The 144,179-nt window shown below is 44.1% G+C and overlaps 3 protein-coding genes, 1 long non-coding RNA gene and 1 pseudogene across 20 annotated transcripts; 2 read left to right on the top strand and 3 right to left on the bottom strand.

The window, feature by feature from the left end:
* Positions 1–10,645: 10,645 nt before the first annotated feature.
* Positions 10,646–16,051, top strand: LOC140723249 (uncharacterized). The gene is made up of 3 exons (XR_012097846.1): positions 10,646–10,778; positions 14,500–14,672; positions 15,881–16,051. It is a non-coding gene; the product is annotated as an uncharacterized lncRNA (long non-coding RNA).
* A 12,328-nt stretch (positions 16,052–28,379) lies between these two features.
* On the top strand, positions 28,380–33,630 carry LOC140723235 (uncharacterized). The gene is made up of 2 exons (XM_073037834.1): positions 28,380–28,398; positions 31,797–33,630. Exons 1-2 carry the CDS (start codon positions 28,380–28,382, stop codon positions 32,744–32,746), a joined length of 969 nt encoding a protein of 322 aa, XP_072893935.1. The 3' UTR covers positions 32,747–33,630.
* A 15,809-nt stretch (positions 33,631–49,439) lies between these two features.
* LOC140723243 (uncharacterized) lies at positions 49,440–110,949 on the bottom strand. 17 transcript variants are annotated; one of them, XM_073037856.1, is made up of 8 exons: positions 110,845–110,949; positions 106,155–106,327; positions 104,780–104,956; positions 95,116–95,411; positions 82,314–82,473; positions 77,603–77,762; positions 71,098–73,030; positions 49,440–51,249 (listed from the first exon to the last, which is right to left on the bottom strand). In XM_073037856.1, exons 7-8 carry the CDS (start codon positions 72,622–72,624, stop codon positions 50,140–50,142), a joined length of 2,637 nt encoding a protein of 878 aa, XP_072893957.1. In that variant the 5' UTR covers positions 72,625–73,030; positions 77,603–77,762; positions 82,314–82,473; positions 95,116–95,411; positions 104,780–104,956; positions 106,155–106,327; positions 110,845–110,949; the 3' UTR covers positions 49,440–50,139. The 17 variants fall into 17 exon arrangements, 12 of the variants coding, with proteins under 12 accessions (XP_072893957.1, XP_072893945.1, XP_072893946.1 ...); XM_073037844.1 differs by lacking the exon at positions 49,440–51,249 and adding an exon at positions 86,017–86,124 and having other exon boundaries at positions 68,491–73,030; XM_073037845.1 differs by lacking the exon at positions 49,440–51,249 and adding an exon at positions 86,017–86,124 and having other exon boundaries at positions 68,491–73,030; positions 82,314–82,401.
* A 43-nt stretch (positions 110,950–110,992) lies between these two features.
* Positions 110,993–119,402, bottom strand: LOC140723234 (uncharacterized). Its single transcript, XM_073037833.1, has 3 exons — positions 119,170–119,402; positions 116,259–118,888; positions 110,993–111,082 (listed from the first exon to the last, which is right to left on the bottom strand). The coding sequence occupies exons 2-3, from the start codon at positions 118,719–118,721 to the stop codon at positions 110,993–110,995; spliced, it is 2,553 nt and encodes an 850-aa protein (XP_072893934.1). The 5' UTR covers positions 118,722–118,888; positions 119,170–119,402.
* Positions 119,403–122,327: 2,925 nt separating this feature from the next.
* Positions 122,328–144,179, bottom strand: part of LOC140723232 (uncharacterized) — a 22,886-nt pseudogene continuing 1,034 nt past the window's right edge.

Here is a 144,179-nt window from a genome sequence, read left to right as displayed (position 1 = left end):
TGCCCTTAATCAGGACGTAGTATTCCCGACATAGAGGTGTGCAATAAGCTGTTAGGAAATGATCCTGCGTTAGTGACAGAAATTAGTGTATGGGAGCACTTTGTATCTAGCGATTGTAATGACATAAGGTTCCAAGTAAATATGGAAAAAGAGAGAGCTTGAGATTCTAAATTGGAGAAAGGTCAATTTTGATGGTATCAGAAAGATCTAACGTGTGGATTGGGACAGGCTGTTTTTCGAGCAAAGGAGTACTTGTAAGTGTGAGTTCTTCAGAAGGGAGGGTGTAGAGTTTGTATGTGCCTGCCAGAATACAAGTTGTAAGGTAACTGGTACAGGGAAACTTGGGTTTCAAGAGATATTGAGTGCTCTGATATTTTGTTCCTCTAAATCTCTCAGACTGCTGGGTGCTACCAAGACTCATTAATGACTGACTCATTAATCATCATTCCAAGCCCTGAGCTTATCTGACTTTTTGTTTAGTCATCTTCTGTTGGTTCCTAAAAGCTTCCCAATAGTTTTTGATCTTTTGTCTGTCCTTTCTTTGTCTTTTATGTTGGCTTTGGCTTCTCATATCAGCCACGGTTATGTCCTCCTGCTTTTCCAATCTTTCCGCTTCTTTGGGATGTATTCATCACTCAGCTCCCGAATTACTCCCAGAAACTCCAGCCATTACTGCTCCGTTGTCACTCCTATCTTTCACTTCCAAACACGTATGGCCAGCTTCTCTGTTACAGAAACATGGAGAAGTTCAGTACAGAAACAAGCTATTTGGCCCATCTAGTCAATGCCAAAAAAAAATTTAAGCTGTCTAATGCAACTACCTGCACTGGGACCATCACCCTCCATACCCCTACCATCCAGGTACCTATCAAACTTCCCTTAATTGAGAAACCGAGCTCATATTCACCACTTGTGCTGGCATCTCATTCCACACTCTCACAACCATTTCAGTAAACAGCTTTTCCAACTGTTCCTGTTAAATTTTCACCATCCCCACTTACTACCCATGACCTCAGGTTGTCATCCTACCCAACCTCAGTGGAAAAAGCTGCTAGCATTTACCCTGTCTATACCCTCATAATTTTGTAGACTTCTAACAAATCCTCAAAGCAATGTTTAATTTCCTTGTTTATGTTTAGAGCCTTTTTTAGGTTTATGATATGATGAGGGATGTTGATCGTGTGGATAGCCAGATGTTTGTTACATTGGCCTTTATAAATCAATGTATAGAGTATAAGAGTTGGAATGTAATGGTGAAGTTGTATTAGACTTTGGTAAGACTGAATTTGGAGTATTCTGTGCAGTTTTGGTCACCTAATTACAGGAAGGACATTAATAAGGTTGAAAGAGTGCAGAGAAGGTTTACAAGGATGTTGCTGGGACTTGAGAAACTGAGTTACAGAGAAAGGTTGAATGGGTTAGGACTTTATTCCCTGGAATGTAGGAGAATGAGGGGTGATTTGATAGAGGTGTATAAAATTATGATGGGTATAGATAGAGTGAATGCAAGCAGGCTTTTTCCACTGAGGCCAGGGGAGGAAAAAAACAGAGGTACTGGGTTAAGGGTGAAGAGAGAAAAGTTTAAAGGGAATATTAGGGGGTGCTTCTTCACTCAGAGAGTGGTGGGAGTGTGGAATCAGCTGCCAGATGAAGTGGTGAATGCGGACTCACTTTTGACATTTAAGAAAAATTTGGACAGGTATGTGGATGAGATGGGTTTGGAGGGATATGGCCCAGGTGCAGGTCAGTGGGACTAGGCAGAAAAATGGTTCTGCACAGCCATGAAGGGCCAAAAGGCCTGTTTCTGTGCTGTAATGTTCCATGGTTCTGTTGTTGAAATTTCCCAGGGAAGAAATGGCTAACATGAGGGGGCATCATTTTAAGCTGCTTGGAAATAGATACTGAGGGGATTTTGGGGTAAGTTTTTTACACAGAGAGTGGTGGGTGCGTGAAATGCACTTCCAGATATTTGTGTGAGATTCCCACCTGCATGTTAACAAAGGCTATTTGCGTCAGAGTGTTCAGTTACTGTGGGGCCAGCAGTGGTAACAGGGAATAATACCAATGGAGAGAGTCAAACTGAGCCAAGTCACAGATTGGAGATGGCAGAAATGCTCCATTCTTACAGAGACAGGAGGAGCATCAGAGAGTTTGATGGTCATTCCAGATACCAGCACTGTGCCCAGTTTGAAGATGATTTCTCTCTCCAACTTGGGATGAACTTCACTGTAACAGTGTGATGTCAGATCACACCTTGACAACTCAAGTGATCTCATCTGAAATGTTGTCCTACACCCATTGATGGATTTTGTAAATCTTTTTTACAGGTTAAAAATGACAAGGAATTTGTCTACGGGAATCCCGAACACAACACGCCAGTTTTGCTGTCTTTGTCCAGATATTTAAGAAGTGCAGCAAGGGATTCACACGATCATCCTTCCTGCTCAGACAGTGGGGAGGGATTCACTCAATCATCTAACTGACTGGCATGCCTGTCATTTTACATGGGAGTTCACCTGCTCAGACAGTGGGAATGGATTCACTCAGTCATTTCAACTGAAGGTACTTCAGCAAGTTCACACTGGGCAGAGGCTGGTCATCTGCTGAATTTGTGGGAAAGGATTCACTCGGTCATCTGACCTAATGGCTCACCAGCAAGTTCACACTGGGGAGAGGCCATTCACCTGCTCAGACTGTGGGAAGGGATTCACTCGGTCATCTGACCTAATGGCTCACCAGCGAGTTCACACTGGGGAGAGGCCGTTCATCTGCTCAGACTGTGGGAAGGGATTCATTTCGTCATCTAAACTGAAGATACATCAGAGAGTTCACACTGGAGAGAGGCCGTTCACCTGCTCAGACTGTGGGAAGGGATTCACTCAGTCATCCTACCTACTGGTACACCAGTCAGTTCACACTGGGGAAAGGCCGTTCACCTGCTCAGAGTGTGGGAAAGGATTTACTCAATCATCCACCCTAATGGCTCACCAGCGAGTTCATAGTGGGGAGCGGCTGTTCACCTGCTCGGACTGTGGGAGGGGGTTCACTCGGTCATATAAACTGAAGGTACATCAGCGAGTTCACACTGGAGAGAGGCCATTCACCTGCTCGGACTGTGGGAAGGGATTCACTCAGTCATGTCTACTGAAGTTACATCAGCGAGTTCACACTGGGGAGAGGCCGTTCACTTGCTTAGACTGTGGGAAGGGATTCACTTGCTCATCTCAACTGAAGGTACATCAGCGAGTTCATACTGGGGAGAGGCCGTTCACCTGCACAGTCTGTGGGAAGGGATTCACTTTGTCACCTCACCTACTGAGACACCAGTTAGTTCATACTGGGGAGTGGCCATTCACTTGCTCAGTCTGTGGAAAGGGATTCACTGAATCATCTTTCCTGCAGAGACACCAGTCAGTTCACACTGGGAAGTGGCGGTTCACCTGCTCAGACTGTGGGAAGGGATTCAATCGGTTATCTCACCTGCTGTCACACCAGTCAGCCCATACAGGGAAAGGGCCGTTCACCTGCTCAGTCTGTGGGAAGGGTTTCATTTCGTCATCTCAACTGAAGATACATCAGCGATTCCACACTGGGGAGAGGCCGTTCTCCTGCACAGACTGTGGGAAGGGATTCACTATGTCATCTCATCTGAAGGTACATCAGAGAGTTCACACTGGGGAGAGGCCATTCATCTGCTCAGACTGTAGGAAGGGATTCACTTCGTCATCTCAACTGAAGGTACATCAGAGAGTTCACACTGGGGAGAGGCCGTTCACCTGCTCAGACTGTGGGAAGGGATTCACTCGGACATCTCAACTACAGAGACACCAGCGAGTTCACACTGGGTAGAGGCCGATTTCATGCTCAGTCTTTGGGAAAAAATTCTCTCAGCCAAATCCACCAAATGTGTATCACTGTTGACACTGGGGAGATTCCGTTCACCTGCTGTGAATGTGGGAAGCGATTCACTCAGTGAATTAACCTTGCATAACTCTCACTTCAGCTAGCAGCTTAATATAAGGGGTGATAGACCCCAGCCTGGCTAAACTTAAGAAATCTCGTTTGGATGGATGCTGTGTGATGTGTCCCCTGCTACAAATCAGTACCCTGAAATAACAGTAAACAATATGTGATTAAACAATTGAGCTTTGTAATTCTTACTTTGACCAGAGGGTTAGTAAAGAAAACAAATAAAAAAAAGAAAAAGGGCCCACTCTCTCCATTTGCATTTTCTCATCTCTCCCTGGCAAAAGACCATGAAAATCACTCTTCCAGACTCACAAGAAAGGACATTTCTGTCATTGGACAGCCCCACACTCCAAAACCCTGTTATCTCTAGTCATAGCCTAAACATTGCTGCTACTGAGAAACCATTACCTCAGCTGGGAAACATTACTGAGAGGTTGTTACATCAGCAGTGAAACCTTACAGCATGTAAGACTTGTGACACACTGCCGGTTCACACTGGGGAGAAAGTTTCAATGAGCTGCAAGCTGGATATTTGTCCATCACCGTTGCTGAATGCAATTTTGAAAGTGACTGTCGGTGCTGAACTCTGCAATTATTGCTGCTACTCACCACACCTAGTCCTGCACCCTGGTCACTGGGCATGGGAGGATTTTCTTCTGCTGCACATTCACCTTTAATGGGACTGGAGTTTAATATTCTGCATCTGAGACAAATAAATCAGTTCTATTTTAAACTCTGTCTTCAGTACTTAGTGAATTTATAACACACCTAGTGTACAGTAGAGAGTCAACTCAAGCCAGCTGGACCCTGCCAGTGATTCAGTTCCCCGACAGTCCTTTTAAATCCTCTCCTGTTGTTCGCTCTCCCTGGATGGTGAGATCCACCACTGGATCCATATTCCAGTGGTGACGGATTCCAAACAGACACCACTCTGCGGTGAAGAGGATTCCTTTGAGTTTTCTGCAGAGTGAAGAAGTCGAGGAGAAGGAAATCAGAAGTGGGGCGTGGCAATGTCAGAGTAGAAACATTTTGAAGCTGATTGACAGAGAAAATCTTTTGTTTGTCTGACTGATGACACGAACAATACCTGTGGTGAAGTGCTCCACTGGTTGAGGAACATGTGTGTCTTGGGAAATGCTTTATCTATTAAGGGAGTTGTTCCTGCTTGTTTATCTTGTAATATTGTATCTGGATGGTTATTATGGATTGTCCTATCTGAAATAATGTATTGATTAATGTATAATTTTGTCACCATTTCATCTGCTCAGATCATTGGGATGTCTCCCATGGAGGATCATGCTCGTTCAACTGATTAATATTTCCTTCCAGAGTGATGATTAATTTTTCTGAATTGGCCTCTCATTTAAGATTTCCGGTCTGTATTTCTTATCACAATTGTATATACATACATGGAGTGCTGAATCCAGTTCATTTTGATGGAAAAATATATACCTAGAAGTTTTATCTGACTGTTCTGTGATTTTTATTTTATTTTATGTGTGTTATTTCTCTTCCTCCATCTGTCCAAGGTAATGTTAATCTAAGTGGGTTTGAGTGTAAATAGTCTTTTCTAAAGCTTTCTTAAGTTCTTGTTTATCATTTTAAATTTTACTGATTGAAATGGGACCAAGATATTTTTATTTTAAAAAAAGTTGATGTCAGTATTGATGAAAGTGTTTATTGCCCGTGTTGTATTTGTTAATTATTGAGCTCTATTTGGTAGTTTTTTTTTAAAGCCTTGGACGAAATTTTGTCAAAGGTTTTCCCTATTCCGCACTACTTACTATTTTCATTGCTTGTTGATATTCCAGATACGTGGGTATCAAGAGTTCTGGTGAAGGGTCTTGGCCCGAAATGTTGATTCCCATCCATAGATGCTGCCTGACATGCTGAGCTCCTTCAGCACTTTGTGTGTAGTTTTCTAGATTTCTAGCATCTGCAGGTCCTCTTGTTTCCCAGATACCTATATGTTTCTTGAGAGAACAAGCTGGTAGTGGGGTTGTGTGGCTCTGTTGGTAAAATATTAAATAAAATCATTAGAAAGAAGTGGCATAGGGTTGGAAGGTGTAAAATCTGTGGGTAGAATTAAGGAACAGCAAATGTAAAAAAGAATCCCTGATGAGAATTGTACAGAGACCCCCAAACAGTAGTAAGTATGTGGTCCTCAAATTACAATGGGAGATAGAAAATGCGTGCCAAGAGGGCAATGTTACAGTAGTCATGGGGGATTGCCATGCAGGTGATTAGGAAAATCAGGATGGTGTTGGTCTCAAGAGGAGGAATTCCTGGAATGCCCACAAGATGCTTTTTTAGAGCAGCTCGTGATTGAGCCCACTTGGGGGTCAGCTATTCTGGATTGGGTGTTGTAATGAACCAGAATTAATTAGGTCACTTAAGCCCAAAGAACCTTTAGGGGTAAGTGATCTTAATGTGATCAAATTCACCCTGACATTAGAGAAGGAGAAGCTAAAGTCAGGTGGAATAAAGAGAATTAGAGAGGCACGAGAGAAAAATTGGTCAAAATTGATCTAAAAAAACATGGGCCGGGACGAAAACAGAGCAGCAATGTCTGGAATTTTTGGAAGGCACAGGAAAGTTTGGGCACCCCTGTTCAAAATTTCTGTTACTGTGAATAGCTAAGCGAGTAAGCGATGACCGGATTACAAAAGGCATAAAGTTAAAGATGACACTTTAAAAAAATATATTTTAAGCAAGATTACATTTTTATTTCCATCTTTTAAAATTTCAAAATAACAAAAAAGGGAAAGGGCCCAAAGCAAAAGTTTGGGTGCCCTGCATGGTCATTACTGAGTAGCACCCCCTTTGGCAAGTATCACAGCTTGTGAACACTATTTGTAGCCAACCAACAGTCTTTCAGTTCTTGTTTGAGTAAATTTCTGGGTTCACTCATGTAGCAAAGTACTGACTGTGGAAATTACAAATGAGAATATTATTCGAGTCACAGAGAGCAGCAGTACCGAAACAGGCCCTTCTAATCCACGCTGACCTGTTTTTGTTGTTACTGCCTGGTTCCAACTACCTGCAACAGAGCCTCCATACACCTCCCATCCACGTCCTCACCCAAATTCCTCTTTAGTGTCTAAATCAAACCTACATCCTGCACTTCCACTGGCAGCTCATTCCACACTCTCACCAACCTCCGAGTGAAGAATTCCCCTTCAGATTCCCCTAAAATAATTGACTTTCACCCTGAACGTATGTCCAATGTCAGGGTGAGAGGGAGGATGGGGCAGGGAGGGAAGACAGTAAGGGGAGGGGGTGTTCGAGTGCGGAGAGGGAAACAGAGTGAAGAGTTTATACTTAATATCTTTCAGAAAAATGTAATTGAACTTGCTGCAAACCTACTCTCCATATCCTGTACATTCTTAACCAAATTATTGACCCAGATGACAATAATGGTTGACGTCCAAAGTAAATGTTATTATCAGAGTACGTATATGTCACTACATACAACCCTGAGATTGTTTTTCCTACAGGAACACTTAGAAAATCTTTAGAATAATAACAGGATCAATGAAAGATCAAGTGGAGCATAGAATTCAACAAACTGTGCAAATGGAAATATAATTAAATATCAATGAATAATGAGAGCAATGTGGTGTAACCCTGGGGAACCTCACTAGGCCCGGGCCTCGAGTCCAATAAACAGCCTCCCACCATCACTCTCTGCTTCCTACCATCAAGACAACTGTGCATCCAGTGAGCCAGCTCTCTCTGGATCCCGTGTGATCTGACTTTCCACAGCAACTTACCATGCTGAACCTTATCAAAGACCTCACTAATGCCCATATCGGCCACGATCCTGGGACAGAGGTGTCACCGATCAGAGGGCATAGATTTAAACAGAGGATGAAGAGGGTTAGAGGGATCTGAGGAAGAGATTTCTCACTCAGAGGGTAGCTGAAATCTGGAACACACTGCCCGAGGTGGTGGTGGAGGCAGGTCCCTTCACAACATTTACGAAGTGGATGAGCATTGAAACTGCCGAGATACAGTCGGCTATGAACCAAGTGCTGATAAATGGGACCAGTGTAGACAGTGAGTGGATGGTCAGAACAGGTATGGCCGGCCAAAGGCCTGTTTCCGTGCTGTGTGATCCACCACTCCGGACATGCTAAATTAACGATGCAAGGCATTGATTTCAAAACTCCACACCCCTCTCCAACCTGAAGTAAACCAGACTGCACCCCTTTGTCACCACTGGGAATATCTGTTTCTGTCAAGGTAACATACAAATTGATCACTTTTGCTAAACAACTGACAATTGATGGTTTCTGTGTCTTCTTCCATTAATGTTGCTGCCTTACAGCAAAACTAACCCTCTCACTGTGTCAGAATCAGTGATTAAATCAGACTCCAAACACTGTGCTTTCATCCCTGCACGTTATAACTGGAACCATCTCACTGAGGGTCTGATGGAGACATGGGATCACATCTCCCCTGCTTCTGACATTTCAAATACTCTCAAAATGGTTTTCTGATTCAGTCTGAAGGTTATGGTACATTCAGCTCATCGTCAGACCTGACAAACCGTGTCTTCCCACAGCTGGTTCCAACTGTTGGTGTGTCCTCTTTCCTCCACCTCCAGGGAAGCTGCATCTCCACACAAACTCCTCACTGGAGACGACTGTCTGTACCCGTGACACAGGAAATCACATCACTGTCACTCTCCTGATCCCGTGTCTGACCTGCTCACCTCCCGGTATCCTCCCTCAACAAGCCTCTTCCTCAGTCACCATCTGTGAGATTATTTAAAAATACAATCACTGTAGAACGATCTATCAGGCAGCTCCTGTACCCCTCCATCCCGGACGATGGTTTGCTGGTTAAAACTCTCTTTCCTCAGCCCCTTCCCTATTCCCTTTCCCTTTGCAAACTCCAGACATGCCAGCTGATCCGAACCCACTGTGAGGACATTTATATCTCACAGGAGGATGTAGAAACCCGTGTTGTTCTCTGATACAGAGGTCACTGACACCACCACTCAGCATCTATCAGAGAGAAAAACCACACTCCCACCCCACCCCCCGCATAAAACAATGCAATCAGAGGTTTATGATCATTTTCGATATCAAAAGATTGCCCTGACACAAACTGATGAAATGCCTCAGAAGGAAACAAAATGCTGAGCAATTCTTTTTCAATCTGGGCATAACGTGTTTCTGGATCAGATAATGAACGAGTTGCATGTGCCACTTGTAGCCATTCCTTATCATGTTATGATCATTTTCAACATCAATAGATTCCCCAGAGGGAATCGGAATGAAAATGTTTGGACACCAGGAAGTCCCGCTCGGAGCGGATAGTTCAAAGGTTAATTTATTATCAAAGCAGGTATCCGTAAACAATTCTTGAGCTTTTTTTCTTCTCCAGAAAACCACGAAACAAAGAGCGAGCATGAAAGTCGTTCAGAGAGAAAAATCAAACCCCCACCTCAACCCCCGCATCAAAAAGACAGCATCCCGATCATCAAACCCCCAAAATCCACCCCTCCCGCACAAAAGGGAACAATATCGTCGACCGCCGCCCCCCCCCAAAAAAAAAACCCTACCCCGCACAACTGCGGAGGAGCCGGTGTCACCAGTGTGGAGGCGGCCGCATCGGGAGCAGCGGACACAACGGGCGACCCTGGAAGATTCACAGGTGAAGTGTCGCCTCACCTGGAAGGATGTTTGGACAACGGAGAGAGTTCGACCGTCCGGCCCTTTCACTGTGACACCCCGAACTCCACATCAAATCCGTCCAAACGAATCTGGGTGAACTTTAATGACCAATAAATATCATTCCTCTCAGCGATCAGCTGTCTGAGTGATTCCCTGACTCTGAGAGGCAGGGGTATCTATGGTCCACACTGTCAGGGTGTTGAGTTCACCAGGAGACAAAGACTGCAGGGACGAGAGGTTTTCTGTTGACTAATACACTGTGTGCGGACCCCGCTGGCAATTCTGGTGTTGTGACCCGAATCGAGACAAACACCACGCTGCCCACTCCACCAACTACACGGCACAGCCGGACACATAACAGGGGACTTTACATCCCACAACACTGGATTCAGTGATGAAACCCGTGATTAATGTTGTTGTCCCACCGAAAAATCCATTAAAGTGCTTTTAAATACGAGCGCTCCCCCACAGGTGACGTCACACAGCTACCCCCCACTCGCCTGACGTCACACATGGGCTCCCCACACCGGGATCTGCCCTGACGGGCGCGGAGTGTTACGTCACCCACGTGCTGCTGTGCTCGAGCTTTATCGGTTTAACGGCTGGGCTAGTAATTAAGTGTTTATAAACATAGACTGATTTAACTGAAACCTGCACATTTCCTGTGTGGGTCTGAATTGTGTGTCGGTATGGGATGGGAATCGAAATTATAACCCTGAGAACTCTGTGACCTGGGGGTGGCTGAAAAGGGATCGGGGAAGATATGGAGGGAAAAACTAAATACGTGTCTGGTGTAAATATGGAAATAATATAGGGAAATAATGAAATAATTTGGGAAATGCGGCGGTGCGTCGGGCAATATGTGAAGGGGGAGGAACAGTCACCGAGTCACGTGATCCTGTTTTACCGCAGATCGTCAGCAGTTTCCGAGGCTCCGCCCAACGCCCGTGACGCAATAAGCACATTGCGCATGCTCACATTCCCGGGAACGGCAGTGTTGTTTTTTCGTTCATTGTGAAAGCGGGACCGCGGTGAGATTGGGATCGGGAGGGAGTTCTCGCCCCCTTGGATGGGGAGCCGGAGACGGATTATTCTCTGCGGGGCAACACCAACAATTTCCCTTCGGTGAGTATTGAAGCCGGTCCCGAGTGGGGAGGTCTGACGTTGGGTAGTGAGTTAACTTTCCCAAACTCAAACAAGAGAAAATCTGCAGATGCTGGAAATGCGAGCAACGCGCACAAAATGCTGGAGGAACTCAGCAGACCGGGTAGAATCCAGGTAAAGAGTACAGTCGATATTACCGGCCGAAACCCTTCGGCAGGACTGGAGAATAAAAGATGGGGGTGGGGAAGGGAGAGAGAAAGACAAAGTGATCGGTGAAACCTGAAGGGGGAGGGGATGAACTTTCCCGAACTGGCGGCCTCGCCTCGCTTCCTTCACAGAATCTGCCGGGATCGGTCCGGTTTGTGAGACCTTCACACCGAACCGTCCGAGATGAGCCGCCGCTCAGCCCCTGTTGTTCTGGTCCTATTAGAAGGATGAAGTAAAACATGTTTCTATCTTGTTACTGACAGAGAATTGTATAATTTGTGTTCCGTGTGTTATCTGAATGTACTTGCCTGTGATGCTGCCACAAGTCAGTGTTTCTCTGTCCCTGTACCTTCCCGTACTTGTGCACTTGGCAATAAATTCAACAGGACCTGAGAAATCTCAGTGAGATTTGATTAGTGATGATCATCTTGGCAGCTCGGTAGGTCGAATGTATGAGACAGTACACTGTTAAATGCAAAACCCTGAACAGTGTCGATGATCAGAGGGATCTTAGACTCCAAGTTCATCGCTCCCTGAAAGAGACTGCACAGATTGATCGGGTGGTTAAGAAGGCAAATGGCATGGTTGTCTTTATCAGTTGAAGCATTGAGTTCAAAAGTCGGGAAGTTGTGTTGCAGCTTTATAAAACTAGTTAGACCACATCTGGAGTGTTTCATACAGTTCTGGTCGCTCCCATTCTCGGAAGGAAATCGGGGCTTTGGAGTGGGCGCAGAAAAGGTTTACCAGGATATTGCCTGGATTAGAGGGCCTGAGCTTTAACGGGAGGTTGGACAAAATTATGTCGTTTTCTCCGGAGCCGTGCCGGCTGGGGTGAGACTGGATGGACGTTTATAAGATTACCAGAGGATTAGAAGCAGTGTCTCAGAAAGGCAGCGTCCATTATCAAGGACCTCCAGCACCCAGGGCATGTGGTTTTCTCAATGTTAGCAGCAGGTAAGGAGGTACAGAAGTCTGAAGGCTCACACTCAGTGATTCAGGAGCAGTTTCTTCCCCTCTGCCATCCGATTGCTAAATGGATATTGAACCCTTGTACACTACCTCACATTTAAAATATATAGTATTTCTGTTTGTTGCACGATTTTTAATTTATTCACAGAAACATAGAAAACCTACAGCACAATACAAGCCCTTCTGCCCACAAAGTTGTGCCAACATGTCCCTATCTTAGGAATTACCATGGTTACCCATAGCCCTCTATTTTTCTAAGCTAGTATTTCTTTATTTTTCTCCAGTGTCTCCAGGTAACTATCCAAAAGACTATATTCTACCCACCTCCACCACCATTGCTGGTAGCCAATTCCACACACTCACCACTCTCTGAGTAAAAAAACTTATCCGTAACATTTCCTCTGCAACTACTCCCCAGCACCTTCAACCTGTGCTGTCTTTTCATAACCATTTCAGACCTGGGAAAAAGTCTCTGACTATCCATAAGATCAATGCCTCTCATCATCTTATACACCTCTATCAGGTCACCTCTCATCCTGCGTTGCTCCAAGTAGAAAAGGCCGAGTTCATTCAAACTATTCTAATAAGGCATGCTCCCCAATCCAGGCAACATCTGTGTAAATAGCCTCTGCACCATTTCTATGGTTTCCACATGCTTCGTGCAGTGAGGCAACCAGAATTGAGCACAGTGGGGTGTGACCAGCGTCACATATAGCTTCAACATTACCTCTCGGCTCCTAAATTCAATCCTACGATTGATGAAGGTCAATGCATCATATGCCTTCTTAACCACAGAGTCAACCTGCGTAGCAACTTTGAGTGTCCTATGGACTGGGACCCCAGGTTCCCTCTGGTCCTCCACACTGCCAAGAGTCTTACCATTAATGTTATATTCTGCCATCATGTTTGACCTAACAAAATGAACCACTTCACAGTTATCTTGGTTGAACTCCATCTGACACTTTTCAGCCCATTTTTGCATCCTATCAATGTCCCACTGAAACCTCTGACAACCCTCCACACTATCCACAACTCCCCCAACCTTTGTGTCATCAGCAAACTTGCTAACCCATCCCTCCACTTCCTCATCCAGGTCATTTATCAAAATCACAAAGAGTAAGGGTCCCAGATATACTGTAAATGATTTAGTTGTTTATTTTTATTATTTTTTTTTCCTTCTATAATATGTATTGCATTGAACTGCTGCTGCACGGTTTTCAAATTTCATGACACACACCGGTGATAATAAACCTGATTCTGATTCTGAGTGGACAGACAATCTATTTTTCCTGGGGGTTGAAATGTCTAATATATTTATGGTGAGAGGAGATGTAAGCAGCAAGTTTGTTTCTTTACACAGAGTGGTGGGTAGCTGGAAAACTCTGCCTGGGGTGGGAGACCCGACTGGTCACGTGATCCCGTTTGCCCCTCCCATTTAACAGCAGATGGGCAGCACCTGTGCATCTGTTTCCGAGGCCCTGCCCTCCGGATGATGTGACACTCACTTCGCGCATGTTCACTGTCTCCGGCCGGGCGGTGTTTTCTTTTCCGCTCAGTGCTGAAGTGCATCATCTGTGGGATTGAGGGAAGGGTCCTCACCTCCTGGGTGGGGGAGCCAGGGGTCGGGATCACTATCTGTGGGCCGAAGATATTGCGTTCCCATCGGTGAGTACTGAGACCGATCCCAAGCGGGGAGATCTGATGTTGGCGGTGAGCCCCGAACTGAGAACCAATTACTCATTTATTTTCCGATTATCTGGGCTGGTGAAAAATGTGTAGACTTCACTTAATCTGCATTGAACGATCCAAACCTGGAGCCCAGGCTGTCTATTTCCACAGAGTTGAAATGGGAGACCCACCAACAGGTCACGTGAGGCTGTTTACTGCAGATCTGCCCTGCCCTTCACTTTGTGATGCAAGATGAAGTGGTGTGTGCTCAGAGTCCCCGGATGGGTCAGGATGCTTCCTCTATGTTGTGTTGGGGGATCTGACATTGGTCACTGAGTCCCGTTAACTTCCCCCAACTCGCCTCACTTCCTGAGGCTGCTCACATTTGTCCTGGAGCTTTCTGGCTGTTGTGTCTTCTCCCGGACTGGGGTGGGTGAGAAAGGAGAACGTCCCAGGTTGTGGGGATCTTTGATTTCACTGCCTGCTTTACCGAGGGACTGGGAAGTCTAGGGGGGAGAGTGGTTTCTGTGATGTGCACGTGGCCAAGTGGTTAAGCAATCTGAAGGTCATGAGTTTGAGCCTCAGGCCAGCAGTGCGTTGTATCCTTGAGCATGGCACTTAACCACACATTGCTCCTGCACGTTTATAGCCCAGATGGATCAAATCACCTAATCCTGTTCCTGTGTCTTATGCATTACCATGACAGAATGATGGCTCCTTCTTATCCCATATTGTTTTGTGATGTGTGAGGGACAATAAAAGATTGTTCACTGAGATTATTATATTTGGCTTCAACGTTTAAATTTCAGTGAGTTTTGTTCTTAGTAACATTAAGCAGAAATGTTTGGTTCTCCTTTTCATTGTTAATGTGCTTCATTATCTCTCTGGTTAATGTTAGACCGGCGGTGAGAGGTTTATTGGAAGAAAAACCCCAACTGGAAGCAAACCATGACTGAAGATGTGGGAACAGCAAGAAGTGAACTGGCCCGAGGACTGAGAGCATCAGCTGGAGAGAAGAACTCTGAATCAGCTGACTTGGAGATCCCAGTGAGTCAGTGAGGAGGAAGTTTGGTGAGTCTCATTTACTCAAACACTGGTCCTTTATACATTACATACCTGTACAATAGAAGGTGGGAAATAGTTGGTGAGACTGAATGTGCCCAGAAGAACCAGTTATGCCTCTGTCAGGCACAGTTGCAATCACACCAGTTCTGGTAATGTGCTTCCAGCAGCCCAGCCCTTTAAAATCACTCGCATTTTGTGGAAGTCAAATCTGGATAAAGTGGTGGAAATCGGGCAGAATCTCAAGTTGCTGGAGATCTGCACTAAAAACTGAAAATGTTTGAAGTCATCCTAACAAAATGTTATTAACCTGAATTGTAAAGATTGTTCCTCTCCCCACAGCTGTTCCTTACATGCTGAGCAGTTTGGTAATTCCAATTTCTTTTTATTACATTCACTCTGGATTGGTTTATTTGGTTTATGTTTCCTGAAATGTACCGGTTTTAATGTGGAAGTGGAAATGGCTCACTCTGTGATAGTTGAAAAATAAAGTAACCACAATTTTTCCCTGAAAATTACCCTGGTGCCAATTAGTTTGTTATTCCTAGAAATGTGTTCAGTACAGTTGTTGTGAACAAGGTTTACAAGAATAATCTCAGGAATGTTCGGCGTTATGTATGAGGAGCATTTGATTGTTTTGGACCTGTGCTCAATGGAGTTCAGAGAGACGGTGGGGGCGGTGGGGGATGTTTGGTTAAGTAAACCTACCAAATGCTGAAAAGCCTGGATACAGTGGACATGGAGAGGATGTTTCCATTAGACTGTGATCTGACAGCACATCTCTGAATAAAGAAGCTTCCTTTTAAAACTGAGTGGAGAAAAAAATTTGGCCAGAAGATGTCTGATCTGTGGAATTTGTTGCCACAGAGGTTGGTTGAAGCTGCCATTCGGGTATATTTATGACAGAGATGAACATATTCATGATTGCTGAGTAGCTCAGGGTTACAGGAGGAAGGCAGGAATATGGTGTTGGAATGAAAATCAGCTGTGGTTAAATGGTGGGGCAGACCAGATGGATGGAATCACCTAATTCTGTTCCTGACTGAATGATGGCTCCTCCTTATCCCGTATCGTTTTGTGATGTGTGAATGACAATAAAAAAATGTTTACTGAGATCGTTATATCAGCCTTTAACGTTTTGTTCTTAGTATCATTAACTAGAAATGTTTGGTTCTCCTTTTTATTGTTATTGTGCTTCATTGTCTCTCTGGTTAAAGTTAGACCTGCGGTGAGAGGTTTATTGGAAGAAAAACCCCAACTAGAAGCAAACCACAGCTGAAGACGAGGGAACAGCAACAAGTGAACCAGCCTAAGGACTGAGAGCATTAACTGGAGAGAACAGCTCTGCCTCAAGAGACTCTGAGATTCAATTGATTCAGTCAGGAGAAAGTTTGTTGAGTCTCATTTACTCAAACACTGGTCCTTTAGACATTACATACCTGGAAAAGGGAAGGTGGGATATAGTTGCAGTGAGACTGAATGTGCCTAGAACAACCAGTTATGCCTCTGTCAGACCCAGTTGCAATCACTCCAGGTCTGGTAATGAGCTCCCAGCAGCCCAGCCCTTTAAAACCACTCCCACTCTGTGGAAGTTGAATCTGGATTAAGTCACTCAGAGACCGTACGGTGCAAACTCTGTATTCCAAGTACCCGGGGCTTACTTAGTTAGTCGCTCAAACAGGAACAGTCTGTGACTGTTCCCACCCAATCCACTAACTGATTAACAATTCCCCTTGCACCACAGATATATCCATCCAGATACTCCCCACACAAGACAGGCTGGAGCCAAAGATATTTACTACATGACGGGCTGGAGCCCCTAAAGACAAACTACAAAATAGTCATAATGGTTTACACACACAGAACAGACTGAAGCTATCCTATCTCTACATGTGAATGTGCAAGGAGATAAGCCTCTTGAAACTCTAGCTAGCTACCCACAAGAAGAAACATGGCTCAGCACATCGGTTGATCATCAGCAGTTTATTTCAGAAAAACAGGCTGCTATTGTTTAACGAAGTGTTATCCATTTTACAGACTTTATCCTTCCCTCCTTTTGATCATTACATTATCAACAACGCAGTAACCTTTTACAGAGAAAGCAACTGACAACAGCATTGACTTATCAGTGGGTAAAGACAGTGTACAACAGTAATTGTAACAAAGATATGTACAACTATTAGGACATAATGCAGAATCATGCCCCACATATTACCAATCAGGCCTTCAAAGATCACCATTTCGACCCTTCGGTGAACCCGTTTAAATCCTGCTCTACTTTCTTCATGCTGTCAATCTCCTTTGCAGTGTGCTCGGAGAGGGGTGTAATGTTAGTAGATTCATCAGGGATATACGTGCAGCATTCTGTGTCAATAACAGCACAGGTTCCCTCTTTCTCAGCTGGGATAAACTCTAAAGCTGTACGATTCTGTACGACTGTTTGCCAGATTGCAATCATTTCAGTGGATATTTCTGTTACTTGGGCCTGTGTTTCTGTCAGGGCCCCTGCAGTATTGTGGCCAGCTCCTCAAGTGCTGTATCCAAATTGATTATCTCTCGTGAATTCCTGGCTACTCCATAGGAGAGAAAAGTAATCAGCCAAAATCAATCAGTCTCAGTTGTTCCTCTTGGCTGCTGGGCACCTGCAAGTATGGCCAGGATGCATGTTTCCCAGTATAGGAAGTTCTGTTTGGTGGGGGCCTGAGACACCATCCCTCAAAACACTGACAGCCACAGTCATCTCTGACTGGACCACAGGTCCTCATCTCACTTCCCCGGATGTTATTTGAGAAAGCCCAGGCTGAGAGTTCCTCACTCTGGTTGAGCGGGATTACTGACATTGGAACCTTAGTTTTACAATGCTGTGGAATTTCAGCACAAACCCAGCAGGCCCCTAGTTCTACCTGTTTGGCATAGGTATAACAGAAAGATGGAAATGTGCTAACATGGGGTCCCCGGATGCTGGGGTGAGCCCTCTCAAAGACATAAACATGAACGCCACTAACAACCAATACATTTTCCATTAGTCCGAGAGAGACCTTCTACTCAGTTCCTTCAGTAACATGTTTGGCACCTAATGATGTATCCACCGAGATTGCCCCTTCAGTTTCACAGCCGTGGGACTGGTCGGTAACACCTGATATGGTCCTCTCCTCCGAGGTCCAAGATTCCCTTAATCCCAGTTCTTCATCAGGAAAAAAAATCCCAGGTTCCATGGTGGGATAGTCACTCCTCTCTGCGGAGTAGTTCTCTTCCTTGTATGCCTGTCATACCTGTGAATGTATGCTTGGAACATTTTGGTTAGTTGGCATAAATATTTCCCCATGTCTTCCCCTCGGGTAGGGATATCCAATTTTGCTGGTAGACTTTCTGGGAGCAATGGTACACAAGGTCTTAGTCCCCAGGGTGTCTTCATGGGCCATCCATAAATAATTTCAGCTGGTGACAACCCTGTTTTCCCCTGTGGGGTAACCCTCATGTGGAACTGGGTAACGGTAGGACCTTCAACCAAGTGAGTCCAGTCTCCACTGTTAGTCTGGCCAATTTACTCTTCAGAGTGCCATTGGCTCTCTCCACTGTGCCAGCGGCCCATGGGTGGTGTACACAGTGGAATTGTTGCTTGATAGCTAGTTTGTTACGTATGCCTTTGTTTACTTTCATCACGAATTGTGGGTCATTGTCAGAGTTCAGCATCTCTGGCAGGGAATACCTGGGAATTATTTCCCGTAATAATACCTTCACAACAGTCATAACAGTATTATTGGTAGTTGGAACAGCTTCAACCCATCTACTAAACACATCTATAATATCTAAGCAGTATCTATAGCAATGTACTATAGGCAATTCAATAAAGTCAACTTGTAGACACAAAAAGGTCCACCTGGCAAGGGAGTCGTACCCTGTTTGCAGGGTACAGGTTACCAACCATTCCCTCCTTTCCCAGGTGTGTACAATTATGTATATAATCGGCCAATATTGGTAAAAACTGTGTGGGAACACAAACCTGTCCCACTGGGGTGATCCAAAAACCTAGGTCAGGGTCTTTCTGGCACCCCATCTGGGACCACAGTTTTCACTCCTCCTCAGAGGCACACCCCTGAGAAGAACAAAACTAGAGGTAGCTGTAGAGCGGTGAGTAAGTTGTTTACAAAGGTGGCATTACTAATGGGGTGGCCAGAGGAAGTCAGGAATCCCCACATTCCCAGAGAGCCCCGTAGTCATGTACAATTCCAAATACATAACGGGAGTCTGTGTAAACGTTCCCACTTTAGTCTGTTGCTGGGATACAGGCATGAGTCAGAGCAAACAGCTCAGCCTTCTGGGCAGAGACAGCTGCTTCAAGAGAGGCCTGCTCAATTACTTCACTGTCCGTCACTATCGCATCGTTTCCCTGCTGGTTCCACAAAAGAGCTTCCATCCTCAGAAAACTTTGCCTCGGGATTGAGGGAATATTGCTAAATGGATGGGGAGAGTCTGTCCTTCTTTCGTGGTGATCCAGACAGGGGGGCAGTTGGTGCAACAGACTTCTTGGCCTGAAATTGCACAGAGATGGGGTACAGCATCTTGGGATCGGTCTATATTAAAAGGTTGTCTTACCAGATATCCCGTCTTCACCTCAGACTCCTTCCCATATTGGACTAGACCCACAGCCAAGTCTTGCCAGTCTCCCTCGGTGCTGGAGGCTTGTTTCGTTAGGGTGTAGGCCAGGAACCCTGGGCTCTTTGGCTTGAACCCAGTGCAAACCCTAATGGTGGTATGGGGAACTACCAGTTCTGTCTGTCGCCAAAGGAAATCTGGAAATTTGGCCAGTAATGCAATACCGTCTCTTCCTTTAACCTGTCTAATCACCGTGACTGGGAACTTCTGTCCATCGAGGGGTGCATAATATTGGCTTTCCGCAGTGGCGTACCCCGTAGGGTCAAAGCACAGAGTCACATGAGGGTCGGCTGCTGGCAGAAGGAGTGGAGTCCAAATTAAGTGCCCTCCACTTGGGGGTTGGAAACTGGGGAAGCTGTCGGTTGTTCACCTGTCAAGGGTGACAGCGTTGTCTGTGCAAAGAATCTCGATTTCTAACAGACAGAGCAAGTCTTTCCCTGCTAGATTACACCCCCCGTCTGGTGGTGACTGTAAATGAAACCTCACGCTGGTTCCCCTGGAATTCCACCTGCAATGGCTGGGTATGTGAATACGTACGTTCCATGCCTTCGAACCCAGACAGAGTGATTGTAGCATCTGATAGCTGGAATCCCTTTTCTGATACTATTTCCTGATTGAGATTGGTTGTGGTTGCCTCATATCAATCATAAACGGAACTGGATTTCCAGCAACTGTCAATATTGCATTGGGCTCTTCCTGAGGGTTGGCACTCATGGTTGGAAGCATCTTCTTGTCCATTTCTAAACGGGTTGTTGTCCCCACCTGTCCCTTGGTAGGTTTTTGTTCCCATTTCTGATCCCCAGATGTAGCCCGCTTGTGTCCTTCTTCCCGCTGAGCATATTCACCTTTAATATTAGTTCCCTTTGGGGTTGATCGGGATTTGAAAGTTGGGTCCTAATGTTATGTCAAAGCTCGTCGCATTCGATTTCGGTCATTGTCGGACCAATCCATATTATTTGTTTTAATCATGTTGGCTAACTTAGTTTGTAAGTTTTGGAGTAGTAGGGCATTGAACTGGGGGGACAGATTCCCATCATTAAAGTCTTGGTCTCCTGCGAAGGTGCCGTAGCAGGCCACAAATCACTCCCAATAGTCTGGTCCCGATTCCCCAGGGTTAGGTTTGCATTCAGGTACTTTAGTGATGTTTACAGGTTGCTGGAGAGTCCTTTCCAATGCTTGAATGATCTGGTGCATCTGTTCATTCTCATTATGGTTTCCCACCTATAACTCCTGATAGGTTTGGTATCTCAATTCTGCCTTCCATTTCCGCCCCTCAGCAGCTGAGAGAATCATGCAGGAGAGACCGAATAAATCTTGCGGGGTTGCATTAGACATTTGTGTAGTACTGTGGACACACTGAGCAAATTGAGCTGTTTTTTCTTTTCTATCTGGGGCCTGATTCATGATCATTATCATTTCTTGAGGCTTCCAGGGAGCATACACAGGATTCACTGAGGGCTGTCCCTCCTCCTAGTCCTAGGGGGTGTGTTTGCTACTGCTGTTCAGGAGGATTTAAACTAATCTGGCAGGGGGAAAAAAACAAGTGCAGAGAGAAAAAGGGGTGCAAAATGAGAGTAGAAGCAAAAAGTAGTAAGGTGAAAAGCAAAAGTGGCAGGCAGTAAAATCCAGGGCAAAAATCAAAAAGGGCCACTTTTCAACATAATTGTATAAGGGCTAAGAGAGTTGTAAAAACAAGCCTAAAGGCTTTGTGTGTCAATGCAAGGAGCATTCGTAATAAGGTGGATGAATTGAATGTGCAGATAGTTATTAATGAATATGATATAGTTGGAATCACAGAGACATGGCTCCAGGGTGACCAAGGATAGGAACTCAACATCCAGGGATATTCAATATTCAGGAGGGATAGACAGGAAAGAAAAGGAGGTGGGGTAGCATTGCTGGTTAGAGAATGAATTAACACGATAGAAAGGAAGGTCATTAGCCTGGAGGATGTGGAATCGATATGGGGAGAGCTGCGTAACACTAAGGGGCATAAAACGCTGGTGGGAGTTGTGTACAGGCCACCTAACAGTAGTAGTGAAGTTGGGGATGGCATTAAACAGGAAATTAGAAATCCGTGCAAAAAAGTAACAGCAGTTATCATGGGTGATTTCAATCTACATATAGATTGGGTGAACCAAATTGGTAAGGGTGCTGAGGAAGAGGATTTCTTAGAATGTGTGCGGGGTGTTTTTCTGAACCAACATGTCAAGGAACCAACTAGAGAGCAGGCCATTCTAGACTGGGTATTGAGCAATGAGGAAGGGTTAGTTAGCAATCTTGTCATGCGAGGCCCCTTGTGTAAGAGTGACCATAATATGGTGGAATTCTTCATTAAGATGGAGAGTGACATAGTTAATTCAGAACCAGATGTTCTGAACTTAAAGAAGGGCAACTTTGAAGATATGAGACGTGAATTAGCTAAGACAGACTGGCAAATGATATTTAAAGGGTTGACGGTGGACAGAAACATAGAAACATAGAAAATAGGTGCAGGAGTAGGCCATTCAGCCCTTCAAGCCTGCACCGCCATTCAGTATGATCATGCCTGATCATCCAACTCAGAACCCTGTACCTGCTTTCTCTCCATACCCCCGATCCCGTTAGCCACAAGGGCCATATCTAACTCCCTCTTAAATATAGCCAATGAACTGGCCTCAACTGTTTCCTGTGGCAGAGAATTCCACAGATTCTCCACTCTCTGTGTGAAGAAGTTTTTCCTCATTTTGGTCCTAAAAGTCTTCCCCTTTATCCTTAAACTGTGACCCCCTCGTTCTGGACTCTCCCAACATCGGAAACAATCTTCCTGCATCTAGCCTGTCCAATCCCTTCAGAATTTTATACGTTTCAATAAGATCCCCCATCAATCTTCTAAATTCCAGTGAAGCCTGGTCGATCCAGTCTTTCATCATATGAAAGTCCTGCCATCCTAGGAATCAATCTGTTGAACCTTCTTTGTAATCCCTCTATGGCAAGAATGTCTTTTCTCAGATTAGGGGACCAAAACTGCACAAAATACTCTAGGTGCGGTCTCACCAAGGCCTTGTACAACTGCAGAGGACCCTCCCTGCTCCTGTACTCAAATCCTTTTGCTATGAATGCTGGCATACCTTTCGCCTTTCACAGCCTGCTGTACCTGCATGCCTCCCTTCAATGACTGGTGTACAATGACACCCAGGTCTCGTTGCACCTCCCCTTTTCCTGTTCTTGTAACCAAAATGGATAACCTCATATTTATCCACATTAAATTGCATCTGCCATGAATTTGCCCACTCACCTAACCTATCCAAGTCACCCTGCATCCTCTTAGCATCCTCCTCACAGCTAACACTGCCGCCCAGCTTCGTGTCATCCTCAAACTTGGAGATGCTGCATTTAATTCCCTCATCTAAATCATTAATATATATTGTAAACAACTGTGGTCCCAGCACTGAGTCTTGCGATACCCCACTAGTCACTGCCTGCCATTCTGAAAAGGTCCCTTTTACTCCCACACTTTGCTTCCTGTCTGCCAACCAATTCTCTATCCACATCAATACCAAACCCCCAATACTGTGTGCTTTAAGTTTACACACTAATCTCCTGTGTGGGACCTTGTCAAAAGCCTTTTGAAAATCTAAATATACCACATTTACTGGCTCTCCTCTATCCACTCTACTGGTTACATCTTCAAAAAATTCTATAAGATTCGTCAGACATGACTTTCCTTTCACAAATCCATGCTGACTTTGTCTGATGATTTCACTTCTTTCCAAATGTGCTGTTATCACATCTTTGATAACCGACTCTAGCATTTTCCCCACCACCGACATCAGACTAACCGGTCTATAATTCCCCGGTTTCTCTCTCCCTCATTTTTTAAAAAGTGGGGTTACATTAGCCACCCTCCAATCCACAGGAACTAATCCAAAATCTAAGGAGTTTTGAAAAATTATCACTAATGTATCCACTATTTCTTGGGCTACTCTGGGATGCAGACCATCTGGCCCTGGGGATTTATCTGCCTTTAATCCCTTCAATTTACCTAACACCACTTCCCTACTAACATGTATTACCCTCAGTTCCTCCATCTCACTAGACCCTCGGTCCCTTACTATTTCCGGAGGGTTATTTATGTCCTCCTTCGTGAAGACAGAACCAAAGTAGTTATTCAATTGGTCTTCCATGTCTTTGTTCCCTATGATCAATTCACCTGTTTCTGGCTGTAAATCCTTACATTTGTCTTGACCAATCTTTTTCTTATCGCATGTCTGTAAAAGCTCTTACAGTCAGTTTTTATGTTCCCTGCCAGCTTTCTCTCATAATCTTTTTTCCCTTTCCTAATTCAGCCCTTTGTCCTCCTCTGCTGGTCTCTGAATTTCTCCCAGTCCTCAGGTGTGCCGCTTTTTTTTGCTAATTTATATGTTTCTTCTTTGGACTTGATACTATCCCTAATTTCCCTTGTCAGCCACGGGTGCACTACCTTCCCTGGCTTATTCTTTTGCCAAACTGGGATGAACAATTGTTGTAGTTCATCTATGCGATCTTTAAATGCTTGCCATTGCATATCCACCGTCAACCCTTTAAGTATCATTTGCCAATCTATCTTAGCTAATTCACATCTCATACTTTCAAAGTTACCCTTCTTTTAGTTCAGAACCTTTGTTTCTGAATTAACTATGTCACTCTCCATCTTAATGAAGAATTCCACCATATTATGGTCACTCTTACCCAAGGGGCCTCGCATGACAAGATTGCTAACTAACCCTTCCTCTTTGCTCAATACCCAATGTGGAATGGCCTGCTCTCTAGTTGGTTCCTCAACATTCATATGCAATGGCAAGCATTTAAAGATTGCATGGATGAACTACAACAAGTGTTCATCCCAGTTTGGCAAAAGAATAAACCAGGGAAGGTAGTGCACCCGTGGCTGACAGGGGAAACTAGGGATAGTGTCAAGTCCAAAGAAGAAACATACAAATTAGCCAGAAAAAGTGGCACACCTGAGGACTGGGAGAAATTCAGAGTCCAGCAGAGGAGGACAATGGGATTAATTAGGAAAGGGAAAAAAGGTTATGAGAGAAAGCTGGCAGGGAACATAAAAACTGACTGTAAAAGCTTTTATAGATAAGTGAAAAGAAAAAGATTGGTTAAGACAAATGTAGGTCCCTTACAGTTAGAAACAGGTGAATTGGTCATAGGGAACAAGGACATGGCAGACCAATTCAATAACTACTTCAGTTCTGTCTTCACTAAGGAGGACATAAATAATCTTCCGGAAAAAGTAGAGGACCGAGGGTCTAGTGAGATGGAGGAACTGAGGGAAATACATGTTAGTAAGGAGTTAGTTAGTTAGTTAGTTAGTTAGTTATCACTAATTCTTCAAAACTCCTTAGATTCTGGATTAGTTCCTGAGGATTGGAGGGTGGCTAATGTGACCTCACTTTTTTAAAAAATGAGGGAGAGAGAAACTGGGAATTATAGACCGGTTAGCCTGACATCGGAGGTGGGGAAAATGCTAGAGTTGGTTGTGAAAATGTGATAACAGCACATTTGGAAAGAGGTGAAATAATTGGACAATGTCAGCATGGATTTGTGAAAGGAAAATCATGTCTGGCAAATCTTAAAGAATTTTTTGAGGATGTAACTAGTAGAATGGATAGGGGAGAACAAGTGGATGTGGTATATTTGGATTTTCAAAAGTCTTTTGACAAGGTCCCACACAGGAGATTAGTGTGCAAACTTAAAGCACACAGTATAGGGGGTATGTTATTGATGTGGATAGAGAATTGGTTGGTAAACAGGAAGCAAAGAGTGGGAATAAACGGGACCTTTTCAGATTGGCAGGCAGTCACTAGTGGGGTACTGCAAGGCTCAGTGCTGGGGCCCCAGTTGTTTACAATATATATTAATGATTTAGACGAGGGAATTAAATGCAGCATCTCCAAGTTTGCGGATGACACGAAGCTGGGCGGCAGTGTTAGCTTTGAGGATGCTAAGAGGATGCAGGGTGACTTGGATAGGTTAGGTGAGTAGGCAAATTCATGGCAGATGCAATTTAATGTGGATAAATATGAGGTTATTCACTTTGGTTGCAAGAACAGGAAAACAGATGATTATCTGAATGGCCGATTAGGAAAAGGGGAGGTGTAACGAGACCTGGGTGTCATTGTACACTAGTCATTGAAAGTGGGCATGCAGGTACAGCAGGCGGTGAAAAAGGCAAATGATATTTTGGCATTCGTAGCAAGAGGATTTGAGTACAGGAGCAGGGAGGTTCTACTGCTGTTGTACAAGGCCCTGGTGAGACCACAGCCGGAGTACTGTATGCAGTTTTGGTCCCCTAATCTGAGTAAAGACATTCTTGCCATAGAGGGAGTACAAAGAAGGTTCAACAGATTGATTACTGGGATGGCAGGACTTTCATATGAAGAAAGACTGGGTTGACTAGGTTTACACTCGCTGGAATTGAGAAGATTGAGGGGGGATCTTATTGAAATGTATAAAATTCTAAAGGGATTGGACAAACTAGATGCAGGAAGATTGTTTCCGATGTTGGGGGAGTCCAGAATGAGGGGTCACAGTTTAAGGATAAAGGGGAAGCCTTTTTGGACCAACATGAGGAAAAACTTCTTCACACACAGAGTGGTGAATCTGTGGTATTCTCTGCTACAGGAAACAGTTGAGGCCAGTTCATTGGCTATATTTAAGAGGGAGTTAGATATGGCCCTAGTGGCTAAAGTGATCAGAGGTATGGAGAGAATGCAGGTACAGGGTTCTGAGTTGGATGATCAGGCATGATCATACTGAATGGCGGTGCAGGCTTGAAGGGCCTAATGACCTACTCCTGCACCTATTTTCTATGTTTCTATGTGTGGAAAATTAAAATCTCCCACAATCACAACATTGTGCTTACTACAAATATCGGCTATCTCCTTACAAATTTGCTCCTCCAATTCTCGCTCCCAATTAGGTGGTTTATAATACACCCCTATAAGTGTTACTATACCTTTCCCATTCCTCAATTCCACCCAAATAGGCTCCCAAAATGAGCCCTGTAATCTATCCTGTCAAAGCAGTGCTGTAATATTTTCTCGGACAAGCATTGCAATACCTCCCTCTCTTGCCCTTCTGATTCTATCACACCAGAAGCAACGAAATCCAGGAATATTTAGTTGCCAGTCACACCCCTCCTGCAACCATGTTTCACTAATAGATACAACATCATATTTCCAATTAACAATCCATACTCTAAGCTCATCCACCTTTCTTACCTTGCTCCTAGCATTAAAATAGATGCATTCAAGAAACATTCCACCTCTTCCTCTCTGTTTATCCCTAACGACGCTAACAAATTTATTATCTCTTTTTTTTCCTTCTCCCCTCCATCTTCGGTCTGAGTGCTCCTACTTCAGGGAGGAAGTTCAAATCAGCTCTGTGTTAAAAGTTTAGCCATCACGGTGACTGAAGGCAGCTGCAGGTTCATGAGGGACTGTTACTGTCAGATTCTGCAGTTCTTGCGGCTGCTCATCGTACCCAGGACTGAACCCTGGTCAGTGAGCCTTGGAGGAGTCTGTTCTGCTGATGTTAGTCTTAATCTAGACTGGCTTTTAATATTGTGGAGCTGTGATATATAAATCAGTTCTGTATCAAATCCCGTGTCTCAGGTACTTACTGTCTCTACCACACTCACAATGTACACTAGAAAGGCCACTCAGCCCATCTGGTTCCTGCCCATGTTTCGGTTCCGTATCAGTATATCAAAATCTACCCTGCCGTTCCTCTCTCACTCTCCCTGAGATAACAGGTTGCAACTAGTCACCACTCAGTGAGATAAGAGATTTCCCATGAATTTCATGGAAACATATAAATTCACAACACATTACTGATGCTTTGTCCCACATTGCTGTGCCGACCATGTATCTTACTCTAGAAGCTGCTTAGAATTACCCTGCCACATAGCCACCTATTTTCCTAAGCACCATGTACCTATCTGAGAGTCTCTTAAAAGACCCTATTGTATCCGCCTCTACCACCGTCGCTGGCAGTGCATTCCACACACACACCACTCTTTGCTTAAAAAACTTAGCTCTGACATCTCCTCTGTACCTACTTCCAAGCAGCTTAAACCTATTCCCCCTCGTGTTAGCTGTTTCAGCCCTGGGGGAAAAGCCTCTGGCTATCCATATGACCAATGCCTCTCATCATCTTATACACCTGCATGAATTCCCTGCATGATTTTCTCCGGGCTGAATAAGACGATGAGCTCACTGTGGTTTTGACGTTCTTTCTCTCTCTCTCCTTGTGTCTGACATCACAGTCCCGCCTCACTCAGGCTCTAAAGCGGCACTCACAGTAAATGAACCTGCGGTCTCATAACACAATGCACCTCTAAAGTCTGACAGCAGACTAGCGAGTGAATCTTCGATGGAGCAGAGTCAGAAACCAAAGTGTTGCCAGCCTGAGTCAGGGCTTTGGGGCTCCAGAGAGAGATGGGGTCTAGAGTTTATGCGGAGGAGGAGGAATCAGACTAGCAGGATGTGGCTATAAAAGAAAGGTCAGAAACATTTGGAAACTGGTTGACCAGAAAAAAAGGAGGTTAATTTCAGGCAGCAATTGTGGAGAGAGGAATAAATAGAAAACGTTTAGGCCGAGCCCCTTCAGTGTGCCTAGCCTGTGTACTCCTCTGCTTAGTTGCTCTCTGAATTGCAGAGTTCCTCCAGCATTTTGTGTGTGTGCGTCTCTGTATTTCCAGCAACTGCAGAATCTCCTGTTTTATTTCTGCATTTTACTTTGGCGTTAGATACACATTGGTATTGAGTATATTGTTTATCGGAGCCGCTTTCTGCGTTAAAACAGCTGCTGATTTTTTCTATACACACACAAAAAAAAATGAGGTATGGGCATTGAAGAAATGTTGAAGGAAAGCTTGCAGAAATGTTTAATGGCACCGTGATTACCCATAGGGCCATGCATTAAGAATTTCACCGGTGCTGAAGCGCCGATGAAATGCGCAGGCGTCAGGCTGAGGACGTCCCTGAGTTTCACGCATGCGCGCAGTACACATGCACGCATGCACACATGCACCTGTCGGGTGCAGGTAAGAGCGATTCTCCGTGTTTTTATATTAAACACTGACTTCGCGACAATTCCTGTGAAATCCGGACACTGTGGTCTCTGGAGCAGAGAAGAGTACCCAGACAGTGGAAAACATCCTGTATTGTCCCGGTACCGAAGAAACCACAACCAAAGGAGTTGAATGACTTCAGACCTGTTGCCTTGACGTCGCACGTGATGAAGACCATGGAGCGGCTGATAATACAGAATCTGAGGCCACAAACCAGGCACGCCCAGGATCCTCTTCAGTTTGCGTATAAGGAGAAGGTGGGAGTAGAGGATGCTATCACGTATTTGCTGCACAAATCACTCTCTCACCTAGATGGGGTCAGTTGTGCTGTGAGGATTACATTCCTTGACTTCTCTAGTGCCTTTAACACCATCCAGCCCAAGATCTTAAGGCACAAACTAACGGAGATGGGAGTAGACTCTCACATGGTGGATTGGATAGTGGACTACTTGACAGATAGACCTCAGTATGTGCGGTTGGGAGACTGTAGGTCTGACACGGTGGTCAGCAGTACAGGAGCGCCGCAGGGAACCGTACTCTCTCCGGTCCTGTTCACCCTGTACACATCAGACTTCCAATATAACTCGGAGTCCTGCCATGTGCAGAAGTTCGCTGATGACACGGCCATAGTGGGGTGTGTCAGGAATGGACAGGAGGAGGAGTATAGGAAACTGATACAGGACTTTGTGATATGGTGCAACTCAAACTACCTGCGTCTCAATATCACCAAGACCAAGGAGATGGTGGTGGACTTTAGGAGATCTAGGCCTCATATGGAGCCAGTGATCATTAATGGAGAATGTGTGGAGCAGGTTAAGACCTACAAGTATCTGGGAGTACAGTTAGACGAGAAGCTAGACTGGACTGCCAACACAGATGCCTTGTGCAGGAAGGCACAGAGTCGACTGTACTTCCTTAGAAGGTTGGCGTCATTCAATGTCTGTAGTGAGATGCTGAAGATGTTCTATAGGTCAGTTGTGGAGAGCGCCCTCTTCTTTGTGGTGGCGTGTTGGGGAGGAAGCATTAAGAAGAGGGACGCCTCACGTCTTAATAAGCTGGTAAGGAAGGCGGGCTCTGTCGTGGGCAAAGTACTGGAGAGTTTAACATTGGTAGCTGAGCGAAGGGCGCTGAGTAGGCTACGGTCAATTATGGATAACTCTGAACATCCTCTACATAGCACCATCCAGAGACAGAGAAGCAGTTTCAGCGACAGGTTACTATCGATGCAATGCTCCTCAGACAGGATGAAGAGGTCAATACTCCCCAATGCCATTAGGCTTTACAATTCTACCGCCAGGACTTAAGAACTTTTTAAAAGCTATTATTAATGCTTTTTGAGGTAGTGATTTAGATGCATATCATATTTTTTACTGAGTTAAGTATTGTATGTAATTAGTTTTGCTACAACAAGTGTATGGGACATTGGAGAAAAGTTGAATTTCCCCATGGGGATAAATAATCTATCTATCTATCTATCTATCTAACAATCCCAGGGCTGTCCTGCTCTCGTCCCTCTCTCTCAGCCCCACGATCCGTACACGGGCCCCGGGGAGCTTCCGGCTGCTGAGTGAATGGGAACCGATGGATCTCTCAGACAGAGCTGAGCTCCAGCTATAGTAAAGGCAAGGATTAGGAACTCAGAGAAAGGGAACAAAATCTTTTACATCACCAGTTGAGAAAATCACCTATGTTCTACCTCCAATCACTAATAAGAGAGAATCTGAAGATGCTGGAAATCCAAGCTACACATATTGCTGGAGGAATTCAGCATTAGTACTCTTTTCCATAGATGCTGCCTGGCCTGCTGAGTTCCTCCAGCATTTTGTTTCTGTTGCTTGTTCTACCTCCTCTTGTTCTGGACTTTTCTACCCGTGAGAGCATGTTTTGTCCCATTCTCTCTGGGTACATGATGATATCAAACACCTTTGCCCTGGGCAGCAAGTAGCTGTCACATCACAAATTTGCTGGACTCCAGTGAGACAGACTACTGCCCTTTCCTTCATATTCAGTGGCATTGCCATCACTGAGTTCACCACTGTCAGTCTTTGTCTGATGTGTGTATTTTGGCGATGCAAACGTTGCTGGAGAATTGGGGGAGGCTTCAGGGGAATATAGAAACTGAGTTCACCACTGTCAGTCATTGAGTGGGGGGGGGGGGGGTTCAGGGGAAATATTTTTGTAGAATACAGAAACTGGTGATACTTGAGTCCCCTGTGTGTATTGTGGTGTTGCAAAAGTTGCTGGAGAATTTGCAAGTGTGAAGAAGTGGAGTGATATTTGGAAATCTGACTTTTTAAAGCGTAAATTTGCAAGCAAACCATATATGGACAATATGCAAAATCTTTGGTGAGAAAATCGTTCATTACCCATTACAGGCCTGCTACATAGGTTGTGTGAGAGTGCAGATGAACTGGATCGAACCCAAAGGAGATCAAAGTTCATATTGACCGTGATTTCGTAGCTGTGAAAATGAATACCTCTCTATAAAAAATTCACTGTGCACATCTTGTCACTGGGTAAAAAAAATGCACAGTGCAAAACTTATGTACACACTGGTTATTAGAAATTAGAGGGGGTATTGGAGGGAAGATGGGGAGACCTGTAGTGTCCCTGATGCCCTCACTTACAAGAAATGCATCCAGCTGCAGCTTGTAACCCTGCACTTTAAGGAGTTGGAACTTGGGGATTGATGGTCATTCCAAATACCAGCACTCTGCCCAGTCAGGAGATGATTTCTCTTCCAACTTGGGTTTAACCTCACTGTAACAGTGTGATACCAAATCAAACCTTGGCAACTGAAGTAATCTCATCTGAAATGTTGTCCTACACCCATTGATGGATTTTGTAAATCTTTTACAGGTTAAAAACGGGAAGGAATTTGTCTCCAGGAATCTCAAACACGACACGCCAGTTTTGTTGTCTCTGTCTAGATATTTAAGAAGTGGAGCAAGGGATCCAATTGACCATCCTTCCTGCTCAGACTGTGGGGAGGGATTCATTCGGTCATCTGAGCAACTAGCAAGCCTGGCATTTTACACAGGAGAAAGGCTGTTCACCTGCTCAGACAGTGGGAATGGATTCACTCGGTCATTTCAACTGAAGGTACATCAGCAAGTTCACACTGGGCAAGGCCATTCATCTGTTCTGTGTGCGAGAAGGGGTTCAGTCGGTCTTCCCACCTGTGGACACACCAGTCAGTTCACACCACACTGGGCAGAGGCTGGTCATCTGCTGAATTTCTGGGAAAGGATTCACACAGTCATCTGACCTAATGGCTCACCAGCGAGTTCACACTGGGGAGAAGCCATTCACCTGCTCAGTCTGTGGGAAGGGATTCACTCGGTCAACCCACCTACTGAGACATCAGTGAGTTCACACTGGGGAGAAGCCATTTACCTGCTCAGTCTGTAGGAAGGGATTCACTCAGTCATCCCACCTAAATAGTCACCAGCGAGTTCACACTGGGGAGAGGCCATTCACCTGCTCAGAATGTGGGAAGGGATTCTCTCAGTCATCTGACCTAATGGCTCACCAGCGAGTTCACACTGGGCATAAGCCATTCACCTGCTCAGACTGTGGGAAGGGATTCACTCGGTCATCCAACCTACAGAGTCATCAGCGAGTTCACACTGGGGAGAAGCCATTCACCTGCTCAGACTGTGGGAAGGGATTCACTTGGTCAACCCACCTACTGAGACATCAGCGAGTTCACACTGGGGAGAAGCCATTCACCTGCTCAGTCTGTGGGAAGGGATTCACTCAGTCATCCCACCTACAGAGTCACCAGCGAGTTCACACTGGGGAGAAGCCATTCACCTCAGAATGTGGGAAGGGATTCACTCAGTCATCCAACCTACTGAGTCATCAGCGAGTTCACACTGGGGAGAAGCCATTCACCTGCTCAGACTGTGGGAAGGGATTCACTCGGTCATCCACCCTCCAGAGACACCAGCGAGTTCACACTGGGGAGAAGCTGTTCACCTGCTCAGACTGTGGGAAGGGATTCACTCGGTCAAACCACCTACTGAGACATCAGCGAGTTCACACTGGGGAGAAGCCATTCACCTGCTCAGTCTGTGGGAAGGGATTCACTCAGTCATCCATCCTACAGAGACACCAGCGAGTTCACACTGGGGAAAAGCCATTCACCTGCTCAGAATGTGGGAAGAGATTCACTCAGTCATCCCACCTACAGAGTCACCAGCGAGTTCACACTGGGGAGAGGCCATTCACCTGCTCAGACTGTGGGAAGGGATTCACTCAGTCATCACAACTACTAGCACACCAGTCAGTTCACAGTGGGGACTGGCCGTTGTTATGAATCCCTGGGTTTCATTCGCTGTGGACTGTCATTTTAAGAGAGAGAGATTAAGAAGGCAAATCAGTCTGACTTGCAGCTTGTTTATATCGTTCGCAGCTTGTTTAGTTTTAACCGAGGACACACACTCAGAGACAGATAGAGATGAAGGAGGAAAAATGGAAGGATTGAAACCAGGGAACTAGTGGCCAAGAGTCACTGTTTGGAACTTTCCTATGCCCACAAGGTGGGTTAATTATCGATTCACCGTACATCGAATGTGTGGTTGTCACCTTGTTTGATCCATAGGAGTGGATCTGATTTGGCGCATCCTGTGGAGACCACTGATGTGTTAACCCTTGCCTGGCTGTGGTGTGGTAGTTCACTTGAAGACGATACACCTTGTGACAAGTCACTTTCAGTGATAATTTGTATGTGGATTTGGAATGATGACGGATAAAATCTACAGCGACTGTTCTCTCGTTTTACCACCGTGAAACCTGTGGAATTCTACATATTTGCGTTCTCTCATCATTTACCCTGGATTACAAATCTCTCTCTCTTATCGCCTATTCTGTAGTTGAACTGAACTTTCATACTTTACCATCTCAAGACTCCAAGCCTTGTTTCCCCCGAGCTCAATAGTTTGGGAGTTACATTTACACACATTTATAAACTTAACACTGTTAACTTCTGTTTATCTTCTTTAAGTTGCAATATTAGAAGTAGATTCTAATAAAGATAGATTTAACATCAAAACCAGACTCCATGTGTAGTCCAATGCTGCTGGCTTGTTTCTAAAGCATTATGGTTCGTAACAAATTTGGGGCCAAAATCTGGGATATGAACAAATTTAGGGGTTATTGATCGATGAATTATCGATTTGATTGGGGAAATCCCTTTTGATTTATTTGTGTGTGGAAATCAGCAGCAGTGGACATTAAAAAAATTTCTGGAAGCGCCAACCCCTGAGGCATTAGGAAAAGCCAAAAAGAATGAATTACTGACTGTTGCTAATGGGCTGAATCTTAAGCATGTAAGTGGGTGTGAAGGACCAGGGCAAGCATAAAACTGGGAGAGGAGGTAAAGGTAAAACAATAGGGGTTTTATTATAAAATATAGGCATCCACCCCCTTTTTCAGAGACTGGGATCCCTGGTTCAACCGGTAATGATGTGCATTTCAATGTGTTCACCTCTCAGTCCTCGATTCTCTAAATGAAAGGGTTATCAGATTTGATCTTTCTTTATATGATGACCCAACCATTTCAGGGATCAGTCTATTGAAACTTCATTGCACACTCTATAACAAATACTCTCTAACCACTTTGTTAATCCTCTGTGAGAAAAATGTCCATCTTCCGCAGCCCCTTGTTGCCCCAACCACTCACCTCCTACCCCTGTCATTGGCCCCACATGCAGGTCAACCGTCTACCGGTGTTTCCCCCCCAATGTGAATCCCTCTGCTCACCACCATTGTGGGCTCAGACATTTCCACAGATTTCCACCGGGACAAACAATCTGTCCGCCCCCTCTCACAATATCTTCACCCTTTCAATAAAATCCCACCTCTCTCTCCCTCCCCGGGGAACCGGCATCAAACCGACGGGCCGAGCGGTCTCCTCCTACCTCTCGGCGACACATCAGACTCCGGCCGCAGAAGACGCTTCACAAACGCCCCAACTTCCCTTGGAGGGAAATGGAAATAAATCAAAAAACGGACATTTACTCCGCTGTGATGTGGAGTTTGAGGCCGGAGCGGGAGGCGAACTCAGCGGGGGTAACGCCCTCTGGACTTGTCCACCTCTGCGACTGGTGGTAGCAAGTGATTGACATCGCTTTGCACCAATGGGAATAGCGCAGCCCCTGAATCCTCTGTTGACAGCGGTGGGGGAGGGCTGGTCACGTGATTATTAGCCCAGCTATTAAACTGATAAAGCCCGAGCTCACCAGCGCATGGATGACGTAAGAGGCTGTGCACGTAAGGGCAGATCCCGGTGTCGGAAGCCCATGCGTGACGTCAGGCGCGAGGGGGTCTGTCTGACATCACCTGTGGGGATGCGCTCGCATTTAATTGCACCTTAATGTGCGTTTCTTATGATTTCAGAGGGAAAACAACATTAATCACAGGTTTCATTACTGAATCCACTGTTGTGAGATGTAAAGTCCCCTGTTATGAGTCCGGCTGAGCAGTGTTGTTTGGGGGCTATTGATCGATTAATTATCGTTTTGATTAGGCATATCCCTTTTGATTTATTTGTGTGTGGAAATCAGCAGCAGTGCATATTGATAAATTTCTGTAGGGTGGATGACTGAGTGAATCCCTTCCCACGTACTTCCTCATCCAGGGCATCCACTCTTGGTCTTCCTGGAATCATTCTTTGAAACTTTTCCGGACCCACTCCAATACGAGCACATCTTTTGCTCAGATAATAAGTCGGAAGTACAGGTCGGAATCTGCTCACCATACACCAACAGTGATCTGCCCAATGCGTTATAAAGCTATAGTATCACATCCTTGCTCTTATATTGCTAACATTGCAGTTGTCATCCTTAATCAACTCAATCTGCAAGCAAACCTTTAGGGCCTCTTGCTCAAGGACTCACAAGCACTTATGCACCTCTAATTTTTTCAAGTTTCTCCCATTTATTTTTTTTCTACGCCCAATTACTTCCACCAAATGTACATGACTTGCATACACTGTATTTCAACTGCTACTTTGCTGGCATTCTCCAGACCTATCGAAGTCCTTCTGCAGACTCCCGCTTTGCTCTAAACTACCTGTCCCGTACCTATCTTTGTATCAACTGCAATGTTCGTCACCAAGGTATCAATTCCATCATCCATATCATTCAGATTTAGCATGAAACGATGCGGTCTCAATACTGACCCCTACAGAGCAGCATTAGTTACCGACAGCCAAACAGAATTGCCCACATTATTCTGACTCTTTTCTCCCTTGTCAGTACAAGTTTCTTTCCTGTAATTCCATGAGCTGTGATCCTCTTCAGCAGCCTCACGTGCAGCACCTTAGAAACATAGAAAACCTGCAGCACGTTACAGGCCCTTTGGCTCACAAAGCGATGCAGAACATGTCCTTGCTCTAGAAATGCCAAGGGTTACCTACAGTTCTCTATTTTTCTCAGCTCCGTGTACCTATCCAGGAGTCTCTTAAAAGACCCTGTCGTATCCGCCTCCACCACCATTGCCGGCAGCCCATTCCAAGCACTCACCACTCTCTGTGTAAAAAACTTACCCCTGACATCTCCTCTGTACCTACTTCCAAGCATCTTCAAACTATGCCCTCTCGTGCTAGCAATTTCAGCCCTGGGAAAAAGCCTCGAACTATCCACACGATCAATGTCTCTCATTTTCTTGTACACCTCCATCAGGTCACCTCTCATCCTCCATCACTCCAAGGAGAAAAGACTGAGTTCACTCAAACTATTCTCAAAAGGCATGCTCCCCAATCCAAACAACATCCTCGTAAATCTCCTCAGCACCCTTTCTATGGCTTCCACATCCTTCCTGTAGTTTGGCGACCAGAACTGAGCACAGTACTCCAAGTGGGGTCTGACCAAAGTCCTATATAGCTGCAACATTACATCTCGGCTTTTAAACTCAAGCCTGGGATTGATTAAGGCCAATGCACAGTATGGCTTCTTAACCACAGAGTCAACCTACATAGCAGCTTTAAGTGTCCTATGGACTCCGTCCCCAAGATCCCTCTGTTCCTCCACACTGCCAAGAGGCTTACCATTAATACTATATTCTATCATATTTGACCGAAGCAAATGAACCACATCACACTTCTTTGGGTTGAACTCCATTTGCCACTTCTCAGCCCAGGTTTGCAGACTATCAATATCCCCCTGCAACCTAACCCAACCTTTGTGTCATCAGCAAATTTACTAACCCGTACCTCCACTTCCTCATCCAGGTCATTTATAAAAGTCACTAAGGGTAGGGGTCCCAGAACCGATCCCTGAGGCAGCCCACTGGTCACCGACCTCCATGCAGAATATGACCAGTCTACAACCACTCTTTGTCTTCTGTGGGCGAGCCAGTTCTGGATGCACAAAGCAATGTGCCCTTGGATCCCATGCCTCCTTACTTTCTCAATCAGCCTTGCATGGGGTACCTTGTTGAAGATCATCTGAAAATCCAAGCAAACAACATACACTGCCTCTGCTTTATCTATCTTGCCTGTTATTTCCGCAAAGTATTCCAAGAGATTTGTCAGTCAAGATTTCCTCGAAACAATCCGGCTGACTTTGGCCTACTTCATCATGTTTCCCCAATTACAGTACCCAAAAAACGCACTCTTAGTACACTCTAACATCTTCCTGACCACTAAGGTCAGACTAACTGTCCAATAATTTTCTATCTTGTGCCCCCTCTCTTAAAGAGTGGAGTGACATTTGCAAATTTCTGGTCCACCAGAACCGTTCCAAAAATCTAGTGATTTCTGAAAGATCATTACTCATCACTTGAAGAGAAAACTAAGGGGGAACTTCTTCATTCAGAGGCGGGGAGAGTGTGCACCGAGCTGCCAGAGCAAGTGGCAGGGACGATTGTAATCTTTAAGAGAAGTTTGCTTTGGTCACTGGATGAGAAGCATATGGAGGGCTATGGTCCAGGTGGAAGTTGTTGGAACTCAGAAGATTAATGCTTTAGCACGGACTAGACTGGCCGAATGGCATTTTCCTGTGTTGTAGTGTTTTATGACTCTAATGCCTTCACAATCTCTTCAGCTACCTCTTTCTGAACTCTGCGGTGTCTTATCTACCTTCAGGCCTTTCAGCTTCAAAAACACCTTCTCTCCTTGGTAAAAGCATGTATCCTCACTTCTGCCCCAGGTACTGCTGAATGTTTGGCATTTATGTAATAAATTTAATGACACAGCTGTAGTGGGTGACTTCAATCTGCAGGAGGATTGGGAAAGTCAGATTGGCGTGAGATCGCAAAAGAGGGGATGTACTGAATGCAAACAAAATGGCTTTTTAGAGCAGCTGATGGTTGAGCCTACTCGGGGAACTGCTATCTTAGATTGGGTGTTGTGTAATAACCCAGATCTTATTGGAGAGGTCAATGTAAAGGAACCATTAGAAGGTAGTGATCATATATGATTGAATTCCTACTGCAATTTGTGAGGGAGAAGCACAGGTCACATGCGTAGTATCGCAATGGAATGAAAGGGAATTTCAGAGGCATGAGAAAGGTGATTCCCCAGGTGGATTGGAGGATGCTGGTGGAGATGACGCCAGAGCAGAAATGGCTGACGTTTCTGGGAATAGTTCATAATGTGCAGGATAGATATGTCCCACAGACGTAGTTCTCAAACAGCGGGGCTAGGCTATCGTGGCTGACAAAGGAAGTTAAGGACTGTATAAAAGCATATAAGGTAGCAAAAGTGAGTAGTAGGTTCGATAACTGGGTAGCTTTTAACATCCAACAACAGGCAAATTTAAAATAAAAGCTATAAGGGGAAAGGCGAAATATGACAGCAAACTATACAATAATATAAACCAGTTATAAAAAAAAATACGAAAGGAAGGCGAGAGTTGATATTGGACCACTGGAAAATGATGCTCATGGGGTACAAATGGGGAAGAGCTGGTAGATGAACTAGATAGGTACTTTGCATCCGTCTTGTCTGTGGAAGACACCACCGGTGTGCCAGAGATCCGTGAGTGTCAGGGAACAGGAGTGAGTGCCATTGCTGTTACAAAGGAAAACGTGCTAGGCAAACTCAGGTTCTTAAAGTGGATAAGTCACCTGGACCAGATAGACTACATCCCAGAGTCCTGAGAGAGGCTGCTGGAGAGATAACAGATGCATTGTTCATGACACATCAAGAATCACTTGATAACACATGAGGTTTTGGGGTACTAGGAGACTAATGAAATAATAAGTCAAAGCCAGCATAGGTTCGGTACAGGGAAATCTTGCCTGACAAATCTGTTACAGATCTTCGAGGAAGTCATAAGCATGATGGACAAACGAGAGGCAGTGGATATCATTTACTTGGATTTTCAGAAAGCATCTGATAAGGTGTCACACATGAAACTGCTTAACAGGATAAAATCCGAAGTAATACTGGCATGGATAGAGGAATGGCTGACAGCCAAGAGGCAGCAAGTGGGAATAAAAGGGGCCTTTTCTGGTTGGCCAGCAGTGACTTGTGGTCTTCAGGGGTCAGTATACGGTCCGCTACTTCTCACATGGTTTGTCAGTGATCTGGATAATGGAACTGATGGGGTTGTGTGGCTCAGACTGTGGGAAGAGATTCACCACATCATCTCTCCTACTGACTCACCAGTCAGTTCACACTGCAGTGAGGGAATTCACCTGTTCAGTCTGTGGGAAGAGATTCACTCATCATCTCTCCTACTGACTCACCAGTCAGTTCACACTGTAGTGAGGGATTTCACCTGCTTAGGCTGTGGGAAAGGATTTGCTCAGTCATCTAACCTACAGAGACACCAGCGAGTTCACACTGCGGAGAGGCCGTTCACCTGCTCAGACTGTGGAAAGGGATTCACAGAGTTAGGTAGCCTAAAAGTACACCAGTTAGTTCACACTGGGGAGCGGCTGTTCACCTGTTCAGACTGTGGGAAGAGATCCACCACATCATCTCACCTAGTGACTCACCAGTCAGTTCACACTGCAGTGAGGGATTTCACCCGCTCAGATTGTGAGAAGGGATTCACTCAGTCATCTGATCTGCTGGCATACAAGTGAGTTCCACTGGGGAGAGGCCTTCGACCTGTGAATGTGGGAAGGCATTCACACGATCATCTCATCTATTAAACCACCAGCGAGTTCACATCACTTAGAGGCCGATCGTCCGCTCAGACTTTGGGAAGAGATTCTCTCAACCGTCTCCACCAAGGCTGCATCATTGTGTTCCACTGGGGAGAGGCCGTTCACCTGCTGTGAATATAGGAAGGGATTCACTCAGTAATCTAACCTTGTAACACACGACTGGGTTCACACTGGGGAGAAAGTTTCAATAAGCTGTAGGCTGGATATTTGCCCATACCCGTTGCTGAATGCAATTTCGAGAGTGACTGGGGGAGTCTAGTACAAGAGGGCATGACTTAAGGTTTGCAGGGCGCCCATTCAGAACAGAGATGCGAAGAATTTTTTTTAGTCAGAGGGTGGTGAATCTGTGGCATTTGTTGCCATGGGTAGCAGTGGAGGCCAAGTCATTGGGTGTGTTTAAGGCAGAGATTGATAGGTATCTGAGTAGTCAGGGCATCAAAGGTTATGGTGAGAAGGTGGGGGAATGGGACTGAAGGGCAGATTGGATCAGCTCATGATGAAATGGTGGAGCAAACTCGATGGGCCGAATGGCTGATTCTGCTCCTCTGTCTTATGGTCTTATGTGATTTTTTTTTCTCATTTGTGTTATTCCTCTTCCTCCTTCTGTCCAAGGTAGTGTTAATCTCAGTGGGTTTGAGTGTAAATAGTCTTTTCTAAACTTGCCATTTCAGTTCTTACTTATCTTTGTAAATTTTACTGATTGAAATGGGACTAAGATATTTTCATTAAAAAAAAGTCAATGCCGGTATTGATGGAAGTGTTTATTGCCTTTGTTGTAATTGTTAACTATTGAGCTCTGTTCGGCAGTTTTTTAAAGCCTTGAAATAAATTTTGTCAAAGGTTTTCCCAATATTGCACAACTTTCTGTTGTTTTTGCTTGTTGATTTTTCAGATACGTGGATATCACGAGTCCCGGTGAAGGGTCACGGCCGGAAATGTTGATTCCCATCCATAGATGCTGCCTGACCTGCTGAGCTTCTCCAGCACTTTGTGTGAATTTCTCTCGATTTCTTGCATCTGCAGGTCCTCCTGTTTCCCAGATATTTATATGTTTAGTGAAATAACAAGCCGGCCGTGGGGTTGTGTGGCTCTGTTGGTGAAATATTAAATAAAATCATTAGATAAGAGGTGGCATAGGGTTGGGCGGTGTAGAATCTGTGGGTAGTATTAAGGAATAGCAAATGTACAAAAAGACCCTGATGGGAATTGTATAGTGACCCCAAAACAGTAGTAAGTATGTGGTCCACAAATTACAATGAGAGATAGAAAATGAGTGCCAAAAGGGCAATGTTACAATAGTCATGGGGGATTGTCATGCCAGTGATTAGGAAAATCAGGATGGTGTTGGTCTCAAGAGGAGGAATTCCTAGAATGCCTACAAGATGCATTTTTAGAGCAGCTCGTGGCTGAGCCCACTTGGGGGTCAGCTATTCTGGATTGGGTGTTGTAATGAACCGGAATTAATTAGGTCACTTGAGTCCAAAGAACCCTTAGGGGCAAGTGTTCTTAACATGATCAAATTCACCTTGACATTAGAGAAAGAGAAACTAAAGACAGATATGGAATAAAGAGAATTAGAGAGGCATGAGAGAAAAAATTGTCAAAATTGATTTGAAAAGAACACGGGCAGGGATTAAAACAGAGCAACAATGGCTGGAATTTCTGGAAGCAATTCGGAAGTCACAGAGAGGAAGTGGTATTCTAAAGGTAAGGTGACAAAACCGTGGCTGATAAGAGAAACCAAAGACACCATATAAAACAAAGAGAGGGCACAGAACAAAAAATACTGAGAAGTTAGAGGATTGGGAAGCTTTTAAAAATGATCAGAATGCAACTAAAATCATTAAAAAGGAAAAGATGGAATACTTAGGTGAGCTAGCCGGTAATATTAAAGAGGATATCATTTTTTTCTTCAGATACATACAGTGCAAAAGAGAGGCAGAATTGGATATCAAACCACTGGGGAATGATGCTGGAGAGGTTGTAATTGGGTGGGGGTGAAAGGTGATGGCTGATGTACTGAATCAGTATCGTACTCTTTGGAAGACGCTGGCAGGAGTATCGAAGTCCCAGATGTCAGTGGTCAGAATGTGTAAAGTTACGTTACTCGGGGGAAAGTAGAAGGAAAGGCGATGAGCTGTGATTTTTTTACTGGAAGGAGAAATCGATATTCATGCCTTCAGGTTGGAGCTATGCAGTTGGAATATGATGTGTTTCATTTCAACCCTGAGGCTGTCACGTTGAACAACTCCAGCCATTGCTATTCTGCCATCATCCCTGCTAGTGTCCCCTTCCAATCAACTTCGGTAAGCTCTTCTCCCGTGCTTCTACGTAGTTCCCCTCACCCTACTAATAAAGATGCATCTTGTTGTACCTTTCCCCTCTCAAAGTGCAGGGTGAATTGCAACATGTTATGATCACAGCGTCAACATGGTTCCTTTACCATAAGCTCCCTAATCAAATTTGGTTCTTTGGACAACACCCAATCCAGAATTAACATTTCTCAAGAGGGCACAATTACAAGCTATTCTAAAAGGCATTGCATTAGTATTTTCCAAATGCCCTCTCTTGAGATCAAACACCAACCTAATTTTAATAATCTACCTCCACCCATCCCGCTCGTGGACTGTTTGTCCCACTCACATCGGGGGGTAGATACGCAGCATCCTCGCCAGGACTACCAGCCTTTGGGACAGATACTTTTCCCAAGCAGTAAAGCTAATAAATATCTCTACCCACTAACCCACCCTTCCACACCGCCAAATACCTCTAACATTTCCAGTCTGTCATCTTATATGCAGGCATCCTATGCCGAGCGTCACTTTATGAACATATAATCAATCCGTGCACAGTATATAAGCCGTGGATATATGTTGCTTTTATTGTGTTTCTGTATTGCATTGGAACTGGAGTAATAATTATTTCAACCTCATTTACACCTGTTTGCTGGAAATGAAATTAAACAACCTTGAATCTTGAATAAACATTTCAGTAGGCTGCAGCGTCACATTTCTGTCTCTCAGCGTTTTTGCGGCAGAGCGCCATCGGGTGACAATGGACTCCACCGATCTGGGGGTCCTGTTATTATGGCAAATCACCACTAAGTGGCAGTGTTGTCCACAAAAGGGAGAGGTTTACAGTGATAAAGAGTGGTGTAGTGGACTGGAAGCCAACTGCAAGTGGATGAAGTGCCAGAGATGCCCCAAACCACTCTCCTCACCTCTAGTCAGGGTCCCAAACAGTCCTTCCATTTGAGGCAAATTTTCAACATCGTGCCTGTTGGGATCATCTACTGTTTCCAGTTTTCCAGGTGGGGCCTCCTCGACATCAGTGAGACCCGGTGAGATTCTGCAGATGTTGGAGATGCAGAGTAACAGACACAACATGTTGGAGGAAGTCAGGAGGTCAGGTAGCTTCTATAGAGGGAGATAAAGCAAAACAGAGATTTGCTGCGGAGACCCTTCATCAGGACTGGAAGTGGGGAGAAGCCGGAATAAGATGGTGTGGGGAGTGGAAAGAGTCCAAGCTGGTAGGTGATAGGTGAAGCCAGATAAGAGTGAAGGTGAGTGGGTGGGGGAGGTGGGAGATGAAGTGAGACACTGTGAGGTGGTAGGTGGAAAATGCAAAGGGCTGAAAAGGAGGAATCTAATAGGACAGGAGAGTCGACAATGGGGAAGAAAGTAAAGGGGAACCAGAGGAAGACGATCCGCAGTGGAGAAGAGAGAAGTGAGGAGACAGAATGGAGGAGACTGGCGTGTGGGTTGATGAAATGAAAAGGTGGAGATAGAAGTTAAAGGTATCGATGCTCATGCCATCCGGATGGAATATGAGGTGTTGCTCCTCCAACCTGAGATTGCACTCATCGTGTTAGTTAAATAATGAACCGGAAGGGAGAGTGGATTAATAGTTTTCCCCTGGGATCCCTTTTAATTCAATCCTCTCTCACCTTAAACCAGTCCTCTCTGTTTGTTGATTCCACAAAAATGGGGTAAAAGAAAAAAATAAACATAGAAAACCTACAGCATAATACAGGCCCTTCGGCCCACTAAGTTGTGCTGAGCATGTCCCTAAATTACGAGAATTTACGAGGGTTACCCATAGTCCTCTATTTATCTAAGCTCCATGTACCGATCCAGTAGTCTCTTAAAAGACCCTATCGTAGTCGCCTCCACCACCATTGCCGGCAGCCCATTCCACACACTCATCACTCTGAGTATGAAACTTACCCCTGACATCTCCTCTGTACCTGCTCCCAAGCACATTAAACCATTGCCCTCTGTGGTAGCCATTTTAGCCCTGAGGAAAAGCCGCTGACTATCTACACGATCAATGCCTCTCATCATCTTGTACACCTCTATCAGGTCACCTCTCATCCTCAGTCGCTCCAAGGAGAAAAGGCCGAATTCTCTCAACTGCGCACATTCTCCGTTTCTGTACACATATAGTTTGGAACACCTGCATAATGTCAGCCTCATTAGTAAATCTTCGGAATCTGTTGAATTTATAACACTGCTGTGTACTGTAGAGAGTCATCTCAGGCCTGCTAAACCCTACCACTGATTCTGTTCCACGACAGTCCTTTTAAATCCTCCCCTGTTGCTCCCCTCTCGTTCTCCCGGTGGAATGGGTTGCAGTCACCACTCTGTGGGTGAAGATGTTTCCCTTGAATTTTCTGCAGACTGAAGAAGTCGAGCTGACTACAGTTCTGTCTGAGATGTTCTTCGCCCCTCTCATCTCTGGGCTGAGGAAGAATGACATTGGTAGTTAACCTCCTCAATCATGACTCATTTCCACATTATGGGTCATTTTCCCTGCTTCTGAAGGGTTGTTGAAAATACTACTGTACTCTAAAGACTGAAAGCAGAATGGGAAACTATCTGTTGGATGTTCAACGAAGCTGGGTCAGAAACCAGAGGTGAGTCTGCACAGGGCAGAGTTTGGGGCTCTGGACAATGGTCGGAGTAAGAAAGTACGATGAGGAAAAGGGAATGAGCAGCGGGGCGTGGCACCGAATGGCAGAGTAGCAACACTTGGAAGCTGATTGACAGAAAATAATTTGGTTGTCTGATGACACAAACAATACCTGTGGTGAGGTGCACCACTGGTTGAGGAACACGTGTGTGTTGGGAATGGTTTTATCTATTGGGGGAGTTGTTCCTGCTTGTTTATCCTGTAATATTATATCCGGATGGTTATTATGGATTGTCCTATCTGAAATAATGTATTGATTATTATATAATTTGTAAGATTTTGACACTAAAACTGTATCGGGCTTGAATTTATGGTACCTTTATGAAGTGATGGAGGGCATTCATGAGTTTGTGTTTTAAAGCAAGATTTTGGTGAATGATATTTGCCATTTGTTTGTACCTTTGTAAGTAATCAGATTGAGTTACTGCTGCAAGATCCTGGAATGTGTTGGATTGTGTCTGGTTTCTCTGGCATTTTCTGCACTAACTGCCTCGTTTGTTAATATTTCTTGTATTTTTGATGTTTCCCCCCCTTTTGTCAAACATCTTGTCCTGTATTTCTGCAGGGAACCCCTTTGTTTTTTGGGGAGAGGTCTCCAACTCTCAGTCAGGTGCTCGAGGCTTCCTTGTCACCATCTAGTCTGCTCAGATCGTTGGGATGTCTCCCATGGAGGGTCATACGCATTCCACTGGTTCATGTTTTCTTCCAGAGTGATGATTTATTGTTCTGAGTTGGCCTCTCATGTACGTTTTCTGGTCTGTATTTCTTATCACGATTGCAAATACACACATGGAGTGCTGAATCCTGTTCATTTTTGATGAAAATATATACTTAAAAGTTTTATGACTGTTTTTTCTTGTTTTTTTTTATTGAAGTTCATCATCAAACAAACATTTCCAGAAGATGTATTTCAGACATTGTATATATATCATATGATCATATATGCCACAAATCTCCGCATAGAATTTATCTGAGGTATACACTTATAGAAAAGAGTGAAAGAAAAAACAAGCAAAAGGAAAAAAAAACTATGTACAAGTAGGGAGTGATCTTTTTTTAACAACATATTCATTGATTTGTGAGAATAAAATCAGGCCTATGAGGCATTACATAGTTAAACCATTTTTCCCAGTATGAATCAAATTGTTCCAGATTATGATTATCTTCTCCATTTTGTAAATGTCCATTGTAATTTCCATCCATGCATTTAAACTTGGGCTCTCCTGTGATAACCATTTCCTAGTAACAGTCTTTATACCAGCCGCCAACAATATATTCATTAAATATTTTTCTTTTTTCATGAGGTATATTTGTCTTGAGGTATATATCCAAAATATATGGTCTTACTCCTCAAGGGTATTTCACATTTAAAGATGCCATGTAGGGCATTGTGTATCCCCCTCCAATAGTCTTTGATAACAGGGCAGTCACAAAAAATATAATAATGATTTGCATTTCGATTTCCACAGTTTCTCCAGCAAACAGGGAGGTTACTATCATAATGGGATTTCTGGGAGGGTGTAATAAAATATCTTATCAAGTTTTTCCATCCGAACTCCCTCCATTTCTGAGAACTGATACACTTCCATTGATACCTCCATATTATTGTCCATTCTTCCTCAGATATAATTATCCCTCCTTGCTTCTCCCATTTTGTTTTAATGTATGAAGTCAAATATGTTTTAAGATTTGACAAACCCTGATGCATGCTTGAAATAATTCTACTACCGTTATCTGAATTATATGCTTTTCTAACTAGCTCTATCATGCATGTGCTTGCCTTGGTTAAAATTTTAAGCATCCTATTTACATACTGTCGCATCTATAAATATTGATAAAAATCTTGTTTTTCTAAATGTTTCTCTTTCAGCATTTCAAAGCTGAACAGTGTTCCTTCTTTCATTATGTTGCAAAGAACTATTATTCCTTTAGCTGTCCAGTCCTTAAATCTAGCATCCAATTTATTTGGTGTAAAATCCGAGTCATATGCACACCATTTAAGAATTGCGGTATCTCCCTCTAGGTTATATTCTTTTATAGCAGTTTTCTATATTTTAAGAGTCAATTTCATCCATGGATTATCAATAGTATTTATGTACCTTTGCAAGTTATTATCAGCCAAAATTGCTTGTATGGGGAATGGAAGTACCCGCTCCTCAATGTTTTTCCATTGAGCGTCATATGATGGTTTGCTCCAGCATATCACAGCTCTCAACTGTGCTGCAAAATAATAACCTCTAAGAGAAGTTAGGCCGCATCCACCCTTTTCCTTTGCTAATTGCAAAGTTTTGAGATGAACTCTAGGCCTTTTACCTTGCCAAATATACCTTGATAACATCTTGTTCCAATCATTGAATTGATTTTGATTAATCTCTATTGGTAGGGGCTGAAAGAGCTATAACAGTCTGGGCAGTATATTCATTATAATAGACTCAATCCTTGAACTGAAACTAAAAGAAAGGAATCAGGTTCCATCTTGCTATATGTTCCTTAATGTTTTTTTTTATATAAAGGCTGATAATTACATTCTGATAATGTTGCCTAATCTTTTGGCATAATGATGCCCAAATATTTGAAAGACTCTGTTGCCATGCCCAGGGATACCTACTTTCAATTTCTCTTTGTGGGCTATAGTAATATAAAAGTAATTGGGTTTTATCTATGTTGATCTTGTATCCTGATAATTGACCATATTGTTCAAAGGATTGCATCAATCAGGTAAAGAGTATGTTGGTTGCCCTAGATAGATCAAAATGTCATCCACGTAACAAGCCAATTTATGCTCTGTCCCTTTACTAGTAATTCCCCATTTTGTCTGATGTATTGAGCTAATGGTTCCAGATATAATGCGAAGAGTAGTGCTGACCATGCACAACCCTGTCTTGTGCCCCTTTCTAGGGTGACTATTTGATAAATATCCATTGATTTTAATCCTAGCGGTAGGGTTGTCATATAGTGCCTGTATAGTTTTAATAATTGTTATGAAAACCAAATCTATGTAAAACTCTGTAAAGAAAATTCCAATTAACCGAATCAAATGCCTTTTCAGCGTACACGCTTATCACTATTGCTTTGATTTTATTTTTTTGTATATATGATCCATAATGTGAAGTATCCTTCGTATATTGTGCAAACACGAGGAAATCTGCAGATGCTGGAAATTCAAACAACAACACACACAATGTTGGTGGAACACAGCAGGCCAGGCAGCATCTATAGGGAGAAGCACTGTCGATGTCTCAGGCCGAGACCCTTCGTCAGGACTAACAGAAAGGAAAGATACTAAGAGATTTGAAAGTAGGAGGGGGAGGGGGAAATGCAAAATAGTAGGAGAGGACCGGAGGGGGTGAGTGAAGCTGAAAGCTGGAAAGGTGATTGGCAAAAGTGATACAGAACTGGAGAAGGGAAAGGATCATTGGACAGGAGGCCTAAGGAGGAAGAAAGGGGGAGGGGAGCACCAGAGAGAGATGGAGAACAGGCAGAGTGATGGGCAACTAAATATGTCAGGGATGGGGTAAGAAGGGGAGGAGGAGCATTAACGGAAGTTAGAGAAGTCAATGTTCGTGCCTTTCTTTCTCCCTTATCACTATTGCTTTGATTTTATATGAATTTGTATACAAGTTCCCTCTCTTCAGCAAGAGTCATTCCTTTGCCGCCCGGCTGGCAGTTTCCGCAGCCGCAACCCCCATATTTTGGCTCGCATGCTGCGCCAATACTATCCCACTTCCGATTTCCACGCTCGATTTCCATAGTGGTTTTCTAGAACACGGAAGATGTCATCTGCAGTTTTATAAGTATTGAGGCGAAGGTCTCTTCTGACTTTGTCGTCAAGACTGTCCAGCAGTTGAACCTTTTTCACCTCTCTTGAACCGGCTCTCCCTGCCTCTGGAGTGCTTCCCAGTCCTTTCTCCACCTGTGAAAATCACGTCTGCTGCCAGTAAACTTGGGAAGGGACGTCGGTTTCAGTCTGATGGCTGGCGTGGGAAAATTGGAGGAAAAGCCCAACGCCGTCGGTGTTAGTCTTTCAGCATTCTCCTTTCTCCTTGCCTGTATGAAGTGGGCCTTCTTGGAAACCAATTTGGGGACGTTGAGTTCGAGCCCCTTTAGGCGACTCTGAAGGTGCTTCCGATCCCCTGGCGGGATCCATCGTTCCCAACTCCTTTGCTGTCATTACCAGTCCTTGCAGGTGGTTAAGCATGAAGACATACGCCTCCTGGTGGCCATCGGGATGTACAGCAGCGACGTCTTCACATTCATCCTCTGCTGCTTGTAGTGCTGTGAGCAACTCAACATTTCCAAAGTTGGTCCAAAGAGTCTCCTGGATCAGCCTTCTGATTTCCTTTAGTTTCAACTCACACTCATTTGCCGTCTTTGCCAGGTCGGCTTTTTGCTGTTCAGTTGACACAGCTACTTTCAGCTCCGCCTCCCGTTCTGCAGTGAGTCCGGCCTCCACATCATCATTGGCTTCCATGACTCTCTCGGCTTCCATTGTGAGTTTATTGTAACTCACTCTGAGCTCCTCTTCAGACATGTCTTCATAGGTCCTGGTGATGCTGTTGGCCAGATGAGAAAACAATCTTTTTGCTGTCATTCTCTACAGCTTGAGTTGCTCAACTGATTTCCCAATAGCTTGCTCAGCCATGTTTGATTCCCTCTGCAGGCTGTTCACAGGTGAGAGTACAACTTTTTAGTGATGCTTTGATGTTGTTTTATCTGAACTTGATTTCCTTCCTTCTTCAGGACTCCAGGTTATTGCTCTTGCTGTTCCAGCTCAAAGCTCCCAGATTTCTGTTTCCTGGTCAAACAGTTTTGTCAAGCAGTATTTTCACTGTCAACCAGTTTTTCACTGTCAAGTCGGAGTTCTTGCTCCCATGTGCAGCTTCCCCACTTGAAAGGGACTGAATACGCCTACCCGAAGGTTTTAACGGGATTCCACTCAATGACCAAACAACTTTCCTTCTTTTTTCTTTTTTATTTTTATTTTCGCAAGTGTGGCAGTTGGTAATTATTAGTCTGTAGTCATAAATAATCAGCGGTAAGTCAGTCATTAGTCTAGTCAAGGATAGTCATAAGGCATTAGTCAGAAGGCAGTGGCAGTAGCATTAGGATTAGGATCAGGTGAGAAACTGGCTACCTCTCGGACTTCGGAGACGATTTCGGACCTGCACCTCCGTTTCTCTACTGGACCGTTATGGTTCCAAACTGGGTGAACTCTCTTGAAGGTTCACGAGCTCTTCTTAAGCCTCGCGCCGTTTTCCAGAAGTACCTGTGTGCGATGATCCCGATGGCGGAGTTAACCCAAACACAGTGACAGCAGTGCTCCTTTCCCTGAAACAGTCTCAACAATTATTTAAAGTTCGGCAACTTACCGCGGGTTGTGACGCTGCTCCTGGCTGCCCCTGTGACGCTGCTCTTGGACTGTCACTGTGACGCTGCGGGTTCTGCCCAAATGTTCTGGGCAGAAACCACCCTCAGGCAGCAGGTTCCGTCCTCTCTGCCAGTGAATTCTTGCTCTTTCTTAATACCTTCCTGAAACTCAAGTTTGACTTGACAATCATGCACATTTGGTGGAGGTAGCCGAGAGAATCTCTTCCCAAAGACTGAGCAGGTGATCGGCCTCTACCCAGTGTGAATTCGCTGGTGTCTGCGTAGGGCGGATGAATCTCTGAATCCCTTCCTACATTCTGAGCAGGTGAATGGCTTCTCCCCAGTGTGAATTAGTTGGTGCCTGTGTAGGCTGGATAACTGTGTGAATCCCTTTCCACAGACTGAGCAGATGAATGGCCTCTCCCTAGTGTGAACTCGTTGGTGACTGTGTAGGGTGGATAACTGAGTGAATCCCTTCCCACAGTTCGAGCAGGTGAACGGCCTCTCCCCAGTGTGAACTCGCTGGTGATTTTGTAGATCAAATAATTGAGTGAATCCCTTCCCACAGTTCGAGCAGGTGAATGGCTTCTCCCCAGTGTGAACTCGCAGATGTCTCTGTAGGGTGGATGAATTACTGAATCCTTTGCCACAGTCTGAGCAGGTGAATGGGCTCTCCCCAGTGTGAACGTGTTGGTGACTCTGTAGGTTGGATGATCGAGTGAATCCCTTCCCACATTCTGAGCAGGTGAATGGCCACACCTCAGTGTGAACACGTTGATGTACCTTCAGTGTGGATGACTGAGCGAATCCTTTCCCACATTCTGAGCAGGTGAATGGCCTCTCCCCAGTGTGAACTCGCTGATGTATCTTCAGTTGAGATGACGAAGTGAATCTCTTCCCACAATCTGAGCAGGTGAATGGCCTCTTCCCAGTGTGAACTGACTGGTGTCTCAGTAGGTGAGATGACTGAGTAAATCCCATCCCACAGTCTGAGCAGGTGAACGGCCTCTCTCCAGTGTGAACTCGCTGATGTACCTTCAGTGCAGATAACTGACTGAATCCCTTCCCACAGTCTGAGCAGGTGAATGGCCTCTCTCCAGTGTGAACACGTTGGTGTGCCAGTAGGTCAGATGACCGAGTGAATCCCTTCTCACAGTCTGAGCAGGTGAATGGCCTCTCTCCAGTGTGAATTCGCTGGTGTACCAGTAGGTAAGATGACTGAGTGAATCCCTTCCCACAGTCTGAGCAGGTGAATGGCCTCTCTCCAGTGTGAACACGTTGGTGTGCCAGTGGGTCAGATGACCGAGTGAATCCCTTCTCACAGTCTGAGCAGGTGAATGGCCTCTCTCCAGTGTGAACTCGCTGGTGTACCAGTAGGTAAGATGACCGAGTAAATCCCTTCCCACAGTCGGAGCAGGTGAACGGCTGCTCCTCAGTGTGAACTCGCTGGTTAGCCATTAGGTCAGATGACCGAGTGAATGCTTCCCCACAAATTCAGCAGATGACCAGCCTCTGCCCAGTGTGAACTGACTGGTGTGTCCACAGGTGGGATGACCGACTGAATCCCTTCCCACACACAGAACAGATGAATGGCCTTGTCCAGTGTGAACTTGCTGATGTACCTTCAGTTGAGATTACCGACTGAATCCATTCCCACTGTCTGAGCAGGTGAACGGTCTCTCCCCTGTGTAAAATGATGGACGTGCCAGTTGGTCAGATGACCGAGTGAACCCCTCCCCACAGTCTGAGCAGGAAGGATGGTTGATTGAATCCCTTGCTCCTTAAATATCTAGTCAGAGACAGCACAACTGGTGTGTTGTGTTTGAATTCCCATAGACAAATTCCTTGTCGATTTTAACCTGTTAAAAGATTTAAAAATCAATCAGTGGGTGAAGGACAACATTTGAGATGAGATCACTTGAGTTGCCAAGGTGTGATCTGACATCACACTGTTACAGTGAAGTTCAACACATTGGAGAACGAAATCTCCTTCTAACTGGGCACAGTGCTGGTATCTGAAATGACCCCCAAACTCTCTGATGCTCTATAAGAATGGGGCACTTATGCCATCTCCAATCTGTGACTTGGCTCTGTTTGACTCTGTCCATTTGAATTATTCCCTCTTCCCACTGAGCTGAAAGGGTGTCTGGCCCCACAGTAACAGAAACCCTCTCACATAAATAGCCTTTGTTGATGTGCAGCTAAAGTTTTCCTTTATGTAATGTTCATTTAAAGTGCCACAGTTTCAATGCCATGTCAATATCTCCTGACCTGGCTGGTGGCGTAGTGGCATCAGTGCCAGACTTCGGGACGAAAGGTCCTGAGTTCGAATCCAGCTGGCTCCCCTGCACGCTTTCCTTCCGTGCTGGGTTATGAGCTGGTGATCACTTTGGAAACTCACCCGGCAGATGTTTCCCCTCATGTTCCCCTGAATGTTTCACCTTTCACCCTTAACCCATGGCCTCTGGTTGTAGTCCCACCCCATCTCAGTGGTAAAAGCCAGCTTGCATTTACCCTATCTATAAACCTCATAATTGTAGTATACCTCCATCAAATCTCCCCTCAGTCTTCTACATTCCAAGGAATAAAGTCCTGGCCTGTTCAATCTCTCCTTATAACCCAAGTCCTCCTGACCTGTGAATTTTCTCTGAATTCTTTCAAAATCTTTACATCTTTCCTGTAGGTTGGTGGCCAAAACTGCAAATACTCCAAATTAGGCCTCACCAATGTCTTGTACAAAGTCAACATAACATACCATTCAGTGCTTTGGTTTATGAAGGACTATATGCCAAAATCTTTCTTTCTGTCCCTATCGAACTGTGACACCACTTTCAGTGAAATATAGACCTGTATTCCCAGATCCCATTCTTTAACAACACTCCTCCATGTCCGACCAGTCACTGTGTAAGACCCACCCTGGTAGGTCCCACCAACATGCAACACCTCGCACTTGTCTGCATTGAATTCCATTTTCCATTTCTCAAGCCATATTTCCACCTGGTCCAGTTTGCACTGCAAGCCATGATAGTCTTCTCGCAGTCCGCTGAATCCCCAGTCTCGGTTTCATCCACAAATTTGCTGATACCTAACCATCTTATCATCCAGATTACTGATATAGATGAGAAACAACAACAGATCCAGCACTGATCCCTGTGGCTCACCACTAGTTACAGGCCTCCAGTCAGAGAGGCAATCATCTGCTACCACACTCTGGCTTCTCCCAAAGACAGTGTCTCATCCAATTTACTATCTCGTCTTGAATGCTGAGTGACTGAACCTTCTTGACCAACCTGCCATATGAGACTTTGTCAAGTGCCTTGCTAAAGTCCATGTAGACAACATCCACTGCCTTGCCTTCATCCACTTCCCTGATAACTTCCTCAAGAGACTGGTTAGACATGACCTACCATGCACAAAGCCATGCTGTCTATCCTTAATCAGTCCACATCGATCCAAGTACTTATATATCCGGTTCCTGCACATATGTTCTAATAACTTTCCCGCAACTGATGTCAAGCTCAGTAACATAACATTTTCCTGTTTCTCCTTAGAGCCCTTCTCGAACAGCAGAACAACATCAGTTGTCCTCCAATCCTCCAGTACCTCACCTGTCACTAAGGATGATTTCAATATCTCTGCTTGGACCCCGACAATTTCTGCACTTGTCTTCCGCAGGGTCCCAGGGAACAACTTGTCAGGCCCTGGGGATTGATCCATGCTAATTTGTCTTAAGGCAGCAAAAACCTCCACCTCTCTAATCTGTCCAGGGTCTTTGAAGTTGATGCTGCTTTGCCTCACCTCTATCGACTCTGTGTCCATCTCCTGAGTAAAAATGGATGCAAAACTGCTATTTAAAACCTCCCCCATCTATTTTGTGTCCCGTATAGATTACCATTCTGATCATACAGAGGGGGCATGTTTCTGTTCTGATCTTCTCCATGTTTCTGTGACAGAGAAGCTGGCCAAACCTGACTGGAAGGGGAATCTGGTAGGAGTGACGACAGAGCAGCAATGGCTGGAGTTTCTGGAAGCAACTTGGGAGCTGAGTGATAGACACATCCCAAAGAAGTGGAGCATTGGAAAGGCAGGAGGACACAATCATGAAATGAGAAGCCAAAGCCAACATAAAAGCCAAAGGGAGGGCAAATAATAGAGCAAAAAACATTGGGAAGCTTTTCGAAACCAACAGAAGACAACTAAAGAAAGTCAGATGAGTTCAGGGTGTGGAAATATGATATTGTAGTCATTAATGTGTCTTGGGAGCACCCAACAGCCTGAGGAATTTGGAGGAACAAAATATCCGGGGCCTTGCTACCTCTTGAAAACAAAGGTTCCCTGCACCAGTTACCTTTCAACTTTTATTTTGGTAGGCACATACAAACTCTACACCCTCAAAATTTCACTTCTGAAGAACCCCCACTTACCAAGTACTCCTTTGCCAGAAAACAGCCTGTCCCAATCCACCCTTGTCAAATCCTTGCAAATACCATAAAAATTGATCTTTCTCCAATTTAGAATCTCGAGAGGTCCAGACCTCTGTTTTTCCGTACTTACTTGGAATCTCATGGCATTATGATCACTAGACACAAAGTGTTCCCATTCACTAATTTCTGTCATTTCCCAACAGCTTATTGCACACTTCTACGCCGGATGTTTTACGTACTGATTAAGGCTCATTTGACAAACTCGACCCCATCTAGTCCTTTTACAGTATGGGAGTCCCAGTCAATATATGGAAAGTTAAAATCACTTACTATATCAACAATTGTTTCTTGGTGTAGTCTGTGAACTCTCTACAAATTTGTTCCTCTGAATCCCTCAGACTGTTGGGTGCAACCAATTCCCAGTAATGCCTACGATATCATAATTCCATGCCCTGGGCTCATCTGGCTTTCCTACGATGCTTCTTGCATCGTGATTTCTACAGCTCAACACATTCATCGCACCGTGCTCAAGCATTTGATGCTGACTCTATCTGAGCCCTGAACATCTGTCTGGTGTCAAGAAAACAACCTCTCCCTCAATGTCAGAAAAACCTCTGACACTGAATTTTGTGGTGGGGATGCAGGAAAGGTTTTCTTCTGATGACTCTTCCATGAAGGTCATATTTGTGCAGGTGTCGCTGCACAGTAGAACAGTGCACCACCACTCCAGAGGCTGCTAAATCTTCCTGAATATTTTTTTTACAGTCAAATGGGGGTTTTGATTTGCCTTTCTAGCAATCCTACAAGTAGTTCCCTTGGAAAGTTTTCTTGGTCTTCCAGACATCAACTTGACCTCCACCATTCCTGTTAACTGCTATTTCTTAATTACATTACAAACTGAGGAAACGGCTACCTGAAAACACTTTGCTATCTTCTTATAGCCTTCTCCTGCTATGTGGGCATCAATTATTTTAACTTTCAGAGTGCTAGGCAGCTGCTTAGAGGAGCCCATGGCTGCTGATTGTTGGGACAAGGTTTGAGGAGTCAGGGTATTTATAAAGCTTTGCGTTTTGCATAACCTGGCCTGTCCTAACGACGACTGTGAACAAGCCATTGTCCTAATAAGCTAATTCAGGTCTAAGACCTTGATAAAATTTAACTGAGAGCTCAAATCTCTTGGGCTGCCCAAACTTTTCCATGGTGCTCCTTTCCTTTTTTTTCCCACTCTAAAATTGTACAAAACAGAAATAATACACTAAACTCCTCATGAAGGGTTTCAGCCCGGAACGTTGTCACAACCTCCTCCCATAGATGCTGTCTGGCCTGCTGAGTTCTGCCAGCATTTTGTGTTTTTAATAATACACTAATCTTGCTTAAAATGTTGAAAAGAATGTTTTGTCTTTAATTTTATGACTTTTGGAGACCAGTTCACCTTCTACTCACTTAACTATTCACAGTAACAGAAAGTTTGACCAGTGGTGCCCAGCCGTTTGCATACCACTGTATGGGATGGGGTGGAGAGCGCAGGGTGTGACGGGAGAGAGGGGGAGGAGGAGGAGGAGGAGTGGGACTGACAGGGAGCGAAGAGGGAGAACGCGTGGGGTGATTGGTAGATTTAGAGGGTGAGAAAGAGGGGAAGACAATGTGGGATACAGGAGGCAGCAGGGAGAGTGTTTGAGAAAGGGGGGAGGGTGGGATGTAGAGAGAGAGATAGAGAGGTTGAGAGCTGGAAATGGAGGCGGTTACAGAGTGGCGGAGGTGAGTGAGTGAGAGAGACAAGTTTGATTGAGGTGCGTGAGAGAGGAAGAGATGGAGAGGAGAAGACAGGGTGACAGATTGAGAGTGAGGTGGCGGGTGATAGGGTAGGGATAGGGATTGTGGGATGGGAGAGAGAATGGAAGAGTAAGAGAAACATGGATAGAGGGGAGAGAGTGTGAGAGAAATGAAGAGAGGTATGAGAGAGTGAGGAGATAAAGAGAGACGAGAGAGGAGTACGATTTGTTACTAGAGGAGTAGAGAGAATGGCAAAAAAGGAGAGCACGAGGAAAGGGACGAAAGAGAGTGGGAGACTGGTCGAGTAGCAGTGTAACTGAGTGGGACAGAGAAGAGGGAAGGGGGAGGGAAAGAGGCGGTGAGGAAGCAAGAAAGGCAAGGAGATGGTGTGTATGATTAGAATTGTTAGCCTAACTATTTATTCAGTCCCCAGTTGCAGGGTCATTAATCATGTATGTTCACAAGTCACCGAACAAATCCACAGTGGGATTACGGTTCCATGCTGGGAATTATGAGTGTGAGGGCAGCTTGCTGTTCTCGGTGTCGGATGTGGGAGGTCCTGGAGTCTCCTAGCTTCCCGGACGTTCACATCTGCGCCAGGTGCGCCAAGCTGCAGTTCCTTAGGGACCGAGTTAGGGAACTGGAGATGCAGCTCGATGACCTTCGTCTGGTCAGGGAGAGTGAGGAGGTGATGGAGAGGAGTTACAGGCAGGTGGTCACACCGGGGCCATGGGAGGCAGACAGGTGGGTCATGATTAGGAGGGAGAAGGGGAAGAGTAAGGTATTAGAGAGTACCCCTGTGGCTGTACCCCTTGAAAATAAGTACTCCTGTTTGAGTACTGTTGAGGGGGGGCAGCCTACCTGGGGGAAACAACAGCGGCCGTGCCTCCGGCACAGAGTCCGGCCCTGTAACTCAGAAGGGTAGGGAAAAGAAGAGGAAGGCAGTAGTAATAGGGGACTCAATAGTTAGGGAGTCAAATAGGCGATTCTGTGTATGCAGTCAGGAGACCCGGATGGTAGTTTGCCTCCCTGGTGCCAAGGTCCTGGATGTTTCTGATCACGTCCATGATATCCTGAAGTGGGAGGGTGAGGAGCCAGAGATCGTGGTACATATAGGTACCAATGACATAGGTAGGAAAAGGGAAGAGGTCCTGAAAGGAGAATATATGGAGTTAGGAAGGGAGTTGAGAAGAAGGTCCGCAAAGGTAGTAATCTCGGGATTACTGCCTGTGCCACGTGACAGTGACAGTAGTAATGGAATGAGGTGGAGGATAAATGCGTAGCTGAGGGATTGGAGCAGGGGGCAGGGATTCAAGTTTCTGGATCATTGGGACCTCTTTTGGGGCAGGTGTGACCTGTACAAAAAGGACGGGTTGCTCTTGAAACCGAGGTGGACCAATATCCTAGTGGGGAGATCTGCGAAGGCTACTGGGGATACTTCAAACTAGAATGAATTGGGGGGGGGGGGGATCAAATTGAAGAGACTAGGAGAGAGGAGGTTAGTTCAGAAATAGAGAAAGCTTGTAGACAGTGTGAGGAAATCTAGGAATAATGGTGCATATTTCCCTGAAGGTGGAATCTCCTGTGGTGGTGAAGAAAGCTTTTGGTATGCTGACCTTTATAAATCAGAGCATTGAGTATAGGAGTTGGGATGTAACGTTAAAATTGTACAAGGCATTGGTGAGGCCAGATTTGGAGTATTGTATACAGTTCTGGTCACCGAATTATAGGAAAGATGTCAACAGAGTACAGAGAAGATTTACTAGAATGTTGCCTGGGTTTCAGCACCTAAGTTACACAGAAAGGTTGAACAAGTTAGGTCTTTATTCTTTGGAGCATAGAAGGTTGAGGTGGGACTTGATAGAGGTATTTAAAATTATGTGGGGATTGATAAAGTTGATGTGGATAGGCTTTTTCCTTTGAGTGTAGGGGAGATTCAAACAAGAGGACATGAGTTGAGAGTTAAGGGGCAAAAGTTTAGGGGTAACATGAGGGGTAACTTCTTTACTCAGAGTGGTAACTGTGTGGAACGAGCTTCCAGTGGAAGTGGTAGAGGCAGGTTCGATTTTGTCATTTTTAAAGAATTGGATAGGTATATGTACAGGAAAGGAATGGAGGGTTATGGGCTGAGTGCAGGTAAGTGGGACTAGGTGAGAGTAAGCGTTCGGCACAGACTAGAAGGGCCGAGATGGCCTGTTTCCGTGCTGTAATTGTTATATGGTTTTACCGCGTATGATTCTGGTCTCCATATCCGACAGCGGGGAGTTTTAACACATATGGGGACCAACTGCAACTTGCCGAACTGCAGCTCAACCCCAGCTGATGCGGGTGTTTCTCCTGTTCAGTTGGCAGTGAGAAAGGGGTTAATCTTGGGTTTTTGAAAATCGAGGACGGGTTGCAGTGGGAAAGGGCCGGGACCGAGCCGGACAGCTGGAGGCTCCGGGCTCTCCAGTCTTGCATCCCTGGTTTTAGTTTTCCACTGAGTTGAGATTGCGGGATCAGTTTGCTCTGGTTCCCCAAGCTGGGAGGGTGGATGTGGGTGAAGGGGGCCTGTCCATGTGTCGGTGTGGGGTGAATGCTCAGAAGGGTGTGGGGCCACTGGGGGGACGGAGGGTGGTTGGGGTACTGTGGGTTATCGGAAGTAACATGACCTGGGTGGATGGGCAAGGGGTAAATTACATTGTCAACGAGGGTGGATCTGGTCCAATGAATCAGACAGTTCAGCTCGCGTGTCCTTTCAGGAGGCCACAATTCTCTCTTCATCTTAATTACTGACTAATCTTCCTGTTAACATTGAGTTTGTTACAGAGCCCCAGGGTCTGGGAATGGCTGGGTGGTAGGAGGCACTGGGTGATGGTGAGAGGCTGTTTCTTGGACTCGAGTCCCGTGCTTAGTGACGTTCCCTGAGGTTACACCCATTGCTACTTGTCATCTATGTCAATAATCTGGTTGAGAAAGTACAGGGTATGGGTAGAGAGTTTGCAGCAAGTTCAAATAAATACTGTTTTTGAAAGACAGTCAGCATAAACACTCCCCTCTCCTTCCGTCTCCCCACTCAGAACTGACCAAAAGCTACATCAGAGGATGCAGGATCTTGAACTGAGTGACAACTGTGAGGGAATGGGAGTGGTTTCAAAGGGCTGGGCTGCTGGAAGCACATTACCAGACCTGGAGTGATTGCAACTGAGTCTGACAGAGGCATAACTGGTTCTTCTGGGCACATTCTGTCTCACTCCCAACTATTTCCTACCTTCCTTTGTACAGGTATGTAATGTCTAAAGGACCAGTGTTTGAGTAAATGAGACTCACCAAACTTTCTCCTGACTGAATCAATGGAAACCCTGAGTCAGATGGGTTCTCTCCAGTTGGTGCTCTCAGTCCTCGGGCTGGTTGACTTGTTGCTGTTCCCTCGACTTCAGTCGTCGTTTGCCTCCAGTTGGGGTTTTTCTTCAAATAAATCTCTCATCACAGGTCTAACTTTAACCAGAGAGACAATGAAGCACATTAATAATGAAAAGGAGAACTAAACATTTCTGCTTAATGTTACTAAGAACAAAACTCACTGAAATTTAAACACTGAAGGCAGATTTAATGATCTCAGTGAACAATCTTTTATTGTCCCTCACACGTCACAGAATGATATGGGATAAGAAGGAGTCATCATTCAATCATGGTAAGACATAAGATACAGGAACAGAATTAGGTGATTCGATCCATCTGGTCTGCCCCACCATTCAACCACGGCTGATTTTTATTCCAACACCATATTCCTGTCTTCCTCCTGTAACCCTGAAGCTACTTAGCAATCATGAATATATTAATCTGTCATAAATATACCCAAATGGCAGCCTCAACCAACCTCTGTGGCAACAAATTCCACAGATCAGACATCTTTTGGCCAAAAAATTTTTCTCATCTGACTTTTAAGGGGAAGCATCTTTATTCTGAGACTGTGCTGTCAGATCACAGACTCCCTGTCTAATGGAAACATCCTCTCCATGTCCACTGTATCCAGGCTTTTCAGCATTCAGTAGGTTTACTTAACCATACATCCCCCCACCACCCCCACCGTCCCTCTGAACTCCATCGAACACAGGCCCAGAACCATCAAATGCCCCACCGATCATTCCTGAGATTACTTATGTAAATCTTGTTAGCAACAACTGTACTGAACACATTTCCAGGAATAACAGACAAATTGGTACCAGGATAATTGACAGGGAAACGTTGTGCTTTCTTTACTGTTCTACTATCACATGTGCTGGCGCGTGGCCAAGTGGTTAAGGCATTGGTCTAGTGATCTTAAGGTTGCTAGTTCGAGCCTTGGCAGAGGCTGCGTGTGTGTCCATGAGCGACGACACCGGTGCCAAGCTGTATGGGTCCTAATGCCCTTCCCTTGGGCAACATCAGTGGTGTGGAGAGGGGAGACTTGCAGAGACTCTAACGGAGGCCTACAAACTATCACAGCCATTTTCATTTCCAGGTTAAAACAGGTCTATTTCATGAAATATAAACCAAGAAATAAAAAGAAACTGGAATTACCAGAAACACTCAGCAGGTAAGGAACAGCTTACAATACAATTCAATTAATAACATTTCATCAGAATGACTTGAAACATTTTCAGTTTTTAGTGCAGATCTCCAGCACAGCTGCCTGATTTCCACTGTGTGACAGTGGGGGGGGGGGGGGATTTCCAAACACAGTTTGAACACCAAACTCAGGGTCTATTTCTACTGTTGTAAACACGGAACAGCCCATTTATTCACAGCCTCTCCCTGTGAGGATGGAATGGGAACTCATCCTCTCCTCAGATTGGCAGTCATTGCTTCCAAAGGAACTCCAGAAACAAACATCTGATCCCAAACCAGAAATACCCGATCAACACCTCACAAGCCCAAACAGCTCAATCCCTGGGTCCACTTTACCTGGATCAAAAACCGTGATCTCCCAGGACCCAACCTCACAGACTCACACAGCTGAATCTGCCACTCACCGACCCTGAGAGTCTCACGCATCGTCCCCACATCTCATACTGGGTAGTGCAATCTAGGATTTCACCACAACCAATGTCCAGCTGTAGAAGCACTAACCAAAGTCAAAGCCAAACCACCAACAGTTCCATTTGCCTGGAATGCCGATCACAGGATTAGAGCCCAAGCACCAACTCTCCCAGTACTCTTTGCTGCCAGTAAAATGCTGCAGTGTGTCAGCCCGTCACTGTTCATAAACTAGCACCTCCACACCAATGCACAACAGAACTGGTACCTGATGACCCTTCAGCATTCCAGCTAACAATAACCGATCCTGGAAATGACTCAGCGAGGCCAAAGGTACAAAAGAACACGTCACAATGAAGACAAGGGTTGGAGGAAAGTTTGCTGATATATAACATTGAGGAGGTGAGATACAAGGCGGACTGAGGATGACCCAGATGGTTGATGTAAATCACTGAAGCGGGGTTGGGGGGGGGGGGGTGTGAGGAGACTGGACAGAGGTTGAACAAGATGAGAAGATGGAACCAGGTGGGAGAAGGGATCAAGGACAATCACGGATGGTCCTCCAGCAACACATAGGTACTGAATGAATAGTACATACTACTGTACAAAAAAATTCTAGAATGTCAGAATTAGCAAAAACAACAAGAACTTTGCCATATATACTTTGACCCTCACCAGATTTTTATCAACACACCATAGAAAGTTTCCCATCCGGACACTTCACGCTTTGCATGGTAACTACTCTGCCCGTGACTGCGAGGAACTGGTAAGACCTTTAGATCCAGATCAGCAGATCACAGAAACCACTCTCCCCCCTAGACTTCCCAGTCCATCGGTAAAGCAGGCAGTGAAATCAAAGATCCCCACAACCTGGGACGTTCTCCTTTCTCACCCACCCCAGTCCGGGAGAAGACACAACCGCCATAAAGCTCCAGGACAAATGTGAGGAGCCTCAGGAAGCGAGGCGAGTTCGGGGGAAGTTAACGGGACTCAGTGGCCGACATCAGATTTCCCAAAACAACATGGAGGATGCGTGACCACCCACCTGGAGATTGTGAACATGCACAAAGAGATCGTTACATCTGCGGTTAAATGGGAGGGGCAAATGGGATCACGTGACCGGTGGGGTATAACACCCCAGGCATAGACTCCAGCTTCCCAGCATTCTGTGGAAATAAACAGATGCGCCTCACATCTCCTCTCACCTTAAATGTGTCAGACATTTCAAACCCCCAGGAAAAAACATACCCTCTGTCCACTCTATCTATTCCTCTCGTAATCTGATCAACGTCCATCCAGCCTCACCCCAGCCTGTGCCGCTCTGGAGAAAACAACACAAGTTTGTCCTGCCTCCCGTTATAGCTCATGCTCTCTAATCCAGGCAGTGTCCTGGTAAACCTCTTCTGCGCCCTCTCCAAAGCCCCGAGATCCTTCCGAGAATGGGGGCGACCAGAACTGTATGAAACACTCCAGATGTGATCTAACTAGTTTTTCAAAGCTGCAACACAACTTCATGAGTTTTGAACTCAGTCCTTCAACTAATAAAGACAACCATGCCATTTGCCTTCTTAACCACCCGATCAATCTGTGCAGTCTCTTTCAGGGAGCGATGAACTTGGAGTCTAAGATCCCTCTGATCATCGACACTGTTCAGGGTTTTGCATTTAACACTGTACTGTCTCATACATTCAGGGGTGCAGTGCTACCAGAGCTCACCGGAGCGCCGCTCCGACACCTCTGTAAAAAAGTCAAAATAAACAAGCACGGAATTTAACAACCCCGGATATTAAATAGAGGGAATTTTACGGAAGCGGGGGTGTTGGCTGGTGGGGAAAAATACCACTCATAACATTAGGATATTTGATCGTTTTTGGTGAAATCCTGGAGCTGTGACTGTTTTTAATTTAGGTATTTGTGAAATTCCTTCTCACTCGACCCGTTGTCCAAGGAAGCTGGGAAATACCTGTACACAAATGTGAGCATTCTTCCGCTCTTTCCAATTTGTACCATTGGATACCAGGAAGGAGCTATATTAAGCACGGAATGAACATCGAAACCTACGTTTAAGCGTCGAAAATAATGAAAGAAAAATTCACTGCTCGCTCATCTTCGGCCTGATTTTGATGAAATATTCAAGGTAATCATCCAAAATCCTCTTCTACACCTGGATAAATTTAGTTTTGTTTTGGAAGCCAAATGGAAAAAAAAATTCTAGGCTACAAGCTAGTTTTACGTCATTTCATATAATTAGTGGCTGATTAAATCCTTGGCCTCGCTCCACCAACTGCAGTTGATTGAAAAGAGGCTCTTTTTCTCTTTGTGTTGATAGGAAAAAGAGTACTTTAGTGAGGCAATGAACGAGATGAAATGCATTTCCAAATCTCCCAGATGGTTGCTCTCCTCCCGTTAACATTTGTCACTTCCAAAATACAATATTTTCTATTCGTATAGTTGCGATAATAATTTATGTAAAGATTCAAGCTTCTTTAACTTTTTATATATTTAAACACTAAAGAGCATGTATAAAGGTCGAACCATGTAACACCTGACGTGTGAGGATATTTTGAGTATCGACACTCACAGGTACACTTCAATATATTGAGAAAGGGATGGAGCAGTGGACCCAGAGTGAAGTGATAAGCAGGTGAGAGGACACACAAAGACAGAGAGGATGAGAGGGAGTGGGAGGGAGGGGTGTGAGGTAAATTTGTTCACCGGAAGGGGAAATCGATATTCATACCATCAGGTTGGGTGGGGGCACCCAGACGGAATATAAGTTGCTGATCCTGCACCCTGAGGGTGGCCTCATCTTGGCAAGGGATGGGATGACACGTCGGAACGGGAATGGGAATCGGAATTGAAATGTTTGGACACCGGGAAGTCCCGCTCGGAGTGTATAGTTCAAAAGTTAATTTATTATCAAAGCAGGTATTCATAAATAATGCCATTTTTTCTTCTCCAGAGAACCACGAAACAAAGAAAGCATGAACATCGTTCAGAGAGAAAAAAAAAACTCCCTCCCCCCTCCGCATCAAAAAGACGGCATCCCGATCATCAACCTCCAAAACCCACCCCTCCCGCACAAAAGGGTAGAAAAATATCGACACCCGTTAAAAACATTCCTACCCGATACAACTACGGAGGAGCCGGTATCACTAGTGTGGAGGCGGCCGCATCGGGAGCAGCCGACACAATAGGCGACCCCGGAAGATTCACAGGTGAAGTGTCGCCTCACCTGGAACGATGATTGGACAACAGAGAGAATTCGGCCGTCCGGCCCTTTCACTGGGACACCCCGAACTCCACATCAAATCCGTCCAAACGAATCTGCGTGAACTTTAATGATCAATAAATATAATTCCTCACAGCGATTAGCTGTCTGAGTGATCCCCTGACTCTGAGAGGAAGGGGTATCTATGATCTACATTGTCAGGGTGTTGAGTTTACCAGGAGTCAAAGACTGCAGGGACGGGAGGTTTTCTGTTGACTAATACACTGTGTGTGGACCCCACTGGCAATTCTGGTGTTGAGACCCGAATCGAGACAAACACCACGCTACCCACTCCACCAACAACACGGTACAGCCAGACACATAACAGGGGACTTTACATCCCACAACACTGGATTCAGTGATGAAACCCGTGATTAATGTTCTTGTCTCACCGAAAAGTACATTAACCCTAACCCTAACCCTGCAATATGGTGTAAAATCCCGCTCCCCATACTAACACGGGTTTTTCAGACCAAATAACAAACTGCCGGAGGAACTCAATGGGTCGGACAGCATCTGTGGAGGGAAATGGATCTTCAACATTTCGGGCCGAGACCCTCCGTCTGGACTGAGAGTGGACGGGAAATAGTCAGAAAAGAGGTGAGGGGTGGGGATGGGGCAAGAGCTGGGGAGTGAGTGGTGGATCCAGGTGAGGGGGGAGGTGGGAAGGTGGAAATAGTGACAGGGGTGGGAGGTGAGTGGTTGGGGCAACACGGGGCTGCAGAAGATGGAAATTAATTTCATAGAGGATGAACAAAGAGGTTAGAGAGTATTTGTTATAGAGAGTGCAATGAAGATTCACCTGACTGATCCCTGGAGAGGTGGGGTCATAACCTGAAGAAAGATCAAATGTGATAACTCTAAATGTCATTTGGAGAATCGAGGACTGAGAGGTGAACACATCGAAATGCAAAGCATCTTTACCGTTTGAATCAGGGATCCCAGTCTCTAAAAAAGGGGATGGGAATCAAGCCCGTGACTCTGTGACCTGGGGGTGGAGGGAAAGGGATCGGTGTAGATATGGTGTGGAAAAGTAGACATGTATCTGGAGTAAATATGGAATAATGTGGGGAATGCGGCGGATGGGTCGGGCAGTGTGTGAGGGGTGAGGAGCAGAGTCACCGGTTCAGGAGGGAGTCCCTCCACCCGTCACCTGATCCCGTTTCCTGTTCACTTTTTTCTGCAGATCTGCAGCATTTGTGGGTCACTGCTCGACGTGTACGTGTAGCTTCACCTTTGTCCCCTTCAGACAATGCAGTGGATCCGGAACAAATAGTTCCACACAATTAAAATAGTTTATTACTTTTACACAATTAGAATACTTTATTACATTTTTATTTTTTCTATTTTTGTACTATATATACTTATTTAAAATCACAATTGTTAAAATCTTTTGTTAAGAATTAGGTTCTACTGCTACCGCAGAGACAACGAATTTCATGGCATATTCCGGTGCTACTAAACCTGATTCTGATATTGATATGGGCGACCCACCACCGGTCACCTGATCCCAGTTACTGCAGATCGTAAAGTGAGATTGAAGCATTTTCCATATATTTGCTTTCCACAGAAATGACAACAGTTCAGTTTCCTTCTGTGGTTCCGGAGCAGAAGCTCAGTCTATCTAATATTTCCACACAGTTAAAATGGGGAATTTGTTTATTATCATCACGTACTGAGCTACAGTGAAAATCTTGCCTGATGTACCATCCACAAAGATCGATCCATTACAACAGTACATTGAGCTGATATACAACAGAAAAATAACTGTAACAAAGCATTATGCTGCAGAGAAAGTGCAGTGCAGATATACATATGGTGCAGGGTCACATCAAGTTACATTGTGAGGCCGAGTCCATTTTATCATTCATTTGGCTTATAACCACAGACAGGAAGTCATTCTTCAGCCTGGTGGTACATCAGGTACACCTTTAAGGCTTTTGTATCTCTCTGCCAATGTGGGAGCGGATTTGCAGCAAGAATGTCCAGGTTATGAGGTTCTTTGTGTACATGGCCTGCTTTTCCGAGGGAGGGGAAGTGTAGGGAGAGTCCATGGAGTGGAGGCTTGTTTCTCTGATGTTCTCTGCTCTCCAAAGTTCTCTGCAGTTCCTTGCAGTCATGGGCAGAGCAGTAGCCATACAAAGGCATGAAGTATCGACAAGGAGCTCTGAGACCTCGGCCTTCACCCTGCTTTGTGCAGCTGGATCCTGGACTTCCTGTCAGATCGCCGGCAGGTGGTAACAGTGGGCTCCATCTCCTCTGTCTCACTGACCCTCAGGACACACAACCCATAGGTTTGTCTGTTTTGCCCTGTCATTTACTTTCTGTGCACCCGTGACTCGTGTTGCCACCCACAGCTCCAATCTGCTAATTAAATTTGCTGAGAATACTACATTGATTGGCCTAATCTCAAATAATAACTTTCAATCGATCAAATGCCTCCTGACAAGGTTCAGTCCAAACAAACATTTCACCCTTCTTCAGGAGATTAGTCAGAGGAAGAGCGACAGCAGCAAATTTCTTACAGAACTTACGGTAATATCCATTCATTCCCAGAAACCTTCTAAGAGCCTTCTTAGCAGTCAGAATAGGAACTTGAGAAATTGCCTGAACTTTTGCCCGAACAGGAGCCAACTTGCATTGACCTACAACATAGCCAAGACAGGTCACAGTGGCATGGCCAAATTCACTCTTAGCCAAGTTAACTGTAAGGCTGGCCTTGGAAAGCCTGCCAAACAACTTTTCTACTGCAGAGATATGCTCTTCCCAAGTGTCACTCCCTGTGACTAAGTCATCAATATAGACATCTGTGTGTTCTAACCCTCGAATTTCAAAATCAATCTTTCTCTGGAATGTTCCTGGAGCATTTTTCTTTCCAAAAGGCAAAACATTGTATTCATACAACCCAGATGGTGTCACAAATGCAGAAATTTCTCTACCTCTGTCCGTCAATGGAACACACCAATACCCCGTCAACAGATTAATCTTTGTAAGAAATTAGCTATTCCAACCTTATCGATGCAATCATCTATCCTAGCGATCGAATAGGCATCTGTTTTTGTTACTGCATTTACCTTCCCATAATCAGTTCCTCTAAGACCTACTGATTTTGTTTCAACACTTTCAACAATTGCTCAGCCAATTTACATTTTCTACGTTCATGCGATATGGGTGTTGTTTAATCAGTTTGGCTTGACCAATATCTGCGTCATGTACTGAGACCGTGGTTTGCTTGGGAACATCGGGAAATAAATCTTTAAACTTCAGAATTAATTTCTTCAGCTGTTGTTGTTGCTTTGGCTGCAGATCAATATTTTCTGGAACAATGGAGTTCATTAGTCTAACTGGGACCATGTTTGGCTTGTGAAAAGTCTCAGACGAGTCAATTGTTTCATTCTCAGGGTTGCCAGATTCATATATTTTGACAACAACACATACAGATGGTGCCTGATTGTCAAAATAAGGCTTTATCATATTCATGTGTACCAGCTGTGTTAGTTTACTTCGGTCGTGTGTTGTAATAACATAATTCACATCATTAAATTGAGAGACTATTTCATACGGTCTATTGAATTTCACCTGAAGTGAATTCGTCAACATAAGGCAAGCACCTTATCCCCCACCCGGTATTTTCTTTCGCAACCCTGCTTATCAAACCAACACTTCATTTTGTTTTGAGAAATCTTTAAGTTTTGTCTTGCTGGGCTACAGAATTGGTGTAGTTTATTTTTGAACTTTAAAACATAGTCTAACAAGTTAACATGTACATCGCCATCAATCCACCGCTCCTTTTACAAGGTCAAAGCTCACCTCACTCTGCGACCAAATACGAGTTCAAATGGAGTAAAGCCCAATGATTCCTGAACCAACTCTCTTACTGCGAACAAAAGCAAATGTATTCCTTCATCCTTGTCGTTTCCATTTTCAACACAGTATGTCTTAATCATTGTTTTGGGGCAAGAGTGAAATCTTTCTAAAGCCCCTTGTGATTCCGGATGGTATGTAGACGATGTAATTTGTTTTGCTCCCAGTTCATAAACTACCTGCTGGAATAATCCAGATATAAAATTACTTCCTTGATCAGACTGGATTTCTTGAGGCAAATCGAATAAAGTAAAAAAAAACTCGGTAAGCGCCTTCGACACATATTTAGCTTTAATATTTCTAAGAGGCATTGCCTCTGGGAATCTGGATGCAGTACACATAATAGTTAGCAGATACTGATGGCCAGCTTTAGTCTTTGGCAATGGGCCAACACAATCCACTATAACTTTGGAAAAGGGTTCACCGAATGCAGGTATAGGCTGGAGTGGGACCACTGGGATGACCTGATTAGGTTTAGTCAAAACTTGACAAGTGTGACAAATCCCAGCATTAATTTCTGGTTTACCCTGGTTATCCCTGCTACTCTTTTCGAAACTCTTATTCAGGGTAAACATAACCTTATGAGTTAAAGCAAACTGATCTGCTAATCTAGCAGACTCCTGCATAGTGGCAGCATCATTTCCATCTAAATACGTCTTTATGTAATCAGGGACGCACTTTTTGAATTCTTCAATTAAAACCAACTCTTTCAAGCTGTTAAAATCATCATTTACATTTTTATATGTGCACCAGTGGGCAATACACACAAATTTCTCATAAGCAAATTCCATTTAAGTCTGGTTCACAGATTTCTTCAAATTTCTAAACTTTTGCCTGTATGCTTCTGGGACCAACTCATAAGCTTTGATCACAGCCTGCTTTTCTAGGTCATAATGTGTGGTGCGTGGCCAGCTGGTTAAAGTGTTGAACTAGCGATCTGAAGGTCATGATTTTGAGCCTCAGCCAAGGCAGCGTGTGTGTCCTTGAGCAAAGCACTGAACCACACACTGCTCCTGCACGTTTATAGCCCAGTGGCGATGATTGGGTCAGCATAAATAAATAAATAATCAGCTGCTTCAGCAACTGTCAAAGCAGAATAGGCATGCTAAGCCTTCCCCTTTATTACACTTTGAGACAATTTTCTGTCTGCTTTTCTGCCTCTCTAGCCTCAAACTGCCTCTGCCTTTCCACAGACTCCAGCTTTAATTTTTCTCACTTGTACTGGAGCTCAAGCTCACTAGGTTTCCTTAAACAAGTTAAACAAATATTAACAGTGTTATGTGTATATATGTGTGTAAATATAACTCCCAAACTATTGAGCTCGGGGAAAATAAGGCTTGGAGTCTTCAGATGGTAAAGTATGAAAGTTCAGTTCATCCACAAAATAGGTGATGAGAGAGATATTTGTAATTCAGGGTAAATGTCGAGAGAAGGCAGTTATGTCGAACAGCAAGGGAGATGAGGCTGAGTACAGAGCTATGGTGGAAATCTTGTCACATGGTACGAGCAGAATCATCTGCAGCTTAATGTGAAAAAGACTAAGGAGCTGGTGGTGGACCTGAGGAGGGCTAAGGCACCAGTGACCCCTGTTTCCATCCAAGGGGTCAGTGTGGACATGGTGGAAGATTACAAATACCTGGGGAGACGAATTGACAATAAACTGGACTGCTCAAAGAACACTCAGGCTGTTTACAAGAAGGGTTAGAGCCGTCTCTATTTCCTGAGGAGACTGAGGTCCTTTGACATCTACCAGACGATGGTGAGGATGTTCTACGAGGCTGTGGTGACCAGTGCTATCATGTTTGCTGTTCTGTGCTGGGGCAGCAGGCTGTGGGTAGCAGACACCAACAGAATCAACAAACTCATTCGTAAGGCCAGTGATGTTGTGGGGGTGGAACTCTCTGACGGTGGTGTCGGAAAAGATAATGCTGTCCAAGTTGCATGCCATCTTGGACAATGAATCCCATCCAATCCATAATGTACTAGTTAGGCACAGGAGTACATTCAGCCAAAGACTCATTCCACCGAGATCTAACACTGAGCATCACAGGAAGTCATTCCTGCCTGTGGCCATCAAACTTTTCTAATCTTCCCTCGGAGTGTCAGACACCCTGAGCCAATAGGCTGGTCCTGGACTTATTTCCACTTGCAAAGATTAACTTATTATTATTTAATTATTGATGGTTTTATATTGCTATATTTCTACACTATTCTTGGTTGGTACGACTGTAACGAAACTCAATTTCCCTCAGGATCAATAAAGTACATCTGTCTGTCTGTCTGTCTGTTCTCCAGGTTCCATAGTGTTAAAATGAGAGAACAATTGCTGTAGATTTTATCTGTGATCTTTACAAATCTACATACGAATTATCACCGAAAGTGACTTGTCATGAGGGGTATCATCTTCAAATGAATGACCACATCACACCCAGGCAAGGGTTAACACATAAGTGGTCTCGACAGGATATCCCAAATCAGATCCACTCCTATGGGTTAAATGAGGTGACAACCATACATTCGATGTACGGTGAATGGATAATTAACTCACCCTTGTGGGCATAGGAAAGTTCTAAACAGTGACCTTTGGCCACTAGTTCCCTGGTTTCAATCCTTCCATTTTTCATCCGTCTCCATCTGACTCTGAGTGTCTGTGTCCTCAGTTAAATCTAAACAAGCTGCGAGCAATGTAAACAAGTGCAAGTCAGACTGATTCACCTTCTTAATCGCTCTTAAAATGACAGTCCATATCAAACAAAACCTAGGGATTCATAACAATGGCCACTCCCCAATATGAACTGACTTGTGTTCCAGTAGTTGGGATGACTGAGTGAATCCTTTGCCACATTCTGAGCAGGTGAACGGCCTCTCTCTAGTGTGAACTCGCAGATGTTTCTGTAGGTTGGATGACTGAGTGAATCCCTTTCCACAGTCTGAGCAGGTGAACAGCCTCTCCCCAGTGTGAACTGACTGGTGTGCCAGTAGGTGGGATGACCGAGTGAATCTCTTCCCACATTCTGAGCAGGTGAACGGCTTCTCCCCAGTGTGAACTCGCTGATGACTATGTAGATTGGATGAATGAGTGAATCTCCTCCCACATTCTGAGCAGGTGAATGGCTTCTCCCCAGTGTGAACTCGCTGGTGTACCAGTAAGGTGGATGACTCAGTGAATCCTTTCCCACATTCTGAGCAGGTGAACGGCTTCTCCCCAGTGTGAACTGACTGGTGTTCCAGTAGGTGGGATGACTGACTGAATCCCTTCCCACATTCTGAGCCGGTGAACGGCTTCTCCCCAGTGTGAACTCGCTGATGTCTCCGTAGGTGGGATGACTGAGTGAATCTCTTCCCACATTCTGAGCAGGTGAACGGCTTCTCCCCAGTGTGAACTCGCTGATGTCTCTGTAGGCTGGATGACTGAGTGAATCCCTTCCCACATTCTGAGCAGGTGAACGGCTTCTCCCCAGTGTGAACACGCTGATGACTCTGTAAGGTTGAAGAGTCAGTGAATCCATTCCCACATTCTGAGCAGGTGAAAGGCCACTCCCCTGTGTGAACTTGCTGATGTGCCAGTAGTTGGGATGACCGAATGAATCCCTTCCCACACTCTGAGCAGGTGAATGGCCTCTCCCCAGTGTGAACTCGCTGATGAATATGCAGGTGGGATGACTGAATGAATCCTTTCCCACATTCTGAGCAGGTGAACGGCTTCTCCCCAGTGTGAACTCGCTGGTGTACCAGTAAGGTGGATGACTCAGTGAATCCTTTCCCACATTCTGAGCAGGTGAACGGCTTCTCCCCAGTGTGAACTCGCTGATGACTATGTAGATTGGATGAATGAGTGAATCTCTTCCCACATTCTGAGCAGGTGAATGGCTTCTCCCCAGTGTGAACTCGCTGATGAATATGCAGGTGGGATGACTGAGTGAATCCTTTCCCACATTCTGAGCAGGCGAACGGCTTCTCCCCAGTGTGAACTCGCTGATGTCTCCGTAGGCTGGATGACTGAGTGAATCCCTTCCCACATTCTGAGCAGGTGAATGGCTTCTCCCCAGTGCGAACTCGCTGATGTACCAATAATGTGGATGACTCAGTGAATTTCTTCCCACATTCTGAGCCGGTGAACGACTTCTCCCCAGTGTGAACTCGCTGATGTCTCCGTAGGTGGGATGACTGAGTGAATCTCTTCCCACATTCTGAGCAGGTGAACGGCTTCTCCCCAGTGTGAACTCGCTGATGTCTCCATAGGCTGGATGACTGAGTGAATCTCTTCCCACATTCTGAGCAAGTGAACGGCTTCTCCCCAGTGTGAACTCGCTGATGACTCTGTAAGGTGGAAGAGTCAGTGAATCCTTTCCCCCATTCTGAGCAGGTGAACGGCCTCTCCCCAGTGTGAACCCACTGGTGTGCCATTAGGTCAGATGACTGAGTGAATCCTTTCCCAGATATTCAGCAGATCACCAGCCTTTGCCCAGAGTGAACTGACTGGTGTGTCCACAGGTGGGAAGAATGACTGAATCCTTTCTCACACACAGAACAGGTGAATGGCCTTGCCCAGTGTGAACTTGCTGATGTACCTTCAATTGTGATAACCGAGTGAATCCATTCCCACTGTCTGAGCAGGTGAACAGCCTTTCTCCTGTGTAAAATGACGGGTTGCCAGTTGGTCAAATGACCGAGTGAATCCCTCCCCACAGTCTGAGCAGGAAGGATGGTCGATTGAATCCCTTGCTCCACTTCTTAAATATCTGGACAGAGACAACAAAACTGGTGTGCCGTGTTTGAACTTCCTGGAGACAAATTCCTTCTTGTTTTGAACCTGTAAAAAGATTTACAAAATCCATCAATGGGTTTAGGAAAACATTTCAGATGAGATTACTTGAGTTGCCAAGGTTTGATCTGGTATCACACTGTTACAGTGAGGTTCTATCCAAGTTGCGCAGAGAAATCATCTCCTGACTGGGCAGATTGCTGGTATCTGGAATGACCATCAATTCCACGATGCTCTTCCTGTCTCTATAAGAATGGGGCATTTCTGCCATCTGCAATTTGTACCTTGGCTGAGTTGGACTCTCTCCATTGTTATTATTCCCTGTTCCTGCTGAGCTGCATGGGTGCCTGGCCCCACAGTAACTGAAACAGTCTCACGCAATTAGCCTTTCTTGACGTGCATCTGGAATTTTCTTTTATGTATTATTAAAGTGCCACAGATTTAATGCCATATAAAAATTCCTGTTGAGGTGAATGGTTGGTCCGCACAGCTGTTAAAAAGACAGAGTGAATTTTTATAGTATAGTATTTCACATTCTTGTAGAAAATTACAACACAGAAACATGCCCTTTGGGCCATCTAGTCTGTGCTGAACTATTTAATCTGCCCACTCCCATACCCCTACCATGCAGGTACCTACATGAACCTCTGAAATGTTGAAATCGAGCTTGCATGCACCACTTGTGCTGGCTGCTCATTCCACACCCGGATGACCGTTTGTGTGAAGAAGTTTCCCCTCATGTTCCCCTTAACATTTCACCTTTCACCCTTAACCCATGACCTCTGGTTGTACTCCCACCCCATCTCAGTGGTAAAAGCCAGCTTGCATTTACACCATCTATGCCCCTCTATCACAATCAAATCTCCCCTCAATCTCCTACAGTCCAAGGAATAAAGTCCTGACCTGTTCAATCTTTCCTTATAACCCAAGTACTCCAGACCTGGCAACATCCTTGTGAATTTTCTCTGAACTCTTTCTAAGTCCTTACATCTTTCCTGTAGGTTGGTGACCAAAACTGCACTTAGTACTCCAAATTAGGCCTCACCAATATCTTCTATAAGTCAACATAACATCCATCTATTGTTGTCAGTACTTTTGTTCATGAAGGCCATTGGGCTAAAATCTTCCCTTCCATCTCTATCTAACTGTGATACCACTTTCAGTGAATTAAGGACTTTCTTCTACAAGAGGTCCCTTTCTTCTACAACACTCCTCCGTGCCCGACCAGTCACTGTGAAAGACCTCCCTTGGTAAGTCAGACCAAAGTGCAACAACTCACACTTGTCTGCATTAAATTCCTTTTTCCATTTCTCAAACCATTTTGCCAGCTGGTCCAGATCGCACTGCAAGTTTAAATGTTTTTTTGGCATTGACTAGATGGGACAAATAGCCTGTTTCTGTACTCAACTTCTCCATGTTTCTATGACAGAGAAGTTGTACAAGCTTGTTTGGAAGGGAAAAGGTAGAAGTGACAATTGAGCAGCAGTGGCTGGAGTTTCTGGAGCAATTCGGGGCCTGAGTGATTCCACAGAAGTGGAAGCATTAGAAAGACAGGAGGACACAACTGTGGCTAAAATGAGAAGCCAAAGCCAACATAAATGTCAAAGAGAGGGCAAACAAAAGAACAAAAACTATTCAGAAGCTTTCAGAAACCAAAAGAAGACAACAAAAAAATTCAGCTGAGCTCAGTGCGTGGAATCATGACTTGTAGTCATTAATGGGTCTCGGTAGCACCCAACAGTCTGAGGCATTTAGAGGAACAAAATATACGAGGCTTCAATTTCTCTTCAAAAGCAAGGTTCCCTGGACCAGTTACCTTTCAACTTTCATTTTGGCAGCCACATACAAACTCCGCATCCTCAAAAATTCACATCTGAAGGCCTCCCACTTACAGGTACTCCTTTGCCAGGAAACAACCTGTCCCAAACCACACTTGTCAGATCCTTTCTGATACCTTCAAAATTGACCCTTCTGCAATTTAGTATCTCAACCCGTGGTCCAGACCTCTGTTTTTCCATATTTACTTTGAATCTCATGGCATTCTGTCACCACCCTGGATCATTTCCTAACAGCTTCTACATCGGGAATTCTACATACTGATTAAGGTCACATTTGACAAACTTTACCCGATCTAATCCTTTTACAGTATGGGAGTCCCAGTCAATATATGGAAAGTTAAAATCACTTACTGCAACAACCTTTGGTTCTTGGCATGGTCTGCAATCTCTCTACAAATATCTCTAAATCCCTCAGACTGTTGGGTGTAAACAAGCCCCAATAATAGCTACAATATCATAATTCCCTGTCCTGAGCTCATGGGGCTTTCCTTCGATGCTTCTTGCATTGTGATATACACAGCTCAGCACATTCATCGCACCATGCTCAACCATTTGATTGCTGACCCTGTCTGAGGTCTGAACAACATCTGACTTGTGTCAAGAAAACAAACTCCCCCTCAATGTCACAAAAACAGAGGAGCTGATTGTGGATTGCAGGAGGAATGGAGACACTCTAACCCCTGTTGACATCAAAGGATCTGGGGCTGAGAGGATGAACAGCTTTAAGATCCTCGGCATAAACATCACCAAGCATCTCACATGGTCTGTACATACCGGCTGTGTTGTGAAAAGAGGACAGCAGCACCTCTTTCACCTCAGATAGTTGAAGAAGTTGGGAATGGGGCCCGAAATCCTGAGGACTTTCTACAGGGACACAATTGAGAGCATCCTGACTGGCTGCATCACTGCCTGGTATGGGAACTGTACTTCCCTTAATTGCAGGAACCTGCAGAAATTGGTGCGGGACAGCCCAGTGCATCTGTAGATGTGAACTTCCCACTATTCAGGACATTTACAGAGACAGGTGTGGAAAAAGGGCCCAAAAGATATTGGGGACCCAATTCACCACAACTACAAACTGTTCCTGCTGCTACCATCCAGGAAATGGTACCACAGCAAAAGGACCAACAGGCTCCAGGACATCATCTTCTACCAGGCTATCAGACTGATTAATTCATGCTAATACAATTGCATATCTATGTTATACTGACTGTTCTATGCACAAACTATTTATTATAAATTACTATAAATTACACATTGCACATTTAGATGGAGATGTAACGTAAAGACTTCTACTCCTCATGTGCATGAGGTATGTATGTAAGAAAGTCAATTCAATTCAAATCACCCTCTCCACTATCTGTCCTGTCATTCTGGCTCCCATTCCCCCTACAAATCATTTTAACCACATCAGCACCCCCCTCCACCACACTTGCTCTCGCAGCCTTACCACTAGGATATTAGTCCCCTTCCTGTTCTGTTCCCCGAACTAATGAATCCCCTATCACTCCTTTGACTTTCCTCTGCCAGGTAATCCCCCCCCAATACTTTCTAAAGTGTTCCACCTGTTGTTGTGTGGGATGGCCACAAGAGTGCTCTGCAATGGGTATGTAACCTCATTCCCCTTCCTGATTCTCGCCCAGTTTCCTGTGTCCTGCACCTTGGGTGGAACTCACCTCTCTTCATGTCATATGTATTACCCCCTCCAACTCCCGGATGATCCGGAATTCATCCATTTCCAGTTCCAATTCCTTAAAGTGCACATAAATTATGTACTGTGTATTTTTTTTTTTACCCAGTGACAACATGTGCACAGTGAATTTTATATAGAGAGGTATTCATTTTCACAGCTAGCAAATCACTGTCAATAAAAACTTTGATCTCCTCTGGGTTCTATCGAATTCATCTGCACTCTCACACAGACTATGTAGCAGGCCTATAGCGGGTTATGAAGGATTTTCTCGCCAGAGCTTTTGCACACTGTCCATATGTGACTTGCTTGCTAAATGACGCTTTAAAAAGTCAAATTTCCAAATTTCACTCCACTTCTTCCCATTTGCAAATTCTCCAGCAACTTTTGGATCACCACAATACAGACAGGTAACAGCAGTTTCTGTGTTGTACATAAATATTTCCCCTGAACCCTCTCCAGATGACGGACGGTGATGAACTCGGTGATGGCAATGCCAAGGCAGTAGTCTGTCTCACTGGAGTCTGGCACATTTGTGATGTGAAAGATACTTGTTGCCCAGGACAAAGGTGTTTGATATTATCATGTACCCAGAGAGAATGGGTCAAAACATGTTCTCACCTGTAGAAAAGTTCAGAACAGGATGAGGTAGAACAAACAACACAGACACAAAATGCTGGAGGAACTCAGCAGGCCAGGCAGCATCTATGAAAAAGAGTACTAATGCTGAGTTCCTCCGGCATTTTGTGTGTGTCGCTTGGATTTCCAGCATCTGCAGATTTCCTCTTGTTTGTGATCGGAGGTAGAACAAAGGTAATTTTCTCTACTGCTGATGCAAAAGATTTTGTTCCCTTTCTCTGAGTTCCTAATCCTTGCCTTTATTATGGCCGGATCTCAGCTCTGTCTGAGAGATCCATCGGTTCCCATTCCCTCAGCAGCCGGAAGCTCCCCGGGGCCCGTGTACGGATCGTGGGACTGAGACAGAGGGAAGAGAGCAGGACTGTCCCGGGATTGTCGGCCACGGTGTCCGGATTTCACAGGAATTGTCCCGAAGTTGCTGTATAATATAAAAACACGGAGAATTGCTCTTACCTGCACCCGATACTCGGGGACGTCCTCAGCCTGACGCCTGCGCATTTCATTGGTGCTTCAGCGCCGGCGAAATTCTTAACGCATGGCCCTATGGGTAATCACGGTGCCATTAAACATTTCTGCAAGCACCGGTTCAATGTCCATACCTCATTTTTTTTCCCTGTGCATAGAAAAATCTGCAGCTGCTTTAACGCAAAAAGCGGCTCCCATAAACAATATACTCAATATCAACGTGTATCTAATGCCAAAGTAAAATGCAGATATAAAACACAGGAGATTCTGCAGTTGCTGGAAATACAGAGACGCACACACACAAAAGCTGGAGGAACTCTGCAATTCAGAGAGCAACTAAGCAGAGGAGTACACAGGCTAGGCATGCTGAAGGGGCTCGGCCTAAACGTTGTCTATTTATTCCTCTCCACAATTGCTGCCTGAAATTAACCACCTTTTTTTCCGGTCAACCAGCTTACAAACGTTTCTGATCTTTCTTTTGTAGCCACATCCTACTGGTCTGATTCCTCCTCCTCCTCCTGGTAAACTCTAGACCCCTTCTCTCTCTCTGGAGCCCCAAAGCCCTGACTCAGGCTGGCAAATCTTCGGTTTCTGACTCTGCACCATCGAAGATTCACTCGCTAGTCTGCTGTCAGACTTTAGAGGTGCATTGTGTTACGAGACCGCAGGTTCGTTTACTGTGAGTGTCGCTTTAAATGCCTGAGTGAGGCGGGACTGTGACATCAGCCTCACAAGGAGAGAGAGAGAGAAAGTCAAAACCACAGTGAGCTCATCGTCTTATTCACCCTGGAAAAAATCATGCAGGTGTATAAGATGATGAGAGGCATTGGTCGTGTGGATAGCCAGAGGCTTATTCCCCAGGGCTGAAATGGCTAACACGAGGGGGAATCAGTTTAAGCTTCTTGGAAGTAGGGACAGAGGAGATGTCAGAGCTAAGTTTTTTAAGCAAAGAGTGGTGTGTGTGTGGAATGCACCACCAGTGACAGTGGTAGAGGCGGATACAATAGAGTCTTTTAAGAGACTCTCAGATAGGTACATGGAGCTTAGGAAAATGGGTGGCTATGTGGCAGGGTAATTCTAAGCAGCTTCTAGAGTAAGTTACATGGTCGGCACAGCAATGTGGGACAAAGCATCTGTAATGTGTTGTGCATTTATATGTTTCCATGAAATTCACGGGAAATCTCCTATCCCACGGAGTGGTGACTACTTGACAGATAGACCTCAGTATGTGCGGTTGGGAGACTGTAGGTCTGACACGGTGGTCAGCAGCACAGGACCGCCGCAGGGAACCGTACTCTCTCCGGTCCTGTTCACCCTGTACACATCAGACTTCCAATATAACTCGGAGTCCTGCCATGTGCAGAAGTTCGCTGATGACACGGCCATAGTGGGGTGTGTCAGGAATGGACAGGAGGAGGAGTATAGGAAACTGATACAGGACTTTGTGATATGGTGCAACTCAAACTACCTGCGTCTCAATATCACCAAGACCAAGGAGATGGTGGTGGACTTTAGGAGATCTAGGCCTCATATGGAGCCAGTGATCATTAATGGAGAATGTGTGGAGCAGGTTAAGACCTACAAGTATCTGGGAGTACAGTTAGACGAGAAGCTAGACTGGACTGCCAACACAGATGCCTTGTGCAGGAAGGCATAGAGTCGACTGTACTTCCTTAGAAGGTTGGCGTCATTCAATGTCTGCAGTGAGATGCTGAAGATGTTCTATAGGTCAGTTGTGGAAAGCGCCCTCTTCTTTGTGGTGGCGTGTTGGGGAGGAAGCATTAAGAAGAGGGACGCCTCACGTCTTAATAAGCTGGTAAGGAAGGCGGGCTCTGTCGTGGGCAAAGTACTGGAGAGTTTAACATCGGTGGCTGAGCGAAGGGCGCTGAGTAGGCTACGGTCAATTATGGAAAACCCTGAACATCCTCTACATAGCACCATCCAGAGACAGAGAAGCAGTTTCAGCGACAGGTTACTATCGATGCAATGCTCCTCAGACAGGATGAAGAGGTCAATACTCCCCAATGCCATTAGGCTTTACAATTCAACTGCCAGGACTTAAGAACTTTTTTTAAGCTATTATTAATGCTTTTTGAGTTAGTGATTTAGATGCATATCATATTCTTACTGAGTTAAGTATTGAATGTAATTAGTTTTTGCTACAACAAGTGTATGGGACATTGAAAAAAAGGTTGAATTTCCCCATGGGGATGAATAAAGTATCTATCTATCTAGTTGCAACCTGTCATCTCAGGGAGAGTGAGAGGGGAATGGCAGGGAGAGATTTTGATAAATTGATATAGAACAGAAACATGGGCAGGGACCAGATGGGCCGAGTGGCCTCTCTAGTGTACATTGTGAGTGTGGTAGAGACAGTAAGTACCTGCGACATGGGATTTGATACAGAACTGATTTATCTTTCACAGATCCACAATATTAAACACCAGTCTAGTTTAAGGCTAACATCAGCAGAACAGACTCCTCCAAGGCTCAGTGACCAGGGTTCAGTCGTGGGTGTGATGAGCAGCCGCAAGAACTGCAGAATTTGACAGTAACAGTCCCTCATGAACCTGCAGCTGCCTTCAGTCACCGTGATGGCTAAACTTTTAACACGGAGCTGATTTGAACTTCCTCCCTGATGTAGGAGCGCTCAGACTGAAGATGTAGGGGAGAAGGAAAAAAAAGAGATAATAAAGTTGTTTAGGGATAAACAGAGAGGAAGAGGTGGAAAGTTTCTTGAATGCATCTATTTTAATGCTAGGAGCATTGTAAGAAAGGTGGATGAGCTTAGAGTATGGATTGATAACTGAAAAATGATGTTGTATCTATTAGTGAAACATGGTTGCAGGAGGGGTGTGAATGGCAACTAAATATTCCTGGATTTCGTTGCTTCTGGTGTGATAGAATCAGAAGGGCAAGAGGGGGAGGTATTGCAATGCTTGTCTGAGAAAATATTACAGCAGTGCTTTGACAGGATAGATTACAGGGCTCATTTAGGGAGCCTATTTGGGTGGAATTGAGGAATGGGAAAGGTATAGTAACACTTATAGGGGTGTATTATAAACCACCTAATTGGGAGCGAGAATTGGAGGAGCAAATTTGTAAGGAGATAGCAGATATTTGTATAAGCACAAGGTTGTGATTGTGGGAGATTCTAATTTTCCACACATAGAAACATTGAAAATAGGTGCAGGAGTAGGCCATTCGGCCCTTCGAGCCTGCAACGCCATTCAGTATGATCATGGCTGATCATCCAACTCAGAACCTTGTACCTGCTTTCTCTCCATACCCCCAATCCCTTTAGCCACAAGGGCCATATCTAACTCCCTCTTAAATATAGCCAATGAACCGGCCTCAACTGTTTCCTGTGGCAGAGAATTCCACAGATTCACCACTCTCTGTGTGAAGAAGTTTTTCCTCATCTCGGTCCTAAAAGTCTTCCCCTTTATCCTTAAACTGTGACCCCTCGTTCTGGACTCCCCCAACATCGGAAACAATCTTCCTGCATCTGTCCTGTCCAATCCCTTTAGAATTTTATACGTTTCAATAAGATCCCCCATCAATCTTCTAAATTCTAGTGAGTATAAGCCTAGTCGATCCAGTCTTTCTTCATATGAAATCCTGCCATCCCAGGAATCAATCTGCTGAACCTTCTTTGTACTCCCTCTATGGCAAGAATGTCTTTCCTTAGATTAGGGGACCAAAACTTCACACAATACTCTAGGTGCAGTCTCACCAAGGCCTTGTACAACTGCAGTAGAACCTCCCTGCTCCTGTACTCAAATCCTTTTGCTATGAATGCCAGCATACCATTCACCTTTTTCACCGCCTGCTGTACCTGCATGCCTCTCTTCAATGACTGGTGTACAATGACACCCAGGTCACCTCCCCTTTTCCTAATCGGCCACTGTTCAGATAATAATCTGTTTTCCTGTTCTTGCAACCAAAATGGATAACCTTATATTTATCCACATTAAATTGCATCTGCCATGAATTTGGATCACCACAATACAGACAGGTAACAGCAGTTTCTGTGTTGTACATAAATATTTCCCCTGAACCCTCTCCAGATGACGGACGGTGATGAACTCGGTGATGGCAATGCCAAGGCAGTAGTCTGTCTCACTGGAGTCTGGCACATTTGTGATGTGAAAGATACTTGTTGCCCAGGACAAAGGTGTTTGATATTATCATGTACCCAGAGAGAATGGGTCAAAACATGTTCTCACCTGTAGAAAAGTTCAGAACAGGATGAGGTAGAACAAACAACACAGACACAAAATGCTGGAGGAACTCAGCAGGCCAGGCAGCATCTATGGAAAAGAGTACTAATGCTGAGTTCCTCCGGCATTTTGTGTGTGTCGCTTGGATTTCCAGCATCTGCAGATTTCCTCTTGTTTGTGATCGGAGGTAGAACAAAGGTAATTTTCTCTACTGCTGATGCAAAAGATTTTGTTCCCTTTCTCTGAGTTCCTAATCCTTGCCTTTACTATGGCCGGATCTCAGCTCTGTCTGAGAGATCTATCGGTTCCATTCCCTCAGCAGCCGGAAGCTCCCCGGGGCCCGTGTACGGATCGTGGGACTGAGAGAGAGGGAAGAGAGCAGGACTGTCCCGGGATTGTCGGCCACGGTGTCCGGATTTCACAGGAATTGTCCCGAAGTTGCTGTATAATATAAAAACACGGAGAATTGCTCTTACCTGCACCCGATACTCGGGGACGTCCTCAGCCTGACGCCTGCGCATTTCATTGGTGCTTCAGCGCCGGCGAAATTCTTAACGCATGGCCCTATGGGTAATCACGGTGCCATTAAACATTTCTGCAAGCACCGGTTCAATGTCCATACCTCATTTTTTTTCCCTGTGCATAGAAAAATCTGCAGCTGCTTTAACGCAAAAAGCGGCTCCCATAAACAATATACTCAATATCAACGTGTATCTAATGCCAAATTAAAATGCAGATATAAAACACAGGAGATTCTGCAGTTGCTGGAAATACAGAGATGCACACACACAAAAGCTGGAGGAACTCTGCAATTCAGAGAGCAACTAAGCAGCGGAGTACACAGGCTAGGCATGCTGAAGGGGCTCGGCCTAAACGTTGTCTATTTATTCCTCTCCACAGTTGCTGCCTGAAATTAACCACCTTTTTTTCCGGTCAACCAGTTTACAAACGTTTCTGATCTTTCTTTTGTAGCCACATCCTACTGGTCTGATTCCTCCTCCTTGTAAACTCTAGACCCCATCTCTCTCTCTGGAGCCCCAAAGCCCTGACTCAGGCTGGCAAATCTTCGGTTTCTGACTCTGCACCATCGAAGATTCGCTCGCTAGTCTGCTGTCAGACTTCAGAGGTGCATTGTGTTACGAGACCGCAGGTTTGCTTACTGTGAGTGTCGCTTTAAGTGCCTGAGTGAGGCAGGGCTGTGACGTCAGACACAAGGAGAGAGAGAGAGAGAACGTCAAAACCACAGTCAGCTCATCGTCTTATTCACCCTGGAGAAAATCATACAGGTGTATAAGATGATGAGAGGCATTGGTCGTGTGGATAGCCAGAGGCTTTTTCCCAGGGCAGAAATGGCTAACACGAGGGGGAATAGGTTTAAGCTGCTTGGAAGTAGGTATAGAGGAGATGTCAGAGCTAAGTTTTTTAAGCAAAGAGTGGTGTGTGTGTGGAATGCACAGCCAGCGACGGTGGTAGAGGCTGATACAATAGTGTCATTTAAGAGACTCTTAGATAGGTACATGGAGCTTAGGAAAATGGGTGGCTATGCGGCAGAGTAATTCTAAGCAGCTTCTAGAGTAAGATACATGGTCGGCACAGCAATGTGGGACAAAGCATCTGTAATGTGTTGTACATTTATATGTTTCCTTGAAATTCACGGGAAATCTCCTATCCCACAGAGTGGTGACTAGTTGCAACCTGTCATCTCAGGGAGAGTGAGAGGGGAATGGCAGGGAGAGATTTTGATATACGGATATGGAACAGAAACATGGGCAGGAATCAGATGGGCTGAGTGGCCTTTCTAGTGTACATTGTGAGTGTGGTAGAGACAGTAAGTACCTGAGACACGGGATTTGATACAGAACTGATTTATCTTTCACAGATCCACAATATTAAACACCAGTCTAGTTTAAGGCTAACATCAGCAGAACGGACTCCTCCAAGGCTCACTGACCAGGGTTCAGTCCTGGGTGTGATGAGCAGCCGCAAGAACTGCAGAATCTGACAGTAACAGTCCCTCATGAACCTGCAGCTGCCATCAGTCACCGTGATGGCTAAACTTTTAACACAGAGATGATTTGAACTTCCTCCCTGATGTAGGAGCGCTCAGACCGAAGATGTAGGGGAGAAGGGGAAAAAAAGAGATAATAAAGTTATTTGCACCGTTAGGGATAAACAGAGAGGAAGAGGTGGAAAGTTTCTTGAATGCATCTATTTTAATGCTAGGAGCATTGTAAGAAAGGTGGATGAGCTTAGAGTATGGATTGATAACTGGAAATATGATGTTGTATCTATTAGTGAAACATGGTTGCAGGAGGCGTGTGATTGGCAAATAAATATTCCTGGATTTCATTGCTTCTGGTGTGATAGAATCAAAAGGGCAAGAAGGGGAGGTATTGCAATGCTTGTCCGAGAAAATATTACAGCGGTGCTTTGACAGGATAGGTTACAGGGCTCATTTAGGGAGCCTATTTGGGTGGAATTGAGGAATGGGAAAGGTATAGTAACACTTATAGGGGTGTATTATAAACCACCTAATTGGGAACGAGAATTGGAGGAGCAAATTTGTAAGGAGATAGCAGATATTTGTAGAAAGCACAAGGTTGTGATTGTAGGAGATTTTAATTTTCCACACATAGAAACATTGAAAATAGGTGCAGTAGTAGGCCATTAGGCCATTCAAGCCTGCACCGCCATTCAGTATGATCATGGCTGATCATCCAACTCAGAACCCTGTACCTGCTTTCTCTCCATACCCCCGATCCCTTTAGCCACGAGGGCCATATCTAACTCCCTCTTAAATATAGCCAATGAACCGGCCTCAACTGTTTCCTGTGGCAGAGAATTCCACAGGTTCACCACTCTGTGTGTGAAGAAGTTTTTCCTCATCTTGGTCCTAAAAGGCTTCGCCTTTATCCTTAAACTGTGACCCCTCGTTCTGGACTCCCCCAACATCGGAAACAATCTTCCTGCATCTAGCCTGTCCAATCCCTTTAGAATTTTATACGTTTCAATAAGATCCCCCCTCAATCTTCTAAATTCCAGCGAGTATAAGCCTAGTCGATCCAGTCTTTCTTCGTATGAAAGTCCTGCCATCCCAGGAATCAATCTGGTGAACCTTCTTTGTACTCCCTCTATGGCAAGAATGTCTTTCCTCAGATTAGGGAACCAAAACTGCAAACAGTATGCCAGCTGTGGCCTCACCAGGGCCTTGTACAACAGCAGTAGAACCTCCCTGCTCCTGTACTCAAATCCTCTTGCTACGAATGCCAACATACCATTTGCTTTTTTCACTGCCTGCTGTACCTGCATGCCCACTTTCAATGACTGGTGTACAATGACACCCAGGTCTCGTTGCACCTCCCCTTTTCCTAATCGGCCATTCAGATAATAATCTGTTTTCCTGTTCTTGCAACCAAAGTGAATAACCTTACATTTATCCACATTAGATAGATAGATAGATACTTTATTCATCCCCATGGGGAAATTCAACATTTTTTCCAATGTCCCATACACTTGTTGTAGCAAAACTAATTACATACAATACTTAACTCAGTAAAAATATGATATGCATCTAAATCACTTTCTCAAAAAGCATTAATAAAAGCTTTTAAAAAGTTCTTAAGTAGTTTACTTAAATACATTAAATACAATCAACCCCGGCACTTTAACATATCTTACTCCTGGCGGTTGAATTGTAAAGCCTAATGGCATTGGGGAGTATTGACCTCTTCATCCTGTCTGAGGAGCATTGCATCGATAGCAACCTGTCGCTGAAACTGCTTCTCTGTCTCTGGATGGTGCTAGGTAGAGGATGTTCAGGGTTTTCCATAATTGACCGTAGCCTACTCAGCGCCCTTCGCTCAGCTACCGATGTTATATTCTCCAGTACTTTGCCCACGACAGAGCCCGCCTTCCTTACAGCTTATTAAGACGTGAGGCGTCCCTCTTCTTAATGCTTCCTCCCCAACACGCCACCACAAAGAAGAGGGCGCTCTCCACAACTGACCTATAGAACATCTTCAGCATCTCACTACAGACATTGAATGACGCCAACCTTCTAAGGAAGTACAGTCGACTCTGTGCCTTCCTGCACAAGGCATCTGTGTTGGCAGTGCAGTCTAGCTTCTCGTCTAACTGTACTCCCAGATAATTGCATCTGCCATGAATTTGCCTACTCACCTAACATATCCAAGTCACCCTGCATCCTCTTAGCATCCTCACAGCTAACACTGCCGCCCAGCTTCGTGTCATCCACAAACTTGAAGACGCTGCATTTAATTCCCTCGTCTAAATCATTAATATATATTGTAAACAACTGGGTTCCCAGCACTGAGCCTTGCGGTACCCCATTGGTGACTGCCTGCCAATCTGAAAAGGTCCTGTTTACTCCCACTCTTTGCTTCCTGTTTGCCAACCAATTCTCTATCCACATCAATACCATACCCCCAATACCGTGTGCTTTAAGTTTACACACTAATCTCCTGTGTGGGACCTTGTCAAAAGCCTTTTGAAAATCCAAATATACCACATCCACTTGTTCTCCCCTATCCATTCTACTAGTTACATCCTCAAAAAATTCTGTAAGATTCGCCAGACATAATTTTCCTTTCACAAATCCATGCTGATGTTGTCCGATTATTTCACCTCTTTCCAAATGTGCTGTTATCACATCTTTCACAACCAACTCTAGCATTTTCCCCACCACCGATGTCAGGCTAACCAGTCTATAATTCCCCGGTTTCACACTCCCTCCTTTTTTAAAAAAGTGAGGTTACATTAGCCACCCTCCAATCCTCAGGAACTAATCCAGAATCTAAGGAGTTTTGAAAAATTATCACTAATGCATCCACTATTTCTTGGGCTACTCTGGGATGCAGACCATCTGGCCCTGGGGATTTATCTGCCTTTCATCCCTTCAATTTACCTAACACCACTTCCCTACTAACATGTATTACCCTCAGTTCCTCCATCTCACTAGACCCTCGGTCCTCTACTATTTCCAGAAGATTATTTATGTCCTCCTTAGTGAAGACAGAACTAAAGTCGTTATTCAATTGGTCTGCCATGTCCTTGTTCCCTATGATCAATTCACCTGTTTCTAACTGTAAGTGACCTATATTTGTCAACCAATTTTTTTCTTTTCACTTATCTATAAAAGCTTTTACAGTCAGTTTTTATGTTCCCTGCCAGCTTTCTCTCATAATCTTTTTTCCCTTTCCTAATTAATCCCATTGTCCTCCTCTGCTAGACACTGTATTTCCTCCAGTCCTCAGGTCTTTGGACTTGATACTATCCCTAATTTCCCTTGTCAGACACGGGTGCACTACCTTCCCTGGTTTATTCTTTTGCCAAACTGGGGTGAACACTTGTTGTAGTTCATCCATGCAATCTTTAAATGCTTGCCATTGCATAGGAATGCTGAGGGACCAACCAGAGAGCAGGCCATTCTACATTGGGTATTGAGCAATGGGGAAGGGTTAGTTAGCAATCTTGTCGTGCGAGGCCCCTTGGGTAAGAGTGACCATAATATGGTGGAATTCTTCATTAAGATGGAGAGTGACATAGTTAATTCAGAAACAAAGGTTCTGAACTTAAAGAAGGGTAACTTTGAAGGTATAAGATGTGAATTAGCTAAGATAGACTGGCAAATAATACTTAAAGGGTTGACGGTGGATATGCAATGGCAAGCACTTAAAGATCACATGGATGAACTACAACAATTGTTCATCCCAGTTTGGAAAAGAATAAACCAGGGAAGGTAGTGCACCCGTGGCTGACAAGGGAAATTAGGGATAGTATCAAGTCCAAAGAAGAAACATATAAATTAGCAAAAAAAAAAGCGGCACACCTGAGGACTGGGAGAAATTCAGAGACCAGCAGAGGAGGACAAAGGGCTTAATTAGGAAAGGGAAAAAAGATTATGAGAGAAAGCTGGCAGGGAACATTAAAAACTGACTGTAAAAGCTTTTACAGATATGTGAATAGAAAAAGATTTGTCAAGACAAATGTAAGGACCTTTACAGTCAGAAACAGGTGAATTGATCATAGGGAACAAAGACATGGCAGACCAATTGAATAACTGCTTTGGTTCTGTCTTCACTAAGGAGGACATAAATAATCCTCCGGAAATAGTAAGGGACCGAGGGTCTCGTGAGATGGAGGAACTGAGGTATAGGTAAATTGAAGGGATTAAAGGCAGATAAATCCACAGGGCCAGATAGTCTGCATCCCAGAGTAGCCCAAGAAATAGTGGATGCATTAGTGATATTTTTTCAAAACTCCTTAGATTCTGAATTGGTTCCTGAGGATTGGAGGGTGGCTAATGTAACCCCACTTTTTAAAAAAGGAGGGAGAGAGAAACTGGGGAATTATAGTCCGGTTAGTCTGATGTCAGTGGTGGGGAAAATGCTGGAGTCGGTTATCAAAGATGTGATAACAGCACATTTGGAAAGAGGTGAAATCATCGGACAAAGTCAGCATGGATTTGTGAAAGGAAAGTCTTGTCTGACAAATCTGTTACGTACCCGTGACACATGACAGTGGTACCCTTGTCATGTGACTGGTGTTGAAGTTATACTGGACTTGAGGTAATGGTCTTGTGATGGTGGAGTGATGTCATTTTCCCGCCAGTAGAGGTCATGTGACAGGTTTTTTTTTTACAGGGTATAAAAGGAAGACCCACCCTGTCAGGTGGGGCAGTTCGTGGCTAGATTTGCCAAGATGACTTCATGTCACTGCGTGATTTAATATGATGACGCAGTTTAGTTGAAAAATGAAGTTTTATCTAATGCCTAAAGTTTAAAAGGTCATTGCCAGCGGTTTCTTTGCTGGTGGAGAGTGAAGATAAGAATCTGGAAGATAAAGATCGAGGAGAATCGATTTTCGACGGTGGAAAGTTCGACCTTGTGTGATCCTCATTCGGAAGGATTTCGTTGACTGTTCTCGTGTTAATCTCCGCTGGGATAGCGGGAGATTGAGAATAGTGTGGAAGGAAGGTCAGTGCCTTTAAGCCGTTATATTTCATAAAATTCTTCGTGGGAAAGTTCGATGCTGGGGATAGAAGGACAACGACGTGGAAGAGAATTTAAATCGCCTTAAAAAGTCTCTCCTTTTAAATGGACTGTGAGCTTTTGAACTTTCGGCATACCGCTTTAAAGAACTGTTTTTTTTCAATACCGCTTTAAGAACTGTTTGAACTGCAATGCTATTAAGAACTGTGAATCTGCCGCACAGCAGCTGAATTCCGGTTAAGCTAATGTTTGTTTACTTTTGGGGGGTTTGTTTTCAGTGTTTAATAAACGTGTTATTTGTTATAAAAACCCTTGCCTAACTCATATATATTTATTGTTGCCTGAATACGTAACAAATCTTATAGAATTTTTTGAAGATGTAACTAGTAGAGTGGATAGGGGAGAGCCAGTAGATGTGGTATATTTAGATTTTCAAAAGGCTATTGACAAGGTCCCACACAGGAGATTAGTGTGTAAACTTAAAGCACATGGTATTGGGGGTATGGTATTGATGTGGATAGAGAATTGGTTGGCAGACAGGAAGCAAAGAGTGGGAGTAAAAGGGACCTTTTCTGAATGGCAGGCAGTGACTAGTAGGGTACCGCAAGGCTCAGTGCTGGCACATCAGTTGTTTACAATATATATTAATGATTAGATGAGGAGATATATGACAGAAGAGAAACGAAGACAACTTGTTAATAAAAAACTACAATATAATACACTCCAGACATATAGTACAGAAAAAGTAATTATGAGAACTAAACAGAAATATTACAAATTAGGTGAAAGATCACATAAAATTCTTGCTTGGCAGTTGAAAACAGAACAGGCTTCTAAAACAATAAATGCAATTAGAACAAGTGTAAATAAGATTACTTATAAACCTTTAGAAATTAATGAAACTTTAAAAAAATTTATACTGAACTGTATCAATCAGAATCACAAAATAAGATTGCTGAGATAGATAAATTTTTATCACAAATAACCCTTCCAAAATTAAATTTGGAAGAACAGAAATGATTAGATAGGCCCTTTATATTAAAAGAGGTTGAAGAAGCTTTAGGATCACTTCAGAGTAATAAATCTCCAGGAGAAGATGGTTTTCCTCCTGAATTTTATAAAAAATTTAAAGATTTATTAATTCCTCCTTTTATGGAATTAATATACCAAGTGGAAAGAATGCATAAACTCCCACAATCTTTTTTAACAGTGATCATAACTGTATTGCCAAAAAAAGATAGGGATCCTTTAAAACCAACATTATATAGGCCTATTTCTTTGTTGAATACAGATTATAAAATAATCGCAAAAATTTTATCTAATAGAATATCTAAATATTTACCAAAATTAATACATATGGATCAAACAGGTTTTATTAAAAAACAGACAATCAATGGATAATATAACCTGGTTACTTAGTATAATTCATTTGGCACAAAAAAGAGAGGAAATGAGTGTGGCAGTTGCTTTGGGTGCAGAAAAAGCATTTGATAGATTGGAATGGGATTTTTTATTTAAGGTATTGGAAAAATATGAGTTAGAAAAATCTTTTATACAATGGATTAAAACCTTAAATACTAATCCTCAAGCTAAAGTAGCTACAAATGGTCAGATTTCAACACCATTTTGCTTAACGAGGTCAACTAGACGAGGCTGCCCATTATCACCTGCTTTATTTGTATTGGCAACAGAACCATTAGCTGAATGAATTAGAACAGATTCAGACATTGGGGGCTTTAGAGTTAATCAAGAAGAATATAAGATTAATTTATTTGCTGATAATGTTTTGATTTATTTAACAAACCCATTGCAATCTTTGCAAAGATTATCTTTTAAATTGGAAGAATATGGGAAAGTATCAGGGTATAAAGTACATAAGAACATAAGAGATAGGAGCAGGAGTAGGCCAATCGGCCCCTCAAGCCTGCTCCGCCATTCAACAAGATCATGGCTGATCCAATCTTAACTCTAGTTTTCACCGAATTCCACAAGGCAACAGTGCCAATCAACAGGGCACCATGCCGCCCATTTTATTTTATTATTCATCCCGCCCAAACCCATGTGATCACCCGGGGAAAAAAAAAACAAGTTGCCAATTGAGGAGAAAAAATCTGGAAAATTCCTCTCCGACCCATCCAGGCTATCGAAAACTGGTCCAAGAGATCACATGGCTGATCTAAACCTAGCCTCATGTCCACTTACCTGCTCGCTCACCATATCCCCTAATGCCATTTTTATCCAGGAAAATGTCTATCTCCGTTTTGAATTTATTGAGTGTAGTAGCTTCCACAGCTCTCTGGGGCAGTAAATTCCACAGCCCCACTACCCTCTGAGTGAAGAAATTTCTCCGCATCTCAGTCCTGGAACGGCATCCCCTTATTTTAAGATTATGCCCCCTAGTCCTAGTTTCACCCATCATTGGGAACATTCTCCCCGCATCCACCGATCAAGCCCCTTCACAATCTTATATGTTTCAATAAGATCGCCTCTCATTCTTCGGAACTCCAATGAGTAGAGACCCAATCTACTTAACCTCTCATCATACATCAACCCACCCATCCCCGGAATTAACCTAGTGAACCTTCTCTGCACTGCCTCGAGAGCCAGTATGTCCTTTCTTAAATATGGACACCAGAACTGCACGCAGTACTCCAGGTGTCGTCTCACCAATACCCGGTACAACTGCAGTAAGACCTCCCTGTTCTTATACTCCATCCCCCTAGCAATAAAAGCCAGCATTCCATTGGCCTTCTTGACCACCTGCTGCACTTGCATACTAACTTTTTGTGTTTCCTGCACCAGGACCCCCAGATCCCTTTGCACAGAAGCACTTTCCAGTTTCTCTCCATTTAGATAATAACTTGCTCTATTATTTTTCCTGCCAAAGTGCAAGACCTCACACTTGTCAGTATTATATTTCATCTGCCAAATGTCTGCCCAATCACTCAGCCTATCTATGTCCCCCTGCAGGGTTTCAATGTCCTCTGCACTCATTACACTCCCTCCCATCTTTGTGTCATCAGCAAACTTCGATACGTTGCACTTAGTCCCTTTCTCCAAATCATTAATATAGATTGTAAAGAGTTGGGGTCCCAACACCGACCCCTGCGGAACACCACTAGTCACCAACTGCCAGTCTGAGAATAAACCATTTATCCCAACTCTCTGTTTTCTGTTAGAAAGTCAATCCTCCACCCATGCCAGAGTATTATCCCCAATCCCATGATTTTTTACTTTAAGTAATAATCTTTGGTGTGGCACCTTGTCAAATGCCTTTTGGAAGTCCAAATACACCACATCCACTGGTTCCCCTTTATCTACCCTATATGTTATGTTGTCAAAGAACTCCAACAAATTTGTCAAACATGACTTCTCTTTTGTAAAGCCATGCTGACTTTGTCCTATTAAGCTATGTTTATCCAAATGCCTTGTTACTGGTTTCCTTAATTATTGATTCCAACATTTTGCCAACCACAGATGTTAGGCTAACTGGCCTATAATTCCCCGCCTTCTGACTATTGCCCTTTTTAAATAAAGGAGTTACATTAGCATTTTTCCAATCTGCCGGGCCACTGCCGAGTCCAGCGAGTTTTGAAAAATTATCACTAATGCATCCACAATCCCGACCGCCACTTCCCTTAAGACCCTAGGATGCAAGCCATCTGGTCCAGGGGATTTATCCACCTTCAGTCCCATTAATTTATCAAGTACCATTTCCTTGGTGATTTGAATCGTAGTTAGCTTCTCTCCCCCTCGAGCCCCCTGTTTATCGAGTGTTGGGATAATTTGAGTGTCCTCTACTGTAAAAACTGATACAAAATATTTGTTCAGCGTTTCCGCCATCTCCATGTCCCCTACCATTAATTTCCTGGTCTCATCTTCTAGGGGACCAACATTTACTTTAGCCAGCATTTTTCTTTTTATGTAACTATAAAAACTCTTACTATCTGCTTTTATGTTTATCGCCAATTTACTTTCATAATCTATCTTCCCCTTCTTAATCAATCTTTTTGTTATTTGCTGCTGATCTTTAAAAGCTTCTCGATCTTCAATCTTCCCACTAGATTTAGCTACCTTATATAACTTTCTTTTTAGTCGTATACTTTGCTTTATTTCTTTACTTAGCCATGGATAACTATTTTTTCTTTTACACACTTTTTTCTTCAGTGGAATATATTTTTCTTGATAGTTGTAAAATAACTCCTTAAATATACACCACTGATCAAGTACCGATCTACCCTTTAATCTATTTTCCCAATCCATCTTAAGCAATTCCGCTCTCATACCATCATTGTCTCCTTTATTTAAGCTCAGTACGCTTGTTTGAGATCCAACCCTCTCATCCTCTAATTGAATATGGAATTCGACCATGCTATGGTCACTCATTCCAAGAGGATCCTTTACTAGGACGTTTTTTTATTAGTCCTGTCTCATTACACAGGACCAGATCTAAGACTGCTTGCCCCCTTGTCGGCTCAGTAATGTATTGTTCAAGGAACCCATCCCGAATACACTCAATAAACTCTTCTTTAAAGCTGACGTGTCCGACTTGATTAGTCCAGTCAATATGAAAGATAAAATCCCCCATAATTATAGCTGTTCCCTTATTACAAGCCCCAACTATTTCCTGATTTATGCTCCGACCAACTGAGTTACAGCTGTTTGGAGGCCTATAGACTACTCCCACCACTGCTCTTTTCCCTTTACTATTTCTTATTTCTACCCAAATTGTTTCGTTATCCTGATCCTTTGAGCCAATATCATTTCGTTTTATTGCAGTGATTTCTTGCTTTATTAACATAGCCACCCCACCTCCTTTTCCTTCTTGCCTGTCTCTCCTAATTGTCAAATACCCTTGTATGTTTAATTCCCAGTCCTGGTCACCCTGCAGCCATGTTTCCGTAATTGCCACAATATCATAACCATACGTAATTATTTGTACCGTCAACTCATCAATTTTATTCCTAATACTACGTGCATTCAAATAAAGGACTTTCAAATATGTTTGACACTTATTTCCTACCTTTTCCTTTTGTACAACTTTACGCTTATCTCCGTACATTCTTTCCCCTCCTGACACACTCTGTCTTTTTATTCCTCCACTTTTACCTACATCCATTACCTTCTCCATTGTCTTTTTAATTATTTGCTCTCTAGAATCCTCCCCCCCCCCCCCCCACTAGTTAGTTTAAAGACCTCTCTGCAGCCCTAGTTATATGATTCACCAGGACACTAATCCCAGCCCGGTTCAGGTGAAGCCCGTCCCTCCGGAACAGTTCTCTCCTGTCCCAGTACTGGTGCCAGTGTCTCAAGAAGCAAACCCCACTTCTCCCACACCAGTCTTTGAGCCACGCATTTAACTCCCTAATTTTATTTAACCTAGCCAAATTTGCTCGTGGCTCAGGTAATAATCCAGAGATTATTACCCCTGAGGTTCTGTTTTTTAATTTGACCCCTAGCTGCTCATATTCCTGTAACAGAACCTTCTTCCTTCTCCTATCTATGTCATTGGTACCGACATGTATTAAGACAACTGGATCCTCCCCCTCCCACTGCAAGTTTCTCTCCAGCCCAGAAGAGATGTCCTTAACCCTGGCACCAGGCAGGCAACATAGCCTTCGGGACTCTCGCTCTCGGTTGCAGAGAACCCTATCTATCCCCCTGACGATACTGTCCCCTATTACTACAACATTTCTATTGACTCCCCCCTCTGGAATGGCCCCCCACTCCATGGTGCTATGGGCAGGTTGCTCATCCTCCCCACAGTCCCCGCTCCTGCCCTCACAGGGAGTTAAAGCCTCGAATCTGTTGGACAAGAGCAAGGCCTGCATCTCTTCCAGCCCTACCTCCTGGATTCCCCTACTTGCCTCACTCATAGCCACACCATCCTGTGCTTGACTGCAATCTACATTAGTTAATCTATTAGGTGTGGCTATCTCCTGGTACACAGAGTCCAGGTAACTCTCCCCCTCCCTGATGTGTCGCAGTGTCTGAAGCTCGGACTTCAGCTCATCAATATGAAGCTGGATTTCCTCGAGCAACAAACACTTGCTGCAAATGTAGTCGCCGTGTCCCTCAATGGTGTCCACCGGTTCCCACATCTCGCAGCAGTAACACATCACCTGCTCCATGCTATATAGTTAATTTAATGTACTAGTATTAGTTATGCAAGAACCCTTTGCCCCAATACAGCTAACTATCACACTATTTAACAATACTTTTAAAGTCATAAGTGTAAAAGGAAGCAGGACTACTTACCAATACTTACCAAGCAACTAGCTGTGAGAGCTCTGCAGCTCCGGTCTTCCTCGCCTCGCCCGGTTCCGCCGAAGCCCGTTGAGCCAAAGCCCTTAGGCCTCCACTCTACTCCCGGCTCACTCCACTGCCCGCAATGACGCTGCCCACTGTATCTGGCTGTGTTCCTTTTAAATCTCCCGCACTTCACTGCCCGACGTCACACGCCTGCACAGTCCCGCCTCTCTCAACTCAGATGAAAACCGGTAAAATTCAAAATGGCTTCCGCCTCACTCTTGCTCCGATTCTCAGAAGTCCTTCTCCGAAAATCTGAAAGGAGTGAAATTTTACCCCTTACCAAAGGAAATTATAATCAATGTTGATTAGTAACTCAATTTCGATGGTCAATAAACGGGATAAAATATTTAGGTATTAGAGTTGATAATGATGTAAAAAATTTATATAAACAAAATTATTTGCCATTATTAAAAAAAAGAGGATCTTGATAAATGGATGATGTTACCAATAACATTAATAGGTACAGTTAATGCTGTAAAAATGAATATATTTCCTAGATTGCAATATTTATTTCAAACTTTACCAATACAATTACCTCAGAAGTTTTTTCAAGAACTGAATAAATATGTAAGGAAATTTCTTTGGAAAGGAAAGATGTCAAGAATATCATTGGAAAAATTGACATGTAAATTTGATTTAGGAGGGTTACAACTTCCAAATTTTAAGAATTATTATAAAGCAAATCAACTTAGATTTATTGCGTCTTTTTTTGATGAAGAAAAACCGGCATGGATTAGAATAGAATTAGATAAGATAGGAGAAAATATACCAGAAGATTATATATGTAAATGGGAATCTAAATGGATACGGGAAAAAAAGAATCTCCTATATTAAGACACTTGATTGATTTATGGAATAAGGTAACTATGGACGATGAGATAAAGAAATCTTTATTAGCAAAAAGAACTTTAATTCAAAATAGGCTTATTCCTTTTAGAATAGATAATAAACTTTTACATAATTGGTTCCAAAAGGGGATTAAATATATAGGTGATTGTTTTGAAGGAGGTATATTGATGTTGTTTGATCAATTAAAAAATAGATATAAAATATCAAATAACACTCTGTTCTGTTATTTTCAATTAAAGGCTTATTTACGAGAAAAGCTGGGTCAAACAACGTTGATGCCAAAATCTAGTGAAATAGAAATATTAATTCGAAAAGGTAAAATTAAAAAATTTACATCTTGCATGTATAATTTGATTCAAAAACAGACAATTAAATCAGGAATTCATAAATCAAGACAAAATGGGAATTTGATTTGAATGTTAAAATTGATGGAAAAAACTGGTCAAGATTATGTTCTGATAGTATGATAAATACAATAAATGTTCGACTTAGATTAATACAATATAATTTTTTACATCAATTATATATAACACCACAGAAAATAAATAGGTTAAATTCAAATATGTCTGACCAATGTTTTCGATGTAATCAAGAAATTGGTATTTTTTTACATTCTACTTGGTCTTGTTTTAAAATTCAACCATTTTGGATAAATCTAAGACTTTTATTGGAACAAATTACTGGAGTACAACTCCCACATAGTCCAGTATTATTTTTATTAGGAGACATTGAAGGGACAATACCAAAACTTAAATTGAATAAGTATCAGAAAAAATTTATAAAAATTGCATTGGCAGTAGCCAAAAAAGTTATCACAGTTACTAGGAAATCTGATTTATATTTAACTATGGATTGTTGAATTAATGAAATACATAGTTGTATTCCACTTGAAAAAATTACATACAATCTAAGAAATGAATATGATAATATATTTTTTAAAAATTTGGCTCCCATACCTACAAAATATAGGATTAAATACATAGGTCCTTTGAAGATAAAATTATAAAGTAATTGGGGAAAGTAAAAATAAATATTAAAATTATTTTGAACTCCATGGAGCATGTGGGGATCCTCCGATATCCAGGCAAACTTTCTCTTTTTTTTCTCTCTTTAGATAAGGTTTAAGGGGGGAGGGGGGAGGGTTAATATTATTTTTCTCACTATTTATCATCACATTTATTCTTTGTAATTTCCTAAAATTTAATAAATAAATAAATATTTTTTAAAAAGAAGCATTTGAAAAATTGAAAACTATGATATGTCAACAACCTGTGCTTAAGGCACCTGACTTTGAAAAACCTTTTTCATTAGCTGTAGATGCTAGTGATGAGGCTGCAGGAGCAGTATTAATGCAAAGTAATGAGGGTGATGAGGTTGATCATCCAGTAGCTTACTTTTCTAAGAAATTTAATAAGCATCAAAGAAACTATTTGACAATAGAGAAGGAATTGTTATCTCGTTTTTTGGTTGAAAGTTTGGTTGAAAGGTGGAGTTTTAATTAATGCCTAAAGTTTAAAAGGTCATCGACAGCAGTTTCTTTATAATACTGCCATTTAAAAATCAGTGGAGAGTGAAGATCGGAGTTCGGGAGCTAAAAGATCAAGAAAAGTCGACTTCGACGGTGAAACAGGTTCGACCTTGTTTGATCCTCATTCAGAAAGAATTCGTTGGCTGTCCCCATGTTAATCCCTGCGAAATATAGCAGAGAGGATTGGGCACAGTTTTGTAAAGAAAAGGTCAGTGCCTTTAAGCCGTTTCATTTTCATCTTCGTAAATTCTCCGGGAAAAGTATAGTTCGACTGGGTACCACAACAACACGACGTGAAAGAGAATTTAAATTGTCTAAAAAGTCTCTCCTTTAATGGACTGTAAGCATTTTGAACTTTTGCAGTACTACTTTGAAGAACTGTTTTTGCAACATCGTTTTAAGAACTGTTTAAGCTTTATTGCTTTAAGAACTGTTTATGCTGCCGCGCAGCAGCTGATTTCCGGTTACGTTAGCGGTTTGTCTACTTTTGGGAGTTTGTTTTTCAGTGTTTAATAAATGCTTTATTTGTTATATAAAAAAATGATTTAGACAAGGGAATTAAATGCAGCATCTCCAAGTTTGCGGATAACACGAAGCTGGGCGACGGTGTTAGCTATGAGGAGGATGCTAAGAGGATGCAGGGTGACTTGGATAGGTTAGGTGAGTGGGCAAATTCATGGCAGATGCAATTTAATGTGGATAAATATGAGGTTATCCATTTTGGTTGCAAGAACAGGAAAACAGATTATTATCTGAACGGTGGCCGATTAGGAAAAGGGGAGGTGCAACGAGACCTGGGTGTCATTGTACACCAGTCATTGAAGGGAGGCATGCAGGTACAGCAGGCGGTGAAAAAGGTGAAAGGTATGCTGGCATTCATAGCAAAAGGATTTGAGTACAGGAGCAGGGAGTTTCTACTGCAGTTGTACAAGGCCTTGGTGAGACTTCACCTAGAGTATTATGTGCAGTTTTGGTCCCCTAATCTGAGGAAAGTCATTCTTGCCAGAGAGGGAGTACAAAGAAGGTTCACCAGATTGATTCCTGGGATGACAGGACTTTCATATGAAGAAAGACTGGATCGACTAGGCTTATACTCACTGGAATTTTGAAGATTGATGGGGGATCTTATTGAAACGATTACAACTCTAAAGGGATTGGACAGACTAGATGCAGGAAGATTGTTTCCGATGTTGGAGAAGTCCAGAACGAGGGGTCACAGTTTAAGGTTAAAGGGGAAGACTTTTCGGACCGAGATGAGGAAAAACTTCTTCACACAGAGAGTGGAGAATCTCTGGAATTCTCTGCTACAGGAAACAGTTGAGGCCAGTTCATTGGCTATATTTGGATATGGCCCTTGTGGCTAAAGGGATTGGGGGTATGGAGAGAAAGCAGGTACAGGGTTCTGAGTTGGATGATCAGCCATGATCATACTAAATGGCGGTGCAGGCTCGAAGGGCCGAATGGCCTACTCCTGCACCTATTTTCTATGTTTCTATCCACTGTCAACCCTTTAAATATCATTTGCCAGTCTGTCTTAGCTAATTCACATCTCATATCTTCAAAGTTGCCCTTCTTTAAGTTCAGAACATTTGGTTCTGAATTAACTATGTCACTCTCCATCTTAATGAAGTATTCCACCATATTATGGTCTCTCTTACACAAGGGGCCTCACATGACAAGATTGCTAATTAACCCTTCCTCATTGCTCAATACCCAGTCTAGAATGGCCTGTTCTCTAGTTGGTTCCTCGACATGTTGGTTCAGAAAACCATCCCGCACACATTCTAAGAAATCCTCTTCCTCTGCACCCTTACCAATTTGGTTCACCCAATCTATATGTAGATTGAAGTCACACATTACAACTGCTCTTCTTTTTTGCACGCATTTCTAATTTCCTGTTTAATGCCATCCCCAACTTCACTACTACTGTTAGGTGGCCTGTACACAAATCCCACCAGCGTTTTATGCCCCTTAGTGTTACGCAGCTTTACCCATATCGATTCCACATCCTCCAGGCTAATGTCCTTCCTTTCTATTGCGTTAATCTCTTCTCTAACCAGCAACGCTATCCCACCTCCTTTTCTTTCCTGTCTTTCCCGCCTGAATATTGTATATCCCTGGATGTTGAGCTCCCATCCTTGGTCATTCTGGAGCCATGTCTCTGTGATTCCAACTATATCATGTTCATTAATAACTATCTGCACATTCAATTCATCCACCTTATTACGAATGTTCCTTGCATTGACTCACAAAGCCTTCTGGCTTGTTTTTACAACACTCTTAGCCCTTATACAATTATGTTGAAAAGTGGCCCTTTTGAATTTTTGCCCTGGATTTGACTGCCTGCCACTTTTACTTTTCACCTTACAACTTTTTGCTTCTACTCTCATTTTACACCCCTCTGTCTCTCTGCACTCGTTCCTATCCCCCTGCCACATTAGTTTCAATCCTCCTGAACAACAGTAGCAAACGCTCCCCCTAGGATTAGGAGGAGGGACAGCCCTCAGTGATTCCTGTGTATGCACCCTGGAAGCCTCAAGAAATGATAATGATCATGAATCAGGCCCCAGATAGAAAAGAAAAACCAGCACAGTTTGCTCAGTGTGTCCACAGTACTACACAAAAGTTTAATGTGACTCCGCAAGATTTATTTGGTCTCTGCTGCATGATTCTCTCAGCTGATGAGGGGTGGAAATGGAAGGCAGAATTGAGATACCAAACCTATCAGCAGTCACAGGTGGAAAAACATAATGAGAATGAACAGATGGACCAAATCATTCAAGCTTTGGAAAGGGCTCTCCAGCAACCTGTAAACATCACTAAAGTACCTGAATGCAAACATAAGGCTGGGAAATCAGGACCAGACTATTGAGAGCGATTTGTGGCCTGCTACGGCACCTTCGCAGGAGACCAAGACTTTAATGATGGGAATCTGTCCCCCCAGTTCAATGCCCTACTGCTCCAATGCTTAGCAACTAAGTTAGCCAACATGATTAAAACAAATAATATGGATTGGACTGACAATGACCGAAATCAAATGTGACGAGCTTTGACATATCATTAGGACCCAACTTTCGAATCTCGATCAACCCCGAAGGGAACTAATATTAAAGCTGAATATGCTCAGCGGGAAGAAGGACGCGAGCGGGCTATATCTGAGGAACAGAAATGGGAGAAAAAACCTAGCACAGGACAGGTAGGGACAACAACCCGTTTGGAAACTGACAAGAAGATGCTTCCAACCATGAGTGCCAACCCTCAGGAAGAGCCCAATGTAATATTGCAAGTTGCTGGAAATCCAGTTCCGTTTATGATTGATATGAGGCAACCACAACCACTCTCGATCAGGAACTAGTATTGGAAAAGGGATTCCAGCTATCAGACATTATAATCACTCTGTCAGGGTTCGAAGGCACGGAACGTACGTATTCACGTACCCAGCCACTGCAGGTGGAATTCCAGGGGTGCCAGTGTGAGGTTTCATTTACAGTCACCACCAGATGGGGGGGGGGGGGGGGGGGTGTGTAATCTAGCAGGGAGAGACTTGCTCTGTCTGTTGGAAGTCGAGATTCTTTGCACAGACAATGCTGTCACCCTTGACAGGTGAACAACTGACAGCTTCCCCAGTTTCCGACCCCAAGTGGAGGGCACTTAATTTAGACTCCACTCCTTCTGCCAGCAGCCGACCCTCATGTGACTCTGTGCTTTGACCCTACGGGGTGCGCCACTGAGGAAAGCCAATATTATGCACCCCTCGATGGACAGAATTTCCCAGTCACGGTGATTAGACAGGTTAAAGGAAGAGACGGTATTGCATTACTGGCCGAATTTCCGGATTTCCTTTGGCGACAGACAGAACTGGTGGTTCCCCATACCACTGTTAGTGTTTGCCCTGGGTTCAAGCCAAAGAGCCCAGGGTTCCTGGCCTACACCCTAACGAAACAAGCCTCCAGCACCGAGGGAGACTGGCAAGACTTGGCCGCGGGTCTAGTCTAATACGGGAAGGAGTCTGAGGTGAAGACGGGATATCTGGTAAGACAACCTTTTAATAGTGTCCAATCCCAAGATGCTGTATCCCATCTCTGTGTAATTTCAGGCCAAGAAATCTGTCGCACCAACTGTCCCCCTGTCTGGATCACCACAGAAGAAGGACAGACTCTCCCATCCATTTAGCAATATCCCCTCAATCCCGAGGCAACGTTTTATGAGGAAGGAAGCTCCTTTGTGGATCCAACAGGAAAACGATATCCTGGCTATGCGATAGTGATGGACAGTGAAGTAATTGAGCAAGCCTCTTTTGAAGCAGCTGTCTCTGCCCAGAAGGCTGAGCTGTTTGCTCTGACTCGTGCCTGTATCCCAGCAACAGACTAAAGTGGGAACGTTTACACAGACTCCCGTTATGCATTTGGAATTGTACATGACTACGGGGCTCTCTGGGAACATGGGGATTCCTGACTTCCTCTGGCCACCCCATTAGTAATGCCACCTTTGTAAACAACTTACTCACCGCTCTACAGCTACCTCGAGTTTTGTTCTTCTCAGGGGGACGCCTCTGAGGAGGAGCACAAACTGTGGTCCCAGATGGGATGCCAGAAAGACCCCGACCTGGGTTTTTGGATCACCCCAGCGGGACAGGTTTGTGTTCCTACACAGTTTTTACCAATATTGGTTGATTATATACATAATTGTACACACCTGGGAAAGGAGCGAATGGTTGGTAACCTGTACCCTGCACATCGGGTATGACTCCCTTGCCAGGTGGACCTTTTTGTGTCTACAAGTTGATTTTATTGAATTGCCTAGAGTACATTGCTATAGATACCGCTTAGATATTATAGATGTGTTTAGTAGATGGGTTGAAGCTGTTCCAACTACCAATAATACTGTTATGACTGTTGTGAAGGTATTATTACGGGAAATAATTCCCAGGTACAGCCTGGCAGAGATGCTGAGCTCTGACAATGACCCACACTTCGTGATGAAAGTAAACAAAGGCATACGTAATGAACTAGCTATCAAGCAACAATTCCACTGTGTACACCACCCACGGGCCGCTGGCACAGTGGAGAGAGCCAATGGCACTCTGAAGAGTAAATTGGCCAAACTAACAGTGGAGACTGGACTCGGTTGAAGGTCCTACCGTCACCCAGTTCCATATGAGGGTTACCCCACAGGGGAAAACAGGGTTGTCACCAGCTGAAATCATTTATGGATGGCCCATGAAAACACCCTGGGGACTAAGACCTTGTGTAACATTGCTCCCAGAAAGTCTACCAGCAAAATTGGATATTCATACCCGAGGGGAAGACATGGGGACATATATATACCAACTAACCAAAATTTTCCAAGCATACATTCACAGGTACGACAGGCTTACAAGGAAGAGAACTACTCTGCAGAGAGGGGTGACTATCCCACCATGGAACCTGGGATATGTTTTTCCTGACAAACAACTGGGATTGAGGGAATCTTGGACCTCGGTGGAGAGGACCATATTAGGTGTGCCGACCACTCACATGGGTGTGAAATTGAAGGGGCAATCTCGGTGGATACATCAATTAGGTGCCAAACATCTTACTGAAGGAACTGTGTAGAAGGTCTCTCTCGGACTAATGGGAATGTATTGGTTGTTAGTGGTGTTCATGTTTATGTCTTTGAGAGGGCTCACCCCAGCATCCGGGGGCCCCCATGTTAACACATTTCTGTCTTTCTGTCATACCTATGCCAAACAGGTAGAACTAGGGGCCTGCTGGGTTTCTGCTGAAATTCCACAGCATGGTAAAACTATGGTTCCAATTCAGTAATCCCGCTCAACCAGAGTGAGGAACTCTCAGCCTGGGCTTTCTCAAATAACATCCGGGGAAGTGAGATGAGGACCTGTGGTCCAGTCATAGATGACTGTGGCTGTCAGTGTTTTGAGGAAAGGTGTCTCAGGCCCCCACCAAACGGAACTTCCTGTCCTGGGAAACATGCATCCTGGCCATACTTGCAGGTGCCCAGCAGCCGAGAGGAACAACTGAGACTGATTGATTTTGTATGATTACTTTTCTCTCCTATGGAGTAGCCGGGAATTCATGAGAGATGATCAATTTGGATACAGCACTTGAGGAGCTGGCCACAATACTGCAGGGGCCCTGACAGAAACACAGGCCCAAGTTACAGAAATATCCACTGAAATTATTGCAATATGACAAACAGTCCTACAGAATTGTATGGCTTTAGATTTTATCCCAGCTGAGAAAGGGGGAACCTGTGCTATTATTGACACAGAATGTTGAACCTATATCCCTGATGAATCTGCTAACATTACATCCCTCTCCGAGCACACTGCAAAGGAGATTGACAGCATCAAGAAAGTAGGGCAGGATTTACACGGGTTCACCGAAGGATCGAAACGGTGATCTTGAAGGCCTGTTTGGTAATATGTGGGGCATGATACTGCATTATGGCCTAATAGTTGTACATATCTTTGTTATAGTTACTGTTGTACCCTGTCATTACCCACTGAGAAGTCAAAGCTGTACTCGGTTGCTTTCTCTGTAAAAAGTTACTGCTTTGTTGATCATGTAATGATCTAAAAGATGGAATGATAAAGTATGTAAAAGGGTTAACACTTCATTAAACAATAGCAGCCTGTTTTTCTGAAAGAAACTGCTGATGATCAGTAGATGTACTAAGCCATGCTGAGCCATATTGCTTCTTGAGGGTAGCTAGCTAGGGTTTCAGGACGCTTATCTCCATGTGCACTCATGCGAAGAGATAGGACAGCTTCAGTCTGTTCTGTGTCTGGAAGCCATTATGACTGTTCTGTAATTTGTCTATAGGGGCGGGTCATGTAGTAAATATCTTTGGCTCCAGCCTGTGTTGCGTGGGGAGTATCTGGATGGATATATCTGTGGTGTAAGGGGAATTGTTAGTCAGTTAGTGGATTGGGTGGGGGCAGTCATCGACTGTGCCTGTCTGAGTGACTAACTGAGTAAGCCTCAGGTGCTTGGAACAAAGCATTTGTACTTATACGGTCTCTGAGTGACTCTCTCCAGATTCGACTTCCACAGAATAGGAGTGGTTTTAAAGCGCTGGAAGCTGGAAGCTCATTACCAGACCTGGACTGATTGCAACTGGGTCTGACAGAGGCATAAATGGTTCTTCTGGTCACAATCAGTCTCACTCGAACTATATCCCACCTTCCTTTATACAGGTATGTAATGTCTAAAGGATCAGAGTTTGAGTAAATGAGACTCACCAAACTTTCTCCTGACTGAATAAATGGAATCTCCGAGTCTCTTGAGGCAGAGCTGTTCTCTCCAGTTAATGCTTTCAGTCCTCAGGCTGTTTCACTTGTTGCTGTTCCCTCGTCTTCAGCCGTGGTTTGCTTCTAGTTGGGCTTTTTCTTCCAATAAACCTCTCACCGCAGGTCTAACTTTAACCAGAGAGATAATGAAGCACAATAACAATAAAAAGGAGAACCAAACATTTCTGGTTAATGTTACGAAGAACAAAACGTTGAAGGCTGATATAATGATCTCAGTAAACATTTTTTTATTGTCATTCACACATCACAAAATAATACGGGATAAGGAGGAGCCATCATTCAGTCAGGAACAGAATTAGATGATTCGATCCATCTGGTCTGCCCCACGATTTAACCACAGCTGATTTTCATTCCAACACCATATTCCTGCCTTCCTCCTGTAACCCTGAGCTACTCAGCAATCAGGAATATGTTAATCGCTGTCATAAATATACACAAATGGCAGCTTCAACCAGCCTCTGTGGCAACAAATTCCACAGATCAGACATCTTCTGGCCAAAAAATTCTTCTCCTCTCAGTTTTAAAGGGAAGCTTCTTTATTCCGAGACTGTGCTGTCAGATCACAGTCTAATGGAAACATCCTCTCCATGTCCACTGTATCCAGGCTTTTCAGCAGTTGGTAGGTTTACTTAACCATACATCCCTCCACCACCCCCACCGTCCCTCTAAACTCCATTGAGCACAGGTCCAGAGCCATCAAATGCTCCTCATACATAACGCCGAACATTCCTGAGATTATTTTTGTAAACCTTGTTCGCAGCAACTGTACTGAACACATTTCTAGGAATAACAAACTAATTGGTACCAGGGTAATTTGCAGGGGAAAGTTGTGGTTACTTTACTGTTCTACTATCACAGAGTGAGCCATTTCCATGTACATATTAAAACCGGTACATGTCAGGAAACATAAACCAATCCAGAGTGAATGTAATAAAAAGAAATTGGAATTACCAAACTGCTCAGCATGTAAGGAACACCTGTGGGGAGAGGAACAATATTTACAATTCAGGTTAAAAACATTTTGTCACGATGACTTCATTTTCAGTTTTTAATGCAGATCTCCAGCAACTTGAGATTCTGCCCGATTTCCACCATTTTATCCAGATCCGACTTCCACAAAATGCAAGTGATTTTAAAGGGCTGGGCTGCTGGAAGCACATTACCAGACCTGCAGTGATTGCAACTGTGTCTGACAGAGGCATAAATGGTTCTTCTGGGCACATTCAGTCTCACCAACTATTTCCCACCTTCTATTGTACAGGTATGTAATGCATAAAGGACCAGTGTTTGAGTAAATGAGACTCACCAAACTTCCTCCTCACTGACTCACTGGGAACTCCAAGTCAGCTGATTCAGAGGTGTTCTCTCCAGTTGATGCTCTCAGTCCTCGGGCTAGTTCACTTGTTGCTATTCCCACATCTTTAGCCATGGTTTGCTTGCAGTTGGGGTTTTTCTTCCAATAAACCTCTCACCGCAGGTCTAACATTAACCAGAGAGATAATGAAGCACATTAACAATGAAAAGGAGAACCAAACATTTCTGCTTAATGTTACTAAGAACAAAACTCACTGAAATTTAAACGTTGAAGCCAAATATAATCATCTCAGTGAACAATCTTTTATTGTCCCTCACACATCACAAAACAATATGGGATAAGAAGGAGTCATTATTCTGTCATGGTAATACATAAGACACAGGAACAGGATTAGGTGATTTGATCCATCTGGGCTATTAACGTGCAGGAGCAATGTGTGGTTAGGTGCCATGCTCAAGGATACAACGCACTGCCTGGCCTGAGGCTCAAACTCATGACCTTCAGATTGCTTAACCACTTGGCCACGTGCACATCACAGAAACCACTCTCCCCCTACACTTCCCAGTCCCTCGGTAAAGCAGGCAGTGAAATCAAAGATCCCCACAACCTGGAACGTTCTCCTTTCTCACCCACCCCACTCCGGGAGAAGACACAACAGCCAGAAAGCTCCAGGACAAATGTGAGGAGCCTCAGGAAACGAGGCGAGTTCAGGGAAGTTAATGAACACAGTGGCGAAAATCACACTATGTGATCTTGCGTCACAAAGCGGAGGGCGGGGCAGATCTGCGGCACACAGCCTCACATGACCTATTGGCGGGACTTCCATTTCAACTCTGCGGAAATAGACAGTCTGGGCTCCTGGTTTGAATCATTCAATGCAGGTTAAGTGAAGTCCACACATTTTTGACAAGCCCAGATAATCGGAAAATAAATGAGTAATTAGTGATCAGTTCAGGGCTCACGGCCAACAATAGATCTCCCTGCTCGGGACTGGTCTCAATACTCAACAATGGGAACGCAATATCTTCGGCCCGCAGACAGTGATCCAGATCCCTGGCTCCCCCACCCAGAAGATGAGGACCCTTTCCCAATCCCACAGATGAAGTACTTCAGCACTGAGCGGAAATGAAAACACCGCCCAGCCGGAGACAGTGAGCATGCGCGAAGTGAGTGCCTCCGAAACAGATGGGCAGATGCTGCCCATCTGTTGTTAAATGGGAGGGGCAAATGTGATCATGTGACCAGTGGGGTCTCCCACCACTGTGGAAAGAAGCAAACCTGCCGCTCAGATCTCCTCTCACCTGAAATGTATCAGACATTTCAAGCCCCAGGAAAAATGTATCATCAGTCCACTCAGAATCACAATCAGGTTTATTATGAATGGCGTGTGTCAGAAAATTTGTTAACTGTGCAGCAGCAGTTCAATGCAATACATAATATAGAACAAAAAAACCCTAATTAAAATAATAAAAATAACTAAATCAATTACAGTATACATATATCTGGGGCCCTTACTCTTCATGATTTTTATGAATGACCTGGATGAGGAAGTGGAGGGATGGGTTAGTAAATTTGCTGATGACACAAAGGTTGGGGGAGTTGTGGATAGGGTGGAGAGCTGTCAGAGGTTTCAGCGGGACATCGATAGGATGCAAAAATGAGCTAAGAAGTGGCAAATGGAGTTCAACCAGCATAAGTGTGAAGTGGTTCATTTTGTTAGGTCAAACATGATGGCAGAATATAGTATTAATGGTAAGACTCTTGGCAGTGTGGAGGATCAGAGGGATCTTGGGTTCCCAGTCCATAGGACATTCAAAGCTGCTACGCAGGTTGACTCTGTGGTTAAGAAGGCATATGGTGCATTGACCTTCCTCAATCGCGGGATTAAATTTAGGAGCCGAGAGGTAATGTTGCAGCTATATCTGATGCTGGTCACACCCCAATTTGCTCAATCTGGTTGCCTCACTACATGAAGCATGTGGAAACCATAGAAAGGTTGCACAGATTTACACAGATGTTACCTGGTTTGGGGAGCATGCCTTTTTAAAATTGTTTGAGTGAACTCGGCCTTTTCTACTTGGAGCAACGGAGGATGAGAGGTGACATGATAGAGGTGTATAAGATGGTGAGAGGCATTGATCGTGTGGATAGTCAGAGACTTTTTCCCAGGTCTGAAATGGTTATGACAAGACACCACAGGTTTAAGGTGCTCGTGTGTAGTTGCAGAGGAAATGATAGGGATAAGTTTTTTACTCAGAGAGTGGTGAGTGTGTGGAATTGGCTACCAGCAACAGTGGTGGAGGTGGGTATGATAGTGTCTTTTGGATAGGTACCTAGAGACACTGGAGAAAAATAAAGAAAAACTAGCTTAGAAAAATAGAGGGCTATGGGTAACCATAGTAATTCCGAAGGTAGGGACATGTTGGCACAACTTAGTGGGCCGAAGGGCTTGTATTGTGCTGTAGGTTTTCTATGTTTCTGTTGTTATGAGTGATGAACAGACCTGATGGACAATGGGGTGCAGAGTTAACCATTCCCAACCCCCCTCCTGAGAACTACAAACTATTGCTGTTGTTATGCTGCTCATGAAAGAGAGAGATAAAGCCCAAGCAAGAACATCTGCTACAGATAAGAGGGGGAGAGAGACTGTTGATTTACTGTATTATGACTCTTCCTGGATTATTTACCTTCCACTACAAGGACTTCACTTTGCTCCTTAACATTCCTCAGGAGATAGCAGTAGTGGCCTGATTTGATGGACACGGTCATTCAGAGTTGATGGATAGCTGAGACCCCGTGAGTGGGGATAAAAGGCAGGTCTGGAGAGACACCCTTCAGACACCACCTTCGGAGACCGAACCAGGAGATCGGTCAGTAAAGCTCACAGTGTTACAGCAGGGCCAGTGGGGGCTTGTGTGTGTGTGTCCACTCATGCCAGAGTGATGAGTCCACCACAGAAGAATGGTCTAGCTGAAGGAGGGAGGGGTCATAACTGAATGGCCATAACGATATGATGGATTAAGAAAGCCACAAAAGGTTTGCCTGCCGCAGCTGTTGCTGTTACATCTCGCTCGCTCTCACTCTCTCTCCAACGATTTCAATACAACAGCCATAACCACCTCAGCATTTATGAACTGAACTCTATACTTTCCTATGACAATTCATTTACCCCTAGACATCGATAGAGCTAGTTTATTATTTATTATTATTATTCCTACACTTTTAGGTTTATTACTGCTAACTTGTTTTATATGTATATTTGCAATTTTGATATTGTATTGTGTAGTTTACTAATAAACACCTTTAGTTTGGTACCACCAGACTCCAACGTATTCTTCTTTCTCTGCTGGTCAGACACCAAGTTACGGGGTACGTAACACTGTGAATAAATTAAAAATCGTGCAACAAACAGAAATACTATATATTTTAAATGTGAGGTAGTGTTCAAGGGTTCAATATCCATTTAGCAATCGGATGGCAGAGGGGAAGAAACTGTTCCTGAATCACTGAGTGTGAGCCTTCAGACTTCTGTACCTCCTTACCTGCTGGTAACATTGAGAAAACCACATTCCCTGGGTGCTGGAGGTCCTTGATAATAGACGCTGCCTTTCTGAGACATGGCTTCTAATCCTCTGGTAATCTTATAAACGTCTATCCAGTCTCACCCCAGCCGGCACAGCTCCGGAAAAACAACACAAGTTTGTCCAACCTCCTGTTATAGCTCAGGCCCTCTAATCCAGGCAATATCCTGGTAAACCTCTTCTGCGCCCTCTCCAAAGCCCCGACATCCTTCCGAAAATGGGAGCGACCAGAACTGTATGAAACACTCCAGATGTGGTCTAACTAGTTTTATAAAGCTGCAGCACAACTTCCCGACTTTTGAACTCAATGCTTCAACTAATAAAGACAACCATGCCATTTGCCTTCTTAACCACTCGATCAATCTCTGCAGTCTCTTTCAGGGAGCGATGAACTTGGAGTCTAAGATCCCTCTGATCATTAACACTGTTCAGGGTTTTGCATTTAACAGTGTACTGTCGCATACATTCGACCTACCGAACTGCCAAGATGATCATCACTAATCAAATATCACTGAGATTTCTCAGGTCCTGTTGAATTTATTGCCAAGTGCACAAGTACGGGAAGCTACAGGTACAGAGAAACACTGACTTGTGGCAGCATCACAGGCAAGTACATTCAGATAACACACGGAACACAAATTATACAATTCTCTGTCAGTAACAATACAGAAATATGTTTTACTTCATCCTGCTAATAGGACCAGAACACCAGGGGCTGAGCGGCGGCTCATCTCAGACGTTTCGGTGTGAAGGTCTCACAACCCTGTCCGACCCCGGCAGATTCTGTGAAGGAAGCGAGGCGAGGCCGCCAGTTCGGGAAAGTTCATCCCCTCCCCCTTCAGGTTTCACCGATCACCCTGTGTTTCTCTCTTCCCTCCCCACCCCCATCTTTTATTCTCCAGTCCTGCCGAAGGGTTTCGGCCGGTAATGTCGACTGTATTCTTCCCCTAGATTCTGCCCGGACTGCTGAGTTCCTCCAGCATTTTGTGCGCGTTGCTCGAATTTCCAGCAACTGCAGATTTTCTTTTGTTTGAGTTCGGGAAAGTTAAGTCACTGCTCAACGTCAGACCTCCCCGCTCGGGACCGGCTTCAATACTCACCGAAGGGAAATTGTTGATGTTGCCCCGCAGAGAATAATCCGTCTCCGGCTCGCCGTCCAAGGGGGCGAGGACCCCCTCCGGATCCTGATCCCGAACCCGGACCCACCGCTGACCCACTTCCACAAAGAACGAAAAAAACATCACTGCCTTACTCGGGCATGTGAGCATGCGCACTGTGCTTCATGCGGCACCAGGCGGTGGGCGGGGCCACGGAAACAACCCCGCAAATGCTGCCTATCTGCAGTAAAACATGATCACGTGACGCTGGAGGGTCTCCCATGTGACCGGTGACTGTTCCTCGCCCTTCACATACTGCCCTACCCACTGCCGCATTTCCCAAATTATTTCATTATTTCCCTATATCATTTCCATACGTATTTAGATTTTCCCTCGATATCTTCCCCGATCACTTTCCCTCCAGCCCCAGGTCACAGAGTTCTCAGAGTTATAGTTTCGATTCACTTCCCATCCCGACACACAATTCAGACCCACACAGAAAATGAGCAGGTTTCTTTTAAATCCGTCAACACACACAAAATGCTGGTGGCACGCAGCAGGTCAGGCAGCATCTATAGGGAGAAGCGCTGTCGACGCTTCGGGCCGAGACCCTTCGACAGTCCTGAAACGTTCCGAAACGTGGACAGCGCTTCTCCCTATAGATGCTGCCTAACCTGCTGCGTTCCACCGGCATTTTGTGTGTGTTGCTTGAATTTCCAGCATCTGCAAATTTCCTCGTGTTTGTCATTTAAATCAGTCTATGTTTATAAACACTCATTTCTATTCACATTCCTCTGGCCTCACTGGACAGGAACACTGAAACATTAAGTGAGAAACAACAGGAGGAGGCCATTAGGCTCCTTTAACCATCAGCAAGATGGAGGCTACTCTCCCATCTCAGCCACATGCTTCTACCGATCCTCATTTTCTCGATCCCTTGGGTCTCCACAAATCTGCCAGCCTCTGTTTTATGTGAGGACGATCACCGAGTCTTCAACACCCTCTGTGGTGTGGATTTACAGACATTCACCACCCTCGGCGTGGAGACATTTCCCCTCATCTCAGTCCCGACATTTTCACTGCCATCATATTTGACCTACTAAGATGAACCACTTCACACTTACCTGGGCTGAACTCCATCTGCCACTTCTCAGCCCTGTTCTGCATCCTATCAATGTCCCGCAGTAAACTCTGACAGCCATCCACACTATCCACAAAACATCCAACCTTTGTGTCATCAGCAAACTTACCAACCCATCCCTCCACTTCCTCATCCAGGTCATTTAAAAAATCACAAATAGGTAAGGGTCCCAGAACAGATCCCTGAGGCACTCCACTGGTCACCGGCCTCCATGCAGAATATGACCCGTCTACAACCACTCTTTGCCTTCAGTGGGCAAGCCAGTTCTGGATCCACAAAGCAATGTTCCCTTGGATCCCATGCCTCCTTACTTAGTAAGCCTTTCATGGAGTACCTTATCAAATGCCTTGCTGAAATCCATATACACTACATCGACTGTTCTTCCTTCATCAATGTGCTCAGTCATATCGTCAAAAAATTCAATCGGGCTTGTAAGGCACGACCTGTCCTTGACAAAGTAATGCTGACTATTACTAGTCATATTATACCTCTCCAAGTGTTCATAAATTCTGCCTCTCAGGAACTTCTCCATCAACTTACCAACCACTGAGGTAAGAATCACTGGTCTATAATTTCCTGGACTATCCCTACTCCCTTTCTTGAATAAAGGAACAACATCCGCAACCCTCCAATCATCTGGAAACTCTCTGGTCCCCATTGATGATGCAACGATGATTGCCAGAGGCTCAGCAACCTCCCCCCTCGCCCCCCACAGTAGTCCGGGTACATCTCATCCAGTCCCGGCGACTTATCCAACTTGATGCTTTCCAAAAACTGCAGCACATCCTCTTTCTTAATATCTACATGCTCAAGCTTTTCAGTCTGCTGCAAGTCATCACTAGATAGATAGATAGATAGATAGATAGATAGATAGATAGATAGATAGATACTTTATTCATCCCCATGGGGAAATTCAACTTTTTTCCAATGTCCCATACACTTGTTGTAGCAAAACTAATTACATACAATACTTAACTCAGTAAAAAAATATGATATGCATCTAAATCACTATCTCAAAAAGCATTAATAATAGCTTTTAAAAAGTTCTTAAGTCCTGGCGGTAGAATTGTAAAGCCTAATGGCATTGGGGAGTATTGTCCTCTTCATCCTGTCTGAGGAGCATTGCATCGATAGTAACCTGTCGCTGAAACTGCTTCTCTGTCTCTGGATGGTGCTATGTAGAGGGTGTTCAGAGTTATCCATAATTGACCGTAGCCTACTCAGCGCCCTTCGCTCAGCTACCGATGTTAAACTCTCCAGTACTTTGCCCACGACAGAGCCCGCCTTCCTTACCAGCTTATTAAGACGTGAGGCGTCCCTCTTCTTAATGCTTCCTCCCCAACACGCCACCACAAAGAAGAGGGCGCTCTCCACAACTGACCTATAGAACATCTTCAGCATCTCACTACAGACATTGAATGACGCCAACCTTCTTAGGAAGTACAGTCGACTTTGTGCCTTCCTGCACAAGGCATCTGTGTTGGCAGTCCAGTCTAGCTTCTCGTCTAACTGTACTCCCAGATACTTGTAGGTCTTAACCTGCTCCACACATTCTCCATTAATGATCACTGGCTCCATATGAGGCCTAGATCTCCTAAAGTCCACCACCATCTCCTTGGTCTTGGTGATATTGAGACGCAGGTTGTTTGAGTTGCACCATATCACAAAGTCCTGTATCAGTTTCCTATACTCCTCCTCCTGTCCATTCCTGACACACCCCACTATGGCCGTGTCATCAGCGAACTTCTGCACATGGCAGGACTCCGAGTTATATTGGAAGTCTGATGTGTACAGGGTGAACAGGACCGGAGAGAGTACGGTTCCCTGCGGCGCCCCTGTGCTGCTAACCACCGTGTCAGACCTACAGTCTCCCAACCGCACATACTGAGGTCTATCTGTCAAGTAGTCCACTATCCAATCCACTAAAATCACTAAGCTCCTTTTCCATAATGAAAACTGAAGTAAAGTGTACATTAAGTACTCTGCTCTTTCCACCGGTTCAATACACACTCTCCCACTGTCACACTTGATATTTCAGGGTGAAAGGTGAAATACTCTTGGGGAATCTGAAGGGGGATTCTTCACTCAGAGGTTGGTGAGAGTGTGGCATGAGCTGCCAGTGGAAGTGGTGGATGTGGGTTCAAGTTAGACACTAAAGAGAAATTTGGGTAAGGACATGGATGGGAAGTGTATGCAGGTATTTGGCAGTAAAAACAAAAACGGGTCGGTATTGACTAGAAGGGCCGAAAGGCCTGTTTCAGTGCTGCTGGTCTCTGTGACACTAATAATATTCTGATTTGTAATTTCCACAGTCAGTGTTTTGCTGCTAATTACCGAACCGGATAATTTATAGAATGGGTGTAGAGGCTGCCCAGTGACTGTTACTGTGTTCACCCCAAACCCTTACTGTCTTCCCTCTCTGCCCCATCCTCCCTCTCACCGTGACATTGGACATACGTTCAGGGTGAAAGTGAATTATTTTGGGGAATCTGAAGGGGGATTCTTCACTCAGAGGTTGGTGAGAGTGTGGAATGAGCTGCCAGTGGAAGTGGAGGATGTGGGTTTGATTTAGACACTAAAGAGGAATTTGGGTGAGGACGTGGATGGGAGGTGTATGGAGGCTCTGGTGCAGGTAGTTGGAACTAGGCAGTAACAACAAAACAGGTCAGTATTGACAGGAAGGGCCTGTTTCATTGCTGCTGCTCTCTGTGACTCTAATGGTAATTTCCACATCAGTACTTTGCTGTTTATGACTGAACCCAGACATTTACCCAACCAAGAATTGAAAGACTCTTGGCTGGCTACAGAAAGCGTTTACAAGCTGTGATACTTGCCAAAGGAGGTGTTACTAAATACTGACCATGCAGGGCGCCCAAACCTTTGTGTAACGTTCTCGCTCGGGTGTGAAGTAACGCCGAGGTAAACGTCGAGATAAACCAGAATCAATGCAAACGAGACCGCAGTAAGATTAACCATTTACTGTTCACTCTTCACATTAACGCATGGTGAAAACTGTTGAAAAACAATACAAGATTGGTACAGTGTTTGTTCCCTTCTAAATATCACATTTACATTGTGAATACTTGCAAAGGTAAAACTACAATAACTACATTACATTAAAGTGCAGCATACAGTCAGAATCTAGCTGCTCCATTGGCTGCTTTAGATACACTTCAATACAAACTATCCCGACTCTTTAACTGACGAAAAGGTAAACCTTACCGACCGTCGTTACTTTTAACAGAATCGGCGTTAACATTTTAACTCAAAATACCGATTATCTAATGACTTACAGCGTTGCTTTCACTGTGTCTTTGGTGCATAGAGAGACCCTAGTCAGCGTTATGGTCGCACATGTGAGTGACCCCCACCCTTGCGTGAATCTCAAACCGGTAATTCCCCACAAGACGCGGCGAACCCGGATGTGACGTCATCGCAGCCGCGATGTATTACAGACAAATCAATTGATTTAAACAATCCTAACTTTAACTAAAAAAATGCTAACAAATTACTACGCGAAAATATTATAAACTAAATAACTGCCATAAAGGCAGCACACTCCCCGCTTGGCCTTCGTAAGGTCACAATGAACATAATACGAACTTCAGCCTCTAAATCAGTCGTTAGGTAGAAGTAGAATGACTTCTGTAACAGGCCTTTGGTAAATTTTCCCATCGCCTTGGTCGGTAGTTTTCAACTCGACTTCCCTGACATGTCCATCCCTACTAGGGAATGTGGCAGTGATTCTGGCCATTGGCCAGCAGTTGCCGGCGATTTGCTTGTCCTTGAGCAGGACTAAATCTCCAACTTGAAGGTCCCTTCTCCATTGCTTTGTGTACAGGTCCTTATCGGAGAAGTCCCCTGGTGGAGGGGCAGCTCCTGCCTTCTGCGTAAGGAGCATTGATGGCGACAGTATGAAGGGGTTTTCCGGGTCAGAAGACACGGGTAGGAGTGGTCGTGCATTCATAATGGCTGTGACCTCTGCCATTGGTGTGCCCAGTACCTCGTGGGTCGATCGGATGCTTTGCTGCATCTCAGGTCTCCTTTTCGTGGTTTTTTGCAAGGGCGTGAACCGCTTGACTGCCTGCTCTTTGTTGTTTGGCAAGCACTGGCGTGGTTCTCTGAAAGGTAGTGGGGCGACCCCACTATTTGCTTTGTCTCTGAAGACCTTGGTGTCCTCCGTTTTTAAGATGATGGCGTCTTGAGTCGATGGAGCAAGTTTATTATCGTGCTCCTTATGAGCAAAGACAGACTGACCCAGCGTCTCGTCAGTTACTTTGCACTTGTTAAAGCCTTGTGGTGCTTCCTGGACGCACATGGAACTTGTGCGGTGTTGAAGAATCATATGGCGGCTACTCTCTAGCACATTGGTCTTGAGTGTGTTAACCGTTGATTTGTGTTCGTTGCCAGGGCACACCTCTCCTATCACCACCCAGCCCAGATCCAGGCGTTGGGCAAAGGGGGCGTCGTGTGGTCCATTGACCTGCTGCCTAACCTTGTGTACCCGGAGAACATCCCTCCCTAATAGCAGGAGTATTTCTGCTTCTGGATCCAGCTCTGGGATGTATTTGCCGATGTGGTGGAGATGTGGTTGGTGTAGCACCGCACTTGGCGTCGGGATCTCAGTGCGGTTATTCAAGATTTTCTCGCACTCTACGAGTGGGGGGAGACAGATGAGGACTTTACCATCCAGGGACTCGATCTGGAAGCCTTCGGCCCTCCTTCCGTAAGTTTTCATGTTGCCTGAGCAAGTTCTAAGGTAGTATGGGAACTGCTCACTCTCAATGTTGAACAAGTTAAAGAACTTTGGACTGACTAGCGAGCGGTTGCTCTGATCGTCCAGAATTACGTAGGCTTTGATGGCCTTGTCTTTGGCTCCCTTAGGGTACACCTTAGTGAGACAGATCTTTGAACAAGAACGGCTTGCCTGAGCTTGACCGCAAACTTCCGTACAGCTCGAGCTGACAACAGTTGTCCTGGAGTGAGCTTCTCCCTCCCCGCCGTCCTGTTGTGGGGGTGAAGGAGCGTTGTCGGTTTGCGGTGACGGGCCAGGATGCATGGCCCAGTCGTGATTAGTGCTATCACATTCCAGGCACTTCACGGCGATCGTACACTCTCTCGCACAGTGAGAGGTCGAGGAACAGCATCTAAAGCATATTCCTTTCTCCTCGAGGAGGGCCTTCTTCTCTTCGAGGGGTTTTTCCCTAAACGTTCTGCATCTTTTGAGGGGGTGGGGTTTGTTATGCAATGGACAATTCTTGCTAGAGTCGTTGTTAGTTGTAAGGACTTCAGTCTTAAGCGCTGAGACTGGTTTAGTGATGTTGGAATTATTCGAAGTGGATTTATCTGGCTTGGTGTAAATTGTACTGCTTCCTGGACCTATGAGGCTAGGATCGTTTCGCTTCTTCGCCTCCTTGCACACGAACCTGGTGAAATACTCGAAGGGAGGGAATTGACCTTCGTGTTCTTCCTTGTAATCTGAGGCAACGGACAACCACCTGTCCTGCAGCCCAAATGGAAGTTTGTCCACGAGTTGTCTAATCCCGGTTGGAGTGTCTAGGTATACTAGACCAGCTGAGTGGCCATCTTCTTTGGCGCCTTGAATCTCCATGAGTAAATCTCCGAATTCTCTTAGCTTGGTGTGGTCCTTGGCTGACACCTTAGGAAAATTTCCCAAACGTTGGCATAGCGCCGCCTCGATAATTTCGGGGGCTCCGTAGCCCTCCTGAAGTCTCTCCCATGCTTTCTTCAATGCTAGCTCGGGTTTGTTGATGTACACTGAACGCATGCGTCTCACCTGTTCGCATGATTCTTTTCCCAGCCATTTTGCCATAAGATCCAACTCCTGGGTTGCTCTGAGCTGGACTCCGTCGATAGCGTTGGTGAAAGTGGAGTACCATGCACGGTAATTTTCAGGTTTATCGTCGAACCGGTATAGTCCTGAAGTGACGAGATCCCGTCGTGCGAAATACCGTGCTGCGGATTCGTCTGCAGGTGGCGTGCGGGCTGAGGGAACATGTCCACAGGTACATGACTGAGGGCGTACATCTGTTATGGGATTTGCTGGTCTGGACTCAGTCTTTGCCTCTCTTCTCCCCAAATCCGGTAAGTTCGGTGTCGAGAAGTACTTGTCGTGAGCCCTTGCATTCCTGGGTTCATCGCGGAGTTGCGAGGGTAAATTATCTTCCTCGGATGGACGTGATGCCGTCGGGCCTCTCCAAGACTCCTCGTGAAGTGGGACGTTATCGAATAAGTAAGGAGAGGAAGAAAGAGTCTTCCATTCCATTTGAGATTGGACATAGTCCCTTGTACGTTCCAATCCGATCTTTTCTGAGGTAGATTTTCCGTCCTTCGGATCATGCATTTCTTCGGCGTCTTCTATTAACTCTGCTTCCACCTCGGCAGCTGCTGCTTCTCGTTCTAGCTTCAGCGCTTCTAACCGTGCCTCTACCCTTTTCCTTTCCAATTCGTTTTCGGCTTCTCTGGCAGCCGCTTCCTTCTGGTTTTCGGCTTCTCTGGCAGCCGCTTCGGCTTCTCTGGCAGCCTTTTCCTTCTGGTTTTCGGCTTCTCTGGCAGCCGCTTTCATCTTTACTTCTAATTCTTCTTTGGCAAAGCGCGCTCGCACCTTGGCGGCTTCTGCTTTAGCTCTTGCTTGGGTGGCCTTACTTGATGCCCTACTGCCCCTATCGCAGGATGACGATGACTTTGACAACGACTTGATGCTGGATCGGGTTGACATGGCTGCACTTTAAACACCTGATAATGCCGCTTTTTCACTGTAACGTTCTCGCTCGGGTGTGAAGTAACGCCGAGGTAAACGTCGAGATAAACCAGAATCAATGCAAACGAGACCGCAGTAAGATTAACCATTTACTGTTCACTCTTCACATTAACGCATGGTGAAAACTGTTGAAAAACAATACAAGATTGGTACAGTGTTTGTTCCCTTCTAAATATCACATTTACATTGTGAATACTTGCAAAGGTAAAACTACAATAACTACATTACATTAAAGTGCAGCATACAGTCAGAATCTAGCTGCTCCATTGGCTGCTTTAGATACACTTCAATACAAACTATCCCGACTCTTTAACTGACGAAAAGGTAAACCTTACCGACCGTCGTTACTTTTAACAGAATCGGCGTTAACATTTTAACTCAAAATACCGATTATCTAATGACTTACAGCGTTGCTTTCACTGTGTCTTTGGTGCATAGAGAGACCCTAGTCAGCGTTATGGTCGCACATGTGAGTGACCCCCACCCTTGCGTGAATCTCAAACCGGTAATTCCCCACAAGACGCGGCGAACCCGGATGTGACGTCATCGCAGCCGCGATGTATTACAGACAAATCAATTGATTTAAACAATCCTAACTTTAACTAAAAAAATGCTAACAAATTACTACGCGAAAATATTATAAACTAAATAACTGCCATAAAGGCAGCACACTTTGCTTCGCGCCCTTTCCCTTTTTTGTTATTTTTAAACTGTAAAAGATGGAAATTAAAATGTAATCTTGCTTGAAATATTAAAGAAATGTGTCATCTTTGACTTTATGCCTTTTGGAAATCAGGTCATCTTTTACTCGCTGAGCTATTCACAGTAACAGAAATTTTGACCAGGGATGCCCAAACCTTTGCATGCCACTGCTGGACTAAGTGTGTAAATGTAGGACGGGACCACGTTGGGGGAAAAAATGTGCTCGGTTTTCTAAAATTGACTCCTTCCACCTGAGGCCACGAACATATCAATCACCCCTCGTATATATTTTCATCAAAACACTAACAGGATTCAGCACTCCATGTGTGTATATGCAACTGCGATAAGAAATACAGACTAGAACGGGGATTGTGCCGGAGGATTGGCGTATTGCTCATGTGGTTCCATTGTTTAAAAAGGGTTCTAGAAGTAAGCCTGGCAATTATAGACCTGTCAGTTTGACATCAGTGGTGGGTAAATTAATGGAAAGTATTCTTAGAGATAGTATTTATAATTATCTGGATAGACAGGATCTGATTAGGAGTAGCCAGCATGGATTTGTGCGTGGAAGGTCATGTTTGACAAACCTTATTGAATTTTTTGAAGTAGTTACGAGGAATGTTGACCAGGGTAAGGCAGTGGATGTAGTCTATATGGACTTCAGCAAGGCCTTTGACAAAGTTCCACATGGAAGGTTAGTTAAGAAGGTTCAGTCGTTAGGTATTAGTGCTGGAGTAATAAAATGGATTCAACAGTGGCTAGATGGGAGATGCCAGAGAGTAGTGGTGGATAGTTGTTTATTGGGATGGAGGCCGGTGACTAGCGGGGTGCCTCAGGGATCTGTTTTGGGCCCAATGTTGTTTGTAATATACATAAATGATCTGGATGATGGGTTGGTAAATTGGATTAGTAAGTATGCTGATGATACTAAGGTAGCAGGTGTTGTGGATAATGAGGTGGGTTTTCAAAGCTTGCAGGGAGATTTATGCCGGTTAGAAGAATGGGCTGAACGTTGGCAGATGGAGTTCAATGCTGAGAAGTGTGAGGTTCTACATTTTGGCAGGAATAATCCAAATAGAACATACAGGGTAAATGGTAGGGCATTGAGGAATGCAGTGGAACAGAGAGATCTGGGAATAACAGTGCACAGTTCCCTGAAGGTGGAGTCTCATGTAGATAGGGTGGTGAAGAAGGCTTTTGGAACGCTGGCCTTTATAAATCAGAGCATTGAGTATAGAAGTTGGGATGTAATGTTAAAATTGTACAAGGCATTGGTAAGGCCAAATTTGGAATATTGTGTACAGTTCTGGTCACCGAATTATAGGAAAGATATCAATAAATTAGAGAGAGTGCAGAGACGATTTACTAGGATGTTACCTGGGTTTCAGCGCTTAAGTTACAGAGAAAGGTTGAACAAGTTAGGTCTCTATTCATTGGAGCATAGAAGGTTGAGGGGGGATTTGATCGAGCTATTTATAATGTTGAGAGGGATAGATAGAGTTGACGTGAATAGGCTGTTTCCATTGAGAGTAGGGGAGATTCAAACGAGAGGACATGATTTGAGAGTTAGGGGGCAAAAGTTTAAGGGAAACACGAGGGGGTATTTCTTTACTCAGAGAGTGATAGCTGTGTGGAATGAGCTTCCTGTAGAAGTAGTAGAGGCCAGTTCAGTTGTGTCATTTAAGGTAAAATTGGATAGGTATATGGACAGGAAAGGAGTGGAGGGTTATGGGCTGAGTGCGGGTAGGTGGGACTAGGTGAGATTAAGTGTTCGGCACGGACTAGGAGGGCCGGAATGGCCTGTTTCCGTGCTGTGATTGTTATATGGTTATATAGAACACGTACATGAGAGGCCAACTCAGAAAAATGAATCATCACCCTGGAAGAAAACATGAACCAGTGGAATGAGTAAGACCCTCCATGGGAGACATCCCAACGATCTGAGCAGACGAGATGGTGACAAATGAGCCCTGAATAAGGACGTTAACTCCCAATGTCATTCTTCCTCAGCCGGAGATTTGAGGGGCGAAGAACATCTCAGACAGAACTGCAGTCAGCTCAACTTCTTCAGGAAATTCAAGGGACACCTCTTCACCCAGATCGATGACAATTTGGAACCCATCACCACAGCGGTGAACAACAGGGGAGGATTTGAAAGATCTGTTGTGGAACAGAATCAGGTCCAGCCGGCCTGAGTTGACTCTCTACTGTACACTAGGTGTGTTATAAAATCACTAAGTACCAGAGACAGTGTTTAAAATAGAACTGATTTATTTGTCACAGATCTAGTCCCATTAAAGGTGAATATGCAGCAGAAGAAACTCCTTCTATGCCCAGTGACCAGGGTGCAGAACTGGGTGTGGTGAACAGCAGAGATAAATGCAGAGTTCAGCACTGACAACTGCTACGAAGGATGAACAGCTCTGATGGGCAGAAGGGTGCAGAGTTGCCCATGTCCCCCCCCCCCCCCGGGGAGAATCCCAAACTGTTACTGTTACCACGCTGCTAATGAGAGAGAAAGAGAGACAAAGGGAAAACATACTGGGACTGGAACATTTGCTTCAGATAAGGGAGAGATAACACCGGGAGAGAGAGACTTGTTGACCCACCATATTATGACTCCTGTAAGAATTATGGCTCCGGAGAGGGCTGTTTACTTGGTACCATTCTGTTCATTAAAATTCCTCAGTGGACAGCCGGAGTGGGATGGTTTGATGCACTAAGCCATTCAAAACTGATTGACAACTGAGACCCCGTGAGTAGGAATAAAAGTGAGGTCTGGGGAGACACCCCTCAGACACACCAGGATACACACTATTGAGCACTGCTTAAGTGTTGGAACCCACGAGAAGGTGTGGGGCATCGGGGACCGAACAAAGGATCGGTCAGTTTAACTCACAGTGTTATAGCAGGGCCGGTGGGGTTTGTGTGTATGTCCACCCTTGCCTGGGTGACGAGTCCACCACAGAAGAACGGTCTAGCTGAAGGACAGAGGGGTCATACCTGAATGGGCACAACACATCGACGGATCAAGAACGTAAAGGAAGGTTTGCTTGACTGTAGTTGTCACTGTTCGCTCGCTCTCTCTCTCCAACGATTAAAACACAAGAACCAACAACTACCTCAGCACGTATGAACTGAACATTATATTCACATATGACAATTCATTATCCCCTAGACATCGGTAGAGCTTGTTTATTATTGATTATTATTATACCCACACTTTTAGGTTTAGTATTGCTAACATGTATTATCTATATATTTTCATTGTTGATATTGATTTGTATATTTTAGATACTTTATACTTTTATATATGTTTACTAATAAACACTGTTTGAAAATAGTACCACCAGACTCCAAAGGATTCTTCTATCTTTGCTGGTCAGACACCCAGTTACGGGGTACATAACACAACCACTCTCCAAATTGCATTTAGCAACAGTGATGGACAAATATCCAGCATGCAGCTCATTGAAACTTTCTCCCAAGTGTGAACCAGGTAGTGTGTCACAAGTGTAACGCGCTGTAAGGTTTCACTGCTGATGCAGTGGACTCTCTGCAATGTTTCACTGTTGAGTTAATGGCTTCTCTGCAGCAGCAATGTTTAGGGTAAGACTAGAGATAACAGGGTTTTGGAGTGTGGGACTATCCAATGACAGAAATGTTCTTCCTTGTGAGTCTGGAAGAGAGATTTTTGTGGTCTTTTGTTGGGGAGAGATGAGAAGAAGAGAGAGTGGGCCCTTTTTCTTTCTTTTTCATTACTTCCCTAACCATCTAGTCAAAGTAAGAATTATACATCTCAGTCGTTTAATCACATATTGTGTATCGTTTGTTACTGCGGGGGTACTGATTTGTAACAGGGGATACATCACACAGCATCCACCCAAACAAGATTTCTTAAGTTTGGCCGGGCTGGGGGGTTAACACCCCCTATATTTAGCTGCTAGTCGAAGCAAAAGTTGCATAGGGTTAGATTACTGAGTGAATTGCTTCTGAAATACACAGCAGGTGAATGGTCTCTCCCCAGTGTGAACTCAATGATGCACATTAGGTTGATTTTGCTGAAGGAATATCTTCCCAAAGTCTGAGCCTGAGATCGGCCTCTCCCCAGTGTGAAGTCGCTGGTGTCTCTGCAGTTGAGATGTCCAAGTGAATCCCTTCCCACACACTGAAGCCTGAATTATGCTTCACCGTGTAAGCTACACCGTACGCTCTGCGTAGCCGTGTACCCGACGCGGCACCCTAGGCCATACCGTACGCCGTAGCCTAATGCGCACCTTATGAAAATGTAACTGTGCGTCACAGACCGCGAGAACTGTGATCGGTCTGCTTGGTAGCAGCACATTTCCTCCTAGGGATTTCCTGTTGCTTCAAAGTTGGAAAATGGACCAAATCAAGGAGAGGTTAAATGAGGAAGTCAGAAAATATCTACATTTGTTCGACTCTTCATTGGTATACTATAAAGACTTGCAAATGACATGAAATTTGTGTAAAGAAATTTCCACAAACGTCGGTTTGGACGTCACGGACTGCACAAAGAAATGGAAAAACTTCTCTCTTTTCTGCGCTGCAGTAATTTCAATAAAAGTAACTCTTGTTCAACATCAATTAGCTCCAACTCCAGCAAGATGTACTCAGCAGTTGCCTTCGTTCCCAACTCCACGAGTCAATTCAACACAGTGACATAGAACCCCAACGCCAACTGGCGTTTTGCCAGAGCAACGCAGACACACGAACTCACAAGTAAAAATGCACACAATGGCGTAGGCCACTTGCGTGGGCTACCGTGTATGCTACACTGTAGCGTCTACACAGAGGGATAATTCAGGCTTGAGTCTGTGAACGGCCTCTCCCCAGTGTGAACTGACCAGTGTGCTTGTAGGTGGGCTGACTGAGTGAATCCCTTCCCACAGTCTGAGCAGGTGAATGGCCTTGCCCAGTGTGAACTCGCTGATGTACCTTCAGTTTAGATGACAGAGGGAATCCCTTCCCACAGTCTAAGCAGGTGAACGGTCGTTCCCCAATGTGAACTCTCTGATGTACCTTCATTTGAGATGACTGAGTGAATCTTTTCCCACAGTCTGAGCAGGTGAATGGCCTCTCTCCAGTGTGAAGTCGCTGATGCACCTTCAGTTGAGATGACCGAGTGAATCCCTTCCCACAGTCTGAACAGGTGAATGGCCGCTCCCCTGTGTGAACTCGCTGGTGTGCCAATAGGTGGGATGACTGAGTGAATCCCTTCCCACAGTCTGAGCATGTGAATGGCCGCTCCCCTGTGTGAACTCGCTGATGAACCATTAGTTGAGATGACCGAGTGAATCCCTTCCCACAGTCTGAGCATCTGAACGGCCGTTCCCCAGTGTGAACTCGCTGATGTACCTTCAGTTTAGATGACAGAGTGAATCCCTTCCCACAGACTGAGCAGGTGAACGGTCGTTCCCCAGTGTGAACTCTCTGATGTACCTTCATTTGAGATGACCGAGTGAATCCCTTACCACAGTCTGAACAGGTGAATGGTCTCTCTCCAGTGTGAATTCGCTGGTGTGCCAATAGGTGGGATGACTGAGTAAATCCCTTCCCACAGTCTGAGCATGTGAATGGCCGCTCCCCTGTGTGAGCTCGCTGGTGAGCCATTAGGTGAGATGACCGAGTGAATCCCTTCCCACAATCTGAGCAGGTGAACGGCCGCTCCCCAGTGTGAACTGACTGGTGTCTCAGTAGCTGCGATGACAAAGTGAATCCCTCCCCACAGTATGAGCAGGTGAAAGCCCACTCCCCAGTGTGAACTGACCTGTGTGCTTGTAGGTGGGCTGACTGAGTGAATCCTTTCCCACAGTCCAAGCAGGTAAATGGTCTCTCCCCAGTGTGAACTTTCTGATGTAGCTTCAGTTTAGATGACTTAGTGAATCCCTTCCCACAGTCTGAGCAGGTGAACAGCCACTCCTCAGTGTGGACTTGCTGCTGAACCATTTGGTTAGATGACCGAGTAAAACCTTCCACACAAATTCAGTAAATGACCAGCCTTTGCCCAAGTGTGAACTAACTGGTGTGTCCACAGGTAGGAAGACCAACTGAATCCTTTCTCACACACAGAACAGGTGGATGGCCTTGTCCCAGTGTGAACTTATTGATGTCCCTTCAGTTGAAATGTCCATCTGAATCCATTCCCACTGTCTGAGCAGATGAATGGGCACCCCTACCCGTTTAAAATGACCGGTGTGCCAGTCGATCAGATGATAGAGTGAATCCCTCTCCACAGTCTGAGCAGGAATGATGATCGAGTGAATCGCTTGCTCCACTTCTTAAATATCTGGACAGAGACAGCAAAACTGGTGTGCTGTGTTTTAGATTCCCGTAGAGAAATTCCTTGTGATTTGTAACCTGTAAAAAGATATACAAAATCCATTAGAGGGTGTAGGACAACATTTCAGATGAGATCACTGAGTTGTCAAGGTGTGATCTGACATCACACAGTTACAGTGAGGTTCAACCCAAGTTGGAGAGAGAAATCATCATCTAGCTGGGCACAGTGCTGGCATCTGGAATGATCATCAAACTCTCTGATGCTCTTCCTGTCTCTATAAGAATGGGGCATTTCTGCCATCTCCAATCTGTGACCTGCTCAGTTTGACTCTCTCCATTGGTATTATTCCTGTTCCCACTGAGCTGCCTGGGTCCCTGGCCCCACAGTAACTGAAACACGCTCACCGAAAAAGCTGGCAGTGCATTCCACACATTTCAGCCCTGGGAAAACAAACCTCTGGCTATCCACACGATCAATGTCCCTCATCATCTTATACACATAAAAAAGGCTCTAAACATAAACAAGGACATTATACATTGCTTTGAGGATTTGTCAGAAGTCTACAAAATCATGAGGGAGAAGATTGGGTAAATAAATGCAAGCAGCTTTTTCCACTGAGGTTGGGTGACAACTAGACGGCATGGGTAAGTGGGGAAGGTGAAAGTTTAATGGGAACATGTGGAAAAGCTCTTTACTGAAATGATTGTGAGAGTGTGGAATGAGATGCCAGCACAACTGGTGAATATGAGCTCGGTTTCACCATTTAAAAGAAGTTTGGATGGGAGCCTGGATGGTAGAGGTATGGATTTGTGTAAAAATGGCCCAAAGGATATTGGGGACTCAGTTCACCACAACCACAAACTGTTCCTGCTGCTACCATCCAGGAAACGGTACCACAGCGAAAGGAGCAACAGGCTCCAGGACATCACCTTCCACCAGGTCATCAGACTGAATAATTGATTTCTGTTTTCCTGACTGTCCTATGTACAAACTAATTATTATGAGTTAATTTAAATTACACATTGCACATTTAGATGGTAACGTAACGTAAATATTTCTACTCCTCATCTATATGGAGGATATTTGTAATAAAGTCAATTCAATTCACCCTCTCCACTATATGTTCTGTCAATCTAGCTCCCATTCCCCCTACAACTTATTTAAACCACATCACCCCCCCCCCCAACACTACCTCTAGCAAGCCTTATCACTGGGATATTAGTTGCCTCTTGGTCTGTTCCCCTAACTAACAAATCTTCTATCAGCCCTTTAACTTTCGTCTGTCAGGTAATTGCCCCCAACAGTGTCTAAAGTGGTCCACCTGCTGTTGTGCGGGATAGCAACAAAGTACTCTGTGATGGCTATTTAACCTCATTCACCTGCCTGACTCTCACACAGTTTCCTGTGTCCTGCACCTTGGGTGTAACTCACCTCTCTTCATGTCATATCTATCACCCCCTCCAACTGCTGGATGATCCAAAATTCATCCATTTCAAGATCCAACTCCTTAAAGTGCCGGGTTACAAGCTGCACATCTTGTAGGTGAGGGCATCAGAGACACTGGAGGTCTCCCCTCCTTCCCTCCAATACCCCCTCTAACTTGTAATAACCAGTGTGCACATAAATCTTGTACTGTGCATTTTTTACCCAGTGACAAGATGTGCACAGTGAATTTTATATAGAGATGTATTCATTTTCACAGCCAGCAAATCACGGTCAATAGGAATTTTGATCTCCTCTGGGTTCGTAACGGGTAATGAAGGATTTTCTCACCAATGCTTTTGCACATTGTCCATATGTGATTTGCTTGCTAAACTATGCTTTAAAAAGTCAGATTTCCAAATATCACTTCACTTCTTCCCACTTGCAAATTCTCCAGCAACTTTTGCATCACAATACACACAGGTAACACCAGTTTCTGTATTCTACATAAATATTCCCCCTGAAACCTCCCCCAATGACTGATGGTGGTGAACTCAGTGATGACAATGCCAATGAATATGAAGGGAAGGGCAGTAGTCTGTCTCACTGGAGTCTGGCACATTTGTGATCTGAAAGCTACTTGTTGCCCAGGGCAAAGGTGTTTGATATCACTAGGTACCTAGACAGAATTGGACAAAACATGTTCTCACCGCTAGAAAAGTCCATTACAAGAACACACACAAAATGCTGGAGGAACTCAGCAGGCCAGGCATCAGCTATGGAAAAGAGTACTAATGCTGAGTTCCGCCGGCATTTTGTGTATGTTGCTTGGATTTCCAGCATCTGCAGATTTTCTCTTGTTTGTGATTGGAGGTAGAACAAAGCTGATTTTCTCAACTGGTGATATAAACGATTTTGTTCCCTTTCTCCTAGTTCCTAATTGTTGCATTTAGATAGCTGGAGCTCAGCTCTGTCTGAGAGATCCATCGGTTCCCATTCCCTCATCAGCTGGAAGCTCCCCGGGGCCCGTGTACGGATCGCGGGGCTGAGAGAGAGGGGAGAGAGCAGGACGGTCCCGGGATTGCGGACTACGGTGCCCGCAGTTCACAGGAATCGTCCCTCAGTCGGTGTTTAAGATAAAAACACAGAGAATCGATCTCACCTGCAGACGCTATTTCCAAGGCCTTCTGTGTACTGTGCGCATGCGTGATACTTGGGGACGTCATCAGCCCTAACGCCTGCGCATCTGTTCGGTGCTTAAGAGCCAGCGAAATTTTAAACGCACGGCCTTATGGGTAATCACGGTGCCATTAAAGATTTCTCCAGGCTCTGTTTCAATATTCATACCTCATTTTTTTCGTGTGTGTATAGAAAAATCTGCAGCTGTTTTAACGCCGAAAGCTCCCATAAACAATATACTCGATATCAACGTGTATCCAATGCCAAAGTAAAATGCAGATATAAAACACAGGAGATTCCGCAGTTGCTGGAAATACAGAGACACACACACTCAAAATGCTACATTTTCGAGTGGATTTACAAATTTCTCCTCTCACTCACTTATTCCGTGGATTACTGAACTTTTCTACTTTACCATCTTACGACTTTAAGCATTGTTTCCCAAGCTTGATAGTTTGGGAGCTATATATACGCACAACACTGTTAACTTCTGTTTATTTCGTTTTATCTTTTATATTTAGAGTAGATACAGATAAAGCTAGGGATTTTCACATCGAAACCAGACTCCATTAGTGATCTATTGCTGCTGGTACGTAACAATTGTGCTGTCTGAGGCACAGTCCTTTAAAATTGGTGAAAATGACTCAAAACGTTGAAAAGAGCGGAGAAGAAGGAGTTTAACCAACTTCGTCCAGAGCCCTGAAGAACGTCACAACCACAGTGAGCTCATCGTCTTATTCAGTCTGGAGAAAATCATGCATGAAATTCATGCAGGTGCATAAGATGATGAGAGGCATTGGTCTTGTGGATAGTCAGAGGCCTTTTTCCCAGGGCTGAAACGGCTAACACGAGGGGGAATAGGTTTAAGCTGCTTGGAAGTAGGTACAGAGGAGATGTCAGAGCTCAGTTTTTTAAGCAAAGAGTGGTGTGTGTGTGGAACGCACTGCCAGCGACGGTGGTAGAGGCGGATACAATAGGGTCTTTTAAGAGACTCTTAGATAGGTACATGGAGCTTAGGAAAATAGGGGGCTATGTGATAGGGTAATTCTAAGCAGTTTCTAGAGTAAGTTACATGGTCGGCACAACATTGTGGGCCAAAGGGTTTGTAATGTGTTGTAGATTTCTATGATTCTATGAAATTCAAGGGAAATATCCTATCCCACGGAGTGGTGACTAGTTGCAACCTGTCATATCAGGGAGAGTGATAGGGGAATGGCAGGGATAGATTTTGATGTTTGATATGGAACAGAAACATGGGCCAGGACCAGATGGGCCGAGTGGCCTCTCTAGAGTACACAGTGAGTGTGGTAGAGGCTGAAAGTACCTGACACACGGGATTTGATACAGACTGCTTTAACTTTCACATATCCACAATATTAAACACTAGTCCAGTTTAAGGCTAACATCAGCAGAACAGACTCCTCCAATGCTCAGTGACCAGGGTTCAGTCCTGGGTGCGATGAGCAGCCGCAAGAACTGCAGAATCTGACAGTAACAGTCCCTCATGAACCTGCAGCTCCCTTCAGTCACCGTGATGGTTAAACATTTAACACGGAGCTGATTTGAACTTCCTCCCTGATGTGAAGTTGCTGGTGTTGCAGCAGCTGGGGTGATTGAGTAAAACTCTTTGCTCACTCCGGACAGAAATGTGGCCTCTATTTATTGTGAACTCACCGGAGCATCACAAGGTGGGTTAACTGAATGAGTCTCTTCGCACACACGGAGCAGGTGAACGGCCGCTTCCCAGTGCGAAGCTTTTAGTGTATCTGCGATAGCCGATTGAATCCCTTCCAAAATCAGAGCCAGTGAATGACGTCACACTACTATCAACGTCATGGCAGTGTATCCAATCAGATCACGGACATGGACACATGTTCGTGCTCTCCTTGTCGCAAGAGGGACCGTTGTCTTCTCCGCCATCTCCGCCTCCACATTCAAGGATTGGCCGCATTCAAGCACTGGAGAACTAACAGATACAGCGGAACTAACGTGCTGTTGTGTTTGTGATTCCCATAGACAAATCCTTTGAGTTTTCTAAACTGTTAAAAGTTTACAAACCACTCAGATTACTTAGTTTCCATGGTGCCTTCTGAGAAAAACACTGTCACAACTCAAAACAATTTGGGGAGACAAGACTTCATCTTCTAACTGGCCACAGTTCCGGCATCAGGCACAATATCAAACTCTCTGCTTCACTCCCCTTCATCAGTCTGTGACTTGGCTCAGTTTGTCTGTCTCTTTCGCATTCTGAGCATGCGCCACACACCCACTGAGATCACATTTTATTTACACAGCTGTGACTAGAGACTTTCTGATTATTATGTCCCTCCCGGCATTTGACGGTGGTAAACTCAGAGTATGCAATGGTATTGAACCTCAGGAGTAGGTGATTAGGCTTTTCCGTTGCAGATCGGTAAACTGCCGGTAGTGTGTGGCTGGATGAGTGGGTCGTTTTCAGACTGGAAGGAGGTAGCGTTTGGAGTACCCCAGAGATCAGTCCCTGACCACAATTGTTCACAGTTTAATGTCCTGGCGGAAGAAGTCATCACCCGACACAGCGGTGTCAAGAAAACAACCTCTCCCTCATTCCGTCAAAAACAAAGGAGCTGGTTGTGGATTACAGGAGGAATGGAGACAGGGGCCAAATTCAACATTTCCAAGTCTGTTATTGACACAAAATGCACATTTTAATATTGATCATGACAAAATGTATTTTTCATACCGTTAATGACATAAAACATATTTATGGATTGTTACTGACAGAGAATAGTATAATTTGTGTTCCGTGTGTTATCTGAATGTATTTGCCTGTGATGCTGCCACAAGTCAGTGTTTCTCTGTACCTGTACCTTCCCGTACTTGTGCACTTGGCAATAAATTCAACAGGACCTGATAAATCTCAGTGAGATTTGATTAGTGATGATCATCTTGGCAGCTCGGTAGGTCGAATGTATGAGACAGTACACTGTTAAATGCAAAACCCTGAACAGTGTTGATGATCAGAGGGATTTTAGACTCCAAGTTCATCGCTCCCTGAGAAAGACTGCACAGATTGATCGGGTGGTTAAGAAGGCAAATGGCATGGTTGTCTTTATTAGTTGAAGCATTGAGTTCAAAAGTCGGGAAGTTGTGTTGCAGCTGTTACGAGCCTGCGGTCGTACTGTGACTGTTTCTTTAAGAGCGCCGGCGTGAGGAGGCGGGGCTATGACGTCAGTCACAGGCTGACAGCGCTGACTGTGGACTGAACCATAAGAGAGAGAGAGCAATCTGCAGACAGGCAGTCGGCCAGTCTAAAGAGAGAGAGAGAGACTGGAAAAGCTGATCGCTTCAGTTAGTCGCAGCTGAGGCTTGGAACTCTCCGATGCCCACAAGAGTGGGTTGATCATCGGTACACGGAACCACAACGAATGTGTGTGGCTGTCACTTCGTGTAATCCAAGAAGTGGATTTTGGAATATCTTGTATTAACCCTTGCCTGGGTATGTTGTGTGGTAACCCCTGGAAGACGGTATTCCTGTGACAGGTCACTTTCGCTGATAACTCGTTTGTGGACGGATTCAACGGATAAGAACTTCGTCGACGGTTATTTTGCAGAAACGGCCTTTTCACCCTGTATTACAAATAACTCTCTCCCATCATTTATTCCGTGGATTACTGAACTTTCCTTCTTTACCATCTCAAGACTCTAAGCTTTGTTCCCTCATGCTCGATAGTCTGGGAATTATATTTACACACATACACACATAACACTGCTAACTTTCATTATTTCGTTAAGTTGCTATATTATAAATAGATACCAATAAAGAGAGTGATTTTAACATCAAAATCAGACTCCAGTGCGAACTCTATTGCTGCTGGTTCGTTTCTAAAACGTTTCATTTCGTAACACAGTTTTATAAAACTAGTTAGACCACATCTGGAGTGTTTCATACATTTCTGGTCGCCCCCATTCTCGGAAGGATGCCGGGGCTTTGGACAGGGCGGGGAAGAGGTTTACCAGAACACTCTCTGGATTAGAGGGCATGAGCTATAACGAGAGGCTGGACAAACTTGTGTTGTTTTCTCCAGAGCGGCGCAGGCTGGGTTGAGACTGGATGGACGTTTTACAGATTATGAGAGGAATAGCTGGAGTGGACAGACGATATATTTTTCCTGGGGGTTGAAATGTCTAATACATTTAAGGCGAGAGGAGATGTGAGCGGCAATTTTGCTTCTTTCCACAGAGTGGTGGGTAGCTGGTTCTCTGTCTGGGGATGGGAGACCAAAGCGGTCACCTGATCCCGTTTCCTGTTCACGTTTTTCCGCAGATCTGCAGTATCTGCGGTTCACTGCTCTACATGTACGTGTAGCTTCATCTTTCCCCGTTCAGACAAGGCAGTGAGATCCGGATCTGTCACGTCCTCTCGTTGTGGGTGGACAATATGCTTTTTTCTGCAATATTTTCAGCATGTTTCATTTCGCTGTTTTTACCTGCTGAAGTACAGCCAATGTTTCTGCTTGTCTGACCCATTTATGTCAGAATTTAGCCTTTTCTATTTATCTGAGCTTCTCATAATTTAACTATTTAGTATGTATGTATATTTTTATCGGAAATCACAATCGTAAAAATCTATTGTTATGAATCAGGTTCTACTGCTGCCGCAGAGACAACGAATTTCATGACATATGCCGGTGCTATTAAACCTGATTCTGATATTGATATGGGAGACCCACCACCGGTCACCTGATCCCAGTTACCGCAGATCGTAATGTGAGATTGAAGCCTTTTCTATTTATTTGCATTCCACAGAAATGACAACAGTTCAGTTTCCTTCTGAGGTTCCAGAGCAGAAGCTCAGTCTGTCTAATATTTCCACACAATTAAAGTGGGAAATTTGTTTATTCTTATCACGTACTGAGCTACAGTGAAAATCTTGCCTGACGTACCATCCACACAGATCGATATTTTACAACAGTACATTGAGCTGATATACGACAGAACAATCACTGTAACAAAGCATTATGGCTGCAGAGAAAGTGCAGTGCAGATAGACACATGGTGCAGGGTCACGTCGAGTTACATTGTGAGGCCGAGTCCATTTTATCATTCATTTGGCTTATAACCACAGACAGAAAGCCGCCTTTGAGCTTTTCATTACTAATAACTGCAGCTCTGTAAATAAAGATCTCTGTAAAGCGAATATAGTTCCTTTAATGGACCATGAAACAACAATTTTCTAGACGAAATCCACTTATTTTTTCTTTGATAGGTCGTATTCCTCCTGTGAAAATGATGATTTTACGTAGATTTTTATATATTTTCCAAAATATACCTCTTTTTAACTAATAAAATTTCGATCAAATTGACTCTGTTATGTCTTCCTTTATTTGGAACAATAAGAGACCAAGAATTAATAAGTATCATTTACAGAAATCTAAAAAAGATGGTTGACTTGCACTTCCTAATTTAAGACTGTATTATTGGGCTGTGAATATTAGACAATTACGTTTTTGGTTATATTGGCATGAGAAGAACCAAAAATCATTATGGGTTGATTTGGAATTAAGAGCTGTTAAACAATTTTATTTAACTTCAATTTTAGGAGCTCCATTACCCTTACAGCTCTCTAAAATTCCAAATTTAAATTATTACCTGGTTATTAAACAAATCCCTACGGATTTGGGTTATGTTTCGTTTATTTTTATTTTAAACAATTGAAGTTGTCTAGTTTTTTATATCGAAACTTTTCATTTAAATCTTCAACAACTGACCCCATTTTTCTCCTATGGAAAAATAAAGGGATCCATTCTTTTACAGATTTAATTTGTGATGGTCGATGGATGAACTTTGAAGAGTTAATTAACAAATTTTCACTCGCTCATGCACATTTTTTGCAATATGTTCAGGTGAAACATTTTTTACAACGATGTTTACCTAAGTTTCCATATTTACAAGAATCTGATTTGTTGGATTCCATTTTGAAATTGAATCCCTTAGTGAAAGGTTCCATTAGCAGAATTTATAATTTATTTTTGTTACAAAAAGATAACCTATCACAAAAGATTAAACAAGATTGGGAGAGAGAGCTTAAAATGACCCTTGTTAATGAAGATTAGCTTCGACTTTTGAAAAACGTAAATTCTTCTTCTTTATGTGCCAACCATTGTTTAATTCAATTTAAAATTGTTCCCCGTTATTATTTAACAAAGGAGAGACTATCTAAAATATTTCCTACTATAGACAAATGCAGTGATAGATGTGAAACTGAAGTAGCTACTTTGTCACATATGTTCTGGTCATATTATTCATTAAAATCGATTTGAAAATCTTTATTTTCTACAATTTCTAAAGCTCTGAAAATTATTTTACAAATTAATAGATTGACTGTTCTATTTGGAATAGCTCCACATCATATTCAGGGTATTGCATCTTCAGATCTACCTGTAATTGCATTTGTTACGCTACTGACAAGAAGGGCTATTTTATTAAAATGGAAAGATATTTCTTCCCCAACATTAATTGAATGGTTTTCTCAAGGAATGTTATGCCTTAGTTTCGAAAAAATAGAAGTAGAACTTTGGATCCTCGATTCGATTTTGAGAAAAGATGGGGTTCTTTTGCCAAATATTATCATTTAAATTGAAACCCTATATGGTTTCCTTCCAATTTTATTTTTTTTAATAAATATGAAATGGCAGTTGATGATTCTTATTTTCATATTTAGATGATGGTCAAATGTGTGCTTCTTATGTAGTTAGTGGTTTTTTTCCAAGTTAATTGGGTTTCTTCCCTTCTATATATATATATATATATATATATATATATATATATATTTCCAATTTTATTTTTTACGATCAGTTTTTTCAGCTTTATTAATTGCATACATATTAATCTATTGAAGTTTTGTATCATTTTGTAGCTGTAGAAGATTCTGTACCAATAAAAAAAATTCTAAAAATGAAAAAAAAAATGAAAACGACAAAACAGTAACTGCGACAAAGCATTATGGCTGCAGAGAAAGTGCAGTGCAGATAGACATATGGTGCAGGGTCACGTCGAGTTACATTGCGAGGCCGAGTCCATTTTATCATTCATTTGGTTTCTAACCACAGACAGGAAGCCGTCCTTGAGCCGGGTGCTTCGCGCTTTAAGGCTTTTGTATCTCTTCCCCGATGGGGGAGCGGGTTTGCATCAAGAATGTCCAGGTTGTGAGGATCTTTGAATACATGGCCTGCTTTTCCGGGGGAAGGGAAGTGTAGGAAGAGTCCATGGAGGGAAGGCTTGTTTCTCTGATGTTCTCTGCAGTTCCTTGCAGTCATTGACAGAGCAGTAGCCGTAAGAAGCCGTGAAGTATCGACAAGAAGCTCAGAGACCTCGGCCTTCACCTTGCCTTGTGTAGCTGGATCCTGGACTTCCTGTCCGATCGCCGGCAGGTGGTAAGAGTGGGCTCCATCTCCTCTGTCTCTCTGACCCTCAGCACACATACCCCACAGGGGTGTCTCCTTGCCGCCTCCTTTACTCTCTGTATACCCATGATGTGTCGCCACCCACAGCTCCAATCTGCTAATTAAATTTGCTGACGACACTACACTGACTGTCCTAATCTCAAATAATAACGAGGCAGCCGACAGAGAAGAAGTCATCACCCCGACACAGTGGTGTCAAGAAAACAACCTCTCCCTCATTGTGACAAAAACACAGGAGCTGGTTGTGGATTACAGGAGGAATGGAGGCAGGGACCAAATTCAACATTTCCAAGACTGTAATTGACACAAAATGCACATTTTAATATTGATCATGACGCAATGTATTTTATATATTGTTAATGACACAAAACATATTTACAGATTGTTACTGACAGAGAATCGTATAATTTGTGTTCCGTGCGTTATCTGAATGTACTTGCCTGTGATGCTGCCACAAGTCAGTGTTTCTCTGTCCCTGTACCTCCCCGTACTTGTGCACTTGGCAATAAATTCAACAGGTCCTGAGAAATCTCAGTGAGATTTGATTAGTGATGATCATCTTGGCAGCTCGGTAGGTGGAATGTATGAGACAGTACACTGTTAAATGCAAAACCCTGAACAGTGTTGATGATCAGAGGGATCTTAGACTCCAAGTTCATCGCTCCCTGAAAGAGACTGCACAGATTGATCGGGTGGTTAAGAAGGCAAATGGCATGGTTGTCTTTATTAGTTGAAGCATTGAGTTCAAAAGTCGGGAAGTTGTGTTGCGGCTGTTACGAGCCTGCGGTCGTACTGTGACTGTTTCTTTAAGAGCGCCGGCGTGAGGAGGCGGGGCTATGACGTCAGTCACAAACGAATGTGTGTGGCTGTCACTTCGTATAATCCACAGGACTGAGTTTTGGAATATATTGTGTTAACCCTTGCCTGGGTATGATGTGTGGTAACCATGTAAGACGGTATTCCTGTGACAGGTCACTTTCGCTGAGAACTCGTATGTGGACGGATTCAACGGATAAGAACTTCGTCGACGGTTATTTTGAAGTAACGGCCGTTTCTCTACATTTCACCCTGGATTACAAATATCTCTCTCCCATCATTTATTCCGTGTATTACTGAACTTTCCTACTTCACCATCTCAAGACTCTGAGCTTTGTTCCCTCAGGCTCGATAGTCTGGGAGTTATATTTACACATATATACACATAACACTGTTAACTTTCCTTTATTTCGTTGTTACTATATTATAAGTCGATACTACTAAAGATAATGGTATTAACATCAAAACCAGACTCCAGTGTGAACTCTATTGCTGCTGGTTCGTTTCTAAAACGTTTCAGTTCGTAACACAGTTTTATAAAACGAGTTAGACCACATTTGGAGTGTTTCATACAGTTCTGGTCGCCCCCATTCTCGGAAGGATGTCGGGGCTTTTGAGAGGGCGCAGAAGAGGTTTACCAGGACACTGCCTGGATTAGAGGGCATGAGCGAGAACGTGAGGCTGGACAAACTTTTGTTGTTTTCTCCAGAGCGGCGCAGGCTGGGGTGAGACTGGGTGGACGTTTATAAGATTACGAGAGGAATAGATAGAGTGGACAAACGATATATTTTTCCTGGGGGTTGAAATGTCTAATACATTTGAGGTGAGAGGAGATGTGAGCGGCAAGCCTGCTTCTTTCCACAGAGTAGTGGGTAAATGGACATCTGTCTGGGGGTCAGCGAGCAAAACGGCCATGTGATCCCGTTTCCTGTTCAAGTTTTCCGCAGATCTACAGCATCTGCGGGTCACTGCTCTACGTGTACGTGTAGCTTCATCTTTCCCCGTTCAGACAAGTCAGTGAGTTCCGGATCTGTCACGTCCTGTCGTTTTGGTGGGCAATATGTTTTTTTTTTCGGCAATATTTTCAGCATGTTTCATTTCACTGTTTTCACCTGCTGAAGTGCAGCCGATGTTTCTGGGTGTCTGACCCACTTATGTGAGAATTTAGCTTTTTATAATTATCTGAGCTTCTCATAAATGTGTACAGTTCAGTTAAGCTTCACTCCATTACTTCCAAAGCAACAACCCAGTCAGTCAAACAGTCGGCACAATTAAAATAGTTTATTACATCTTTTTTTCATTTTGTGCTTTTTTAAATTTAACAATGTGATATTTATATTCTTATATTAAATCACGATTGTTAAAATCTATGGTTAAAATTAGGCTCTACTGCTGAACGAATTTCATGACATATGCCGGTGCTATTAAACTTGATTCTGGTATTGATATGGGAGACCCACCACCAGTCACCTGATCCCAGTTACCGCAGATCGTAATGAGAGAATAAAGCCTTTTCTATTTATTTGCGTTCCTCAGAAAGACAACAGTTCAGTTTCCTTCTGTGGTTCTAGAGCAGAAGCTCAGTCAGTCTAATATTTACACACAATCAAAATGGGGAATTTGTTTATTATCATCACGTACTGAGCTACAGTGAAAGTCCTCCCTGATGTACCATCCACACAGATAGATACATTACAACAGTACATTGAGCTGATATACAACAAAACACTCACTGTAACAAAGCATTATGGCTGCAGAGAAAGTGCAGTGCAGATAGACATATGGTGCAGGGTCACGTCGAGTTACATTGTGAGGCCGAATCCATTTTATCATTCATTTGGCTTATAACTGCAGACAGGAAGCCGTCCTTCAGCCTGGTGTTACGCACTTTAAGGCTTTTGTATCTCTCCGCCAATGTGGGAGCGGGTTTGCAGCAAGAATGTCCAGGTTGTGAGGTTCCTTGTGTACATGGCCTGCTTTTCCAAGGGAGGGGAAGTGTAGGAAGAGTCCATGGAGTGGAGGCTTGTTTCTCTGATGTTCCTTGCAGTCATGGGCAGAGCAGTAGCCATACGAAGGCGTGAAGTGTCGACATGAAGCTCAGAGACCTCGGCCTTCACCCTGCTTTGTGTAGCTGGATCCTGGACTTCCTGTCAGATCGCCGGCAGGTGGTAAGAGTGGGCTCCATCTCCTCTGTCTCTCTGACCCTCAGGACACACAACCCACAGGGTTATCTCTTTGGCCCCCTCCTTTACTCTCTGTGCACCCATGACTTGTGTTGCCACCCACAGCTCCAATCTGCTAATGAAATTTGCTGACAACACTACATTGATTGGCCTAATCTCAAATAATAACTTACAATTGATCAAATGCCTTCTGACAAGGCTCGGTCCAAACAAACTTTTCACCCTTCTTCAGGAGATTGGTCAGAGGAAGAGCGATAGCAGCAAAGTTTTTACGATAAAATCCATCCATTCCCAGAAACCTTCTAAGAGCCTTCTTAACAGTCAGAATAGGAACTTGAGAAATTGCCTGGACTTTTGCCCGAACAGGAGCCAACTTGCTTTGACCAACAACATAGCCAAGACAGGTCACACTGGCATGGCCAAATTCACTCTTAGCTAACTGTAAGGTTGTCCTGAGAAAGCCTGTCAAACGGCTTCTCTACTGCAGAGATATGCTTTTCCCAAGCGTCACTCCCTGTGACTCAGTCATCAATACAGGCATCTGTGTGTTCTAACCCTCGAATTACAGAATCAATCATTCTCTGGAATGATCCTGGACCATTTTTCCTTCCAAAAGACAAAACATTGTGTTCATACAACCCAGATGGTGTCACAAATACAGAAATTTCTCTACCTCTGTCCGTCAATGGAACACACCAATACCCTTTCAACAGATGAATCTTTGTAAGAAATTTAGCTTTTCCAACCTTATTGATGCAATCATCCACCCTAGGGATAGGATAGGATTCTGTTTTTGTTACTGCATTTACCTTCCTATAATCAGTGCAAAATCTAACACTACCATCAGGTTTGGGCACAATAATGCAGGGTGAGCTCCAATCTGATGCTGAAGGACTAATAATACCATTTGCCAGCATGTACTCAATTCCCTGGTCAGCCAATTTACACTTTTCTACGTTCATGCGATATGGGTGTTGTTTAATCGGTTTGGCTTGACCAATATCTACATCATGTACTGAGACCGTGGTTTGCTTGGGAGCATTGGGAAATAAATCTTTAAACTTCAGAATTAATTCCTTCAGCTGTTGTTGTTGCTTTGGCTGCAGATGAGCCAACTTGTTAACAATGTTTTTTTGGAACAACCGAGTTCATTAGCCTAACTGGGACCACGTTTGGCTTGTGAAAATTCTCAGATGAGTCAATTGTTTCATTCTCAGGGTCACCAGATTCATATGTTTTGACAACAACACACACAGATGGTGCCTGCTTGTCAAAATAAGGCTTTATTATATTTATGTGTACCACCTGTGTTAGTTAACGTTGGTCGGGTGTTTTAATAAGATAATTCACATCATTAATTTGAGAGACTATTTCATACGGTCTATTGAATTTCGCCTGAATTGGATTCATAAATATTGGAAATAAGGCAAGCACCTTATCTTCCACCTGGTATTTTCTTTCTGAAGCCCACTTATCAAACCAACACTTCATTTTGTTTTGAGAAATCTTTAAGTTTTGTCTCACTAGACTACAGACGGTGTAGTTTATTCTTGAAATTCTAAACAAAGTCTAACAAGTTAACATGTACTTCCCCATCAATCCACTGTTCCTTTAACAAGGTCAAAGGTCCCCTCACTCTATGACCAAATCCAAGTTCAAATGGACTAAAGACCAGTGATTCCTGTACCGACTCTCTTACTCCAAACAAAAACAAATTTATTCCTTCATCCCAGTCTTTTCCATTTTCAACACAGTATGTCTGAGTCATTGTTTTGTGGGCAGAATGATATCTTCCTAAAGCCCCTTGTGATTCCGGATGGTACACAGCCGATGTAATTTGTTTCACTCCCAGTTCATAAACAACCTGCTGGAATAATCCAGATGTAAAATTACTTCCTTGATCAGACTGGATTTCTTTAGGCAAACCAGATAAAGTAAAGAACTTGGTAAAAGCCTTCGCCACAGTTTTAGCTTTAACATTTCTGAGAGGTATTGCCTCTGGGAATCTGGATGCAGTACACATAATAGTTAGCAGATACTGATGGCCAGCTTTAGTCTTTGGCAATGGGCCAGCACAATCCACTATAAATTTTAAAAAGGGTTCACTGAATTCAGGTATAGGCCGGAGTGGGGCCACTGGGATGACCTGATTAGGTTTACCCACAACTTGACAAGTGTGACAGGTTCTGCAAAAGGTCACAACATCTTTCCTCAAATTAGGCCAGTAGAATTATTTCATAATCCTGTTTACAGTTTTATTCACTCCAAAATGTCGACCTAATGGCATACTGCAGGCCAAAGTTAAAATTACAGCCATATAACTTTAGGAACTACAACTTGGTGAACAATTTCCCATTCCTCACTCGCTGGTATAGCAGGTGGCCTCCATTTCCTCATTAACACTCCATCCTTGAGATAATACCCTACTGGCACTTTCTTAATCTCATCATTTCAGAGAGTTGTTTCTTTTAAAGCTTCAATCTCAGGGTCTCGGTTCTGTTCTGCTATAAACTCCTTCCTACACAGGGATAAATCTTTCTCATCAGACTTACGACCTGAATCCTGTTGAAACAATGAAGGCAGAAATTCCCTGACAAGTCATCATAACCTGAATCCCGATTTTGGTTATCATGGGTATCACAGTCATGCTGCACAGATCCGTCTGCATTGGCAGACTTTTTAGCCATACTTCGAGTTACTGCGCAGGAAGGATAAATGTTAAAATCCATCTGTGGGTTGTCAGTGGTTGCCTTAGTTGTCAACAGCACTGCAGGAACAACTTTAGGTCATTCCCTAACAGCAAACTAACATCTTCCAATGATAAACTGGAGTATAATCCGATTTTAACAGGTCCCAAAACCAACCCTGACAGTAAACTTACCTTGTACAATGGCACAGAAACCATGCCACCCCCAATGCCTTTAATAAGATTTACCTCACCAGTGTTAGTCTCATCACCAAACTTTAGAACGCTGTCTAATATAAGTGACTGAGTAACCCCAGTAACTCGAAGAATTTTCACTGGTACCGGGGTTGACCCTTCCTTTACTAATACAAACCCATTTGACATAAAATGATCAAAAGCCTTCTTAACTCGGTCAGAACTCTCAGTCCATAACTGAGCCTCAACAGAATGTTCAAGACCCTGTGGGTTTATAGGTGCTTCAACAAACTGAACACAGGCATTTGGGACTGCCTCCTTTTCCTTTTTCTTATTCAGGACAGAACAATTAGCCATCATATGACCAGTTTTCTTACAATAGTAACAAGTATGACCAGAAAATTTCTCCTTCAACTGCTTCCCTTCATCCTTACTCTTGTCACTAGTCCCAGCTGTAATTTCTGGTTTACTCTGGTGATCCCTGCTACTCTTTTGGAAGCTCTTATTCTGGGTAAACTTAACCTTATGAGTTAAAGCAAACTCATCTGCTAATCTAGCAGACTTCTGCAAAGTGGCAGGATCCTTTTCATCTAAATATGTCTTTATGTGGTCAGGAGCACACCTTTTGAATTCTTCAATTAAAACTAACTCTTTCAAGCTATTAAAATCATCATATATTTATCATCATCATATATGTGCACCAGCGATCAAAACACACAGACTTCTCATAAGCAAATTACATATGTCCGGTTCACAGATTTCCTCAAATTTCTGAACTTTCGCCTGTATGATTCTGGGACCAACTCGTAAGCTTTGAGCACAGCCTGTTTCACTATGACATAATCATCTGCTTAATCAACTGACAAAACAGAATAGGCTTGCTAAGCCTCCCCCTTAATTACACTTTGTAAGAGAACCAACCCTCTTTTGGCCACTTTAAATTCTAAGCAACCTTCTCAAAATGCTGTAAGTATTTATCAACCTCTGTCTCATCAAATGGAGGTACCAATTTAATTTCCTGACTGGCCTCAAAACTTATCACCAGAGTCTAACGCTAGACCCTTTTGCTGCAACCACTCTATCTTTTCCAGCTCGAATAGCCTCTGTCTTTCTGCTTCCTCCCTCGGTTTTTCTGCCTCCTCTGATTTTCTGCCTCTATAGCCTCAAACTGCCTCTGCCTTTCCACAGCCTCCATCTTTAATTTTTCTCACTCGTACTGGAGCTCAAGCTCACTTGGTTTACTTTCAGGAAACACCTCCAACTCCTCCACTTTAAACACTCCCTCAGATACATAATGTTCAGCTGTTATCCTCTGCATCTGTGCCCTCCTCATTGTCAATTTCACCTTAGCAAGTTTTAACCTTCTAGCAAGACTCAACAACTCAATCCGTCTGGCATCCTCTAATGCCTCAGAGGTTGCCGCTTCCAAACAATAATCAGCATCCGCTGCTGATTTTCCACACACAAATCAATCAAAAGGGACTTCCCCAATGAAATCGATAATTAATGACTACGCCCCCATAGCTGTTCATATCCCGGATGCAGGCCCCAATTTTGTTATGAATCGTAAAGCTTTAGAAACGAATCACCACCAATAGACTACACCTGGAACAACACACACAAAATGTTGGTGGAACACAGCAGGCCAGGCAGCATCTATAAGGAGAAGCACTGTCGACGTTTCAGGCCGAGACCCTTCGTCAGGACTAACTGAAACGTTGACAGTGCTTCTCCTTATAGATGCTGCCTGGCCTGCTGTGTTCCACCAGCATTTTGTGTGTGTTTGAATTTCCAGCATCTGCACATTTCCTCTTGGAGTCTACACCTGGAGTCTGTTTTTGATGCTAAAACTATCTTTATTAGAATCAACTTATATAGTAACTTAAGCAAGATAAACAAAAGTTAACAGTGTTATGTGTATATATGTGTGTAAATATAAATCCAAAACTATTGAGCTTGGGGGAAACAACGTCTGGAGTCTTGAGATGGTAAATTATGAAAGTTCAGTTCAACCACAGAATAGGTGATGAGAGAGATATTTGTAATCCAGGGTAAATGTCAAGGGAAGGCAATTATGTTGAATTGCACATGTTCCATGGTGGTAAAACAAGAGAACAGTCACTGTAGATTTTATCTGTCATCCTTCCAAATCCACATACTAATTATCACCCAAAGTGACTTGTCACAAGGCGTATTGTCTTCAAATGAATTACCACACCACACCCAGGCAAGGGTTAACACATCAGTGGTCTTCATAGGATACCCCAAATCAGATCACCTCCTATCGATTAAACGAGGTGACAACCACATATTCGATGTACGCTGAATCGATAATTAACCCACACTTGTGGGCATAGGAAAATTCCAAACAGTGACCCTTGGCACCTATTTCCCTTGTTTCGATCCTTCCATTTTTCCTCATTCATCTCCGTCTGACTCTGAGTGTCTGTGTCCTCAGTTAAAACTAAACAAGCTGGGAGTGAT

This window comes from Hemitrygon akajei, unplaced genomic scaffold (genome assembly GCF_048418815.1).
Source record: "Hemitrygon akajei unplaced genomic scaffold, sHemAka1.3 Scf000105, whole genome shotgun sequence".
Lineage (NCBI taxonomy): Eukaryota > Metazoa > Chordata > Chondrichthyes > Myliobatiformes > Dasyatidae > Hemitrygon > Hemitrygon akajei.
The sequence above is the reverse complement of the archived record's forward strand: the minus strand, read 5'-3'. Positions and strand labels throughout refer to the sequence as shown.

What these genes read in the sequence shown, in the direction of transcription:
- LOC140723243 (XM_073037856.1), bottom strand. Translation starts at nt 72,624, where the DNA reads ATGGCACACCAGTGGGTTCACACTGGGGAGAGGCCGTTCACCTGCTCA. An exon ending in ACCTACAGAAACATCTGCGA is followed by an intron (nt 51,250 to 71,097) that starts GTTCACACTAGA and finishes CTGGTACACCAG; the next exon opens with CGAGTTCACACTGGAGAGAG.
- LOC140723234 (XM_073037833.1), bottom strand. Translation starts at nt 118,721, where the DNA reads ATGTCAACCCGATCCAGCATCAAGTCGTTGTCAAAGTCATCGTCATCC. An exon ending in AAGGCTTTAACAAGTGCAAA is followed by an intron (nt 111,083 to 116,258) that starts GTAACTGACGAG and finishes GTTTTACTGCAG; the next exon opens with ATAGGCAGCATTTGCGGGGT.